We start from the raw sequence: 130,110 nt of genomic DNA, 5'->3' as shown, positions 1-130,110 counted from the left end.
GAAAAATCCAAAGTCAAAGGGACAGGGCTGGTTGCTGAGTAGCTGCCGGGCGTGGAGTGTCCTGCAGCAGTGGGGCCGGGAGGTGGGGCAAGGCTGGTTGGCAGCCTCTCCAGGGCATTTTCTGACCTGAGTGTCTTCACACCAGGTCAGAGGATGATCCTGCTTTCTTCGAATCGGGAGGAAGTGACCACTGACAGTGGACATAGAACACTGGCATCCAGCTGCTAAGATGCTGACTCTCGCTGTTCCTGCCACATATCACATGCAGGGTCTGTGAGACTTAGAGTCTCATCGACATTTGCGTGAGAAAAACTACAGATGGAGATCCCATAGACAGAGCTGTCCTTTCCTTGTTTGCTTCCACCTAAGTTCTCCTTCATCCAGAAGAGAAGCATGAGCAGTGGACAGTCGTCTGATAAATCGATTGGCTCCCTTAGATTTCGTAACCTAGATGGAAGCACCTTTGATTCTCGCCAGCCAACTCGAGGTGCTAAAGAAGTACCAGGAACAAAACACGCAACCCCTCAATGCTCCTATGAAAGCAGGTGAGCATCTGCCGTGTCCCCTGTCCCTTCACATGAGCCATCAGAAGCAGAGCAGCGTCAGCGGCCTGACTCAGTTCCAGAAAGGCCCAGGGATAGGCCATGCTGTGTCATCCCAACCCTGGAGGGTGCTGTCTACTGGCACAGCAAGGGCAAGTACGAATTTAAAGAAGAGGCCCCAACCTTCCATAAATTAAGGGAGCCACGGCCCTCCCTTTCCTGGAGCATGTGCTTTAGGGAGAGTGCAGTTGGAAGTCCTCTGTGCCCAGGAAATGATAGAAATCAGCTTAAAAGAAAAGAAGGCTCTCTCCAGCTTGGCAACCCAGGAGTGTCTTTCCCAAGGACCTGGAGCCATCTTTTGGGAGCGCAGAATCCAAGAGAGACCGTAGAATCCAAGAGAGACCGTTTCAGTTTCTAGTGTCTGTGGGAGGGAGAGTGCGGTGGGTGCCTGGCTCTAAAGCACAAAGCCCCCTCCCTGCTCCCCATCGCAAGGACAGGAGACGTTTCTTTTGTAAAGAACTGATTGGCTGGCCTGGGTGGTCACCCCAATGACCAGCCGTGTCTAGGATGGACCATTGTGGCAAATGGTGCTGTCCAGTGTCTTATGAGGATTAGTGACCGTCTGTCTTGAGAGCATGTGTGCAGCGGGCTTAGCCCCCGGGGTGGGGCTCCTTTCTGACCCTGCAGGCTCTCAGCCTGGGACGTGCATCCCCTTCTCCTATTTTGCTTCTTCAGTGATAGAGCGGTTTCCATTGCTCCCTGTGAGGAGGTTTTCTGGGCCGGGAAGTGCTTTTGTTTTCAGTTACGTTTCCCCAGCAGTGAGCAGGGCTGTGGTCAGTGTCAGGGGTCAAGGTGACCAAACCCTGCTGGTTCTCAGCTTCCTCGTCAGCCAAAGGGGGGGGACGACCTGCAACCTCAGGTTGTTGTGACATCAACTCTTGTGTGTAATGTCCAGAAGCTCAGTCTGTCCTCTGTGCTGCTGTCCCTCCACCCTTGTGCCTGGCCGAGTCCTGCAGGGGTCGAAGGAGGCGTCGCAACCTCAGCCTGCTGAGGGCCCTGAAGAACCAGTGTCCCCGGCCCCCACCCTGGGCTGGCCGACGACTGGACAGCACCCTCTGGCTGTTTTTCCGATGGCGTGAGGCTCTGTGTGTCCAGGTGCGCTGAAAAAGGGAATCTGAGGAGATATTTTGTGTTTTTTTTCTAAAGAAGCTAAAGGAATTGCTGACTTTACAAGGCTCTGAAGACATTCACGCTACTTCTGCACATTTAGAATTTCAAGCAAAGTCCAGATTTCTGGGGTTCACTGAATCACAAACATCCGGGCCTCATGCAATGTGTGCAAGGCTGGTGGGACCAGCTTCCAGAACCCCCGAGCTCAGGCTCCTGCCCCCCAAACTCTTCCTCTTGGGACTGGAGCACAGAAAACGCAAGGGCAGGGCAGTGCTGGCAAGGGGTGTGGTGCCACCCAGGAGGGGACTTGAGCCTGGCTCCTGGGTCCCCAACCCTGAAGCCATATAAATGACTGAGGAAAACACAAATGGGAAAACCTTTGCAGCCCCCAAACTAGAGAAGACTGCCACGTGCCACATGCTGCCCGGGCTGTGGGGCTGGGCCACCTTTGGCAGAGGACGCGACTGCCCCACTGCTGAGGAGATAACCTGCGGTCTATGAAAAGGAGATTTTCAAGTAAGGGGTGGCGGCGGGTACAGCTTATCAGACACACAAGTGCAGTGTCTCCATGAGAAGGAGTCAGCAGCACGCGTTCAGTGGGGGAGGAAACCAGTGGGGGAGGAAACCAGGGCAACGAGATGAAGCCAGGATAACAAGCTAAGGCTTGAGGTGACAACAGAGACAAAGTAAAAGGACCCTGAGGAAACACAGTAAATCGTTTGCGTTGGCTCCCTTCCAGGCGCTCACCGCCCCCCACACCCACACACACCTGTGACAGGTGGTCCTGGGAGCACCCACTTTTCCCGGGTGGGATGCCCAGGCTTCTCCTCGCTGGTGGGGAATCCCTGGAAACCACGGCGAGCTGGACCTCGAGTATCCACACAGCGGTTTCTGTGGAGCCTGTGAGCCGCCCCGTGTGAGCACGTCTGCCCGCTCATCACACTTCCACCGCCCCCTGGCCAGCTCCTCTGTGCTCAGGGAGAGGCCAGCCGCCCACCTCAGGTGGAAGGCCTGGGGCTCCCCCCTCAAGGGGAAACCACCGGCAGCGCAACCCCAGATTATATTTCTACTGTCCTTATGAGCAGTGGAGGAGACCCCAGGCTGCGATCATCTCTCTGTCTCTGTCCCTCTGCCACGGGAGGACAGAGGAGAGGCGACGTCTGTGGGCAGGAAAGAGTCCTCACCAGGAACCCACTGGCCGGCACCTCGTCCTTGGACGTCCTGCCTGCAGACTGTGAGAAACAATGACGCAGTGTGGACGGAGGGACCGGGCTGCACGGACAGTGTGGACGGAGGGACTGGGCTGTACTGTGGACAGAGGGTCTGGGCTGCAGCAGGCACCTTTCCTCTCACCACAGATTTAAGTTCTCAAAGGCATTTTGTTCTTGTGTGATTTTTGTCTGAAATGTGCCTACATCATACCTGCTGTAACCATAGTTACCTTGTTAATGTCAATTATGCTAATATTGTTTATGACCTTTGGAAATTATATATGCAGGTTATGATATGTAGGTTAAGCCAGGTAATAAAAGGGAATAAAAGTTCCTGCTTTTTGGTCTCCTTTCTCAGTGCTGATAACTTTCTCTCTTGTTTTTCCTCTTCTTTCTCTCTCCTAGTCTAGTGACTCCCGAAAGTGCTGCTATCCCCAAGTCCTCTCTCCACCGTTGGTGGGGGGGCTCGGGGAGACAGGGTCCGCAGGGGAGTTCTCAGCCTGGGGAGGGGCTGATGAGCCCAGGGTGGGGCTCCCAGCACAGCAGGGAGGGAGGGGCATCTGGGTGTGTGGGCCAGTGTGACTGGGCAGGAACTTGTGTTGGTGAGAGGGGGAGGGACATGGCAGGGTCAGCGGGGGAGGGGGGACGTTGTGCGAGGTAGCTGGAGGCGCTGGGGGTGGGGGGTCAGCGCTGGTGCCAGCCACACCCTCCACCCACGGGCCACTGTGTCAGCCCATAGCCTGTCTCCTGTGAGGTGATGGTGGCCCCGTACTGTGTCCACCTAGGAGTGTAGGGACCAGCTCCCTCACCCAGGTGGTGCACCTGCAGGTCGGAGCTCCCGTTTCCCCTGCTCATTCCTGCTCCCTGACTCGCAGGCATTCACGCGGAGAGCTCACCCTGCAAACTTCCTGCTCACAAGTCGCCGTGTCAGAGACCACGGCTGAGCTCCACCAGGCTGCAGCAGGGTCAGGCGAGATGGTTTGTATTCACCAGCTGTCACCTTCCATGCGGGGCTGCAGGAAAGGCTAAGGAGTGAGGGAGCCCCCTCATCAGCCGACAGGGGGCGCTGTAGGCCAGCACGACGCCCCAGGTTGCACGGAAAACAGCCAGCGGCTGCCTTGTTCACCGCGGGTTTATAGGACAGCCGAGGGTCCTGCGGCCACAGCTAGACCGCAGGAGGTCAGCGATCAGGAGGAGACGGAGAGGCAGTACCGCCTGCGCTGTGGGGAGAGGCCCGGCCGGCACCTGCTTCCTCCAGAAAGCACTGCGAGCACCACCACTGGATCTGGAGTGAAACGGCTTGTTGTCAACACGTTACAGCCGACGCAGAGGGAGGCTTCCTGGGGGGCAGCCCGCTGGCTTCCCAGAGAGTATGAGTTTGATGCAATTTAATTTTTGCAAAAATACACTGTCTTTTAAAAGGCTGAGAACTATAAAAACAGCCACTTACGGTTGTTAGAACGGCATTTTTCTTTTCAAAATAATTTAGTTTCTAAAGAGTGGAAAGGAAACCGTGGCTTCTGGGGGATGAGGAGACGGTGCGGCTGGCGAGTTCCATGCTGCTCTTCAGTTTGCCCTTCACACCGAAACCCCCAGATGAAATGATTTTCCTTCTCCTTTCAAAACAAATCAGGCATCACACAGAGCCAGTGAAGAAAATTGATTCTATCATTTCTAATGAGGAGAAAAGCCGCACTGAGGGCCATGGATTTTCAAGGCACATTTGCAAACACGTCTCTGGGAGGTTGCAGGAAATACGGGGTGACCTGCCCATTCCTATCCTCCAAGAATGGCCACCCTCAGAATGACTGATGTGGGTCTCTGGGACGAGGCCAGCTGCAAAGGCTGTGTCCTGTCAAGGACCTTGTGCCAGGCCCACGGCGAGGTGCCCCTGTGGCTCTCTGCCCTCGGCCCCAGAGCAGGGCCCTCGCGGCTCAACAAAGGGACAGTTGTGCACACGCGGCCTGGCCCACAGCTGCACTGAGGCTCGTTCTCACCCCTCACCGCCTCTTCCCTGTTTCCAGTGCAGGCGTGAGTGAGGACCCTGGAGCCGAACTGCTGCAGGGAGCCGTGCAGGACCTGCAGCGTGTGCCGCTGTGCCGTGTCCCCACATGTCCCCACCTCCAGCTCACGCAGGGCCTTGCCACCGGAGGGCTCTAAGTACCGGCCGCTGCCATTTGTACTCACCGTGGAAACGAGGGCTCCTGCACCTGAGCGTGGGCTCTTTAGGCACAAAGAAATGTTTATTGGTAACACTTTGTAATAAATACAGCAGGTCACCTGCGAAATGTTTAAAATGCACATTCTCAGCCCAGATGTACCAAACCAGAAACTGGAGGGCAGCCCTCCAGGGGTCCCGATGCTCAAATTTGCGAAGCCCTGATTTACAGCACATAATTTGGGGTAAGGCTTTGATCACATAATTCAGTGAAACACACGCACATGCACACACGAAAACCGTTTAAGGCTCTGTGCCGGCACAGAGCAAAGCAGTGGGCGGGTTCTGTCTGTGAGTGACAGACAGCTTGAACGTCTCTAGCTGACTTTTCCCCCAGATCTGGTAAAATAGGGTTTTATCATGTGTGTGCGCACCCCTAAATGATGCACAGTTCGAATTTGCTTGCTTTCAAGTTTTATGGAAATAGTACCACCGTTTCCCCAGTCGTGCACATTCGCACATGTACCTACGCTGCACTTATTTTTACCGTCCTATAATATTCCGCCAGACCGCCGTGTCATTAGTCACTTTCCTTCTCCGGTGGCTGGAGGGTTGTTTTCTGTGTCCTGTCACTAGCGACAATGCAGGCTGCACCTTCCAGCGCTTGTGTTTGGCGCACAGGCCATGCCCTCTCCAGGCTTTTGAAACCCAGGACGGCCTGCTCTGGGTCACCGGCCTTGCAAATGTTTACATTTACCAGATGACGTCAAGTTGTTCTGCAGGAGAGATGGGCCGGTTTTCCCTCCTGCTTCTGAGCTGCGTGTCCTCACACTCGGGTCCGTGCCCTCTGGGGGGTGATAGGGGCTCCATCGTGGTCCCCCGTCAGCTCTCATGCTTATTTGCCAATTTCATTTCCTCTCCCTGAAAACATTTGTCCCTTCTTCCCATTTTCAGGACACAGGTCATTCATCTTTTGTTGTTGATTTGCAATAATTTCTCATATAATTTGGGTGGTAACGGCTCTCCGCTTCAAGTGGGACATGACTTGCCAGTTTGTGGCTGACCCTTCGTTGTTCATGCTGTGCTTGGTGAACAGAAACTTTCAGTTGTAATGTCATCATATTTTTCCAGTGAGTGTCTTGCTTTGGCATCTTGTTGACGCAATCCTTTCCTGCCCCAGGGTCAGAACGGCCTCTCCTCTATTTTTCTGGAAGAGAGTTAAAACGTTGCCCTCATGTTTGTCTTTATTCCATGAAGACTGGAGTTCTGTGGGGGTGTAAAGTGAGGACCCAAATTCCGATTCCCAGCATGTTACTGAATGTCTCTCACTTTCCCCGTGGTCGGTAATGCAACCTTTGTCATGTATCAAACTTGCACTTACGTGTGGGTCCATTTCTAGGTTATTCTCTTCACTGGTTCCACTTGTCCCCCAGCTTATTCCGCAGCAGTGTCAGCTCTCCTTGGTCTCTGCCCTTACACAGAGTTTTAGAATCAGCTCCTCAATGTGTCTTAGAAAACTCTTGGGATTTGGGTGGCATAGCAATAGGTTTATAGGTCAACTTGGAGAGACTGGATATCGGATGTAGGGTTTTCTTACCCACGGACATAGTGTATCTGTCTGTTCATTTGGGTTCTCATCAGCAATTTCTGTCAAGTTTCGTATTTTTAATCCCTATATCACTCGCACTTCTTTTGTTAGAGTCATTCCTAGGTACCTATAATTTTTGCTATTTTTATAAATGGGGTCCTTTGGAAAATTCTGTCTCTGTTGCAGGGTATAAACATGTTGGTTAATTTTTGATGTTACTCTTATGGTTAAATGCATATCACTTCTAATAATTTAGGTATAGACTTTGATGAATTTTCTATGTCTAATATCATAATATTCAAATAATAACAGTCTGGCTCTTCATAATTTTACAATGTTTAAGCTTTTTGCGTTTTTAGATTTCTATACTATTATACTTGGCTCACGGGTGCTGGTGTGCTCAGGTGTGAGCAGGGGTGCTCAGGTGTGCTCGGGGACGTGGGCTGGTGTCGTGGGGCTGTGTACTTCCGCCCTTGGGGACTGGGGCCACAGCCTTTGCGCCCACAGCCCTGAGCCCTGTGTCCTCCACGCAGCACCCTGCCCATCCCCTTGGAGTTCTGATCTCTGCCACGATGACTCCTTAGAACTCTCTGTTTCTTCCTGGGACAGAAGAATTAATGAATGTACGAGACCTGAGCATTTGCTCCCTGCTTGCCCAAGCACCGGGAGGAAGGCTGCTGGGAGAAGCCTGTGTGGGGAGAAGAAGGCTTGTCTGCAGTGTCCCGGCTTTCTCTCTTTTAAACAACCTCTGACCAAAGGAAGTGCCATCTGCTATGGTTTCTGGGGGCTCTGGAGGCAGGTCTACTGCCCCGAGAGCAGGGACTTAACTGAATGGAATGAATGTACACATGGGCTCGCTTCTCTCTGTCTATAATCTGTTTTGACCTGCAGAAGAAATATCATAGCAATTGCCTGTGCTTTGCAATGGCCAGAGCCATTCCCCCCACATTCTGATTTATTCTTTGGTCTTCACAGGTCCTATAACCTGTTAGATTTCAATCAAACATCATTGTATTGAATTGCATTTTTCTGATGATAAAAATCTGTCATAAAATTTTGTAAACCACAGAAACATGTACAGGAGAGGAAGACGTCGTCGGCATTCTCTGCACTGGACAGGCGGGGCCCTGGCTTTGCGTGCTTCTGCCTGCTGGCAGCTTCACCTGCAGCGCACGTGGGCGGGGTGACACAGGTGTGCCAGGGACCATGGGTGACTGAGCAGCTGGCCCTGACTCCGGCCTTGCTGCTCTGGGACTCTGGGCCCTCAGTGCTGAGACCCAGTATTTGCTGAGGACCAGCCTGGGGCCCGGGGAGGGGACATGAAAATGAGTAAGAAGTGGCCATTGTGCCCCAGGAGTTCACAGGAAGGGGCGGAGGTGGCTTCGCAATTGTCGTTCAGATTGGCGTGGTTTCTGGGTGCTGCAAATGGTGTTTGTCTCATGACAGAAACCCCTCCTTTCCCCACCTGGAGTCAGCAGGGCCATGGGCTCCGAAACCTGTGGGAGCAGGCTGTCTCCCCTCTGGGTCCTCTCCTCTCACAGGGACACCCAAGTGCAGGACGGGGCACCTCAGGTCCTTCAGTGCTGCTGTGAAGACCTGATTTCCAAATCAAGTCACTTTCTGAGGCTGCAGCTGGACATGAATGTGTGTGTGTGTGTGTGTGGTGTCCCAGCTACAAAGGCCAACATGGGGAGCAGAAAGGCAGAGGGAGTGTGGACGGGTGAGCTGGGACTCCTTTTCTGAAGAGGGAGACAGCTGGCCCATCCTCGGGGGCTGTGGTGACTGTGCTCCTGTCCCCAGGATCCCAACCTTTCCCTATTGACAGGGCTCCAAGGGGGGCCAAGCTACGTGTCTCCCCGACATCCCTGTGCCTCCAGGTGGGCAGGGGACCTGGGGCTCCCGGCGCAGCAGCTGTCCCAGGTGAGGGCACAGGGCCCCAGCAGGCAGGCAGGCTGGGGCTGCTGGGCTGTCTTTGAGGCACGTGGCCAGAACTGACCAGGGAGTGACCCGAGGCACAGGGACACCTTGCCTGTGTTGTGTCCCTCCTGCTGGCATCTGGGAGATAAGGTGAGCACCTCCCCCACCCCTGCTCTGGGCTGCAGCTGGAAGGTTTCCAGCCAGTGCAGTGGGTCAGACTGCCCGGCAGAGGAGAGGATGGATAGGGTCCAGCCATGCAGGGGACGGCAGGGGACCTGAGTTGGGGCAATGGGCAGCCAGTGTGGAGTGGAGGGGTGCTGGTCAGCCAGCTCACAGTGCCACCAGGCCTTCTGCGGTCAGCTGGCTGAAAGGCTGAGTTAAGCCAAGGGGAAGGGTCTTGCGAGCCGTGTCCCTCGAAAGCACAAGCACTGGGCTGTCTTTAGGGTTTCCCTCAGGACGCGTGTGCTGTGAAAACATGCCTGGGGCATGCTGGCAGGCAAGGGAAGCTGTTTCTAGAGCAAGGAATGGGTAGGGCCCTCCCATTTAAGTGTGCTGGCGACTGAGTGATGGCAGGGTGGCCCCAGGGCTGCTGGCAGGAGGTGGGAAAGGCTGGATGGGGGTGGCTGCTGTGAGGGCGGAGGCTATTTTGGGGCGGATCTCCAGGACCTGGGGACAGATGGCACGTGGGCGAAGGAGGGAAGCAAAGACGGAGGCTGCCAGCTCCAGGCGGTGGGTGAGGCGCTGTCTGCAGCCCAGGCTGGTCTTGGTGGGGCCCTGCCAACATTTTGGGGGCGACCTGAGCCCTGTGAGCACACTGGGTGTGACACAGAGCTGCAGTCCTCAGCACAGGGAGGGGACGTTGGCTGAGCCACAGCACCGCCCTCAGCAGGAGCTCGCAGGTCTCAGGCGTTTCTCCAGCATCTAGTCCCTCCTTTCACAGGACACTCTCTTCTAAACGCTTCTGGACTATTGGTTTCCTTTTCATCCCACATGGACTTTCCAGCCGTAGCACCTATATTTAACCTATTTAATGAGATTTCTTTTCCAGTAATTCCTGAAACTGGTAATCTCTAATTGGGTCAAATTCTCTATCCACAAGCCGGCGATTCTATTTTTAGCACAAATCCTCGGGCTGAAACTCTGCCTCTCGGGCGCAGCTGTCAGAACTGGCTCCACGTGGGGACCTTATTTTCCGTTCTCCCGGTGCGTGTGTGAGGGTGAGCCTGGCGCCCAGCCTTGGCGCCGCCCCCACCTTCAGCCCTGACCCTCGGGATGGTTTGCACACATCCATTTAATGCCCAGTCACCTTAGGTCCCTGTGTTGCTATAAACAACCAAGTCCATGGGGCGAGCCCGGTGCTCACCCATCCTGCTCTCTGTCCTGGTTGTGGACGTCCCCAAGGGACAATGAGCACTAAGGGTGTTGTTTCATGAGTGTCGCTGTCACTGGGGGCTCACAGACAATCCCGCCCTTTGCCCCATTCAGCAGGGGACCCCGCCTGCCTTAAGGTGCCGCTGGGGACCGCCTGCAGGGTACACGGCCCTGGTCCACACGGACCGATGGTTCTCGTCCTCTCCAGTGGCAGAGCTGGGTCCTGGACGCTTCTTGTGTCCTCATCTTTTTCCCTGCTGGACTGTGAGCTCCTGGTGGGCAGGGTGAAGCCTCTGTTACTGCCCGTCTCCTAAGTGGCTCTACCTTGGGGGGCCTGACCGGGGCCCCTGACTGAAATGCACGTGTCTCTGCTGCACAGGACCAGGCAGCCATATCTGGGGAGAGCCTCCGATGGTGCTGGGTGTTGGTGTCGTGTCTGTCCATCTGCTGGGTGGGTCATGGGGGACCCATGGCCACATGCAGCCCAGCCCCATGTCCCTAAAAGTTGGCAGAGGGAGACAGGCTCACAGGAAGAGGGAGCAAAGCGCCCGGCTTCTTACCCGGCCCCCTGATTCCCAGCCTCCATCTTTCAGCTTCTGTGCCAGGCAGGCGTCTCCCTCTAGGCCTCTTCTGGAAGCTTCTGCCCCTCCCACGCCCACCCCCCCACGGCCTTAGGTCTGGATGGGGTCCGTCCTAACCTCAGGCAATCTCCCGTTGGTAGAACTTCGCCTGGTTCTGGCCGCCATCTCTGGTTCCTTTTCGGCCTACCTCCGCCGTCCAGCTGGTTCCAAAACAGAGCACACGGGGTTCTTCCTGAGAAAGTCACATTGACGTGGCTATAGACAGCCGAGAGGTGTCCAGCATTGAGGTGGCAGCTGTGTCCCAAAGGTGCCCTAGGGTGATGCTCAGCCGGGTGCTGGGCCTGGACACCCGCCCATCCCCTCCCACGCTTCACCCATGCACCTTCCCGCATCCCGGCTGCGGTGCTGACGACACATGGTGAGGAGTGTAGCACTTGTGAAGCTGCTGTCACTTTGGGATAAACAGGGATAAGTGACAACCTGTCCGGGGAAACTGCTTGGTGGCTGACCTTGCTGGGGGAGAGCTGTGCTCTGCACAGCGTGGCACAGATGGGAACCGGCAAGTCCCACGTGAGAGTGCTGTCCGCATGCCCAGGTGACGACAGCCTGCTCCTGGGCAGGGCACATGGCCTGCTTGGCAGCCGCTGGGCAGAAAGGTCCCCTCCCTCTCGGAAATACCCACCATACCTGCCCAGAATCTATTCATAACCTCTTTTTAATTTAGTAGAAAATTGCAATTGAGAGAAGAGAGGAAGGGAAGGCACTCGCGGTGGCTCACATGGCTGTGGTCACGTGGTCGACACGGCTCTTCCGTGAAGACCTGGTGTGCGTGGTGGGCTGCACCTGATAGCACCATGGCTTCCCTCCCAGGGTCATCTGAACCTTTCTGCCTGCTCGTGGCTGGGACCCACTCCTCGTGAGGCCACGTGTCCCACCAGATGACACAGCCACCTCAGGGGTCCCAGGCTCCGTGCAGGATTCCTGTCAGGGCACCACAGCTGCCCTGGGCCTCAAGGGCTCGGCACCCTCATGGGTCCTGGGCGTCAGCTGCGGAGCCCAGCGTGGCCTCACCACTGTCCCCACCCCAGGCTCGTCTGAGGCCATGCCTGAGGCTCCTTCCTTCGGAACCACCTGCCACAGTTGTGGTCACCTACTGTGCGGCTGCTGGCCTGGTGCCGGCCCGTCCCTCAGCCAGGAGTCCTAAGTGACAGGGCTATTGGTGGAAAGTGCCCGTCACACGAGCCTCCTTCTGCCAGCCATTCTCCCTGCAAAGCAGGTGTACAGTCAAATGACATATGATGCCTGTCAACTCGCGACTGGCCGATACCTGGTACAGGCGGACCCTGGTCACCCAGAGAGCAGAGGCAGAGCCCTCTGAAGCCCTGTCAACCTTTATCCCACCGCTCGGTGTGTCAGGGGTTGAATTAGACAGTCTTATCTGGCCGTCTCTGCCGAGGGGTTCAGGTGATTGGTCATCTGTGGGGCCTGAGCCAGCTGTCCAGGCTCCCAGCGTCTGTATTTAGGCAGGCAGGATCACTTCCGACTGGAGGAGTCCCAAATAGGTCCCTTGACAGTTTCTAATCGCCGTCCACAAATCGTGTTCATGGCCCCGCATTCCCCAAGCCACAAGTCCCCAGGAAACATCCCAGGCAGCTTGGGAAGTGGAGCACTGCGTCCAGCTGCATGGGGGATGCGGCCGGCTGAGCCCGCACCAATCGGCGCCAGGGTTTCTCCATCCTAATGGTTAATAGAGCCTGTTGTGTGGGTGGCTCGGTTACCCAGCACCAGCTTTGACCAAGTCGACTTTCCAAGAGTGGTCCCTTGGGGAGTGCCAGCTGCCCGTTTCCCCACTTGGCGGGGCAGTCCACCGGGCGGGATGCCTCCCCGCCCACACACAGGAAGCGTGTGCCAAAATGCAGAGTGGCTGCAGGGTAGAAACACGCGCTTCTCGAAGTCAAATCTGCAGCTGGAGTGCAAGGGGCTTGGCAAGGGGTGTACAGTGACTTCCCGGCAGCGACAGTCTGTGCCCAAACATCTGACAGTCACAGTGGCCTCACTCCTGTGAGCACAGAACCCGACTGCTTAGGGGCAAAGCTGGCTTTGCTCTGCGCTCACTGAGTGCATGTGTGTGTTTACTGGGCCTCTCTTCCCATGAGAACTCTGTGAGCCAATGCAAGGAGGAGACGAGGCACAGAGAGGTTGAGTAACCTGCCCAAAGTCACACAGCCGGGACACGTGACTCAGGGTCCCCTCTTAGCCATGACACCACACATGCCCCTGTGGTGGCCCACCCATGATCCAGAGCAATTTGTTTGGTTTCTCCAAAGGTGAGAGCCCTTGACAGTTGTGAGGCTCCAATACAAAGATACACATGAGGCTGTAGACGGTGAAAAGTCAGACGGATGCCGGGCGGTGTCACTGTAGCAAGAAGCACTATATTCGTGTCTCAAGGAGGCCCCACCCTCCTTAGTAACATGGGGAGGCCAATGGTCCCCGTGGACCGAGAGGGCCAAAGGTGGCATCCGTGCTTGTTCCGAGAAGAAGGCATATGTTTGGTTACGGGCAGGTGGCTGAATGCCCAGCCCCACAGGACCAAGGGGACCTATGCTGGTTCCCTCCTGCTGCTCGGCTCTGGGGGAGGTGGCCCGCAGAAGAGCAGAACTTCCTGTGTGACCCGGGGAAGCCCCTTGCTGATACTCACTTTCTGTGATGTGGACAGTCACGCAAGATGGACCATGTGCCAACTGCGTAGTTTGCTGGGGCCACCATAACAAAGACGCAGACCGGGGGCTCAAAGGACAGACATTTACGCTGTCATGGATGTGCAGGCCGGACATTTGAGACCCAGGTGTGGGTAGGGCCGCTCCCTCCAGAGGCTCCAGGCAGGACTGCTCGGCCTCCCTCATGACTTCTGCTGGTGCCTTGGCTTGTGGCAGCATCACTCCCAGCTTCACGGTGTCCTCCCTGTGTGCGTGTCTGTCTCCAAATGTTCCCTTTGTAAAAGGACAGTCACATTGGATTGGACCCACCTATTGCAGTATTACCTTTTCTTAACTACATCTGTAGGAGCTTCTTTCCAAGCAAGCCCACTCTCTGAGATCCTGGGGGTTAGGACCTCAGCATATGAATTTTGGGGGATACAATTCAACTGATGACGCCCGTGGGGCGCTCCGGGTGTACCCCGTCACTCTTCTCAGTGATGTCCCCATGTCCCTGATGGTCACTGTCCATGTCAGGCCTTCTTCCAGCTCAGCAAACGGGAAGGGAAGAGGACATGTCAGCAGTACAAGTCGTCCCTCCCCCCCCCCCCAGTGACAGCCCCTCTGGGTTTAACCATGTGGTTGGCATTGGGAGGCCGATATCCCACTGGGCTCTGGCTCGTCCTGCTCTGTGACTTGGCACGAATCTCTCCAGGTGTCTGCTTCTGTGGTCAAACTTCTGTCCAGGGAGCCACGAGGAGCCCGTGGCATGACCCACAGGGCGGTGCCGCAGACCCTGGGAGCCGTGTCAGGACAGTGTGGGCCCTGGGCACTGAGCCTGATGAAAGCGGGACAGGTTCCTTGGTCCGCAGTCAGGCACGGGCACCATCTCGAGCTCCTGTGGAATTGAGGGGCCTGGTGAAATTGGGGGAACGCATTTGTCAAGATTCCCCATGGGGAATAAAGCAGGATTTCGGCATTTTTAACGCCCCAAGAGACCGCCCAAAAGACGGCAAACGAGTGGGGAAACTGAGGCTCGAAGGGGCAAAGCGGGCACCCAAGGTCACCCGCCCGGTTGGGCAGCGGGGGGTACAGGGGGCGGTATGGGGGCGCGCGTGGGCCATGCGCGCCCAAGCGGGCGGCTCCAAGCTCGGCTGTCGCAACGCGGTTGCCCGAGGACCGCGGCGGGGGCGCGGGCAGCGCCAGTGCGCAGGCGCGGCGGGAGGGAGGGGACGCGCTTGGGGCGCGCGCGCGCGGGGCAGCCGGCGCCCCAACTTGGCCCGCCGGCCCCGGCGCCTCGCCGCCGCCGGCCTCCCCGGCGCCCGGGCCGGCGAGGGCGCGCCCGCTGCATGGCGCTGAGATGGCGGGGGCGCCGCGCGGCCGAGGCGGAGGCGGCGCGGGCGAGCCTGGGGGCGCCGAGCGGGCTGCCGAGCCAGGCGGCTGGCGCGGGCTGCGGGCGTGCAACGAGGACTTCGCGTGCCCCGAGCTGGAGGCGCTGTTCCGCGGCTACACGCTGCGGTTGGAGCAGGCGGCCACGCTGAAGGCGCTGGCTGTGCTCAGCCTGCTGGCGGGCACGCTGGCGCTGGCCGAGTTGCTGGGCGCGCCGGGGCCCGCGCCCAGCCTGGCTAAGGGCTCCCACCCGGTGCACTGCGTGCTCTTCCTGGCGCTGCTGGTCGTCACCAACGTCCGCTCGCTGCAGGTGCCGCAGCTGCAGCACCTCGGCCAGCTCGCGCTACTCTTCTGCCTCACCTTCGCGCTGCTTTGCTGCCCCTTCGCGCTCGGCGGCCCCGCCGGGTTCCACGCCGGGGTAGCTGCGGGGTCTGCGACGGCCGACCAGGGCGTTTGGCAGCTCCTCCTGGTCACCTTCGTGTCCTACGCCCTGCTGCCAGTGCGCAGCCTGCTGGCCATCGGCTTCGGGCTCGTGGTGGCCGCCTCGCACTTGCTGGTCACGGCCACCTTGGTCCCTGCCAAGCGCCCACGTCTCTGGAGGACGGTAAGTACCGCCGCGCGCCCCCTATCTGGTCTGGGGCACACCTGCCCAGGAGGGACTGCAGACACAGGGAGCTGGGGCGCATCTACCTATTAGGGCAGGTGGGGAAACTGAGGCCCCGAATTGGGGGGGGCAGGTGCGTTCAAGGTCACTCAGCGAGTTGGAGACGCAGTGGGGGCTGGCCACCTGGGGTGAGGCTGTTTCCTAGTTACAGTCTACAAACGCCCCTGGGTGTGGAGAGTGGGGACAGGAGGCGCGAGTGGAGAGGACAAGGGTTGCTCCAAGGTCAGGCAGCTGGTGAGCCGCCACGCGGGGCTGGAGCTTGGGTCTGTCGCTCTGGATGCACCCATCCCCGAGGGAGGGACGGAAGGTGGGCGCTGAGAGCGGGTCCAGGCGGGCAGGGTTCCTCACCGGCTGTGCGCACGGCTCAGGGCTCTTTTCCCATGCGCCTGAGACGCGCGCACGGGGATCGCAGACTCTCCTCCCAGCCCCGAGGCCCCCCAGGGACATGGGGTGAAAAGGACTTTGACCCCCTTCAGTCTCTGGAGTCCCTAGGTGGACCCGCTTCCGTCAGGAGGACTGGGTTTGCTGATGTCGCACAGGGTGTTCTGATCCCTGCCGCCCCCGCTCCGCTGTGGCTGGGCACTGGCTCGCAGCACCCAAACTTTGTCACTGTCATCCGGGTGGGGCGGACTAGATGGTGCTAAGGATGAGGTCGCGGTCCTTTCCCACCGGCGAGGACCCTCCTCCCAGGCGAGGACCCTGCGACTGGAGCAGACGTCTTTGCCGCGTGGGGCTTTCTCAGCTTCTCCAGCTCCTCCGCCACGCAGCCCCTCCCACCCAGGCTGGGAGCGGGTCCCTGAGGGAAGCTCTGCTTCTGTCTCGGATGTATTTTGGCAGGAGGGTGCTGGGAACCAGAGGCGGAAGAGGGAGGGAGAGAAGGCGGCAGATGGAAGCCATGGGGTGAGAGTGAGGAGGGAAACTGGACAGACAGGAAACTGGGGTTTGGGCGGACCAAGGCGCCACCACACCAGGCCCGAGGGAGCCAGGTGCCCCCAGACAGTGATGCCTGGGTTGGACGTGGTCAGAGGGGCCACAGGACACAATGCTGGGTCTGCATTTCAGAACCCAGAGAGGGGGTGGGGCTGGGAGGGCTGGAGGGTGGAGCACCTGGAGGGGATCTGGAGGGAGGAGCCAAGAAAGAGAAGTAGGGATGAGGGCCAGAAATAGAGGAGGCAGAGGCAGGGGGAAAAGGCCAGGGGGCTGCTAGTCCCTGGGAGGGGGTGGGGAGGGCTTCCAGCAGGCCGGCCTCTTGCTTGCCTCCTGGGGGTGGCACCTGGCCTGCTTGACCTTCTCAGGGGTCACTCCTGCAGCTCTCTCCCTGCCACCCTCCCCTCTATTGTGTGTCCCCCAGCCAGGACAACCTCCCCACAAGGACCAGAAGAGAGGCAGAGAGGCCAGGTCAGTGGGGTGGGGGTGGGGCCTGAGCTGACCTGACAGGCTGGCAGGCCATGGTGGGTGCAGGACGCTGAGGGTTCAGCTGGTTCTGTGAAAGGCTGTGCTGTCAGCCTCTCCTTTTTACATAGAGAATGTTCTACACAGCTGCAGTCATCCCTGTTAGAGAATTAAAAGATTAAAAGAGAGAGGAGAGAGTCGGTAAAGAAACCTGAGGCCCAGGCAGCTCTGGCCCCTCCCCAGGAAGACGGGAGCCCATCTTAGGGAGCAGACATCTGGGGTTCACTGCTCCTGGCTGCGCCCTCCTGAGCAATACAAGCCCTTCCCTCGCTGAGCCTCAGTTTCCCCACCTGTATAAGGGGCATGACGGCTCTCCTGCAGGGCTGTGGTGAAGGTGAGACGTTCATGCTAGAAAAGCTTGTTTTCGAACATTCCTACCATTTCTAAATCATTTGGCTCCTTTAGGATGTATTCCAATTCTCGAGTGGATGGCAGGGGTGGCGATAGTGACAAATTGATGGGGGTGGGTACAGAGGAGCACATGGTGAGGGGAATCGATGATGCCCAGACTCCCCCCACCCCTGTTAGGAAGTCTGGGAGTCTGTGACTCTGTCTGGAGACGAGTGAAGAAGACAGCACCCACCTTTACAAAGCACGCGCCCCGCCTCTCCCTGCTCCACGTCTTCCCGCCAGCCTGTGGGGCAGGCACCTGCTGACAGTGGCTTCCTTGGCACCGTGAATTTGGCGGGCAGAAGGCCTCTGAGCAGAGGGATGCCCCAAGGAGGCTGAAGAAGGACGATGCACGAAGCCGTCTTTGCTGCACAGAAGCAGCATGTCACACGCACGCTGGACATAGGGTGCTCGGGGACAGACAGGGTCGGGGAGCTTCGAGCACTGCTGGTCCGTGCAGGGTGGATCTTGGGGTTTCCTTCAGCCTCGTGCTGCCCTGCTGTGTGGCGTCTGGGGTGCTGGCCCTGTGCTTTGGGGCTCTGTAGAGCCCAGGCCAGCCTTCATGCTGGGGAGCTGAGAGCATGCGGAAAGTGGGATCCCCATGCAGGGTAGGACCCCCTGTGGCTGGGGGTCCCTCCTGTGGGCACCCTACAGGGGAGAGGGTCCCTGTCTCTGGCATAGTCCCCGTCTGGAAAGAGCTTGCTTTATTTTTGAGAATTTTTGTGGGAGTTTATTTGAGCCAAGCTGATGACATGCTGGGACGCAGGCTCTCAGACACTCCTGGGGGCTTTTTGCTTTGATTCTAAGTCTGCAGCATCTCCTTGGGCCTCAGAAGTGGCTCGGCTCAGTCTGAGAAGCCTCTGATGTCCTAACAGCATTCAGTCCCAGCTCCTCCCGGGGGCAGGATTTAGAGCGAACAGAAATGGCAGGGGCGTTGCTGGGAGGGAGTGAGGACAGCTGCCTCCCTCTGCTGGGGCCGGGGGGCCCTGGCCAAGGACAACGACAGGGGACTCAGTAGTAGTTGTCTTGACAAACTGATACACTGGCTGTTTATGGCCCCATCAACTGCTCGTGCGTGTTTGTAATCTAACCTCAAAGATGGAAGAAGGGAAGCTAAGATGATGAGAAAATCTCAAAAGGGACCTTACTGGTTTTCTTAATTATAGTGTTTATTTTGAGGGCTGGGGTCCACTTTTCACTTTTTCTAAAAGGTGGCGTTGGCCTCCGTGCGGGTGGCATCTCCCAGGGCCTCCTCATGTGGCTCTCGTGGCTCCAGCGGCCCTTGCAGACTGACGGTCCCGGCTCCCGCCTTCAGCCCTGACCCTTTCCAGACCTGCCTCCGCCAGTGGCCATGGCCGGGGGTCTCTGCCACCCGGACATTGCATTAGAGTTCATCTCTCTGGGCAGTCTGGTCACATTCTTCTTGGAGGCCATGTCACGGCCACTCCCTGCCTCCCCAGCACTTGTGACAGGTCCTCGTCCTGCGTCCCTGTGGTCCCTCCTCCCCCAGCCCCTCCAGGCACTCGGCCACCTCACACTTGGCCCCGCTGGGCATGTGACCTCCCCTGCTCTGGTCCTTCCTGCTCTCAGCCTCTACTCTTGCCCTGTGTGGGGGACAAGGGGAGGTGGAGCCATGGCCACCCCGTCCCCCCCACTGGGGCCACCAGTCCAGCAGACCTGAGCCCACCAGAACCTATGTAGGGTCCATGGGACCCCCAAAGCCCATCCTCCCAGCCCTGGAACCAGAGATGGCACCTGGGGTGGGGCAGGCACTGCAGTTATGTGCCTGCTCGTCTGGTGACCTCAGGGAGGCTGGACCTCTTTAAATCTGTGTCTTCCCCCCAAATATGGACAGTGGCAGCCTCGCCCCAGGGCGTGCCTGGCTCCTGTGTCCTCCGCCCTGGTGAGATGTGCACCCCTGTCTGGCATCTCTAAGTGGCCTGCAAACTGCCCTCACCACTGCCTACTGGGGACTGCATGGGGGGGGCCCTCTGCTGCTGCTGTTGCCTGGTCCTTGTTTGGTCCCCAGGCTCTGCCTCCAGGTGTGGCCCACGTCCTCCCACAGCGACAATGGTGGGGACAGTGAGGACAGGTCACTGCCCAGGAACATGGGCCCACTGTGGTCATGGGGCTGTGTGCTGTGGGCTCCGGAAGGGTTGTCAGGGACAGTGGCCCAGAAAGAGGCCAGGGTGCCGGCCAGCGCTCACTGAGAGCCCACCCGCAGAGCCCAGCCGGAGGAGGGCTGGGGAAGCCGCCCGCTTGCAGAGGGTGGGGGCTGGGGAGGGGCGTGGGCACTCCTGCAGGCAGCATCCCGGGGCAGGGCCTGCTGTTGCTCATCAGATTGGGGGTCAGGAGGCATCAAAGGTGGCAGCCCCAAAGTAACTGTGGGACAGTGAGGAGGGGCCAGGCCCCAAGACCGAGTAGCTGGCACTGTGGGGGGAGGGACTGGGTTCCCTCAGCTCAGGAGGGGAAAGGGCTGGTACAGGGGCTCGGAGAGCGCTGACCCCAGGCTGTACCGCCACAGGCTGGCCTTCTCAGCCGCACCGGAGCCCAGAGACCAGCCGTGGGGTGGCTACCCCTCACTGGCCAGCCCCGCCGTCCTCGCCGCTGTGCAGCCCTGCCACCTCCTGCAGTCCCAACACGTGCTCTTCCCCGAGCTTGGTCCCTCTCAGCCTGTTTTGCTGCCAGTGACCCAACCCCCCCTCTAGGCCATGCCGCTGGGTGCTCAGTGACGGTTTCCCTGGGGGGTTATCATGGCTGGAGTAGAGTGGGTGTGGAGGGGTGACCGCCCCTACTCCACTAGTGCTTTCCTCCTTGACCAAACTGTCCTGCCCCTCAGCCCTCGGCCCTCCCTGACCTCGGTGGGATCACCTGCCTTCCCCTGTCCCCTCCCCGGGCCAGCTGAGGCCTTGCTTCCTGGAAAAGCTGTGTTTGTCTGGCCCATGAGTATGACCTGCAGTGTCCTGAGGAGATGACAGCTGAGAGCTCTGCTGCAGGGGCCCTCAGAGGCGGGGGTGCCAAGCGTTTTTGGAGGGGCTGCTGCCGCCTGGCAGGGTGTCCTATGTGTCATATGTTCTGCATGTTCAAGACATTAAAATAAAGCCGGGAGCGACATGTGGGAGCCAGAAGGATCTTGTCTCCTGGAAGGAGAAGTGTGGCTTGTGCCGCGGTTGTGCCCATTGCTGTGTCTGTGGGCACTTTAATACACTCAGCATGATTTAAATATTGACTGTACAAAGATGCACTTTATTGTTTCATATTTGCTGGTCTTCCAACTCCCACCAGTCAAGTGCCTTTGTAAACAGACTGGCATGAGCATATGCCCAAACACAGCAGACGGTCTGTTAGAGGACAGGAAAGCCGCCTTGATCACCGGGACCGCACACGGCCCCTGCGCACGGCCAGAGCTGGCCACCCAACCTGGTGAGAAGCTGGTGCCGGCACCACAGCCACAAGCCTGGAGTGCTACATAGGGGAGAGCACCCAGGCTAAGAGAACAAGAGACGTCCAAGGTCACGTGCAGACGACCAGGGTCAGAGTGGGCACTGTTTGCAGAGGACCTTCAGCCAATCCCCTAGACCCCTCACGGTGGGTGGCTGTCCCGCCCTCTGGCTGGCAAAGGGTTTTCATGAGGAAAACCTTATGAAATATCCCTCCAGGAGGAATGTTTTTTCCCTCATGTCTGCCTGAGATGTTAAGGTGTGCGCAACCACTCTGTCAGGTGTTTGTGGCACTGAATTGGCTTTGTCCCCTTGCTGACGAGTGTTATCCTAAAAAATGAAGGGCCTTTCAGAGTGACAGGCGACAAGCATGTATTGAGAACAATAATAGCTATTTGGGCAGCACTGATTGAGGCAGAAGCCTGGATGGTGTTCGGATGAGGAGACAAAGGTGATGGGTGTTTATGAGAAAGGAAAGGGGACCATGACATCCACAGAAGGAAGACACTGCTGTTGGTGCAGATAATGTAACACAGTGTCGCTGATTCTAAACAATGTTTTCAATTTTCAGTCCGGTAATCATAAGTGCTTTCTGTTATGTCTGCAAACTGCTCTTTGGGATACAGTGTTGCTTTAGGCCTGGTCCGAGGGTTATTTTATACTGTTGTAATATCCAAGCGTTTGAGGCATGACAGGCAGGGCAGTCATGCCTCGGGGGTGGCAGCCCGGCCGCGTTGGGCTCCTTTCACATTGTTGAAACGAGTTCACGCTTTTGTTTTCTGGAGATGTTGGCTGAGTGCTGGGGTTTATGGATTCATGGGCCTCGTCTCTCTCTGTCACCTCCTGTGAACAGCTCTCATGTTTGTAGGTGGAAGTCATTGCTGACTATAGCCCTTTATGTCCACCCCCCCGAGGGACATGTGTTTGAGGCTGTCCTATAACCTGGAGTAGGACACATGCAGCCCCGACCCCTCTGTGTTTCCTCATCTCTCCTCCTTGTGGCCTCCGCCCTCTCGAGGCTGGAGACCCCTGTGGCTGGTGTCTCCCCGGCCCTGCCTCCAGTCCAGCCCATGCCCAGGTGCTGCCAGGGGCCCATCCATGCGACCTCTTGGTCTCCTGTTTCTTTGTCCTGCAGCTCATCCCGGTCAGGCCATCCCACCCTCAATGCCTGGAGCCCCGTGACCATGACCTGTGGCTGGCTGGCAATTGTATTTATTTTGTTCTGTGTGATGTAAGCAGCAGACAGTCCTGGGTGAGGTGGATTTCTGGCCAGTTCACAAGGAGCAGGGGCCCTGGGAGCCTGCCGGCCGTGCCTGGCTCCATCAGACACGGAGACCCTCCATGTTTGCGGCGATGGGCAGGTGTTTGGAACAGCTCATAAACCCCGTGGGGGCAGGTGCTGGGTGGTCCCTCTGGGGCTGTGAGCCGGAGGCTGTGAGGTCTGTGGAGCCTGCTAGTGCCTCGCTGTCCTCTCCCTTCCAGCTCAGCGCCAACGCCCTGCTCTTCGTGGGCGTGAACATGTATGGGGTCTTCGTGAGGGTCCTGGCTGAGCGCTCCCAGCGGAGGGCCTTCCTGCTGGCCCGGAACTGCATCGAGGACCGGCTGAAGCTGGAGGATGAGAATGAGAAGCAGGTCGGTGTGCGGTCCCCATTCGGGGACAGGGGCACGGAGGGTGGGGTGGGGATGGGCCCCAGCCTGGAGGGGGTGCTGGAGGGACACGCACTGGTTCTGGGAGGGGGTGCTGGGGACCCGTCCCATTCTGGGTGGGGATGCTGGGGCATGTGCCCTGGTTCCGGGCTACCCCGCTTTGGATGGTGTGCTGGGGGATGTACCCTGTCACGGGAGAGGCTGCTGGGGGCCCAGCTCTGCACTGACTACTGTGTGGGGCAGGGGTGCCCATCAGCTTCTGCAGGTGGCAGGACACACAGGGCTGGGGCTGGAGGGGCTGGGAATGGGTCCTGGAGCGGGTGGAGTCTGGGAGGAGAAGGAGCAGCTGCCTGGGGCACATTCTTGGTGCCTGGCGGGGGGCCTTTAATTTGCTGTGGCCTCAGTGGAGGAGACTAGAGGAGCTGAGCGTGGCCGGCCGTGCACACGTGGAGGGACGTGTGTGTGACAGTGCGGCCTGCCGTGAAGTGTGCAGCAGGAGACCCGTGAGATGCGGGTGTGGGCTCAGCGCAGAGGTGAGGGCCTGCAGGTGGGCGGGCAGATGTACTGGGAGAATCGTCGTGTTCTGTCCTGTGCAGGGTGAGCAGAGGTGCGGCTGCTGCTTCAGTCTGTAAAGCGGGACGGACTTGCACAGTGTGGCAGCCACTTTCGGGAGGGCAGAGCGGGGACTGGTTCTGAAATGCACGCTCCAGTGTTAGATTCTGTCTGTCTCAGCTGCCAGCTGTTTGTTTGGGGACAGGAACCAGCAGATGGAAGCCTGAGAAGCATGGCGCCTGCTCTGCTCTGGTCCTGGGCTCTCGGCCCCTCTCACTGATCACAAACTCGGCGCCAAGATTGTTCTGGCTCAGGCTGACCAGTTACTTTTTGACAGGTCATAGGGTGCCTCACCCCAGGCCTGGGGACAATCTCTGACTGTCCCAGGGAACGGTGAGCTGTGAGCGGCACTGCTCAGCCTGCGCGCCGGGATTGTCCCTGCATGGCCTGTGCCGGGAGTGACTGAGTTTGCGGCAACGCCGTGACGAAGGTTATATTTGCTGCAGCACGAGGGGTAGCCCTCCCCTTCTTTGCGGTTTAGAACTAAGAGCCCTGTAGTCAAGGGACACAATTTTAAAAGAAAGTGTGACTTCTTTGGTGCAAAATCTGAGTTTTGATTGGTTTCCTGCCCTGCTCCCTACAGACACAGACACACGTGGCCTCCCCGGACTGGTCTCAGAGAGCCAGACCCCTTCACTGTTTCTATAAGTGCACATATTGGAGCAGCTGTCCGTCCCGCTCAGGGCAGCCCAAAGAACAAGAGGGGCCAGGGGATGGGGGGCAGGGCCGTGTCTGCCTGCTGCTTCCAGACGGTTCTCTGCTGCGCTTTGACAACGCTGCCCTGCTGATCAGTCCCTGAGGTGACCCATTGAGAGGGACTCGGGGAGGCTGCGGCGACGCCACCCCCTCTGTGTCAGAAGAAGCCTGGCCGCAGGAGAGGGTCTGGCAGCATAGAGATGTGTCTTTCCTTCCCGTCTGGGTTCTTGGTTCTTTAAAGCTAATTTCAGGCCTCTGCTTCATAGTTAAGCTAAAGAAACTGTGTTCTGTTTTATAAATTTGAGTACAGGGGCTGGCTCAGACAATGTAATTGACTGGGAAGGAGAATGAAGCAAGTGACAATGTGGCCGATGGCAGAGGGTGACGGCTGGAGCCCAGAGTGTCCTGCCACCATGTGTCAGGTGTCCTCGTGGTGCACAGGCTCACACGGAGGTCCTGGCTTATGGACACCCGGGGACACGTCCCAAAGGCCGCGGAGATCTTTAACAGGCCTTCAGTTTCAGAACAAAATGTCAAAATTGATTCTTTGAAATAGAAAAGCCTTGGAGAACTGGATCGAGAAGAAAGAGCAGACAGAAAGGAGAGCATCAGGGACGGGAAAGCTCGGCCGCAGACAAAGGCAGGTTAAAAATAGATAATAGGGAAACACTCAGAATGATCTGATGCCAGAATATTTGAAAGCTTAGACAAAATCGTCAAATTCCCAGAACGGCATCAGTTACCAGAACTGGTTCTAGAAGAAAAAGAAAGCCCAAAGCACCCTATGACCAGTAAGACACTGACTCAGAAATGGAATGCTTGCCGGAAAGAAGGCCTGGCCTGCTGGCTGCACAGACGAGGCTTCCAGGGGAACTGCTCCATTTCTATGAAGGTGTCATCTCAGGGGCATCCTAGAGGTAGAATCACAAAGTGTGTGGGCTTGGCACTTGTCATAGTCCTCTGGAGATGGATTCAGTCACAGCAACAGTCCATTCCCTTCTGCTGCCAAGCCATGTCCGTGGTGGGGCTGGGGGCATCCTTTGCCCAGGAGGGCAGCCGAGTCCCCAGGGGCACTCCTCTGGAAAAGCTCAGGTGTTTATTCTATGCTCTGTGGGAAAGAAGGACTGATCCCTGGAGACCAGGAGAAAATGCCATGTGGCCTCCAGACCTGCTTGTTTCTGTCTGTCCCGGGGTACAGGGTCTCCCCTGGCCCATTGCTACGTCCGTCTCTTCATGCGGGGCAGTGGGGCAGGCAGGGGGCCTGGCTGCCTGGCTTCCTTCCTGTGACCTAGTGCCAGTGACACTGGGGCACATGGCCAGCAGCTCAGGGAACAGGTGGGGTACTGCGGGCAGCTGGCTGTTCTGGAGGTGATTCTGGCATCTGCCCAGCACTCCAGGAGCAAATTACCTGCGCAGGACCATCCAGGCCTGGGCTGGGCAGTGCCCGCAGGACCGGACCACGTGCTGGCCTCGCGTCCCAGGTAGGCACGTGGACAATGCACAGGGAGGGCCCTGCTGTCTCACGCTGCCCATTGCTCCCATCCAGGAGCGGCTGCTCATGAGCCTCCTGCCCCGGAACGTTGCCATGGAAATGAAGGAGGACTTCCTGAAGCCCCCTGAGAGGATTTTCCACAAGATTTACATCCAGCGGCACGACAATGTGAGGTAGGGCTACACTGACTGGGGCAGTGGGCCTGGGAGCTGAGCTGGAGGTGATGATGGAGGTGGGAGGTGGTGGGAGTGGAGGTGATGGAGGTGGGAGGTGATGGAGGTGGGAGGTGATGGAGGTGGGAGGTGATGGAGGTGGGAGGTGATGGAGGTGGGAGGTGATGGAGGTGGGAGGTGATGGAGGTGGGAGGTGGTAGGAGGTGGGAGGTGATGGAGGTGGGAGGTGATGGAGGTGGGAGGTGACGAAGGTGGGAGGTGATGGCTGAGGTGGGCAGAGGGCCCAGTTTGAGGGGAGGAGGGGGCAGGAGTGTGTCAGCAGATCCAGGTGAGCACCTGCCTGGCAGGGAAGCAGGTCCCACAGGGGGGGTGGAGTGGTGGCTTCTCAGGTGACACCTGTCACAGCTGCTGTTTTTGATTATTCAGCAACTCCTCTTTCCTGTGTTGGCCAGAGAGGTCGGAGCTCTGGCGCTAAGTGGTGTTGAGCAGTGAGTGGCATTTTGGGCTGGGAATTTCCTGCCTCAGGCTAACAGCTCAGCATTATTCTAGTTGGTGCTGGGTCTGAGGCGGGTGTCCTCCTCTTCCACAGTCTGTCCATCTCACGACAGCCCTGGGGTGGGGTTGTTGTTCCCACGTTACAGGTCAGGAAACAACCCGCTGGGAACAGCTTGCCCAGACTCTCTCAACTTCGCTTGTTTGTTTTTAAAGAGTCTGTATTTTGTCATGTTAAATCTTGCACTTCCGCCTAACGTTGCCAGTCTGGGTGGCACTGCACCTAAGTGTCACTCAGGCAGGAGATGGTTTGGACACCCCATCCTGCTCTCCCGTCCCCTGTTCTTTGCTGGTTCTTGGTGTTGGTGCTAGACCTCCCTGTCCACTGGGGCCGGTGACACAAATGGGTAAGAAAGCCTCATGGTCTCTGTCCAGTGCTGCAGACGGGGTCGCTTGAGCTGCTACTTGTTCATGCAGGGCCCGGGCTCTCCCCGTGTGCGAGCCCGCATGGCTGACTGCCGTCTGGCTGAGCTCCTTACCTGTGGGCACACTCACTCCCACAGTTGGGCCTCTTGGTAGGGACCAGTGTTGTCCTCCTGCAGAGGGGCACACTGAAGACCCCGCGTGGGGGCCAGTATTTGGACCCAGGAGGACGTACCTCTCCTCTAGACACTGGGTTCCGTGGAGTCATCACAGCCCCTTTGTGAGAGAACACTTATAGTTTGATTGGAAGTTCCCTGGGCGTCCTGCGAGCACGGGCTTGTCTTTTTGGGAGCTGATTCAAAGCTCAGTGTGAACAGCCTCTGTCCAGAGTGTTGGATGAAAACAATCAGTGGTAACTGCTTAGCACCGGAGCTGTCTTAGGCAGCACGACCAGTGAGGCAAGCGCTAGGGAATCAAGCACAACGGAGAAGCCGAGGAACGAGATGTCCATGGGCATTCTGAAGGGCTCTGGGAAGCGGAAGGCGAGCGTAGGCTGTGCACACGCTCAGGGAAGGCCTGAGAAGGCCCTGCTCTCATTAGTGCAGGGAATCTGCTTAAGAGCCTTACACTTGTTAATGCATTTAACCCTCACAGCCTCCGAGATGGACTCCAGTCTCGTCCTTATTTTCCAGAAGAAAGCACTGATGGGTGGGGTGCTAGACAGGTTGCCTGGGGTCCCGTTGCCGTGAATGGTGTAGGGTCCCAGCTTTCACCCTGCTCCCCTCCTGCCCTTCCTGGGTTGGCTCTGGCAGCCTTCATCCTGGAGACGTGCTGCACTGCTTACAGCTTGTACCCGGGTTCTGGCCCGTCTGCAGCTCTCGGCTTTTGACAAGTCATTGTATGGTTTCTCGCCCACCTTAGTTTTGCACATGCTGTTTGTACTTCTGAGTCCTCCCTCCCTCCCTCTCTCCCTCCTTCCCTCCATTCCTCCCTCCAAGGGAGGTGTGCCCTTGTCTTCTGCACAGCACAGTGATCCACTATCAGGCTCCAACAATGTCCAGGCCTCGTGTCACCTGTGTCAGCTGGCAGGAGATGAAAGAGGGTGCAGAGGGCCCCGTACTTCTTAAAAGCACGTCACTCCTGCTCTTGTGCCACTAGCGACAACTGTCATGGGGCCACCCTGGGAAGGGGGCAGTCCAGTGGACGTGGAGCAGCTCCCCCATGCCCTGGGAGGGGTCAGCAGGCGCTCTGGATGGCTGCAGCGTCTCCTCCCTCCATGACCACGAGGAGTGTGGCTTGTCCCAGCCTGTAGATGGGGAGGACAGAGCCTTGGTTTGCAGCCTGGGTTGAGGAATAATGGGGAGGTCTGTTCTAAGGTGGCTCCAGGGGCGGGCGTGTGTCGTGCACGGCGGAGGTCGCAGCGCCCCCTCTCTTGCAGCATCCTCTTTGCGGACATCGTGGGCTTCACGGGCTTGGCGTCCCAGTGCACTGCCCAGGAGCTGGTGAAGCTGCTGAATGAGCTCTTCGGCAAGTTTGATGAGCTGGCCACGGTAAGCGCAGTCCTGTGTTCCAACGTCGTTGGAGCTGGGTCTGGGGTCCCACCTGCCTGAGAAGTGGGCTTGCCCAACATGGTCACCGCTGTGTCAGCTCACTGCTCAGTGACGTGATTCCTGGGGCCGTGTGCTGGGTTTGCAGAGAGAAAGCCGTGCATCCGCCCAGCCAGCGCCTGCTGTAAAGGGCTCCAGGCCCATGCGGGCTGGCAGTGCGGTGAGGCTGTGGCCGCTCACAGGGACGTGGTGGCCGTCACAGCCCCTTGCCCGCCGGCCTTGGCAGAGGCCCTGCAGCTGCCTGAGCTGCCTCCTTGTGCCTGATGGTAACAGGGAAAGCTCAGTCTTTCATCTCTCAGTGTGATGCTAGCCCTACGGTTTTGTGGATGCTTTTTATGAAGTTGTGGAATTTCCTTTTATTCTCATTTTGTTTCTCTCAGAAGTGGATGCCGAGTTTTGTCCAATGTTGGACTGCGTCTACAGCAATGTGCTATGGTTTTCTAGTTTTACTCTGCAAATATGATGAATAACGTCGATTTATGGTAGAACGTCAGAACAGCCTTGCCTTCCTGGCACCAGCTCGACGTGGACAGACTGTCTTACCCTTTTCATGTGTTGTGGGCTTTGATTTGCTAACATTTTATTTAGAATTTTCCATTTATGTTCCTGAAGGATGTTATTTGGTGGCTTTCTTTTCTTACGTTGTCTTTATGTGGTGTGAAGGTGGTGCGTATCTCACAGAAGAGCTCAGGGGTATTTCCTCCTGTTCAGTTTTCTGGGAGAGTTTGTGTGGAATTGGTATAATTTCTTTCTTAAATGTGTAAATCCATCTGGGCCTGCACTTTTGTTCATGGAAGTTTTTAGCTACAGATTCCGTTTCTTTAAACAAGGGTAGTCAGGTTGGCCTTTTTCTTCTTCCTCGAATGAGCTTGATCTGGTTTTCGTCTTCCAAGGAATCTGTTCATTTAATCTAAGTTGTAAAAATTACTAGAATAAAGTTATTCACTGTATCTCTTGTTACCCATTTACTATCTAGACTCTGTAGTGCTGTCACCGCTCCTGTTCCTGATTTTGGTAATTTGTGTCTTCCCGTTTCCCCTGGTCATCCTGGCTTGGGGTTTGTCAGTGTTATTGATTTTCTTGAAGAAGTTGCTTTTGGTTTCATTGATTCCTCCAGTCTTCTATTGTATGAATTTTCTGTCTGATTTGTATTATTATTATTATTATTTTTTTTTTGTATTTTGGTTTTATGTTGCTCTTTGTTTTGTAGTTTCTTAAGGTAGAAGCTGAGGCCATTGATTTGAGATCTTTTTTCTCTTCTAATAGAAATGTTTAGCTATGAATATCCTGTGACGTACTGTGTTAGCAGCGTCCCCAAATTTCTATGTTGTATTTTTATTTTTATTCAGTTCAAAATTTTTTCTAATTTCTCTTTTGATCTTTCTTAGACCCAATGGATTTTTTTTTGGGGGGGATTTTCCAAAGATATTTCTAGTTTTTACTTCAAATTTAATTCCATTATTCCAGAAAACATACTTTTTAAATTTGAATCCTCTTCAATTTATTTCCCAGAAATAGTCTACTTTGGTGAATGACCCACATGTGCTGGAAAATACTGTGTCTCCTGCTTTTCTAGAAATCTTGTGTTCAGGAGTGTTTTGTGGACCGCAGTTAGGCCAGTTGGCTGGTGCGGTGCCCATGTGTGGGGATCTTTAGGGTTTCCTGGGACTTGCTCCTGGCGAGTGAGAGGGGAACCCGGAGTCTCCAATCTGGTTGGCGGGCACTTCTCCTCTCAGTCTGACCGGCTTTGGCTCATTGTTTTCCCAAGTTCTGCTATCAGATTTGTAAACATTTAGGATTGGTAGCTCCTCACGCTGAATTAAGTCTTTTCTCACGAAGAAATTACCCTCTTCCTCCCGATCCTCCTCTGCGCTCCGTGATCTGGTCTCCTGTTAATTAATACAGCATTCCGAGTACCCTGTGATTCTCGTCAGGAGGGAAGCTTCTCCCATCCTTTTGTCTTTAATCTCTTTCTATGTAAAATGTTGACTTTAAGTGTTGGGTTTTGCTTTTGTAAAATCTACTCTGGCACCTTGATCATTTTGTATTTGGACAAAAGCTCACCACCCTTTTCTAAATACCGTTTGTGCCCCCTCCCCGTCCCCTCGGGGACCCCAGGTGCCCCAGAGCTCAGGTGCTCTTATTCTACGTTTTGGATTCTTTTTCCTTCTGTTTCCTTCTGCACAGTCTCCACTGCTGCCGTTCGTCCGTGGAGCAGCAGCCATGCAGACACTCCCATCTCCACAGGTTCAGTGTGGACCTGTCCCCTTGTCGAGGTGACTGTGAGGGAGCCCCAAATTACATCAGCCCCATTCCGTCCATTTACTGCTTCCTTTTGGTTCCTTTGTGCATTGATGGAACTGTATATATTTAGAATATATTCTCTAGTCTTCTTGGGCCGTCTTGTCTGCGCACCTGGTGTGGGGGGCACGGGCCCATCAGGTGTGTGGGTGTGGAAGGTATACACAGCTGTGCTGCAAACACACCTTTCCTCAGGAGGTGCCTGCCGGCAGGTAGACAAACATGGAGCGTGTTTGCCTTGGGCTCCAGGGTGGCACATGGTTTGTTTGCCCCTTATCCACGGACAGGATGCAGAAGTCAACAGTGCTTTTGACCTTTCCCCCACTTACTGAATCCATTTTAGGTTTGCTTTTGCTCTGATGCCCTGTATACTTGGGAAGCTCGTCACGTCCGTCTGAGCTGATGGGGAGACACCTGTCTGGGGCTCAGTGTTGTGCCACACCTGTGGGGGGATGGGCCCTTCTCTGGATGTCAGGTCTCTTAGTGGGCAAGTGAGTGGCTATACGAAGCACATGTATGTTCAGCTGGTTCCAGGAGGCCACATGCCGGCTGCGGGACAAGTCTGTATCCTGGCGTGGCCTCGTGTCAGTGAGCCGTCTGCATGGGTCCTGGCCTCGCCCCTCAGCGTGACAGGTGATGGAAGCCCATCCTGGGCTCTGGTCATGAACCCGGAATACTTCAGGGGCTGTTTCTATACAGAGCCCATCACACTGCTAAAGCTTCTCAGCCTCCGTGGGGCTGTCCCTGCACACGGCAGGGGCGCGTGGGATTCAGGATGGTGCAGGTGGCCCACTGGTCACTCGTGTCACTGGGCAGTTGGGGCTGGACAAGTGCGGGAGGCACTTCCTCTCGGATCTGAGTGCCCACATCCCATGGGGCTTGTTGAGTTGCTGGTGGGCTCTCCTCAGGGACGCCTGCCTGTGGGCCGGCCAGTCCATGCTGTCCCGAAACACTGACACCTGGGAGCCCTGGTGACGCCCGAGGACCAGCCCCCAGGAACAGTGGGACAGGAGTGTGAGGAGCGGGTGGGAGGCCCTGCTCGGCTGTGGGGCCGCCTCTGTATGGACAGGCAGATGGACGGACGGACAAGAGCACAAAGCATACCTCAGGGCGTGGTCGGCGTGTCGTTCAACCTGTGACTCCGGAAAGGTGACTGCTGTGACCTGTGTTAGTGAGTGCAGTGTTTTCAGTTCTCTGTACTGCTCGGATGTCTGCAGAAGGGACCCGTAGAAGCAGGTCCCGGGCCAGAGACCTGCCCGCTGAGCTCCGAGCTCACATGTGTATTAATGTCCACGCCTCCTCATGCCCCTGGCTCCGGACACTTCCTTGGGCCTGATTCAGGGGCCAGGTCTCAGCGGGCAGCTGTGAGGACGTCCCACCTTATCCTCACGTCCCCGGCAAATGGCAGCTAGTCCTGTGAGCTTTCAGCGCTGGCCACGCTCGGGCCTAACCCTGCTTGGTGGTGAGCTGTGGTCAGCGGCGACTCATGCTGGACCCTGCTCTTTTGGCAAACTAGCTCGTATGTGCTGTGGGGTACGGCACACGCCCGGGAGAGAGGCGGGGCAAGCAGGCCTCAGCCTGGGCACGTACAGTTTGGGGACGGGGGACACTGGGGCTGATAATTTTGGGACGGCAGGATTGGGCTGAGCAAGATGATTGGTGGAGTATGGTGAGCACATAAACCAGATCTGGGGACAGTCTGGGGGACATGGCAGCAGCTGTGCAGTCCACCCCCAGCTGAAAATCTGACCCAGGACCACGAGTTCATGGATGGAGTCGAATGTCAGGCAGCAGAGAGGGACACCCTGATTTTCTGGGTGTGTGCGTGTTTCCGTGTGTACATGTGTGTGCACGCGTGCATGCCTGCGTGTGTACGTGTGTGTGTGTTTGCACAATGTGGGGTGCCGCTGACAAGAGGCTGGGAGGGAACACCCCCAATCGGCACGGTTGTTGCTGAGGCATCAGGCATGATTTCTAATTTCCTGAACTCCCCAATGAACCTGGGTCTCTTTAACCTTCGTTAGCAGGAAATAGAGATTGTGTGCTGAGAGATGAGTAGGTATTTGGAGGACCAAGGTGCCTCATTTGCATGGAGGCCACCAGTAGAGACATAGAGATGGGGGAGAGTGTTTCCTCAGCAGCGGGGCCTGAAGGGCATCCCTTCCAGCCCCACACCCCCTGCCCCCAGGTCCTGGAGCCGCTGCCATCCCAGAATCCCATCCATGCGTCAGCCCCTGGCCTTGCTGGACCCCACCGTTTCAGAGGTGGCCTCAGGGGCTGGATTACCTTCAGGTTCTAGAATCGCAGTTGTTCTCCCTTCCTCATGGGCCTGGGGTGGTGGCGGGCTGCAGGTCAGGGGCTGGAGCGGGAAGGTCTCTGCCTGCCTGCTCCCGGGCTGCCTGCTTAGGCCGGGCCAGGGGTCCAGAGTTGTCTGGAGGCTGCAGACCACACCGGGAGGCAGAGCATGAGACCCTCCCGCTGCTGCTCGAGGGGCTTCTGTCGTCATGTCTTGCCACTCGTAGCCCTTCCAAGCCAGCGCTCCAGCCACCTCCCCTGGTCTGTTTCCTTTGCTTTGGCTGGAAACAGCTGTTCAGGCATCACAAACGCTCCCTGGAGGGAGCTCCAGGTGCTGACTTCAATATTTACAGGAAGAGTTTAAACTCTAAAACACCGACCAGTGAAAAATGGCCTTTTTGGTCTCTCGGGCTTGCTAACAGAAACCAGGACACTTGAGATGAATAAACCAGACGATGTGTTAGCATTTGCTTCCCCATTGTGTTCTGGGCCATGTCGGCTGCCTTGCGGTAGAACCTGGCCAGGAGGGACACAGCTCTGCATCTTGGGGAACCCCTTACACTAACGGGCTGTACCCACACTCCAGTCGTGTTGACCGTCCCGCTGAGGACGGCCGCTCCTTCCGACACCCCACCAGGAACATGGTCTCTACCCATGTTGCCTGTCGCACCACCGATCGTGGGCTTGCCTGTTGCCTCTAGATGTCCCTACTCGGAGTTCGGCCTCCCTGGGGAGTCACGGCACACGTCTTCCGCTGGCCCCCCAGACTCTGCTTACACCTCCTTCTAGCAGCGGCTCCTTCCCGTGGGGCTTGCCATTGCAGAGCCCACTGTGCCAACCCCCCAGCGGCTTCCCTTCTCTGTGGGGCCCACCCTGCGTCTTCGAGGCACAGGTGAGGCTGTTTGTGGCAGCCCCTAATTCTCCTTTGAATCTGACAGCACTGCCCCCCAAATCTGCCTGTCGGGTCTGAGACCATTCACTCACTGACACAAACCTACCCTTTCAGCAGCCTCATGCTAAATACCTGTCGTCCCAGGGACAGGGTGTTGGGGACACGCACAGATGAAGGGAGGCCTCAGAGTCACGGGGCCTAGACACAGCTGGGAACTCCACAGAGCCAGCTGGGAGCACACGGACACCCATGGTCACCCACACACACTTCCACAGAGATGCCACCAGGCGGGGCAGGTCACCCGAGACCTCCAGAATTAGGTGACCCATCTGAAGTTGTAAGACTAGTGCCCGTGTGCCAGTATGCGCTGTTACTTCCATGCACCCTTGGGAGGGAGGGGTCTCGAACCCCAGACCGACGGCATTGAGGATGCTGCAGGAGTCAGCTCGTTTGTGTGGGCTTGGGGCTCAGAGTTAAGCGGAAGCTGTGGGTGTGTTCTCAGGGTGGGTCTGGAGCTTTGGGCTCTGCAGACCTCAGGCTTGGAGAGGCTGATCTCACGTGCACAGCATCGGACAGACGAGGCCGCTCCTCGGAGAGAGCCACTCACACGTCCTGTGTGCCTGGACTCGGGGCTAAAAGCCACAGGGACACGCAGATGTGTGTGACCTGCCCTCCTGGGTGGGTGGGGTAATCCGGCATGTTCCAAGGGCCTGTCACATGCGCTCAGGAGGAGCCTGTGCCAGCCCCTCTTGGGGGCGAGAGCCCTGCCTCGGGAGAGGAGCTGGCTCCCCAGGTGGCTCCTCAACCTGGCAGGGTCTGTGGGGTTCCTGAGCGGAAGGACCAGTGGGTGGACCCCTGCCTGGAGCAGGCCTGCGCGCAGGTGTGGGGGACCCTGATCCCAGTCATGGGGCCCATGGGGGAGTCCCCTGGGTCGGGCCATGGGCCCTGGCATGGGTGGTGCCCTGTGCTCTGTGGTGACCGCATCTGGTGGTGGGGAAGGTGCCCGGTCCGGGTTGTAACTGACGTGCTGTTTGCCTCTCGCCCGAAGGAGAACCACTGCCGCCGTATCAAGATCCTGGGGGATTGCTACTACTGTGTGTCTGGCCTCACCCAGCCCAAGACTGACCATGCCCACTGCTGCGTGGAGATGGGCCTGGACATGATCGACACCATGACGTGAGTGCCGCAGGGCCCGTCGTGTCCCTCGTGGACGCTCACCCCCTTCTGCCCCAGGAGTCCCCCACAGGCTGGTGCCGTCCTGGCCTGTCTGTCCAGGTGGGTCACCTGTGCCAGGGCAGCAGAGGACCACTCCGCAGGGTGACTGCCTGGGTGAGGAAGTGCCACCCAGTCTGTGGAGCCCCCGTGACCCCCTCTGCACTTTGTTGGGACCGCATTCTTAGTCCGTGGTAACCCAGGTGTTGCCGGGTATGCATTAGTTACCCAGAAAAGTGGCCGTCAGAGCTTCACGGGGCAAGATGGTCAAGGAGTTGCCCGGGTAAAGACGTGGCCCAAAGCCAGCTGAGTTCCACTAGGAAAGGAACCGCGTGTGCTCGTCTTCCTGGGGCAGGCGACCAGGTCTCAGGTGCTCTCTGTGGGGTGAGGGTTGGATGGAGCAGGTGAGTGTTCCTGGAGCATCATGGGCCTGGCCTGCCACTCCTTACCCAGCCTCGCCTTGTCACGTCCTTGTAATCGACAAGCGTGAAGAGGCAAGGGGCCTTCCGTCCAGCCTGGAGGATGCAGTCTGAGGCTGTTTGTGCTCACCGGCGCCCCTTCCCACATGGGCTCGGGACCTCCTGCTCTGCGTCGTCCTCTAGTCCCGTTTCTGCCTTTCGATCTGACTTTTATATCAGAAAATGCTTCTGCGCGGGGGAGGGGTGTGTGTGTGGAGGGGGCATGTCCCTGGTCCTGTCCAGGAACCTTGTGACTGAGTTTCGGGTTTGCGCCTGGCACTGAGCTGAGTGGGGCTGGGCCCACCTGCCTGCCTCTCTGCTCCATGGAGCATTTGTTCCAGCAAACAGTGTCCCCTGGCTGTGTCTCCTGGCCTTTCAGTCAACGGCCCCAGGTCCCTGGGGTCCTGCCAGGCTGAGACCCTTGACTCTGGGTCTTGCTAGCTGAGGCAGTTTGCCGCACGCCAGCTGGGTGTCCTGCTCAGCCTCTTGACGCTGCCCTCTGCTTCTGCTCCTGAGGACCTGGGATGCTGAGTCTCTATCTGGACAAATTGGAGTCCCTGCAACCAGTGCCTGGCTCTGGAAAGAAGGTGTCAGAGAGACAGCCCCGCAGATGGCCTCCTGCCCCAACGAGCCCTTCTTCCTCCTCTGCCTGTCACAGAGCCAGGTACCGCGAGCGGAAATCCTTGTGGCTGGCTGTCAGATGGGGACAGCCCTCTGGGGAAGGCCACGGTTGGCATGCTGGAGGCTCCTTGCTGGCCACACTGGCATGTGTCCACGTCCTACACACAGACACACATGCAGGACAAACAGATACATCCATCGAAGGGCGAGGTGGCCCATACCGGCGGATGTTCAGTGTGTGGCTTCCTTCTTGGAGCGGGGCTTTCGGCTCAGAAACTTAGAAGCACAGGCCATGTGGAGAAGGGCTGGAGCATGAGGACAGTGAGCAGAACTGGCGTCCAGGCCTTTAGCCAGCGGCGTTTGTGGCAATACGTTTGCTCCTCAAGGCACGGCGGCGAGGTCTGTGTTCTCAGCAGCATTTTCCTTCTGTCTGGAGCTCGTCTCTCTTCCAGGAGGCCCTTCCCACGCCCACGAGGCTGGATTCTGGTGGCCATTGACAGACCTCTTTGGGAAGGCCCTGAGGTGGCCCCGGGTGACAAACAAGGACAAGAGGCTGCTGTCCAGGGGTGTCCCTGGCAGGGCCACAGAGAGGTCTGCTGCAGGCTTGGGGCACTGAGGACAGACGCGATCCAAAGGCAGAGGGATGGGAGGGGCCGGTTGTGACGTTCTCACAGCGTCTCCTGCAGACTGTGGCCCCGGCTGCTGCTCCTGCCTGATCGGGAGAAACACCGCCTCAGCTCCCTCAGGCTGCTGCTTTGCTGGCAGCACGGCCACCAGGACCGCTTGCCTGTGCAGACACGATAGCCCATTGCCGCATGTGTGAGCACAGACGGGAGCTGAAGAGGGTCACCGTGGAAACCGAAGAGGAATGCCCACCAGGGCAGCAGCGTGTAGCCACACTGGGTGCTGACCTCCCCTGAGGCTGAGGCTGGGGCTCTGCTTGTCCAGCAGGTGAGGGCTGATCTTGCTTGCTTGTGGCAGGAAGCTCACGCCTGCGGGAAGGGAGCTGGAGGTATTTACAGGCTCCACGTGCAGACAAAGCACGAGTGCTGCCCTGGGGGAGGCGGGGGCTCTCCAGGGGGCCCAGCACCCTCGGTGTCCTGTCTGCCATGCCCCCATGCCCCCCGGTGGCCTCCACTTAAGTGCCTGCAACACTCATGGACATGGCTTCCAAATGGGCAGGGACAGCCCAGTCCTGTTGCCCCGCCGCTGTCCACACTCACTCTTCTCCCGCTGATGACATTAGGGGGGTGACTGACTCGTGGGTTGTCAATAACCACCAGGAACCACTGGGAAGGTGTCGTGGGACGGTCTCAGAATCTGCGGGATTTGCTTCAGGCTGCTGGGCCTGGCCCTTCCCGGGGGTCCTGGCTCTGTCATCTCTTCTGCTGGACTGGACATAGGGACAGTGTCTTTTTGCCTGTCGGCCAGAGCCTCAGGACCTGCCTTGTCTCCCGCTCTCCTTGCCAGCCCCCTGCGATGTCCTCGTGTCCTGGTCACATCCACGGTGTCTGATGAAAGATTCCCGGCCTCTTTGTGCCGCCCTCACTGGAAGCCTCTCGTCTTTCATCCTTTTCAGTGAGATTTTTCATTTGAGGGCCCAGTGTGTCCACCGACTGTGTCCCATAGTCTGGGAGGGACCTGGGGTGTCCACCAGGTCTCGAGTCAGTGTGGGTCATTCTGGCCACATGGCTGTGTGGACACAGTGGTGTCCCCTGACCTGAGCTGTCCTTCTGAAGCAGAGTGACAAGGGGCCGGGATGAGGGGGTGACTGCGGGGAGAAGTCTGAGGGGGCTTCTGGGAGGCGGCGTGTGGGCTGGGCCTCGAGGCTGCTTCCCGCACTGGCTCGCACACGACTCGGCCCCTGTCGGGAGCAGGGTGACATTTTGCTCAAACTCACATCTCAGGCTCAGAGCGCCTCCTGTGTTGGGGGAGCCTCGAGGTGGCTCAGCCACGGGGTGCCTGCTGGGCGGGGGCAGGTGGCTGGGGTGGCGGTGGTGTGGCCTGTGCACCCGCCTGCGGGCTCCTGCTCTTCCTTCCCTCACAGCCGCCATCCAGCCTTGGCTCCACCTCCCGGCCCTTCTAGACGGGCGCTGAGTCTCATCCCTCCCCTTCCACGGCCTCCCTCACTGTCCCTCGGTGGACATCAGACAGGCCTGTGGCTTCCTCAGCCACGTACTTTAGACTTTCTGAAAATAAAATCACTCTGCCCTTTGGGGAAAAGTGGAAAATGCAGAAAAAAGGCGTCAGTGGCCTCCCTGTGGCCACGGTGTGTTCCCCTTGCTCTGGCTGTGCGACCGCAGGTACAGGCCACGTAGAGTGAGCCGCAGGGTGGGGGCACCTGCACGTTCCCTCGTGTGCCGTGGGCATCTCTGCCTGCGTCCCCCACGGCCTCAGTCGCTCTCTCCGTCTAGAAGCTTTTAAACCACCTCTGATCACCTGGTACAACAAGCATGTCCTGTGCCGGACGCTGCCCTCACCTCCCAGGCTGTCTGGGCCAGGCCTCAGGGCCTCACGCTGTCCCATGTCCCTCAGCTGGGGGCTGCAGTCCGAGGTTGGCCGGTCTGTCAGCAGTGGGGAGGTGGCCGGTCTGTCAGCAGGTGGGGAGGTGGCCTGTCTGTCAGCAGGTGGGGAGGTGGCCGGTCTGTCAGCGGCTGGGAAAGTGGCTAGCGCAGGTGGGTCTGTGGTCTGGTCTCAGTGTTCACATGTTTTCTCTAGTTTTCCCCACCAGTGGACAGGCCATAATTTCGTCCCTGAAGTCTGCCCGCCCACCGTTCAGGGCAGGCGTGCAGAGCTTTGGGCCTCCCCATGGGACAGTCTGTAGCCTCCACCTCAGTTGTGGATCTCAGAGTCAAACCCTGACCGTTCCTAGGGCTTCTGGGCCTCAGAGACTGTCAGATGTGCCCCATGGTTGTCACACTGGCATCGGCCAGCAGGTGGGCCCCCTGACCAGGTCACTGGGACACATGGGAGGGTCATTTCCCTTCTGGGTGGGCTGGTATGATGCTGTGTGACATGGCCAGTGGCCGGGTAGCTGGGCACCTGCCTGGCGCAGCCCCTGCCTGACTGGGGCCACAGCTCAGGGTTGGGCTGATGAGGCAGGAGATGCTGGCACTTTTGTCCCCACGGCAGGGACAGTGCGGTCCGGCCCTGTGCTCATGCCTCGAGGGGCAGACGGTGGCCCCAGCCCACACCCTGTGCCTGTGTGTACAGGTCTGTGGCCGAGGCCACCGCGGTGGCCCTGAACATGCGTGTGGGGTTGCACACCGGCCGGGTCCTGTGTGGCGTCCTGGGCCTGCGCAAGTGGCAGTATGATGTGTGGTCCAACGACGTGACGCTGGCCAACGTCATGGAGGCCGCTGGCCTGCCTGGGTAAGTCGGGGCAGGCTATGGCCCCGCTCTGGGCCCTGAGGGTGAGTGACGGGATTTGAACCTGACCCCCCAGTAGGGACCAGGGAAACCATCCCCTGGGAGCCACCAGCACCCGCAGAAAGGACAGTGAGAGGTCCTGGGCGCTGTCCGAGGTGCTGTTGTCCTCGGTTTGCTCTTTCCTTCTGTGTGGGAAGTGCTGGGGTTAGAGCCCCACTGGGAACTGTGGACAGCATGGCCTGGGGGTGATGAATGGGGGCTGGGCCAGGCCTGGGGGTCCTGGGGCTGGGTGGGGACAGGTCCATTGCCACCTGTCAGCCTTCCCTGGCACTGAGGGGACAGGTCAGTGAGGGGCAGGGTGGGGGTCTCAGCCGGAGGTTGAATCTAGGAGTCGGGCTTACAGGGCCACTGAAATGCGGCCCCCAGGAGAAGGAGAGAAGATGACACAGGGCTGAGTCCTCTGAGAAGGGCAGCAGTAGGCAGAGAGGAGAACAGGGGCGGGGGTGCCAGGTGGGGAATGTGGGAGCCACGAGAAGAGGACAGGCATTGGGTCAGGGCGCGTGTGGCCATCGGTGGCCTCCGCAGACGGTTCAGGGCCCAGGGAGGCCCGGAGTGCTGCCTTGTCCCCCACCTTCCTGCTCAGGTGCTCCAACTGCGAGGCTCGCCCTCCCCTCCCAGAGGACACACGTGCCTGAGGGTGAACGCGCCCTCCCCACGGCACTGTCCCCACCCCCTTGCCTCATGTGTGGCAGCGGGACCAGCAGCAGCCCTGACCACCGCCTTTGCTGACCCATGAGGGATGCTGGGCTCGGTCCATCTACCATGGGGGTTTCAGGACACCTCTGCTTGTTTGTCACTTCACTGCCTCTCCCCCCCGGCCCCTCTCCCCTCTCCCCCCAGCCACCCCTGCTCTCACCCTCCCTGCCTGTCCTACCCTCCAGTCTTCCCTCCGTCTTCTTTCCCCCCAGTGCTCCCTGTGGAGCTTGCGATGCCCGATGGCCTGGGAAGCCCCTGCCACCACCCACAGGGCCTGCGGCCTTGCACACTGGCCAGACTAGCTGGGGGCCCAGGCCCGTGGCGCTCAGGGGAGGCTGTGCCCTGACTCTGAGCTGCAGGGTCACGCTCGGTCCCCATCTCTGCTTCCTTTTCTGCAGGAAGGTCCACATCACGAAGGCGACGCTGGCGTGCTTGAACGGTGACTATGAGGTGGAGCCGGGCCACGGGCAGGAGAGGAACAGTTTTCTGCGAACTCACAACATCGAGACCTTTTTCATTGTGCCCTCGCACCGGCGAAAGGTGGGCGCCAGCACCCCTGCCTCGGTGGTTGTGTGCCCTTCTCAGAACCAGCGGCTCCTGCGTCTTCTGGGATCACGCTTCTCCAGGCCTGGGGCTCTGGGGCGGAACTGCCACCCGCCCTGGCCTGGCCCTTTAGCTTTGTGTGGGGGAGTCAAGTCTGAGCTGGAGTTCTCAGGGGCAGGGCCTTCACTGCCTTTCCTGCAAAACGGGCTTGGAAACCCCTGCAGGGGTCAGGATGGGGGTGCTGTGCACACAGGAGGGCTGTGACCATCTTATGTGGGGCACTCGGGGTCCCCCTGCCCAGGGAAAGTCATCTGGATGGGATGGATGGAGGGTGACTGAGCTGCTGCCAGGGCTGAGGTGAGGGTCAGGGCTGAGGTGAGGGGTCAGGGCCGAGGTGAGGGTCAGGGCCAAGGTGAGGGTCAGGCCCGAGGTGAGGGGTCAGGGCCGAGGTGAGGGGTCAGGGCCGAGGTGAGGGGTCAGGGCCGAGGTGAGGGGTCAGGGCCGAGGTGAGGGGTCAGGGCCGAGGTGAGGGTCGGGGCCGAGGTGAGGGTCGGGGCCGAGGTGAGGGTCGGGGCCGAGGTGAGGGGTCAGGGCCGAGGTGAGGGTCAGGGCGAGGTGAGGGGTCAGGGCCGAGGTGAGGGGTCAGGGCCGAGGTGAGGGGTCAGGGCCGAGGTGAGGGGTCAGGGCCGAGGTTAGGGGTCAGGGCTGAGGTGAGGGGTCAGGGCTGAGGTGGCCCAGTACTGCTTCAGGTCACAGCAGGTTGGGCAGGATGGAGAGTTTCCTGGTTGCCTGTCCTGATGTGCCTGTGGGCCAGGGCTCTTCAGGCTCTGGGATGCAGTGGTCTCCATGTGACTTGGGGTACTGGAGTGGGAGTGGCACAGGCCGGGGAGGAGAAATGGGGCTCGGGGTGGGCTTGGCATGGTGAGTTGACTCCTGAAGAAGGGAAGTGTGTGAAGGAGCATAGGTGCTAGCGTGGCCTGGAGAAGGGCCAGGTGAGAGGTCAGGAGTGGACCCCGGGAGGGCTGGCGTCCCCCGAGAACCTGGGGGTGGAAGGCAGGGGCTGAGGAGGGAGGCCTGCGAGCCACAGGGACCCAGGAGGTTGTGAGTGGGGAGCGAGCCTCGGTGCCCCACGTGTGTGCCGTGTCCGCACAGGTGTTCCCCGGGCTGATCCTGTCAGACATAAAGCCCGCGAAGAGGCTGAGGTTCCGGACCGTGTGCTACCTGCTGGTGCAGCTCATGCACTGCCGGAAGATGTTCAAGGCGGAGATCCCCTTCTCCAACGTCATGACCTGCGAGGACGATGACAAGGTAGGAAGCTGCAGAGCTGGGCGGCCGTCGCTTCCCGCAGAACCTGTGTCTCATCCTGTGCGTTCTGCAGCGTGGCGCTCCACATGTCTGTGGATTCGCGCTGAGATCCCGCTCATCCACGCCTGCATGGCAGCCACGTGGTCCCAGGGTCACCAGCCCACCCCTCCCTCTGTGGGAAGTATCCCTGGCTGTCCCCTCCTTGGGCTCCTGTTTGGTGTCCCAAGGCCCGGTCTTGGCTGAACCTCTCTGCTCGACTGGACACTTGCAGGGTGGCCCCGCTGTACTGTTTTCAACTTGCTTCTTGGGTTGGTGACAGTCACCTTTGGGTCTTCTGGCCTCTGCTGGGCTGTGGGGGAGGGACTGTGGGGGTCCTGAACGTCCACTTAAACCACACGTGCCTCGTGTCTGTCACCCGGGCCAGAGACTCTGGTTCCCTCCAGGGAAGGCCATCCCCTGGGGCAGGAGGGCCATGTCCCAGGAGCCTGGGGTGGGGTCTGGCCACCACCACTTTGACGACAGCTTTGCGTGTCCTCCCCATGTCCCTGACCTCGCCCGGTGGGATATGCAGTGTCCACGACCCACATCCTGCTGCCCCCGCTGTGCACCCCCCCCCCACCGCCTGCCCATTTTCTCTGCTTCTGGGTTCTGTGCCTTTAAAAGGGAGGGCATCACCAGCTTTACAGGCTTTTTAGGAAAGTCTGCCACTGTCACTCGAGGTGGCTCATTGCCTCAGGGATTTTGTGGTTCTTTGAGCTCATGTTTGTGGGAACTTTATGTGGAAATCCCTTAGGAACTATGTGGGTGTGAATTCTGTCAGGAGGTGGGCCTCCCCTCTTCCAGGCACTGGGGGCTGTGCACTGAAAGCCTGGCTGTGGTTTCTAGACATCCCAGGCAGTACATGTGTGTGTGTGTGCGTGTGCATGTGTGTGTAGGCTTGTCCCAGGGGCCGTCTCGATGGCAGCTTCACTTCCTCAAGGTCTCCCCGGGCGGTGTTTGCTGGTGGAGCCTCTGGGCCTGGGGTTCAGCAGGCTTGGCTCTCATGGCTGCCTTGCCCGGGCCTGGGCTCTGTGGAAGCTGGCTCTCAGACACAGGCACGTGTGGCACATCAGCCACCTTCCCACCCAGGCTCCCACCTCTGGGCCCCCATCCTTCCCTGACTTCCTGGTCAGCTCAGGTGTGCAGTTTCAATCGTGTCTACGTGTGTTAACAGAACTATCTGGAGTTTGTAGCAGGAGAGTTTTCAGGCCATCTCATGGCCACACGGCCAGAACAGAAACACTGGCCTGATCATGGCCTTCTCTCTTCTCCCAGATGCCACTTGACCCCCAGCACTGGGACTCGTGAGGGGAGTGAGGTGCCCCCTCAGACACATAATTTAAGTGCATGTGCCAAACTCAATTATTATCAAGATAATTAACGATTAATGCAATACTTCTCATCAAATTTAATCTGAAAGACTCCACAGTGAGCAAACCCCTCAGAATTTTCGGTGAACACAGGACAATGCAGAGCTCCCAGCGAGAGGGATGGGAGGGGGTGTCATTCCCCTTTGATGACTGACAGGCCATCTTTGTAAGACCTGGCAGCCCAGACACGGCTTGGCCGCTGTGCTTATCTGGGACAGGGCCTGGGGCCCCTGGGTTCAAAGTGGCTTGGTGAGCCCTCTCAGCATGGGTGTCCCCATCCCTCCTGGGTGGAGCGGCCCCTACTCGGACCTCAGGGCACCAGCAGTGTGTCCCACCCCACCCAGTGTCTCCTGAGGTTCAGGAGAAATGAGACGCCTGGGCTCTCTGGCAACCTTCTCCAGCTGTCTGACCCTGGTGCCCTGGGAGCGTGCAGGCGCCCTGCCAGCTCTGTCCCTCCCTGTCCTGTGTCACCTCTGTGCAGGCCCTTCCCTCTGTCCTCTCACACCAGCAGTAAATGGAGCTGTCAGGATTCCTCTCATCTGTCTCCCATGTGCTCAGGGTCCCTGAGTCCCCGAATGCCACTCCCACACCCCTGACATCTCTGGGTGCTGAGTATGTTGTTGGGTAGATGCCCATCTTCTGTTTCCTTCTCCTTCCGTTGAATTGCTTTTGCACTTTGTTAAAAAAAAAAATCCATTGACTGTACTTGTGTGAGGCTCTTTTGGGCGCTCCAGTCTGTTCCACAGATGTGTATGTCTGTCCCTCTGCTGACAGTACATTGTCATGATTGATTCGTTATATGATAAGTCTTAAAACTGGGTAGAGTGACTTTTCTCACTTTGTTATTTTTAAGAAAAATGAGCTATTCTAGTCCCCTTTCTTCTCCATTTAATATTAAGAATAAGCTTGTCTGTCTACAAAAAAAAGAAATTCCTGCTGAGACTTGACAGGAATTATGTTAAACCTGTGTATATCAATACAGGAGAATTACGGTGTTGCATCTTCTAATCCATGAGCATGGTATGTCTCTCCACATACTGAGATCTTTGATTTCGTTCATCAGCTTTGTATAGTTTTCAGCATATAAATTCTGTACATGTTTCGTTTGATTTACAGCTAGTGTTTCATTTTCTCAGTGATTGTAAGTGGTCCTATATTTTAATTTTGGTCTTCACGTGCTCAGTGCTAATATCAAGAAATACCACTGTTGTTCTTTTTATGCTTATCCTGTATTCTGTGGCCTTGTGGAATTCATTTCTTCTAAGAGTTTTTTGTTTGTGTTTGCTTTGGTATGTTTTGTGGGATTTTCTATGTAGAACATCGTATCATCTGCAAATAGGGACAGTCGCATTTCTTTCTTTCTGATCTGTTTGTCTTTTCTTTTTCTCACCTTATTGCATTGGCTGGGGGTTCTTGCACCATGTGAATTTGAGACTGAGAGAAGACATCCCTGCCTTACTCCAGGTCACAGAGGGGAAGCATTGACTCTTGGACCACTGAGTATGACATTAGCTGTTGGTAGTCTATAGATGTTCTTTTCCCAGTTGGGGGAGTTCCCCTCTGCTCCTGGCTTTCTCATAATTTCTATCACGAATGGGTATTGAATACTGTTAAAAGCTTTTTCTGTATCAATTGACACAACCGTGGGAGTTTTCTTCTTTAACCTCTCAATATGGTGGACTGCAGTGATGTTGAAATATTTAAACAGCCTCGCACCTCTAGACATGGTCATGGTGTATAATTATACGTTACTGAATTCTATTTACCAATATTTTGTTACAGGTTTTTGTGTCTTCATTCATGAGTGATATAGCCTATAGCTGCCCATTTTTGTACTTTCTTTGGTTAATATTGATTTTGTAAAGTGAATTGGGAAGTATTGCCTCCTCTTCCATTTTCTGGAAGAGATTGTGTAGAATTGTTGTTAATTCTTAATTTGGTAAATTTCTCAGATGAAGCTATCTGGGCCTAGAGATTAGTTTTTTAAAATTGTGAATTCAATTTCTTTAGTAATTACAGGGCTATTCAAATTACCGTTCCTGTTGGGTGACTTGTGGTAGTTTGTGTGTTTGAGGAGTCACTCACGGATCTCAGTGGTCACAGTCACGCATGTGGTGCTGTTCGTACTGTCTCCTTATTATCCTCTTGATGTCTGGAGTAAAGTTACATTTCATTCCTGAATTTGTTAGTGTCTTTTTCTTTGTCACACTTGCTGGAGATCTGTTGATTTCATTGACGTTTTCAAAGAACCAGCTTTTTGTTTAATTGCTCTGTGCTGGGCACAGAGTGCACTGTCCCCACTGCACTCGTGGGGGGTCCTGTACCCCTCCACACGGGTCCGCTGTGTGGAGGTTGCAGACCAGGAGCTCCATCACTGATGATGAGCTAACCCACCTGGGTTCGCATGGCCAGCAGGTGGTGGAGCCCAGCCCCGCCCGGGCGGCAGTGCGTCCGGGTGCAAGCCGGGGGAGTAAGTGGTGATGTGACGACATTCCTTTTGTTCCTCGATGGCCGCAGCGCAGGGCGTTGAGAACAGCTTCGGAAAAACTCAGAAACCGCTCGTCTTTCTCCACAAATGTCGTCTATGCCACCCCAGGCACCCGCGTCAACAGGTACATCGGCCGCCTCCTAGAAGCCCGCCAGACTGACCTGGAGATGGCGGACTTGAACTTCTTCACCCTGAAGTACAAGCAGGCTGAGCGGGAGCGAAAGGTAGGTGCCTGTGGCCAGGAGTGGCCAGGAGTCCTCCATGCGGCGTCCTTCTCCTGGTCTGGCGGGCGCGGTGCCGTCCCTGTCGGTGCTGCAGGGGCTCTGGGCACTGGCGGTGCCCTCGGGAAGACAGGCGTGGCCCTGTGGACAGCAGCACCGCCTGCGCGTTTCTGTGTCTGCAGTACCACCAGCTCCAGGACGAGTACTTCACCAGTGCCGTCGTGCTCGCCCTCCTCCTCGCCGCCTTATTTGGCCTCATCTACCTGCTGATAATCCCGCAGTGAGTGTGGCTCCCCACCGGTCGGTCGGTCGCGGTCGGTCAGTCGGTCGGTCGGTTCGTGGTCGGTTGGGGGAGGGCCACCGAGTTCTGTCTGTGCACATCATGGCCCAGTGTTTGGGGACCGCATGAGCCCACAGCAGCTCTGCACTGACTCCATAAGTGGTTTTTCCAGCCTTGGTGGCAGTGTGTGTGGCTGCTCTCGCTGAGGTTTTGATTTCCAGTTTTGCAACTCTGAGACACTGTGTTTTCAGTGTGTCTGTCACACAATGCACCATTGCCTTCCTGACAGCTTCTGAGGCAGAAAATCAAAACAGGGCACCAAATGGCACATTGGTTTCTAGGTGTGTTGTTTTCAGAAGCATAAAAAGGAGGAAAAGTGGCCTCTGAAAAGGAAGAAAAATACAGTGATTTTATTAATGTTTAATCATCATGAGTCAAAGTGAGTTTCCAGAAGGTGCATGGATGCCAAGCCCCGCCCACAATGTGAACACACTGTGCCACCTGGATGTTTCCACCTGGGGCTCAAACTTTTCCTGGAAAACACAGCTCAGGTTCCCAGCTGGAGCCCAGCAGGACTCAGGTCCTAGAGGGAGACACTGGGGAGTCTGCGCAAGTCCCCAGACACTGCTGCTTCTTCCTGGGGCCCAGGGGACCAGGTGGGGCGGGCGGGGGCAGAGCCTCAGGCTCATCTCTCAGCCCGGCTCACGGTGACCACGTGTCTTCTGTTCTAGGACTGTGGCCGTCCTGCTCCTGCTGGTGTTCTGTATCTGCTTCCTGGTGGCCTGTGTCCTGTATCTGCAAATTGCCCGCGTCCAGGTACGTGCGTGCATGTGTCCTGTACCTGACATCACCTGGACAGGTCCATTTGTGGCCTCCGCCTGCCCTCTTGGCAGGACAGGTGGGGCTGTGGAGGCATTTCTCCCCTCGCCTGTCCCCGATAGGTAGGTAGCAGGAGCTCATTAAGCCCCATAGTGTGCCACGCATTGTTCAGAGGTTGTGGCATGATGGGGGGGTGACAGATAGTGACTGAGTGAACATGAGATGGGGACAGGGGAGCGCTGGTTTGTCATGTGTTCATATGGTAGACCAGGGGTTCATTTATTCAGCAGAGATGGCATCAGTATTTTTCAACCTTCAAATTGCCACTCCCTGGGGGCTGTGAAATCATTTTTTTGTGAGGTGTGGACAAAAGGAGTGGAGTAGAAATGAATGGAAACCATCATCCTGCTTCTGATGTAGTCAGGGCTTCCCAGAATCTTGCTTTAGCCGTGTGTGTCTGTGGCCGTGATGGAGACATGCTTCTTAATTGAGTGCCTGCCTGGTCAGAGACTCCAGAGGCCCTGACTTTGCTCCTTGGGCCGGAACGCATCACACAGTGGAGACGAGAGCCGGAGCTTGGGTTGCGTACTTGTCCCATTGCCCAAGTCGTTTAAACGCTGAAGTCAGGTCACCTGGCAGCTTCCGCCTCATTACGACTGACCATCCACAGTGTGATCTTTAATTTCACTTTTATTTCTAGTTTCAAGAGTGTGAGTCTAAAAAGATCTCTGAGTTTTATCCACGAAATTGTTGAATGTTGCAAAATGTATTTAGAGCAAATAAATTTAAAATAAAGTATCTAATAACAAAAATTATACAAAACCTGTTTGAAGAAAAGGATAAAACTTAAACCATGTAAGACACCAATAAATGGGAATTCTTACCATTTATAAGATAGAAGGATTCAATATTATGAAAATACCAAGTTAATATATTTAGTTAATTTTAGTGCCAAAGTCACAATGCAGGAGGTGGGAAGTGTTGCTCTTTTTAGTTTAAAGGTGTCAGTGTCTCCCTTTTTTGGCAAGTTTTCCACCTGGGAGATCCTCTGTAAGAAAATGGCCAAGAGCTTGCTGCGGGAATGTATAGTGAGTGAGACTGCGGCAGCACCGAGCCACGCGGCACATCCGTTGTGAACTGTTTACTTTGGACATTAATCCCTTTGTATTAAGAGGCTATTTAAACAATAATACTTTATTGTTCAGTGTTTCCCAGGGTGCCTGACAATCCAGATTCGCACGGTCTTGTGTATTTTCATAGCGGTCTTGATCTACTCTGTGGCCCAAGGATGTGTGGTGAGCATCTCTGACTCACAGCAGGGCTGGGTGTGGCGAGCAGAGAGGTGTGCGGATGAAGGCACGCCTGTGGGAGCCACGTGGGGGCCAGCCTGGGGGTGGGAGAGAGCACGGGGGGATCAGACAGGCCTGGGGGTGCCCAGAAGTTGGGGGACTTCATCCAGGGGAAGCAGTGCAGTTTTATACGGTAAAGGGAGACCTGCTCCTTCATAATGTAGAGGACAGAAGTACCAGGGGCGGGAGGACCAGGACGGAGGTGGGACGGGAGGACCGGGACGGAGGTGGGGCGGGAGGACCGGGACGGAGGTGGGGCGGGAGGACCGGGACGGAGCTGGGGCGGGAGGACCGGGACGGAGGTGGGACGGGAGGACCGGGACGGAGCTGGGACGGGAGGACCGGGACGGAGCTGGGACGGGAGGACCGGGACGGAGGTGGGACGGGAGGACCGGGACGGAGCTGGGACGGGAGGACCGGGACGGAGCTGGGGCGGGAGGACCGGGACGGAGGTGGGACGGGAGGACCGGGACGGAGCTGGGACGGGAGGACCGGGACGGAGCTGGGACGGGAGGACCGGGACGGAGGTGGGACGGGAGGACCGGGACGGAGCTGGGACGGGAGGACCGGGACGGAGCTGGGACGGGAGGACCGGGACGGAGGTGGGGCGGGAGGACCGGGACGGAGGTGGGACGGGAGGACGGGGACGGAGCTGGGACGGGAGGACCGGGACGGAGCTGGGGCGGGAGGACCGGGACGGAGCTGGGGCGGGAGGACCGGGACGGAGCTGGGGCGGGAGGACCGGGACGGAGCTGGGGCGGGAGGACCGGGACGGAGCTGGGGCGGGAGGACCGGGACGGAGCTGGGGCGGGAGGACCGGGACGGAGCTGGGGCGGGAGGACCGGGACGGAGCTGGGGCGGGAGGACCGGGACGGAGCTGGGGCGGGAGGACCAGGATGGAGCTGGGGGTTGGCAGCATTTTAGTGGTCTTTGCTCACTGGTCCAGGTGCTGGGATCCTGCTCCTCCCTTTGGTTGTGACAGGCCTTAAAGGACTGTGAACAGGCAGGATGGTTGAGTCCCAGTGGTGGCGCCTGGGGGAGGGGGTGGGCTGCAGAGGCTTGGGGCAGAGGGACAGCGTCTTGTCCTCCGTTCCTCTTCAGGTGGGCTGCCTGCCCTGGGCCTGGAGCTCCGGTCCCAATGGATCCCTGGTGGTCCTGTCTTCTGGAGCCCAGGACCCAGTGCTGCCGGCCCCCCCCTGCGAGTCTGCACCCCACGCCCTGCTCTGCTGCCTTGTGGGCACCCTCCCGCTCTCCATCTTCCTGCGGGTGTCCTCCTTGCCCAAAATGATTCTGCTGTCCATGCTCACGGCGTCCTACATCCTGGTCCTGGAACTCAGCGGGTACACCAAGGCTGTGGGGTAGGTGTGCCTCTCCCCCAGAATAGAGCAGAGCAGGTGTCGTCATATTTGTGCGAATTGCTACATGTTCTGGGAGCTGGTTGGGAAGCTCGTTGGTTGGTAGCCTTGGGTTCGGCCAGATGTAGCTCAGCCTGCGTCTGTCCCCAGTCTGGCTGCAGGTGTCGTGTCTCAGGGGCGCTCATCAGATGGGCTTGTGTTTGATGACAGAATCTTGGCACTGACTGGTTTCCTTCCTCGGCTTCCCCAAGGGGCGGCTCCGTCTCCGGGCGCAGCTTCGAGCCGATCGTGGCCATCCTGCTGTTCGCATGCACGCTGGCCCTGCACGCCCGGCAGGTGGACATCAGACTGCGGCTGGACTACCTCTGGGCTGCGCAGGCAAGATGAGCCCTTTCTGCTTCCTTGGGGGTGGCAAAGGAGCCCCTTGAGAGCAGGTGTCCAGTGGGGGTTCCAGCTGGACCCCAGCTGGGTGGGAGGGCAGGCATTGTCCAGGGCGAGGAGAGGGATGGGGGCCCGAGTGCAGGAAGGCTGGGGGGATGAACCGTGTCTCATGGCCAGAGTTTGTCCCCAGAGGCATTCCAGCAGAGGGGTGATGGTGCAGAGGGGCTCAGCCTCTCCCAGGCTGGATATGACGAGGGTGTCATCTGGATTGTGGGAAACTCCAGAAAATGCAATTTCACTCGGCCCATCCTGGGTTTAGTAGGTCTGCAGGTAGGGACTGGAATCTGTTTTAATGTGTCCCCTGGGAAGTTCTGACACAAGAGGCATGAAGGGGCTGAGAGGCAGTGGACGTGGGAGCTGCCCCTGGGCCCTCACCCCCGGGAGGCAGGTGATGGCCGCCGGGGGTTTGCCCTGCGCACCTGCTATAGCCCAGGTGCAGTTCTGGGTCCTGCCCCGGCTGCGTGGTGGCCTGGGAGCCCTGGCCTTAAGGGCTTGCAGCCCAATGTGTCTACCCACATCTGGATTCTGGATCCCAGGCCGGCCGGAGGCCTGAGCCCCTTGGCTCCTCCCCTTGGGGCGGGGACGCCCAGGCTGGGCTCTCTGGACAGCACAGGCCCTTCTTGCTGCAGACGGGGTGCCCTGGTGTGGGCTTGCACGTGGGACACAGCTGCTGCTGGCTCATCCCCTCCCCTTGAGGGACTCAGACCCATCACAGCCCCCTGAAGCCCCCCCAGGGTTCTGGGAAGAGCCCGTGCTTCCCAGACCCCCTGGATATATGAGGACCATGGGAGGATGAAGAGCTGCTGTTGAGGGGACAAGACAAATGGCAGCAGGAAGGGTCTTCGAAGAGACCCCAGGTGGGAAAGCTGCTGGGGACCACGGAAGGCTCAGAGCCAACACAGAGGCGTGGCCCCCAGGCCTCCCTCCTCCATGGGCAGGATGGCATGGTCTCATTGCCATGTCCAGAAGGCAGCCTGGCAGTGGCAGGTAGGGGACCATGGGGGGACCACCTGCAGGGCCACAGGGCCACCAAGAGGGCACCTTGGCAGTGGCTCTGTGGAGCCCAGGCAGGGCTGGCTATCGGGTGAGGGGCTGTGGTAGAGGGGGAGTGGCCTCAGAGATGAATCACTCAGTCTGGCAGAGGGCAGAGAGCAGACTCCAGGCAGGTGAGGTCGAGAGCTGATGGTGCTTGGACCATCTGAAAGATGGGGCAGGTGTGAGGCAACCCCAGAATGTTGGTGCCCTGGGCACCACAGTGGAGAGTCCCTACCCCAGGCCTCGAGGGCAGGGGCAGTGGATCCCAGAGCCTGGGACAGGGAGGGCCACCAGACAGGATTCACGACCAAGGGACACAGCCAGCCCGAAGGGACCCTGCCAGGAGGGACCCAGCATACTATGCTCCCTCATTGCCCGCTGGCCAAGCCCAACAGGAAGCAGGCGGCCAGGGACCTCCCAGTGGGCTGGGTCAGAGCAGATGCCAGCACACACAGCAGGCCAGCTGCTGGGCCACGCCAAGCAATGGAGAGCGGTGTCTGTGGCAGGCTGTGCCCTGAACTTGGTCTTGTCTGGCTCTGGCTGGCTCCCCAGGGTGACTGGGCTGGCTGGTCCCTGAGATGCGTCTACCCGCCATCAGCTGGCCCCTCTGGTTTCCAGTCTTTCATTTATGAATAGCTACTCAGAGCCTGAGAAGAATGGGTAAGCAGGGAAGACCTGGACCGGCCGGAGGGCTGGGGGTGTGTGAGGCTCGGGTTTCAATGTGTGGGCTGGACATCTGCTCTGCTCTGGTCCTCACACTTACAGAGCAGCACTGAGGCCCTGGCTGATGGCCCTTCCAGCTGGGGATGCCCCAGGGCAGGCATTTTCTCTCATCTGTGTTGGCAAGAGCTTTTCTGATGTTGGTGTTCCTTTAAATGTCATTAAACACAATAGGTGACCAGCGCTGCCCTGGGGTTCCCCTCCAGTGACACCACAGGCCCCACCGGTCCCACTGCGAGGCTGTCAGGGGTTCAGTGCAGGAGAACGACTCTGTGTGTCCCAGGGGCGGGTTCCTACACGACATATGTGACATAATTTTCCAAGGGTATGTCACAAGAAGTGCTCCCTCACTTCCCAGTAAATCCAACAAAACAAGGACGTTTCTAGGCTTTGCGTTTTTGCCCATGGATATTTAAGCATGTTGTGTAGCTATCAGAGTCCTCAAACCATTGCAAAATTGCCAGGCCAAAGACTTGTGGGTTAATTATTTATTGAGACCGGGCTGGTTGTCCAAGCCTACATAAACGGATAGGCTTTTCGCTCCAGATGACTTCCTCAGCCTCCTGGCCTTTAACCATCAGAACGCTTCTGTTCCAGTGCAGTTTTTCTCTCTGGACTCAGTAGGTAATCACGGCATCAGTTGTAATTTTGATGATAATAAAACCACTTATTTCTGTACCAGTGAATGCTCATTCCGAGGGTGGCTGTGCAGCCGCCGTTATCTGCATTCAGAGGGAGGGCTGGCACAGACATGGAGTTCTGGAGCTGCAGCCAAGCTAGCGGCCGGCGCCCCCTCCACTCACCTGTGACAGTAACACGGTCCCGGGGTGGGGGCGGTCACCACACAAGCCGCAGCGCCATTCTTCTACACACACACCTTGTCACTTACAGGAAGCACCTCAGGGCTTCTCGTTGGCGTCTCCGAAACTCCAGCATCACTGCTCTTGCACTTTGGGGCCATTATTCAGTAGAATAAGTTACTTGAACACAAGTACTGTGACACCGTGACAGTCGATCTGATCACTGAGACGGCTGCACATGACAAACAGTGAGGAGATGCTGGACAAAGTGATGATTCACGTTTCAGGCAGGACGGAGCAGGACAGGTCAAGGTGTCATCACACCATTCAGAACGACGCACAATTTAAAACTTGTGAGTTGTTTATTTCTAGAAGTTTCCATTTAATAGTTTTGGACTGTAGTTGACCATGGGTAGCTGAAACTGTGGAAAGCAAAACTGCGGACAAAGGTGACAATTATACAAGTTCCTCTGCTTGATTCATAAGAAGATGGACACTTACCAGTCAAATTTCAACAAAAACTTTTGCATCCGTGAATGGATTAAAAAATAGATGATGATTTAGGAAGACACCAATCTGATAGCCCACAAATCTGAGCAAATTGTAAATAAATTGAAATAAACTGAACTTGGAACCAAGGCTTCTCATCACAAAGCAACAGAGCAAGATCCTTTTTAAGAAGCTGAAGTATGCTCACCTACGCTGCTTTCATTAAAATATTAACGCTAACAGTGACTTTTTGTTAAGAGCAAAATATGCCATTAATAAAGTGTTCTTTTAAAAGCGTTACTTACCTCCTCTTCATCTCATCTTTCAAAACCCTTTCTTTTGTGTGTCATGCACACGTGTTCGTAGGTGATTGGTCATGCCTGGCTTGGGGGCGGGGTTCCCAGTTCCGCTCGGAGCCTTTTCTTTCCCCTCTGGTTGTTCCGGTGGGTCAGCTGGCCCCGCTCAGACTTGCCCACGCCGAGGGCTCCTGTCTGCAGAGCCCACGCTCCTACCAGCGGGATGCGTAGCTCCTGGTTCCTTCTCTTGTCCTCACCTGCCGCCTGTCTACCTGCTTTCAGGAGCAGGAGGAAGCAGGTCATGTGGTCAGTCTCCTTGGTAACTGTGTCACAGGGCTGTTTTCCTTGGAAATGCCCAGAACGAGGCCTGGGGCCTGCAGGCCACCTCACCTGCTGGTTGTAGCCTCTCCTCACCGTCCCCTGTGCCAAGGGCGTACGTGTGCCGGGCTCCTGCGCCCACGGTGACCTCTGCAAATCCCTCATCTTGCCTTTAACTGGCAGGATCGCCATGTGAAATCCAGCAGCACGTAACTGAGCAGCTCAGCTGTACGGCAGTGACATCACAGAGGCGACACTTCCTGGCCTGCCAGGCAGCGTGTGCACTTCTACCCCCTTCATAAACAGGAACGCTGTCTCTAAAAATGGGTACTTTACACCCATTTTATGAAGAGGAACTGGAGCACGTCACCTGGGCAGGTGACACCAACCAAGGAGTGGCCTTCAAGACTCAGCTGCTGATGGCCCAGTTGCAGCCCGTCACTGAGGCTCCATGTACGACTGACGTTCAGGAGTGTGGTGCCCTGTCATGCTGCCACCCACCTGGAGATGCCCCCAAGCTGAGCTCCTGTTGCAGGTTGGGCTCTGTGCCAGGTCGGGAGCCCAGCTGTGTCCATGGGACCCAGAGGCTTCTGTCGCTGAGGGCTGGCGCCTGACCACTGGCTGCTGTTGGCACTTTGCCAGTAGCGCCCCTGGCGCAGTCACAGTGGCCGATGGGCAGGGCCATGGAGTTCGGCTGCTTTCCTCTCTGCCGGCCCAGGGGCAAAGGTCCACAGCTGGGACTTGCTGTGCCCGCTGGCTGCTCTGCCGCGTCCCCCTGGTCGGACCTGGTCCTGGGAGCTGCTGCCTGGCTGAGCTCCTTGGGTGCTGGGTCTGCCCAGTCAGGTCCCCACAGCTTTCTGCTTGTGTCTGTGCCCAGGGAGGTGGGAGGTTCCAGAAGAAGTAGGAGCTTGGGCGGCTTTGGGCATTCCCGTGAGCGGGGCAGGTGGCAGCACCTCAGTGACATGGGGGGCGGTGTGACCTGACAGTGGGCTCGTGCCTGGGAAATGGCTGCTGCAGACATCTGGTCCCCAGAAGGTGGCTGGGGGTAGACTCTGGAAGTGGCAGACTCATTGTCTGTCCTTTGAAAGTTCCATCATATCGGGTGGTGAATTATCCAGGAAGCTGTGGATCTTCTGGGCCCCTGTGCCTGGTGGGGGTGGGGACGAGCTTGGTGTAGACCATCGGCGCCTTATGGGGATGAGAAAGCATATGGCCATAACTTCAGTAGAGGTGTCAAGTGGATGTTGGGTTCTTACTTGTTAAAGGTGGTGAGGCTGATGTTGTACAGGACAATTGGGGGCCAGTGCCCTGGGAGAGGGACGGGGCTCAGCCCCAAATATGCAGGATAAGTGGGGGTTTAGCCAAGGAGCAGGTGGGGGCCAGCAGATGGGGAGATGTCACGGGTATTGGGGGGTTTCTGGCCAAACCGACCTTGCGGGATTCTTGCTGAGGGCAGGCCTGGTGGTCCCACGTCACCTAGAGGGGGGTCAGATGTCAGGGGCGGAGGGCTGGATGCACTGGCTGAGCAGGGATGCCCCGAGTCAGGGTCTGGTTGGGAAGAGGGTTCAGAGTCCTGTGGGGGTATCAGTGAGTCTCACGGAGGCTGTACCCTCGCAGGCAGAGGAGGAGCGAGACGACATGGAGAAAGTGAAGCTGGACAACAGAAGGATTCTCTTCAACCTCCTGCCGGCTCACGTCGCCCAGCACTTCCTCATGTCCAACCCCCGGAACATGGTGAGCAGGCCGCGTGGCCGGGCGCTGGCAGGTGGGCTGCGGGGTGGGGTCCCAGGTCCCAGCTGCGGGTCCGAGGGGGGGCCCTCCTATCACTTCTCTGTTTAAAGTCACAAAGCATGGCCATCTCTGAGCCCTCAGTCACACTGAAGTTGAGGGGTCCCCTCTCCCACCCCCAGGGGCAGGGAGTGTCTGAGCCACGCTCCTGGGACACACGAGGCACCCCAGAGGGGTATCCTCCATTTGCTCCTGCGAGAAAGCATAGTGCCATTGCCCCCAGGAGGAAGGCCGGCTGCGTCAGTAACCTGGGCGAGCGGGTTTGGGCGGGTCAGAGGCTCCTGTGGTTGCAGCTGCCCTGTACAGCTCGGGACCACCTGGGCCCACAGCACAGGGCTGGCCAGCACTGACTCACAAAGGAAGGGGCTGGGCTGGGGGGTCAGCTTGCCTGGCTTGGCCTGAAATAGCTCCCAGGACTCATTTCCCTCTGGCTGGGCCTTGGGCCAGGCAGAGCCCTCCCTCTGTGCCCCCTGGTCTCCGACACGGGGGTGGGAGGGAGCTGGTCGCAGGTCCCTGCACCCACTGTGCCGGCTGACCTCTGGTGGCCCCTAAGCCCCCTGAGCCCTGCATGGTGCTGACCTGACCTTTGACCCCCAGGACCTCTACTACCAGTCGTACTCGCAGGTGGGCGTCATGTTCGCCTCCATCCCCAACTTCAACGACTTCTACATCGAGCTGGACGGCAACAACATGGGGGTGGAGTGCCTGCGCCTCCTCAACGAGATCATCGCCGACTTCGACGAGGTAAGGGCGCCTCGCCGTCCCCACCGTCCCCACCGTCCCCACCATCCCCGCCATGGGGCATGGGGTGGTGTCCTGCTGCTGGGCAGCACCACCTTCTCCCAACTGAGTCCTGAGCTGGGCCCAGCACCGGATCACGTGCCCTTGGGAGGGATGGGGAGAAAGCACATGCCCGCTGTCTGATTGGGGTGCAGACCAGTTGTGACATTTGAGGAGGGGTCTTAGCCATAAGACTGGGAGGAAGGCTGCCAGGGCGTGGCTGGGGGCACTGGGCTGCAGGCCAGGCGAGGACACCTATCCCCTGTCTTTTAAACACGGGCTCGGGCTGGGTGGCCTCACCTACAGGGTGGATGGTGGGTGGGTGGGTGGGTGGTGGGCTCCTCGTGCCCTCCAGCGCTGCGTCCCTCCCATGGAGGCCCGTGCTCCTCCCGGGTGGCCGGGAGCTGGAGGACAGGGCATGTTCTGCACCTCTCAGTTCTGCCCAGACCTGGCCTGGCACCCACAGCGAAGAAGACGTTGCTTTCTCATGCGCTCGTCCGCTCTGCGGAGGCTTGAGGCGGCCTATCGCTGTCGTGACTTGTCTAAAATGTTATGTAACATTGAACAGTTTTGTGTTTTAAACGAAGCTCATGGAGAAAGACTTTTACAAGGACCTGGAGAAGATCAAGACCATAGGCAGCACCTACATGGCCGCGGTGGGGCTGGCGCCCACGACCGGGGCCACGGTGAGTGCCGTCTGGGGCCCTGCGGGGCCTGGGTCCCAGCGCTGTCCCCCACTGCCCCGGGACCCTGGGCAGGCTCTGCTGAGGGCCTTGCTCTCCCCTCTGCATTGGATTAGCACAGCGGCCTGTGGGCCATCTTGTCAGTGCCCAGCTCTCTCCAGACACAACGTGCACACAGAGGCCAGTCACTGGGCCTTCCTCCATCCCTGCCAGCCCCGCCACCCTGGCACCACTGAGTGTTCTGCTGTCCCAATGCAGAAGTGAGAAGAAAGTACTCATATTGTCCCTAAGAAAAATAGGCAGAAAAAGAGAGGGAGATGGAAAGCAGAAATACAACAAATGGAAAATGGTTATGAATGTGGTAGAGACTAATCTAGCTATATCTGTAACCACATTTTTGTTTGTTTTTTCTTGCTTCTAGAATTAAATGAATCCTTGTCATCTTTTTTTTCACATTTTAAAAGTTTTATTTTTTCAATTATAGTTGATATTCAATATTTTATCAGTTTCAGGTGTACAGCATAGTGGTTAAACATTTGTATAATTTACGAAGTGATCTCCCCACGAGTCTAATGCCCGTGGCACCACACCATGATTACCATATTGTTGACCATGTTCCCTGTGCTGTACTTCACCTCCCAGGCTCTGTGTTGTGGCCGCCAGTTTGTACTTCCTAATCCCTTCACCTTTCTCACCCTGACCCCCACCCCTCCCGTCTGGCAACTATCAGTTTATTCTCAGTATTTGTGAATATTTCTGTTTTGTTCTTTTCATTTATATTGTTCTTTAGATTACACATATAAGTGAGGTCATATGGTATTTGTCTTTCTCTGTTTGAATTATTTCGCTGAGCCTAATACCCTCTAGGTCCATCCATGTTGTTGCAAATGGTAAATAATCGCTTTAAATGTGAATGGGAAATACACCACTTACAAGATGGAGACTGACACAATGGCTTAAAAAAAGATTCAAATAGGTTTCCCACAAAAAACACACTCTAAATATAAAGACACACAGAGATACCTTAAAAAATAAAAAGATGTAGGAAGAGATACCATGCTAGCACTAATAAAAGAAAATTCAAGTAGCTGTCTTAATTTCAGACAAGGCAAACATCAGATCAAGGAAAATTAGCAGACGGAGATAAAGGGTCATTGCCTAAAGATGAAGGAGTCACCTCTCCAAGACAACAGTCTTTAATGTGCATGCAGTTAATAGAACCTCAGACTATGTGGGCAAAAGCTGGTAGAAACACAAAGAAAAATTGATGACTCCAGTTAGAGTTGGAGACTCCAACACCCTCCGTCAGTGATGGACAGGTCCAGCTGAAAGTCAGTAAAGATAGTTGCACAGAACAGCATCATCAAGCACCAGATATCACCGACAACTATAGACGCCTTCATCCCACAACAGCAGAACGCACTTCTTCTGAAGCGCACATGGGATATTTACCAAGATAGACCAGCTCTGGGCCATAAAACACAACTTAGGTTTAAAAGAATTGAAATCATATAAAGTATATCCTCAGGCCCAAATGGAATTAAACCAGAAATCAATAACAGGAGATAAGTGGAAAATTACAAAATATTTGGAGATTAAGCAACATACTTCTAAGTGACATATGGATCAATGAAGAAGTCTCAAGAGAAATTTAAAAATATTTTGAACTAAATGAAAATAACAATACAATTTGTGTATTTTCAAAATCTGCGGGGTGCATCAAAAGCAGTGTTTAGAAGGAAATTTATATCATTGAATTCATATATTAGAAAAGAAGAGCAATCTAAAACAGATAATGTAAGCTTCCATCTTAGGAAACTAGAGAAAGCAGAGTAATATAAAACTAAAGCAAGCAGAAGAAAAGAAATAATAAAATTAGAGCACAAATCGATAAAATTGAAAACAGGTAAGCAGTAAAGACAACCAATGAAACCAAAAGCTGGTTCTTTGATAATCTCTAGCCATGGTAACAAAGAAAAAAAGAGAAAACACAAATTATTAATAAAAATGAAAGAGAGCGCATTTCTACTGAACCAATGGTCACTGAAAGGATAATAAAGTACATTATAAACTACGCCCACAAATTTGATAACTTAGAGGAAATGGACTAGTTCCTTGAAAGATACAATCTACCAAAACTCACACAAGGGGAAATAAATAATAGGTCCATATCTATTAAAGAAATTGAATCAATGATTAATAGTCTTCCAAAACAGAAAGCTCTGGGCCCAGATGGGTTCACTGGTGAATTCTACTGAACATTTAAAGAAGGAATTGTACCAATTCTCTAAAATCTCTTCCAGAATATGGAAGTAGAAGAAATAGTTCCTAACTCATTCTATGAGTCCAGCTTTACAATAATATAACAACTAGATAAATTATAAGAAAGGAAAATTACAGGCCAGTACTTCTCATGAATTTCGATACATAAGCCCTTAATAAATATGAGCCAATTGAATCCAGCAAGGTACGAAAAGAATTACACGTCACATACAAGTGAAATTACTCCAAATATGCAAAGTTGGCTCAATGTTTCAAAGTGAATTAATGAAATTCACCATGTCAACAGAATAAAGAGGAGAAATCATGATCATATCAATTTATGTAGAAAAATCATTTGGCAACATCCAATATATCTATTCCTGATTCACACACACACACACACACACACACACCTCTCTCAGAAATCCCTAGGAATAGAGGGAAGCTTCCTCAACTTGATAAAGAACATCTACAAAAAACCTGTGGTTTAGCGTCATAGTTAATGGTGAGAAACAAATGCCTCCCCTTACTGAGATCGGGAACCAGGCGAGGACGGCCCTTCTCACCAGCCATTTTCAGCATTCATGCTGCAGTCCTAATTAACACAATAAGACAAGGAAAAGAAATAAAAGGTATAGAGACTGGGAAGAAAGAAGGAAAACTATATAGACAATAAAAAGGAATCAACAATGATAGAAAACTTCTGGAACTAATAAGCAATTATAGCAAGTTTGTGGGATATAAGATTAATATGAGAAAGTCAATAGCTTTTCTATATACCAGGAATGAAGAAGTGGAATTTGAGATTAAAAACACAATACTATTTACATAAGCCCTCCTCCCCCAGTTAAACACCAGACATAAATCTAAAAATGTACACAAGATTTGTATGAGGAGAGCTATAAAATTTGGATGGAAAAGCTCTAGGTGAGGAGGGTCTATGTAGCTTCATAGGAAGACTCAATAGGGTCAAGACGTCAGTTTTTCCCAACTTATCTACAGATTCAATGTCATCTCAATCAAAATTCCAGGAGGTTACTGTGCGACTATTGACAAACTGATTCTAAACTTGATGTGGAGGCAAAAGACCCAGAAGAGCCAACAATATAGGAGAAGCACGAAGTCGGGGGACTGACACTGATGAAGAACGAAGTCGGGGGACTGACACTGCCCGACGTCAAGACTGACTATGAGGCTGTGGTAACCAAGACAGTGGTGCTGGTGACGAAACAGACAAACAGACAGTGGGACAGAACAGAGACCCAGGAACAGACCCCACAAGTACAATCAACTGACCTTTGACAAAGGAGCAGAGAGAGAGGCAAGTCAATGGAGCCAAGATGGTCTTTTCCACAAATGGTGCTGGAACTGGTTATCATCCATCTTTTGTCATCTCTTCTATCTGTTGCTGTCATCTGTCTGTCTGTCGATTAGGTTGGTGCAAAAGTGATTGTGATTTTTGCAATTTTTAACCTTTTAAAATGCAATTACTTTTGCACCAACCTAATATCTTTAAATATTTAATCTAAACAGAGTTTATTCTCTTCACAAAAATGAACTCAAAATGGATCGTTGACCTAAATGTAAAATGCAGGCCTATAAGCTCCTGCACCTGGAAGGTAACACCTGCGTCCTCTCAGGAGGACACCCGAGTGTCAGTGGGGAGGTACAGCACCAAATGCATGAGCCGTGGAAAAAAACATCCGTAAGTTGGACCTAATGAAAATTTCAAAATTCTATCCTGTGGAAGATACTACAATGAGCAGGCAATCCACAGACTGAGAGAAAAATCTTTGCAAGCAATGATACTGCAGTCGTGGCCACATGAAATTCTCTATTTGTCGAAACCCACAGAATTTATAACACATAGAGTGAACCCTAAAGGAAACTGTGACTCTAGTTAATAAGAATCAGTGTAGGTAACAAATGTGTCATACCCTAAGTCAGGATGTTAACAATTGGGGCAGCTGTGTGGGGACGGGGCGTGGGGTGGGTGGGTGCTCTCCATACTGTCTGCTCAATTTGTCTGCAAACTCAAAACTGTCAGTTAATTTTTGAAAAAAGCATTCGCTCCCCAACTTTGAGGCCTAGTAAAATACCCCTTAAAAAAGGAAAATGAGAAACCTTGATATCATTAAAAAAAAAAGAAAACGTATGGCTGTCGTTTCACAAAAGACACGGCCTTTCAGTGCCAGAGTGAGGACAGATGTGGTCTCAGCGTGGGAGGGAGGGCGAGCTTTGGCTGCTCCCTGACGGAACCCTCCACGGACCTCGTTTTACTTGCGTATGACGGCCCATGACAACGTGAGCGCGAGCTGGGACCTCCGGTCCCCACTCACAGGCTGCCCCCCTGCCTGCAGCAGGTCGGCCTCGGGGTGGGTCCAGGCCCTGGAGGCAGCGCTCGGCCTCTGTGTCAGTGTCCTCCTGTCCGAGGGGACGACCCACATGCCCAGGGCAGCTGTAGGTCCCTCAGGTCCCTGAAGAAAACCAACCCCCTCCACGCAGCTGGGCACGGTCCCCCAGGCTGCTGCCTTATGTGGGATGAAGTCCCCGACCCCACCAGGGGCACAGGCTGGTCCCCCTCCCCCCAGGCAGCACCCACTGAGTGTCCCTGCACCCCAAACACAATGACCTGTGTGTGCTCGTGCCCAGGCTAAGAAGAGCGTCTCCTCACACCTCAGCGCGCTGGCGGATTTTGCCATCGAGATGTTCGACGTCCTGGATGAGATCAACTACCAGTCGTACAATGACTTTGTGCTCCGTGTGGGTACGTGGTGCCAGCCTTCGCGGCGCTTGGGCTCACCCCCTAGGAGCAGGGCTCAGCAGGCCACCCCTGGTTTCCCAGAGGGAGGGTGACACCTCTTAGATTGACCGCTTGGGAACACAGGGACAGCTGTCTCTGAAAGCTGGGCAGCAGTGCCTTAGGACCTGGAAGGGCTATTGTCCAGCTCAGGAAACACATGACAAATCTCGGTTGTCGTGGAGACGTTTAGATGCACCTGAGTCCACACTCAGCTGGAGGCAAGTGCTCGCTCGCATCAGCTGACCCCAAATTCTAGCGCCTAGGCCACGGTGTAGACGCCCAGGGAGAGGCTCACGGGAGCCCTGCTGTGCAAAGCAGGCAGGTCCTTGACCTCGGGGCTCCCTTCCCTTGGTGACCAGGCACCTCATGGCTGTCCTGGCCAGCCGGACCCGGAGCCCCGTAAAGATAAGGGGCCTTCCTTCCCCTTCAGCGTGCCCTGAAATGCTGTGAGCAGTTCTTGGCTCCCTCAAATAGCCTCAGGGTCCCATCCAGGGACAGGAGGAGCCACTGTTCTTACTTGAAAAGGGAGCTGCCATCAGGGCACTGGTGAGCCTGCAGACGGAGGGCTCAACCTTCCTGCTGGCAGCTCAGCCCAGCGAGGTCCCCGGAGATGGGGCCCCTGGGGCTCAGGACAGTGCAGCCTGGTGGCCACGTCCACACACAGGCTGTGCCACCGCTCTGTGAGGCAGTGGGTCCTGCTTTGGGAAGGGGCTCGAGCTAGGTGACCCTGGGAATCCGCGATCCTGCAAGGGACAGCGCCCTCCCCTGCAAGCATCCCACTGACGCCACATGGTGGTCACCTTCCAGGCATCAACGTTGGGCCTGTGGTGGCTGGGGTGATCGGGGCTCGCCGGCCGCAGTACGACATCTGGGGAAACACGGTCAATGTGGCCAGTCGGATGGACAGCACCGGGGTCCCAGGCAGAATCCAGGTCAGTTCAGTCCAAGTCCCCCAGCACAGGCACCCTCCTGCAGGTGGAGACTCAGGTGACGGGGCCAGGGGCCAGCAGGCAGCCAGGACCCCCTGACGAACGGCCACAGCAGTTGGCAGACTTGGTGAACGGAGGGCAGTAGCAGCCTGTCTGCCTGTCTGTAGGTGCAGTGTCTGCTCGTCCCTCTGCCGTCCACACTGGCGGGTGGGCCCGGGGCCCAGGGGCACCCTGTGCATTCAGACCCAGCGGCAGATTCCTTGGCCCCAGGAGCCCAGCGGGTCCTGATGTTCTGGGGTTGTTTTTGTTTTCCATGCTGCCCTGGATGGCAGGTCGCACTCATCCTCACTACCCATCCGTTCCTTCGTCCATTTGTTCCTGCGTCTTTCACTGGGCTTACTGAAGACTTGGCACATGTTTTAGGAGCCACGATAGGACCTGGCGAGACAGACCAGGTCCCTTGGGGAAAGGCACTTGCTGGCCAGTGAGGGATGGGACAGTGGCCAAACTTGGCTGGCAGGAAGGACGTGCCCTGAGCACGTGGGGGCTTGGGCTCCGGGTGGGCTGACGATCCCAGAAATGGGCCACCACGTGGGGTCTGCGCCAATGAGAACAAGGAAGAACAAGGAGCCGTGTCTCTTCAGTTTATAGAACTTCGTTAGAAAGTACTTTCTCGTCTTTTATCATTTTTTCTAACTTGGTGACCCAGGAATTCTTCTAGCTAAAATATTGGCTGGGACCCTGAGTCTCAGGGGACTGAAGTCATGCCCTGCTTTCTCTGGGGGACGTGCCCACCACCCTCCGTGCTGGTGGCCCCAGACTTGGGCCCAGAGGCACCACGGGTCCCTGGATGTTAGATCTGAGGGCTCCGTGCCAGCTTCGGGCTGGCAGCCTGGTGTTCTGCTCTCTGCCGTCCACACCTCAGCATAGATGGCGCCTGCCAGCCCCTGACCCTGGGATGTCCTGGGTTCCTGTGGGTGCTGAGAGTCCTGGCTGAAGAGCCAGGTGTGCTCTGTTCCACAGAGCTCACACCCCAACCTGTGGTGAGGTCTATGTGGGGCCCATCGAGGCCCCCCTCCCACCCTGGGCCCTCCCTGTGGTGAGCGCTGCCCTCTCCTGCTGGTCTAGGGCCAACTGCAGGCAGGACTCCGAGGCTTGGCCCCGTTGGGGCCCGTCCCAGTCCCTGGGTTCTCGCAATAGGTTCACGTCCTTCTCAGCGAGTGACCAGAGTGACCACAGGAGGAGCAGAGGCCCCAGCTACTGACTGACGCCCTTTTCTCCCCCGCAGGTGACAGAGGAGGTCCACCGGCTGCTGAGGCAGGGTGCATACCACTTCCTGTGCCGAGGCAAGGTCAGCGTCAAGGGCAAGGGTGAGATGCTGACATACTTCTTGGAAGGCAGGACTGATGGAAACGGTTCTCAAAGCAGGTCCCTGAACTCGGAACGGAAAATGTGTCCTTATGGGAGAGCTGGCCTCCAGACCAGACTGGCTGCAGGCCGCCCCCCGCTGCCTCCCATGGCCAGCCTCCCAGTCGGAGCTGGGCTGGGGGCTCTGCAGGGCTCGGGGCTCACCCCCCGGCCCCCTGGCCCGCACCTGGCCCTCGGAGCAGCTGGGAAGGAAGCTTAGTGGAGCCCATGCTGGCCGCTGGGGGCACAGAGCAGAGTTCTCGGGGCTCGGTCACCGCAGCAGGACCAGCCCGGCCAGCACAGAAGGTCTGGGGAAAGGGTACTGTCCAGGCAGGACCTGAAGCAGCTGGGCAGTGACTCGGGGAGGGGGAGCCCTGTCTGCACGGACACGAGGCTTTTCACACCACCCTGCCCTCAGTGGCTGAGGGAGCTGGCTGCCCGGGTGGCCAGGTCAGCCTAGGAGGTCGGGACCTTCAGAACTCCCACCAGGGCTGGCTGGCTGGTGTCGTGCGAGCCCTGAGATGGAGCCCAGTCAGCTCACTGTGGCGGGTCCCACATGGGCAGCTCCAGCCCTGGGTGGCAGCCAGCTGGAGCCCGGAGTGGGAGTCAGGCCTCGCTCAGCAGGGCCATGAGGGCTGGGACCAGGCCCACAGCTGGCCGGGCCTTGGATGGTTTGGGGACAACTGAGCTGCCCCAGCCCCACCATGTGGATGGTGGAGGCTGCGGACTTTTCTCCAAAGCCACTTTTTGCTAAGAGCCAGAGGCAGGTCTTCTGGAATTTTTGGGGCCCTGCAGCCACATCTCTGCATTGTGACCAGCACCTCCGGTCGGCCCCGCCTGACGGTGTCGGCTCCCAGAGTTCCGGGCGCCCCTACTGTGCCGTCACTGGCCGGTCAGTCTTACTTCTGTGTGGCATCTTGGGCTCCTATACGTTGAAGGACAGTGCAAGGCTTGGTTGGTTTTAACAAGAGACCCTCACAGCCGTGAGAAACTTCCTTGATGAGAGGTGTGTCTGGCAGAAGCAGCCGGGGACGTGGTTGGAATTCGTTTCTGGCTGTAAATCTGTGTCCCCGCTCCAGTCCGCAGGGATGGTGACTGCAGGCAGTTCTGTGGAAGTCTGGGCCCCCCACCCCCTCCTGGGTGTCTCTACCGTCGCATGGAGGTGGAGAAAGAGGACCATTGTTTGTGCTGCTGGGGACGGGTCGGGAGGGACAGTGGGAAGGGATGTGTGTGGACACCTCAGCTCAGAGCAGGGAGCAGGGCGGTGGGATCTGGGGGCAAGTCAGCCGTGGACGGCCGTCCACTGACTCACGGCTCCAGGAGGGCTCTGGGCTGCAGCTGAGACCCACTCGGTTGAAGGAGCCTGGGAGCCCTCGTGCACGGCGGGAACAGGCTCCCTCTGCACTGAGCCCCGTGGGATGGCTGGTGCTGCCCCTGGAATCCCCAGCGAGGGCGTGAGACATGGCTTCCTACTTGGGGAGGGCTCACCCCCACCCAGCCGTGTCGCCGTGGGGGGCAGCAGGTACTGGCCTTGAGCTTCGTGGTGCCCCACCACTGAGGACCTGCTCTGGCCGTTGCTCCATGGAGAAGTACAAGGCGGCCGAATTCCAGCCCTCTCCCCCCCACCCGCAGACACAGTGTGACTCCTTCAGGGGAAGCAGAGAGAGTGTGGCCTTTCTGCCCGCTCCTCCCGGCCCAGCTCGCACCACCAGCAGGGCGGTGCAGGGGGGTGGGCAGTACATGGCCTGAGCTGCGCGTGTGCTGTCACACGACAAAGGGCGCTTTGCAGAGGGAGTCACGGGCACGGCTGCAAGCTGGGGAGAGGACCCTGCTATCCGGGGGCTCAGCATGACCTTAGAAATGGAGGAAGGAGGCAGGGCGGTCAGGATGATCCAAAGATGAGGGGCTGCTGCCGGTAGAAGGTGAGGGTTATCCCAGCCGTTACCCCACAACCACAGGCGCTGAACTCAGCATCAGCCCCAGTGAGTGGAGGCAGGTGGACCCGGGTGACAGCCCAGCCGACAACACCAGGCGTCACCTTGCAGGGTTGGACCTCAGGTCAGCAGAGCCGCTGTGCGAAGCCTGGAAACATGCCCCGCTGTGGCGGGCAGCCGCCAGGCGCCCTCCCCACGCCGATGCCACAGCGCCAGCCAGCCTCAGCAGGTCCAACCCTCCTGCTTCCTGGGGCGCAGGCCGTGAGCCAGCGGTCCTGGGGTTTGGTGCGAAGCACTTCCTTTTTGTTTGTGGTAAGACTTTGTTGTGTTGCCTTATTTATTTTTCATCTTGTACGATATTCACGTCCAGACATTGGAGCCTTTGAGCAGGATTCTCTAAGCGACTGACTAGAAAGCCCTGTAAATACCATGCCAGTCCTACGACAATGAAGGAAGTGGACCCTGTGCGACAGGGGCACTTCAGCCCGATGCACGCATTGCGCCCTGCGGGGCGACACCCGCCCTTGGCAGTGACCCATGTACCCTGCATGACCCTTGCGTGCCTGTGCCCAACCTCAATAGCGTAAAACGCAGCCCGAACTTCCACAGACCCCTGACCCTGGCCGGTTCTCTCCACGGTGCCGGAGTCCTGCAGGGAGACCCCCCCACACATCCAGCTCACGGAGCCTGCTGTGTTCCTCAGGCTCAAAAGCCACCAGGGCTTCCGGACACGTGGTGTCCCTAGAAGCAATAAGTAACTTTATCTAAACTGTAGAGACAAGTCTGGTCCAAGGCTGGCTCAGAGACGGGCCACGGGACGAGTCTGCCTGAATTGATGGCACTGTGGGCTGCCCCCATGGCCCCCAGCCCTTCCTGCAGACCCAGCTCGGGCAGCTCACTCTGGGAGCTCACTGTCAGCGCCCCGGGCTCGGGAAGCAGAGGGCCTGCCTTAGCGCTTGCCAGGTTGTCCTCAGGTGAGGAAGGAGGGAGGCGGGCATCCCAGCTCTGTGCACTTGTCCCCATGTCTCAGGTCGTCCAGAGGGCATGGCATGTGCATGGGCTCTGCCCCTGGCCAGGCGCCCGTCTCCTGTGGTACACAGGTTGCTGCTGGGCTCTGGGCACGGGTGGAATCCCACCAGTCTTTGGACACCACGTGTGGGCACCTGGTAGGCCATCGTCCCAGTGGCCCTGGAAGCAGCGCTGAGCCCTGCTTTTACTCCCGCGCCAGAAGGAAGGGCTGGGGTACCACTCAGCCCTATCTTTAGGTTTTCTGCCAGGCAGGGGACCCGTCGCCATTCCAGCGTGCACCCCTCTTCTGCACAGCATGTCCCAGGGTCCCGAGTTGGGTCCTGCAGTGTCTGCCATGTGGCAGTCCCTCCCAGGACACAGACACTCAGCCTGTACGGCCAGCGCTGACTGTGCATGCAGGTGCCCGTCACGGGTGCAGGTCACCGAGCAGCCCTGGGACGGGGCGGCTGAGCTGCTCTTGGCACTTTTGGTCCTGACACCGTGTGGACCTGCAGGCTCTCCAAGCAGTGACGCCCTGGCCCTGCCCCTCCCTTTAATGGCTTCAATTAAAAAGAAAAACAGAACTGAAAAACCAGAAAACATCAGCCTTCTGAGAGGCTGTTGGCTTTAAAATATTGCTTTGGTGCAGCAATGAGGAGCGAGTGGTGCGGGTAGGAGGTCGGGCCACGCACGTCCCTCGCCCACTGTGGATGTTCCTGCTGAGAGCCTGAGCCAGCTGGCCCTGGTTCCCGTTTAAAATCTGGGCCCCACAGCAAGCGACGACGACTGAAGGTTCCTGCTACAGTAGCTGGGGCCTCAGCTGGGCTGGGTTTAGATCAGAGTCAGGACCTGCTGGGGGCTGCGGGGCGAGGCCCACAGGTCAGCAGGCAGGGCCAGGGGCCCGTACTGCTGGCCCGTGTCTGTCAGGCGGCCATCGTGGTGACTCAGGCCTCCAACGTGAGTCGGGGACAGCAAGGAGGTAGATGTCCCCTGAGGACGCCAACACCACCGTTTCTGGGCTCACGCAACACAGGCTGAGGAGAGGCTGTGGCCCGGGGTGCACGGCGGGCAAAGAGGGAAGTGGGGGGCGTAGGTCAGTGCGACCTCCATGGGCCCGGCCCCCCACCTCACCCACCAAGTTGCACCTGAGTCGGGTGGGCTGGGGCCAGTGTCCTTGGCTGCAGGGGTCCCAGCCCAGGCCTGAGGCTGAGGGGCTTGAGGTCTGCCTGCCTGGAGCTGCACAGGACGGCACGCAGGTCCTCACCTGGACCTCACGCGGGGGGTCGTCCTGTTGGCTGAGCCTGTCTGTCTTTCAACAACCGATCCTGCAGGATGTAAAATGTTCGGCCTGGAAAGTCCCTACCGAGTCCGGTCACACTTTCTGTCGTGACCCATATCCCGCAGCAGAACCTGTCACTGTCTAAGAAAACAGGCGAGAGAGCGGTTGCCCCATCTTTCTGTGAAGCCCCTCTGACATCAGACACGGGAGAATGGGGCCCCCCAAACCGTACATGTTTCTCCACTTACTTGGACCCAACCCAGCTCCCGGCTCCTGGTCAAGAGCCACCCACCGTCACTGTCATTGTCACCCTGCTGGCCTGGTGTAGGCTGTCAGTGTTCTTCCCTGGGGATTGGAGGGTGGCCGAGAGCGGGTTCACTGGGGATACAATGGGTGGTGGGAAATTGGGTGCCCCGGCCCTCCCCGGGCCCTGAGTCCCCAGAACCGGCAGCTCAGACTTCAGGTGAGCTGGTTTCCAAAACAGTCACTTACTGAGAATTGATGTTTAAGTGGAGGGCATCCCAGAGTCACCCCCGGGAGATCTGCCCAACCTCTTGGGCTTATGAGCCACGTCTGGGCAGTCGGCAGGACAGCCACCCGTAGCTGAGTCCAGGCTTTCGCTCCCGTGTGTGCAGTGGGCACTTGGCACACGGAACTTGTTATTTGCCTCCCACCAGCAACCCCCATGCAGCCTTGGGCCTCGGGCCCCGGGCATGAAGCACACGTCTCGGGACCGTCCCCTTGTCCTGGGAACCCCGAGGAACCCCGCCACCTCTGCACACACGGGGAGACCCACACTCCCAGCAGGCGTCCTGCAGAGCTGAGCGGTTTGGCCCCCATCCCTGTAAAAACTGCGACACATAAGCCATTCAATCTCAGAGTCGCATGCCATGAAGACCCTAATTGTGTGAAATTTAGTTTGAAGACATGTAGCATGCACAGCGGAAGGACAGGCGGCCTCGGGCCATCTGCTGGCTGGCCGCAGAGCGTCCCCGGCATGGTGGGTCCTGCAGCCTGAGCCCGAGCAACTCCTGCACACACCTGCCAGCCCTGTCTGTCACTGACACTGATTGTGCACCACCTTGCACAAGCAAACACAGCGGAATGTAGCCTCTTAGCAGCAGATCCCATTCTCATTTAGGTAAACCCATGTCTACTCGTGGACTGTCCGTCCTCGATAAGAAAGGTGTGTAGCGGCCTCAGCCCTCTGTGTTGGCTGGTAGGGCTGTCCCTCCACGGGGTACAGTGGGTGGCACATGGGACACGTCTCCCATTGGGAGAGTCCCCTGAGCATGCTTTAGATGCGAACGCACGATGACGATCGGAATGACAACTCAATTTCACCGGTAACTTCTCATGATAGATTTGTATGATCAATACGGGTCTATTTTTATGTCAACTGGACACTGTAGAGTACCTTCCAGTCTTTTCCAAAATTGTTAAATTGAGACAAGTAATTGAATAATTTGTCCTATTTTTATTTTAAAAAAGTGAATGGACTGAAATGTTAAATGTGAATGTACATTTCTTAATTGCAACTTTTCTACTGAGTGTTTGCACTATACTTTCTGGAACCTTATTTAACAAAAGTAAAAGGAAAAAAATTGCTTGACTAAACTCTGTCATTTTAATTGAAAAGTGAATGGTTGTGTGGCCGTTTTTAAGGCCACTCCTGCCTGACTCACTGTCCTTCAGGGCAGACTTTCTGTGATTCCCTAAAATATGCCCCCATCCTTCCTTGGGCCCTGGCTGGGCTCTGCCATCCTGTGAGAAAGCCCATTGTGTCACAGGTGGATCTGTGGTGACACACTGTGGCCCTTGAGTTTGGCTCCTAAACCAGAGATTCTAAGGGAAGGTGATGTGTACAATATGCAATACCCCACAATTAGTCTCCCCTTGACAATGAGTTATCTTGCTAGTTTAATCTTTTATAAAAGAATAGGGAAAAATCTTGTTGCCCCATAATCAAAGCTGGGGTTCACTCCCTATTGATGTGCCATGTGCCCCCACAGACCTAGTGGGTGGAGGGGTCCTGGGGCTGGTCTGTCTGTGGGGATGGGAATTAACCATGCTGCCAGCTCCAGGGCACCACTGGAAATTACTCATGGGACATGTGTCAAGAACGTCAGGGAAAAGTCCACTCAAGGCTGGTGCAACATGGGGGAGTTTGGAGCCCACTCCCAACACAGCAAAGACAGCTGGGGTTGTCAGCCCCCGGGCAGAGTGAGGGGCCCATGGACACACAGTCACAGAGAAGGGCTTGGTCAGATGCCCAGGCCAGGGCCTTGGACTTCACAGTGGGGGAGAGATTGGGGTGGGGGGCTCCACCAGCAGGCTTAGTGGGATTGTTGGCTAAAACTGGGTTTGGCAGGCCAAGGGCAGGCCTAGCAGAGAAGTGCCCCAAGGAGCCTGAACAGAGGGATCAGGGAGGGTTTGCCACTGGCCACACCTAATGCCACCCTCGGGGGAAGCCTGTCCTACACCTGTCCCACCCCCTGGAGAGGGTGTGGCACTTCCAGGGAGAAGTCTGGCCGGGGCTGCCCCTACTCCTGGAGCCTGGCAAGCCCTAGCCCTCTACCGTGTCCCGTGTCCACACACTCTGAGTGTCTCTGGGTGCTGCTTGGAGGTGCCCTGCTTCAGGCTGGACGAGGGGCCAGGGGGTGGCACAGGAGGGGACTGGAAACAAGCATTCTTTGGTTTTTCAGAAGGAACGAAAAGCAGATAAAGTAGGGATGAAACTTTTACGAGGTAAAGCCTGGCTCTGAGTGTGTCGGCCTTAGGAAGACGGTCTGGGTGCCGCCTGGGCGCTGGGTGCCGGGTTCTGTGCAACTAACGTGTGCTGGGTGCCCGTTTCTTCTTCCTCAGTGTGAAGCTCATAGGACTTGAGTCCCTCTGGTGGGACCCTCAGCTCAGTGCTGGAGGGGGACGGGGCAGGAAGTTAAATTCCTCTGCCCCCAACTAAAGAAACAAAATCAGTGCCCACAGATCCCAGAGGCCCCCCAGGAGAGAGCGCTGGTTCCAGCCTTTCCTGGGGTGGTGATCTGAGCCCATGAGTGGGACGCCCCAGCCTTGGCCAGGCCGGTGGGTGGTTGAGCTCCTGGTCTTTCTCTGCCAAACATCATCGCAGCATCTAAGGCTCGTCGGGAGGCTGGAAGCAGGGACATGCGGAGCTGCAGCCGGTCTGGGTGCCGGCACCTCACCTGACGCCTCTCAGCGCCACACTCGCTCTGACCACAAAGCTCCGTTCCCAGTTACCCACCCCGCCCGGGCTGACAGGTACAACACAGGGAGGGGGTGCCAGTGAGGGGGACCTGGGGCAAGCCCTGAGGAGGGCATAGGGTTTACAGACAGGTGGACGGATGGACGGCCAAGCCAGTCAGGCTGGGGGGGGGGGGGGTCCCGAGCGCACCTGCGTGTCTCAGTCGTCCTCCACAGTGAGTTCATGCTGGGTGGCCTCCTCAATGCTCTGAAGTTGGCGGGCCTCCCACTTCCGCACTCGTTCCATCTGGGGGAGGAACAGGCTCTCTGAGAACACTCTGCGGGGTCACTGGCCTTGCTGGGGACCAGCCACGTAGGCTCAGCGATGCCCATCCCAGGCTGCGGACACCGTCTGCGCCATGACCCAGACTGCCCTAGCCGGCCTGCACTGCCCCCCTGCATGAGCTGGGCACCGTGACCCCATGACAGAGCCAGCAAACACCCAGAGGGCCGAGGCTTGCTGTGGGGACAGGGGGGTCAGGTTCCGAGGAGCTGGTTCTGACCAGGGCACAGAGAGGTCACTGGGGAGGTTGTCAGGAGGCTGAGGGCCCAGGGACCCTCCTGCTGACTGACCATGACCATTGGGACCCTCGGGCACCGGCTAGAGCAGAGGGGAGGCCGCAGGGGTTGCAGGGGACATGAGGCTGAGCGGCTTTCTGGGACTCCCACCCATCCTGCCTCGTCTCTGGAACATGGGACAGTCTACACAGTGCGCCCAGGATTTTAGGGAGTAATGGGAACAGGTGCACAGGTTTTAACTGCACAGAGATACTCCACTTGGGAGCACTGGGACCCCAGAGAGGGGCCGGCCACCAGCCTTGTCCAGCCTGTGACCTCACCATGCCCTCAGTGATGGAAAGGCAGAGACTTTGCTCCCAGCTGTCACAGGCCACCTCCTGGGGTTGGGGCAGCATTGGGTGGGGGCCTACCACAGCAGCCAACTTCTTGGGGTTCCGAGACCTCTTCCTGGCCGTGTTCTGGATCCCAGGCAACCCCACCTTTCCTGGCCAGCTCTCTGGGGACTCTTCCTGCCACTGCTGCTGTCGTCGGGTGACCGAGGCTGGCACAGGTGGCTCTTCCTCAGGAGTCTGGGGGTCCGAGTCGGGCCCTAGCTCCCCACTGGACTCCTCAGAGGCCCAGATAGTAGAAAGCCGCCTTTTTCTGAAGGAGGACGACAGGACTCGGGAAGAGCGTGAAGGCAGCGGTGACCCATCAGCAGGGTCCCCTCCCCAGTGGTAGGGGACATGGCCCGGTGGCCTCCTGCGCCAGGGAAGGGAGCCTTCCTCCGGGGTGCTGTGCTTGGGGACCGGCCCTGACGACGGCCATCTTGGCACTGAAGGGGGGCCCTCGTCCTCGGAGGAGCTCCAGCTGGAAACCTGTCAGGACAGCACAGAGGTGGCTTCCAGCGGAGGCCAGGGATGGTCCCTGAGCCCAGCGGGCACTCTATCCTCCAAGTGCGATCCCCATGGCCCCAGGAAGGGCAGGCAGCACCCAGACCAGGCCCAGCGCCAGACTGGACACGGACGCTATGCCTGCCTTTTCATTAGTTTTGTCTTTTTTGGGGGGTCAAAATTTTAAGCGCCAGTCAAAAATGTGTTGTTAAGGATGGGATCAGGAAATGGTGGCTTTCAGGTAAAAATATTATTTTTCAGGAAAAAAAGTGCCAAGTGTTGTTAATGAAATCATCTTAACATTTAAACTCAACATAATAAAGCAAACCCGTTGAAAACACTGCAGGTTTTTGGACATAAGTGATGTTGGGCCGGTTGAGTGTCGAGAAGACATTCACCCTGCCCTCTCCAGTGTGGTGCGGAGTCCGGCATGTCCGGGACCATCCTCAGAAGTCACACACACACACGAGGGAACACAAGCGTATTTTCTTCCTAACAGGACCTGCTTTTTACTCACCTGCGAATGAAGTGAACTAAGAACCAATAATGACATATGGTGATTTGATATATTCTTTGATGAAATAATATTGTAACAGAATGAAAGCTTACAGATGAAACAATTCAGTGTTGTTTTGCAACACAGAATAGATGATCCAAACATGCGGTGGGGTACCATAGGGGAAAGGGGGGATTGCAGACCGGTAGGGAACAGTGTCTTCTCTCTCATTTCACGTTGTTCTAACTGGTTGGTCATTTGGAAAAACCCCAGAACAATAGGAAAGCCACAGCCCCACCTCATGCCTTACCCTAAAATGAGTTACAAGGGGTTGAATAGTAGGCTCTTTAAAAATTCATAGATTATTCGGAAAAAAGAGAATTAAAAAATCTTATATCACGTCATTCAACAAGATAAATTCCAAATGGATATAAGGTTTAAATGTAAAAAACAAAAGCATAACAGTTCTGGGAGGAAATATTGGTTATTCTTCTGAAGACTTGTCAGAAGTAGGCTTTCTAAGGATAACGCACAACACAGAGGCCACAGAACAAAAGAAAAAGCTAAACTAAATGTAATTTAAAAAAGAAAGCTTCTACAAAGCAAAAAACAAACGAAAAAAACAAAAACAAAAACAAAAGATGATATACTAAGTGAGAAAAGACAAACCACAATGAAAGATAAAAGGGGCCACTCTTCCTAATACCTGAGAAAAAACCATCCCCCTAATGGAGAAACGTGCAAGGACCTTTCACCGTTTTTTTTCTGCAAACTTTAAAAAATACACTGATAAGGAGCTCCATGTTTTGGGTAGAAGGCAAATAAGAATCTAAAGAAGTTCTAGAAAGGGCGGCCCGATGGCTCAGTTGGTTAGAGAGCAAGCTCTCAACAAGGTTGCCAGTTGGAGTCCCTCCCATGGGATGGGCTGCGCCCCCTGCAACTATGACTGAAGGACAATGACTTGGAGCTGATGGGCCCTGGAAAACACACTGTTCCCCAATAAAAATATTTTTTAAAAAACGAGTTATTGGTTGTGAAAAAAAATGTTACAGAAGAAGCTAAAAACAATGTTTTCTTATGGTGGGGGCTGGGCAGGTGGTGACAAGGGTATTCCTGCTTATTTCCTATTTACAAAAGAAAAAACCCCTGCTTGTCTGATGAGACGCAGGAAGTCGCCTGCCCCTTAGGGAGTGCCAAGGGGTCCCCACCCAGCTGTGCCTCTGGGGCCCAGTGCGGGGGATGAGGTCGGGTTTTGAGCATCACCTGCAGACCGTTACCTAATTCTGCGCCCGGCTCTCATTTCGAACCTGGAGCCCTGCTCCCTGCGGCGTCCCAGCTTTCCTAGGACAAGGGGGGAGGAGGAGGGGCCGCGGTGCCTGGGCCCCTGGCCCGTATCCGCACCCTGAGGTCGCTGGGATGGCCCCCTGGGGTCTGGGGCAAGCGCCGGCTGGGGCGAAGCGGAGCTGGGGCGGCCCAGGAGGAGGGGGTGCGGCCTCCCGACAGGGGAGTCCGGTACCGACTAGGGGCGGGGCCGGAGGCCTCAGTGCCCCCCCCCCCCCAGAGTGCGCAGACCGAACCTCCTGGGCCTCCTCCTCTCCGCCCACCTGTCCCCCGGGCGCCCCCCTTCCTCCATGGCACCCCTCCCCTCCTAGCTGTCCTCCCCACCTGGCGCCCCTCCCGCCTACATGCGCCCCGCACCCCCTCCTGCTCGGCCCACCTGCGCCCCGGGCTCCATCCCGCTTCCCGTGGGGACAGCACCTCGGACAGCTGCTGAGCCCTGCGAGCCCAGCGCCCTGAAGTACGTGGTGTCCTCACCGCAGGTGGGATCAGGCGCTCAGGCGCGCAGGAGCCCACCTGTGTCCGGCCTCCACCTGTTGACCCCGTGGCCGCGCAGGCGCAGAAGGCGCGGGCGGCAGGAGCCCTGAGGGTCTGCAGCTGATGGTTCCCAGCTTTACCTGAGTGTGTGTCCTGCCTGCAGGACGCCAGGGGCCTGTGGACTCCCGAACAGGAAGTAGCCATGGCTGTTCCCTCACTATGTGCCACACGGTCTAGGCATCAGCGGGACAGCCCAAAGGGGTGGTGGTCAGTATCCCAATTTGGTCCCCATGGCGACGAGACCAGATACGCATGTCATGTCCTGAGGGCAGCGTCAGAGGCAGGGAAGCTGAGCATGACCACAACTGTCACAGTCCAGAGTCCTGCTGCTGTGAGGGTCCTTTCCAGCCTTCAATCAGAGGTTCTCAAACTGGAGCTGATGGGAACCCTGCCGTGGCCCAGTTTCTGCGTGGGGACCCCTGACTGGCTGTGGGGGCAGAGCCCCAGAAAGTAGTTTCCAGGCTCTCAGCCTCACATAGACAGGTGCTGGCTCAGGTGGTAAATGGCCATCAACTGTGATTGGATGGCCATCAGCTGTGGCTAGTTGGCCGTCAGCTGTAACCAGTGAGCCATTGGCCACTAATATAACTGCTGTGGCTACGCAAGCAGAAGGAGAGGAGAGAAGAGAGAATGGGGGCTAGCAAGAAGATGGCGGCTGGGCTGGCAAGCGCGGATGGCGGTTTGCGGACAGTGTGGATTCAGCCTCCATTGAGAGTATAGTGCCGCCAGAGAGAATATAGTGGTATGACTCCCCTACCTATGGCTCCGTGGGTGTTCCTTTTTGGCCTCACCATATCCTGCGTTATATGGGGAGCGGGAGCAGAGACCCCGCAGGCTTCCCCGCACGACACTGGCATTTCTAACAACGCCCAGGTGCCCTGCACTAACGAGTGGCCAGTTCACTGAATTTGTACTGATCCCCTCCCACTCCTGAAGCACTTAGGGGAGGGGACTAAGTGGAGAAAGCCGTGGAGAGGCCCAACCATGTCTGTTCTTATCCGTGTGCCTGCCCCATCAGCCCCATTCACGGAGGGGAAGACTGAACCCAGAGAGGCAGGACAGCTTAAGGGCACTGACTGGGTGGTGGTGGCCGCCCAACACGGGAACCTGGCCTGCCAGGCTGCAGCTGCAGGGCTCCTGACGACTCCTCTAGTGTAGAAAAGGTACTGTGCACTACACTGGCAGCCAGCCACCGTGTGGTTTGGGGTGGAGGGGTTGTGGCACTGTAGGGATAGGGCCAGGAGAGCAGTTTCCAGGCTCTCGGCCTCACGTGGAAAGGTGCTGGCTCGGGTAGTAGATGGCTGTCAGCTGTGGCCAGTTGGCTGTTAGCCACTGTTTTGTATAGAACTGCCGTAGCCACGTCAGCAAGCGCAGGTGTTGTTGATGGTACGGATTGTGTGGATCCTACTTCCTGGTTGGGGTACTGGCGGGTGTTTGCTTCTTGGGCCTCGACCAGCTGCCAGCGAGAGTATAGTGGTATGAACCCCCTGCCCGTGTTCCTTTTTGGTCTCCACGTCTCCTGCGTTCACCTGCCAGGAGCTGAGACCCTGCATTACAGTCACCTGTTCTGTCTTTTCTCTGTAAATTGAGGCGCTGAGGCAATCTCCCAATCCTTTTGAGGTCCCTGAATCCTGGGGCCTGACCAAGGGTCAGAGGGTGTGGAAGGTGCCGTCAGAGGCATGGCGCCTCCAGGGGCTGTCCTGTCCTCTTCCTGTTACCACAGACCATCACAGCCTGAGACTGTCCCCCACCAGGTCCAGTGTGTGGGCACTGGGCAGTGCGCAGCAGCCGCCTCACCCTGGGGGACACAGCCCTTCTGACTGCAGGACTCTAGGGGCCAGATACTTGAGGCCACATGTGGCCTTTCAAGGAGCAGTTCCACTTACAGGAAAACCAGGAGATGATCAGCTCAGCCCTCACTCATTTCCTGACTCTGACATCCATGGAGCGTTATCTTTAAGAGCCCAATGGAAACAATACCCATAGCCAGGAAAAGCACACTGATTAAATAAATTAGGGCTTATCCAAGGACAGGGATACTCTGCAGCCAGTACTGTGTGCATGCCTGTGTGTCTGTGTGCATGTATGTACACCCATGCCTGTGTGCATGTATGTACATCCGTGCCTGTGTGTGCATGTATGTACATCCGTGCCTGTGTGTCTGTGATGTATGTATATCCATGTATGCACGTGCACGCAACACACCCTACAGACAAGGTGTCCACAACACATTACATGAGGAAAGGCTGTAGAACTGACAGTATCATGTGATGCCATTTCAAAAATAATACACACCACACACGCACACACACACACATGCATGCACAAATGTACACACAACATTGGACTAGGGACTAAGAAGGAAGAGGTCGTCCCTGTTTTGGGCCAGGGTCCTTGCTGTTTGCCCAGATCAGAGATTAGCAGACAGGTGGGCGTGAGCCGCCTCCTGGGGGTGAGGGAGGCTCTGCTGCCCCACGCGTGGGTCCAGTGGGCTCTGTAAGGGGACCCTGATGGGCCTGTAGACACATGAAGGGTCGGGGCTGTGCCACCCTGGCAAGATTGTGGTGACTGTTCCACAGTGGTTAGCAGGCGGGCTGGGCATGTCTTTAGTGTGGGGCGGCACCCTTCATCGCTCGCGGACCGGGCAGCAGGCCAGCCTTTGCACAAGTTGACATCATTCCCGTCGATCAGAGAGTTCAGCAAAACATATTTTTGTTTTTTTCCCCAGGTTGAAAACAACTTCCCTTCAGGGGTCCCTGGATTGCGGCATTCTCTCCCTTTGAAGCTTGGCTTTGCCCTTGACCCAGCATTGTTTTTCAGAGCATGGATTGCCCAATTTTCCACTGCCCGTGAGCAAGCAGCGGGCTGTGTGAAGGCAGAGCTAGAAACAGCTTCTCACCCAGAGAGCCCCCCCCCCCCTCTGCTAAGGATGGTGGTGACAGCTCAGGTGCACTCAGGGCTAATGTGCCAGAGCAGCACTGTCCCCCTTTCACAGGCGAGGAAACTGGGGCCCAGGGAGGTTATATAATGTGCCAGGATATAGGCATGCAAAGTGCCAGCACAGATGGTTTTGCTGGGGGCCACGGTTTCACTGAAGGGACTCAGTTTCCACAGCCTGTCCCCCCCACCCCCCAGGGCCAATACAACATAAGATCTCAGGTCCTCAGGTGCAGCCTCTGACATCTAGACCCACAGGTCCTGCCACCAAAGGCACAGGAGGAAAGAATGTAACACAGAAGCTCAAGACATGCACTGGGGAGGGATGGCTGGAAGGAAGAGCCCTTCATTCTGAGGGGTAAGTGCAGGAAGGGGGGGATCAGGATAGAGCCATAGAAGAATGAGCTTACAAGATGGACAGAAAAATGATGGAGTAGAGAGATGTGGATGACAGGGAGACATGGATGATAGAGAGACGTGGGTAATGGAGAGACGTGGGTGACGGAGAGACGTGGGTGACGGAGAGACGTGGGTGACGGAGAGACGTGGGTGACGGAGAGACGTGGGTGACGGAGAGACGTGGGTGATGGAGAGACGTGGGTGATGGAGACAGGTGGATGGCAGGGTGATGTAAAGAATTAGGTGATAGAAATTTGAGCATGAGAAACAGTAAGAAGAAATGTACGGAGATGTGACAGTTTGTTTTCTGGGCTGGCAGGGGGACAGTAAGGCTGGACCACGAGTAGGAATCCACAGGACTGGGATGGGGAGGGGAGGCTCCCAGGCTCAACATGGAGGATGAGCTCCCTGCACCTGTGCCCCACAGGGAGCACCTGTCCACCTAGTCGGGCCGGCCTTGGGAGTCAGATCGGGGGGCACAGGAGGCCAGGCCAGGCTGTGGACACCCAGCAGTGGGCCACAGGGGCTGGGTTCAGGCACCCAGAGATGACCCCACGCATGGCCACCTCACTGTGACTCGGCTTGCTTGGGGGGGCACTTATCTCACAGGACAGACAGACAGGCGGCCCACACAGGCCTCCAGGAAGGGTCCCACTCCTTTTGCGGGGTCAGATGGGGGTGTATTCTAGGGGTTTGGTGGCCGTTTGTTTTGCTGCGGCTGTTGTGAGGCAAGCAATGGAAACACTGGGAAATCGATCCTTGTGGGGAGGGATTTCCACTACGTGTACACTTTGGAGAGGGAGGGGCCGGCCAGGTGCATAGCGGGGAGTGCCCAGGGCTGAGCGTCTGCCAGCACACGCAGGCGGTCCCCGGATGTTTACGGTGATCCTCTCATGTGTCATTAAGAAAACGTTTCTGGGGCACACTGATTCCGTGCTGAGGAAGTTGGGGAACATTCAGAGCACAAATTCTTCTGGAAATTGAACCATTCCGGAACTCACAGCAAAAGTTGTGTTAACCAAGTCCAAAGCAGCGGCCTGGTCCGCTCCTTAACTGGACACCAAACTTTGCTCTGGAAAAATACTGACAAACATGGCCGTAACCTTCCAAGCGCCATCATTCTCAGGACCTTATTTTGATTGTTGTGCGTGTGTGGGGGTGATGCTGCAGCTGTGACCTGTCTCTGGTCACGGGCAGAACAGAAGGAATCTCAGGGGTGGTGGCCAGAAGCGGAGTTACCATAGTAATTCTAATTTGGTTATTAAAACTAGGCGATGAGCTAGGTAGTGCAAGTACCTGATTTTACCAAATGCAATGTTTCCTACATCACGTAACCCCAGAAGGACCAGCCAGGGCACAGGGAAAGCCAGTCCACTCAGTCTCTGATTGCCACCCCGATGGGCACTGGTGTCGTTTCTTCTGCATCTTCTCAGGACTTGGGCACATTTTAAATCGCCGGGACAGAGGAGTTCACATTACGTGATGTGCACACAGCGTATTCTGTGCTGCTCCTGCTCACCTCACCTGTGTGGCCTCACAGTTTGGGGATTTCTCTTTGAACACAGAGCTGCCTGCTCTCCAGGGATTGGGTGTCAGCGAGCGTGTCTACAGCTTCTGGGAACAGTGCAGCCATTTCTCACTGTCTCTGAAGGTGCAGTGACATTTCTCTTGTGAACCAAGAGAATATTCAAGAAATAGGAAAGCCTTGGTATTCGACTCCTGATAAAAGTTTGGTCTGAGCTAGAAAGTCAGAAGCAGCCTGGGGCCTGGGCCCTAAGGCCGCCTCCTCTCTGGAAGGGCAGTTAGTAAGGCCGGTTCTGGGCTGTGGTGTCGGGCAGCTTGGCCTCAGCCCTGGGGGAACCTTCTGCTCCATTCCTTTCTCCCTCCTGGAGAGGTGGTGGTGACTGAAGCTTAGTGGCTGGGGACCTTCCAGCAGAAGCAGCAGTCTGGGCTTGGCCACTAAACCAGCCAGGGCTGATAGAGACCTTGGTTCTAAGCTAGTTTTTCCTCTTCTCTCCCTGGGCCTCAGTGTCCCCATTTGCGAACGGGCGCTGATCTCTGGGCTTTGCCGGGGTCAGCCATGGTGACCTGGAACCAGAGGAGCCAGCGTCATCCTCCAGCTGGCTGTGTGCCCGGTGGGAACCCCATGACAACAGGACAAACAGTCTGAAACCTGGACGTTAATCCTCTTTCCACCCACAGTTTGCGCAGGGCCTTGAGAGCACTAGAAAACAAACTTATTTGGAACACTGGCCGCCAGCACGCGGCTCTGCCAATCATTAACCTCGAGGTTCAGGTGACCCGGCCCCGGGCCCTTCAAAAGGCGCGCGCTGCGCCCAGCGAGCATCCACCGCCCGGCGAGTGCCCACCTGCACCACCGCGCAGCAAGCAGCGAGCAGGACCTGTCCGCCACCCGCCCCGCTATGTCCGCGGTTCCCGCTGCCTGCGCCTGGCCGCTCTTGCTCCTGCTGGCCGCCCAGCTGGGCGCGGTCGTCGGCACTCCCCAGCCGTGGCGCTGCGCGCCCTGCTCCGCCGAGAGGCTCGCGCTCTGCCCGCCGGTACCCGCCTCGTGCCCGGAGCCCACCCGGCCCGCCGGCTGCGGCTGCTGCCCGACGTGCGCCCTGCCGCTGGGCGCCGCCTGTGGCGTGGCCACTGCGCGCTGCGGCCGTGGGCTCAGCTGCCGGGCGCTGCCCGGGGAGCCGAGGCCCCTGTACGTCCTCACCCGCGGCCAGGGCGTCTGCATGCTCATCCAGGACGACACCACGCCCAGCGCTGAGGCCACAGGTACCGCCATTACCCCCACCTGGTCCCCTCCCCTGGGACAGAGGAGCCACCGTGGGGTGGGCAGGGGCAGGGCACGTCCAAAACCCACAGTCAGTGGGGCGCAAACCCGCCGGGCCCAGAGCTTGGGGCGGAAGCCTGTAAGGAGCCGCGTCATTGACTGCACGTCCTGGGGGAGGGGCCCAGGAGCGCCGGCAACGTGATGGGCGAGCTGGGGAGAGCCCAGAGCTGGTGGGCAGCCCACTGAGAGTGCAGGGGGCCGGTGGGGAGCCCTGGCAATGGGGTGCCACCAGGGCCCCTGGCCCTCCTCTCGGGGGCCTCCAGAAGGCATGGGATAGGAACCCCTCCGGCTGCCCCCCACCAATGTTTGGAATGTCCTTTGTATATACACCCTGTGGAGACAGCATGTGCTTCCCAGATGTTTACAGAACATAACGTGAGAGTTTAGGCTGAAAACCTCACTGCATTCAAGCCATAGAAAACAGTGTCTGATGTACCTGCCGCCTCCCCACAACTTGACAATCAGGCTCTTTCCTGAATTTAGCGGTGATTTGTCTGCAGTGGGAAGCGGAGGAAGTACTTCCTCTCCCCCCACTGCCCACCTCCCGACCTCCAGGTTCCCTGCTGGGCGCCTGGCCCTCCATGCAGGGGACACAGCCTTCCTGCTGGTTCTCTGCCTTCAGGGGCAAGGAAATGGAGTGGTCTCCATGGTCCTCCAGCCACAGGGCTCCCCGTGGCCCCTCAGGAGGCCAGTTCTGGGAGGTTCTGTCCAGCACCTGATACAAACCCTATGACAATCTGCAAGGTGTGTGCTGACACCCCTCTCCGGGAGTTGTGGAGAAGTCCCTCAGTCTCAGGGAGTCTGCGAGGAGGCCGAGTGAGCACCGGGACTCACTCCTATACGGCCCCACGCTGCTTACCTGGAGTTACTGAAATGTCCATTTTATGGGCGGGAAGCCAAGGGCAGGCTCAGGAGTTACGCCGTAACCTGTGGCTGCTTCAGGGCTCCTCCCCGGGACTGGGACGAAGGTGCACATGGCTCCCTCTCTGCTGTGGTGGGAGCAGAACACAGGGCACCCTGGCCAGACCTGAAGCTTAGCGTTTTCCCAGAACAGCTGGTGTCACTCTCCCAGAACCCTCAGAAGTGCCTGTGGAGAGGGATGCTGCACTGCTCTGGGTCAGCGTCCCAGCCTTGCATCCCAGCCTCCTCTTTTGGGAAGGGATGCGACTTCAGGGGGCCAGGTGCAGACGCCTCAGGAGGTCTCATGGTCTGCGGTGTTCCATTTTCAGATGCAAAGGGCTCCATGGCCCCAGAGAACGTGTCCCCTGAGAGCGTTGAGATGACCCAGGAGCAGTTGCTGGGCAGTTCCCACCTGATGGGCCCATCCGGGGATGACCTGCCCACCCTCTGGCACGCCATCAGTAATTCCCAGAGTACAAGTGCTCTCGAGGTCGCCGATGTCAAAAACGGGAAGGTGAGGCTGGGGCAGGGTTGCTGCTCGCTTGACCCTGCTGTGCTGGGTGGGCAGATGAGCCTCTCGTGGGTCCTGAGGCCCTGGACACAAACATGCTCCTCCCCCAAACTCAGCAGACATTTCTCAGCTGAGCTTTGAGCACAGGACTCTGAGCAGCGGGGCCTGTGCAGTCTCTGCTGTGCGACGTTAGACTTGTTACTTCATGTCTCTGAGCTCGTCTCTGAATAAGGGCCTCAGATGAGACACCAGCCAAAGAGCATCACCACACACTTCTAAAGCTTACAGCCGGCTTAACACCCCCGCCCCCACCATGGCATCTCCCCCCACCTTCTGAAAAAACCGGAGTAAATCACACATAACATACAATTTAGCACATAGCCACTTGGAAGTCTAAAGTGCTGTAGCATGAGGACAGCCATCACCACTGTCCCCCTCCAAACTGGGTCTTCCCAAGTGGAAACCGCCCATCCCTGGCCGCCCCGCGGCGTCCTCACTGGCGTCAGTTTTTAATTCTGCCACTTGAGGGCGACAAAGAACCGAAGTTGGAGTGACCCCGGTGGATTTGTGCAAAAAAGTCACTTCCACAATCTGCATGACCCAGGAAAGTGAAGGGTTGAACCATTCTCCTGATACTTCAGAATTTCATCTGGAAGTGATGACAAATGAAGAAAAGTTCATTCTGACCCAAATTACCCAGAAGAATGCCTTCATCCTTACCCGATTTGGCTCCTGTAAACCAATGTAGATGGCAAGTCGATGACGCCTAGAAATCTCTGTGGCTAAGTTCTCCATTTGGAGAGGGTGCCATCTCCTTTCAACCAGGCGCCTGCTGCCAAAGTGACCCACGGGTCAGGAGCCGTGGGAGAGAGCCATGAGGTTAGGGGTGTTTAGGGCACCGGGTCCCGTCCTTAACAAGCCAAGACGGACACTGAGCACCACTGCAGGACACAGGGAGGTGCAGAGGCCGCTCCAGGGCTGCCCTCCAAGGCCACTCAGCCTTCTCCTGCCCCGGTGTCGCCTAGACTGAGAATTCACTTGTCATTTATCCCGATGTCACGTTACTCTTTCAGGGGCCCTGCCAACGGGAACTGTACAGGGTGCTGGAGAGATTAGCCGAGGAGCAGCAGAAAGCAAGAGACGGTCTCTACACCTTTTATCTGCCCAACTGCAGCAAGAATGGCTTCTATTACAGCAAACAGGTGTGTGTCCCACACAGCCCACTTTCCTCCGACACGGTGCCCATTCCCCAACGCTCCAAGAAGCTCCAGAGCTGATCTGTTAAGTAAGAACCAGCCCTCTGGTCCAAGGAGCAGACAGCCTGGGAGCCTGAAGTCCAGCTCAGTGCTGCCGGCTGCTGAGGACACCGTACTCACGGCCTGGGCAGGCGGGGCCTTCTCACCGGCCACCCCAGGGGAGGGAGCCACTCTGCTTAGGAGAGCTAGCCTTGGACACCTCTTGTTTTTTTCTCCCTACAAGGGGAAAAACTATAAACACAATAGTATTTTCTCAGCTGGCCAGGCAATCAATGAGATCAAACAAAGACTCGATTTGAAGCGCCCTTTAGGACTCAGCGAAGTGCAGGTTCTGTGGATATTAGGTGGGAGACTGAAGACTGGGCAGAGCTTCATAACAGACTAGGAGTTTGTGGAGAAGTCCGGGGGCCTGGGCTCTGCCACGGGGGCATGACGCCGACGGCTGTGCACTTACCACACCGTTCTGCACACACGCAGAATGGACACTTGAGCTTTGTCTCCAGTTTACACGGAGAACCAGGGCCCCTCCTGGTTCCTGGGTCTGCCTGCGATCATGGTCACTACTCGCAGGTGGTGCCCGTGGCCCGGGCCCCCAGCCGCCATACTCTCTGCATGGTTCTGGGTGGCATGGACCTCTGTCTTCCCCTCCCTCCAGCTTCCCACTGACTGCTCTTGACCTTGGATCTTGTGTTTGCAGTGTGAGACGTCCCTGGATGGAGAGGCGGGGCTCTGCTGGTGTGTCTACCCCTGGAGTGGGAAGAAGATCCCAGGGTCTGTGGAGGTCAGAGGGGACCCCAGCTGCCATCAGTATTTTCACTGAGAAGAGAAGCAATACGCCCTATTCTTTCACATGAAATATTTAAGTACATAGTATATTTATACTCTATAACACATATTTTTATGTATATGTGTATGTATATATAGGAACTACTTTTTACACTGCACAGACTACTTGATGTATAAAGGTGTAGTTTATTTATTCACTGTAAGTTATTTTTCTACACTGTAAATTGTGCTGTATAATTTATATATCACCAAACACTTCTTACCAGTTCTATGTAAATACATTGTAGCTCTTCAAAGGTTTGTGCTTTTCTTTGTAAAGAGCATGGGAAAATACTGCCTAGAAAACACCAAATCAAAGGTGTAGCTGTGGTTTTTCAAACGGACCAGTGGAGGACAGTGAAGCCTGGCTGAAGAGTACATGCTCCAGTCTCTTCCACGATCTGTGGTGCGTGTGAATTTGCAGAAGTTCAATGTTGATTAATCACACCTGGAGGTGGCAATGTGGCTACATGTGAACACAGGCACTGAATACATTGTCAGACACACTTGCACAATGTGAACAGCTCGGAATAAATGTTCTCGGGACATTGCTACTGCTGTGGATTCTTGCGGAACCCCCTTCCTCTCGCAGCTCCTGGCCCCACCCCTGGAGTACTGCCCTGCTGAGGTCCCCCGAGACCAACGCTTCTACTGCCACCTCCTGAGGCCCTAACCTCTCTGTTCGCCCCTTCCTTCCCACTTGTAAACAGGCCTGGGTTCCTCCCACCTGACATGAAGACAGAGCCACTCCTTGATTTGCTCGCTCACCCTCTCCTATCGCCTCCCCTCAGCCTGTCCTCTGCCTCCGCCGGGGCACCCTGCCTGCACCTTCTGTTTGCACAGCTCAGCCTTGGGCACAGTCCTCTCTGCTCCTTGGATTCCTTCTTCCTCAAAGTGTTACCCGCTTGCTTGTCCTGACTGCACCCCTCATCCCGGCCCTGCCGAGGGCTCCTTCCACAGAGCTCCTTGGATGGGCCTCTCATCCGTCCCAGCAGACCCCACCAGGGCCTCCTGGCTGCCCTGCCAGCCCCGTCTCCCCATCCTCCCCTCAGCCCTAGCCTCTGCTCACCCCAGGTCGCCTCATTCCTCTCACAGGTCCCCCCTCCCCCCGTCTGGGCTCCCTATATCCCCCTTCACCTTTCGACCCCACGGTTGCCCTCCTCCATCTGCCCAGTCACGAAGAGCGATCTGTGAACTCAGCATTTCATATCATAATATCTGAAGAAAATGGATGTAAAATCCTCAACAAAAGACTAACAAACTGACTCAGGCAACATATTAATCATTCACCACGACCAAGTAGGATTTATCTCAGGAATGCAAGGTTGTTTTGACATCCCCAAATCAATGAATGTAGTAAATTATATCAATAGAATATGAAAACAAAAACCATATGACCATCTCAATAGACTCAGAAAAAGCATGTGATATCCAACACCCTTTCATAATTAAGAAAACTCAATAGACTAAGAGTAGAAGGAAGCTGACACAAGGCTTCTAGAAAACCCCCCAGCAAACATCAGTTAGTGGTGAAGCTCTATCTACGTCTCCCTACGACCAGGACAAGACAAGCCTGTCTGCTTCACCCCTTGTAGTCAGCATCATACTGGACGCTCCCACCAGGGAAAGCAGGCAGGACAGAGAAAGAAAAGGCACCCAGCTAAAGGAAGCAGTGAACTATGCTTATCTGAAGATGACATGACCTTACGTGTAGAAAGCCTAGATAATCCATGAAAACACACTCAGAACTAATAAATGAGCAAACAACACTCAGGAGACAAGATCAACACGTAAAATCCATTGTATTTCTATGTGCTTGTAGTGAACAAGCCAAAAGTGAAATTAAGAAAACAATCTCGCTCATAATAGCATCAAAGAGATTAAAATACTTTGTAATATATTTAACAAAAGAAGCACAAAACTTAGACCCTGAAAGCTACAAAACATTGTTGAAAGAAATTAAAGATCTAAATAGATGGAAAGCATAGCATATTCATGCATCAGAAGACTTGACAGCATAACATGGCAATACACCCTAAACTTACCTACAGGTTAAACACAATCCTTTTCAGAATCTCAGCTGACTACTTTGAAGAACCTGAGAAGCTGATTTTAAAATCCACAGGGAATTGCAAGGAGCCCAGAACAGCCAAAACAATCCTGGAAAATAAAAAATAAAAGAACGAAGTAGGAGAAGTCATGCTTCCTGGTTTCAAAACTTACCACAAAGCAATGGTAATGGTGACTGTGTGTTACTGGAACAAGGAGACATTTAGGTCAAGGGGAGAAAAAGAATTGGGAGACCATTAATACACCCATACGCTGATGGTCAACTGATTGTCAGTGAGGGTGGGAAGCCATTTATGAAGATAAAAGGTGGTGTTTTTTTTTCCAATAAATGGGGACAACTGGATAGTCACACACAAGAGAATGAAGTTGGACCCCTACCTCACACTATATACAAAAGTTAAGACTTAAGTGTAAAATCTAAAAATTTAAAATTTTAAGATGATAATGTAGGTCTTTATGACCTTGGATTAGGCAAAGAATTCTTATAATAGATATCACACCAAAAACAGAGGCAATAAAACTAAAAACTATAAATCAGACTCCATTAAAACTAAAAACTTATGTGCTTCAAAGGCCACCATCAAGAAAGTGAAAAGACGACTCACAAAACGGGAGAAAATATTTGCAAATCACATATCTGATAAGGAGCTGGTATCAAAAATATACAAGGAACTCCTACAACTCAATATAAAGACAACGCAATAAATAAATGGGCAACATCTATGAATAGACATTTCTCCAAGAAGACACACACTGGTCAGTAAAGCATATTAAAGACACCCAGCATCACCAGCCACCAGGAAAATGCAAACCAAAACCACACTGAGATGTCACTTCACACGAGGGTGGCTACGATCAACAGACAGGTAACAAGTGCTGGGAGGATGTGGAGACAGCAGACCCTGGCACACAGCTGGTGGCAATGTGAACTGGTGCAGCCACTTTGGAAAACAATCTGGTAGTTAGTTCCTCAAATGATTCAACATGAATTTACCGCGTGACCCAGCCTTTGTGCACACACCTTGCTCACAGTTGCCTGGGGCTTCTCACTGTTTCTGGTGACCTTGAAGTTCTCCTTCAGGACTCGTCCTGAGCTGCCTCAGCTGTAACTTGTACCTGATCCGATGCCCTCATCCCCAGACTGCCTCTTCTGGTTTTCTCTCCTGTGGAAACTTTGCTGCACGTCGCTCAGATTCGCTGTCGTTTGTGACAGCTTACCTTCATCTTTTCATGCCCACACGCAATCCATCCAGGTTTTGGGGTGCTGTCTTCCAAACATGCCCCAGCCTGGCCACACAGCCCCCCTGCACCAGCCCTGGCTCCTGTCATTGCTCCCCCATGTCACTCCCCTGTCCCCTCCGCTCCCAGCTCCCCACTTACTCTGGCCCTGACCTGACCTGTCTCTGGCCTCAGCTCCTGTCTCCCACCGCCCGGCTGGCACACAGACCCACGCCCATCCCCTGGCTCCCTCCAGGCCTCCTGTGTGCCTTCCAGCTGTGCTTTGGAGAGGAATAGTGGGGCCAAGGAGTGTGACCGAGAGAGGAAACATCTCCTTGGACAGGTTGTGTCATGCAGGGTCTCAGCTCCCGCTTCCCACACAAGAACACAGGACACGGCGAGGCCAAAAAGGAACACCCACAGAGCCATGGATAGGGGAGTCATACCACTATATTCTCGCCCCTGGCAGCTGGTCGAGACACAAAAGCAAACACCCGCCAGCACCCCAACAGGGGGTCTTCCTGCACCCCAGTCTCGCTGGCGGCCGGGCGAGACACAGGAAGTAGGACCCACACGATCGCAATCGACGTCTGGTCCTCTGCCTGCCAACCTGCCAACCAACCTGCCAACCAACCTGCCAACCAACCAACCTGCCAACCAACCAACCAACACAGCCACAGCAGTTATATCAGTGGCTAATGGCTAACTGGTTACAGCCGATGGCCACCCAATTACAGCTGATGGCCATCTACTACCAGAGCCAGCACCCCTCCAGGTGAGGCCGAGAGCCTGGAAACTGCTCTCTGGGACTCTGTCCCTACAGGTTGCCACCAGAGGAGCCAGGTTTCAGGACACATCTTGACATGGTCAGTGACCGTTACTCTTCAAGTGTGTCCACTTGCTAGTAGAACCCTGGAAAGCCACACCCAAGTCTGCATGGTCTTGACCCAGGGGGTGGAGTGGCTACACACACACTCCATGGTGACGGTGGCTGGGGACCTCTGGTGTTGGGTGGGTGAAGGGGGAAGCCAGGGGCGCTCCGGGGTCCAGCTGGCCGGCTGAGGGAGGGAAGATCGGGAGAGAGTCAGGTCCAACGTCACGTGTTCACCTGACAGGATGGCAGAGCACTTAGAAGGAAGAGGGATGGAGGACATGTACGGATGGCCGGTGGGGTGAAGGAGGCACGTGATGTGGTACTTCCGGGGAGGCACGTCAGGGGCTCCCAGAGCTCCCAGCTCCAGGCGCCATCCGGTGGCGCAGGCCCAGGTAACCACGCCCCCACCCCCACCCCATGGCCCAGGGGCGCTGCTCCCGTGGTGCTTGCCTGCTGGGGGGCTCGCTCTCTCCCTCCAGCCTCATGACTTTGCAGGCGCCTCACCTCCAGAAGCAACGCTCTCCTTCCTGGATCCCCTGTCATCTCCGAGGACCGCCCCCACCCCTGGGTCTCCAACACTTAGCACTCACTGCTCAGCACACGTGCCCGGTGAGAAGGACGAAGCTTAGATGCGTTCCTAGTGAGACAGGAATGGCTCTAAACAAAAGGTTCCTTGACACAGTACATCCTTCGATGTCCTGAAGTCACCGGCTCGGCACTGTGCCTGAAGCAGCTTTGTGACAAGGGGCAGCTGTCCCAAGACTAGGGAGGGGGTACTGAGACCCCAGAACCCCAGCAGTGTCTCCTCCTGCCTTGTCCACTCCCTTCTCCAAGCAGAGGGCGAAAGTGTGTGTCCCCTTGTCCCTGCCCCAGAGGACACCAGGGACAAAAGCTAAATTCAGCGAGGGCCACAGAGATGCTCCTGCTGATCTGCTCCCGGGACGGATTGAGGCTGGTGACCAGACCTGCTGGCTGGAGGGCACTACCGGTGACCTGGCGCCTCGTGGGGCCAGGTGGGGGCACGTGCTTATCATGCCGTTCTGACCAGTGGACCCGTGGGGACAGCCTGCCCTCCCTGATCCTTCTGTTATTACAGTCACACCAAATCGGGGGCCAGTCACTGCCGTGGGGAGAGGGGTTCTTTATGGTGAGAACTTTATTTATCAATTATAAATACATTGCAAGACAAAATTTTCAAAAATATTTTTCCCCCAAAAAAACTTAATTAAAAAAATAAAGATGAGCTAATAGGCAGGCAGATGTCTGGAGACCCCGCTGTGACTGCGGCGGGCGGCAGGGCCCCGTGGCTGTGGCCTGTAGCGTGGCTGAGTCTCGGCCGGGGTTATCTACACAGAGGTAGCAGCTCATGAAGAGGCTTCTTCTCTGTGTCTGTGTGTGAATCAGAAAGAAAGGCGGGGGGCCATTCTGTGCTCCTGCTGGCCTTGCCAGCCCCCCACACCCCATCTGTCTTCCTGATTAGATACAATCATTAGTGTTCACATCGTGCCAAGGAGGACAAAAGGTGAGAGACGAACAAACTTCCTTTACCTTGAAGGAACTTATCCTCAACAGTAACCTTGGTCTTGAATTTTTGAGCAGGAAGGCACCATTTTCTGCCATCATCTGAAGCATCGTGCTACTATTTGCAATGCCTCTGAAACCAAGGGCTGGCACTCACCTCTCTGCCCCTGGCCCCCCACCCCATGGGGCCACCAGCAAAAGCCCTGTCAGACAACAGAGGGTTAGAGATACCCGCCATTATGGGTTCCCAGAGTTCCCCAGAACGTTCTTAGTCTCTTTTGTTTGTTTATTTTAATAAGCAAGACTCTGCTGATTCCCTCTCCTGGTTCCCACACAGGGCAGGCGACCTGAAGACTGGAGCTGTCTCTGGGGCGGGGGGACGCAGATTCTTGCTCCAATGGGCGTGTCGGATGTCCAGACATCACAGTGCCGGGGCTTCCTGTCCTGGAGAGGCCGGGCTCATGTCACAGAGGGGACGAAGCGTGCAGCTGCTAAGGCGCGAAGTGGGGGTCGCCACGTCAGTGAGCAGGGCGTCAGGCCTGGCCGTGCTGTGCTTGAGTTTACAAGTAGTTTTAAAGGAAGCGACAGGAAAAATCACACTGTTTCATCGACTACTGCAAAGTGGAAAAACATTCAAGTTCACCACATAGAAGAAAGAGCCCTAGGCATTTCACGCATCTCTTTCTAAACTTTGGTTTTAAGAAAAAAAAAAAATCAATTCTCTACAGAAAGAAATACAAATCGAGACTGTAGCCAGCTGCTGATCACGTCGTTGGCAGTCTTTTGTGCAAAATAGGCGTATTTGAGCTCCACATTAACTAAAACAAACAGAAAAAGAAATATATTGAAATAACCCCCCAACATCAATCAGGGACCCACGCCTGCCCTGGGACAATGAGACGTGACACCCAGGCCCACACTGCTAACAAAGCCCCATAAGACGCTCACAGAAAGTCACCCTAAAATCAGAATTATCTTCTCTAATTTGCAAGGAAACAAAACATAAAAATGAAATTTTCTTCTGTTTATGTAAATTTGTCTTGAAGAGATGAAAATATATTTATTCTTTTTTTCCCAAAGCTCTCTCATTTATTAAAAGAAAAAATATTGAATATGGTAGTATTCTTTAAAATGATGGTTTAAAATTTCATTTCCGTATCAGATTAAATAAACTTTATTACAATTCTATTAACCACAGACTATCAGAAGATCCACAATGCATTTTACAGGAAAAAATATAGCCACATCTTTAACTTAGAAACATGTTCCTTTAACAGGTTCCTTTGGATGAAAAGAGTTTATCTGTGATAATAAAGGAACTGTCAGGCTTAAGGGAAAAAGCTTAACTCGGAAAATCTTATGTTGTGTATAAATGTTCATGTGATCTTCGTTCTTTAAAATGAAGTAAAGTGTCTGAGACAGCTGGGCCCAGACCCTCCTGTTTAGTTGGGCTGGGCCCCTGCACCTGCCTCAGGGGTCTGTCCCGGGCCAGGTGTAGCAGCCTGCAGGCCTGTGTCTCAGACGCTCCCTCCTGCCCCATGGCTGAGCGGGAGCCAGGTGCCCTGGCGCCCCCAGCCCCAGGCTTACGTGCTGTGTCTACTTGCTCTCCACACTGTAGCAGTGCATGTCCCCTTTACCCTTCGCGTCGTGGCCTGGGAGGGGCTGCCCGTACTTATCCACACACCAGCAGAAGCCCCGCTTCCTGCCTTTGGAAGGGCGGCACTGTGGATGGAGCACAGGAGACCGAGCATGAATGCAGAGGCTCCCAGAGCAGGGTCCTGATGGCAGGGGCAGGTGCCAGGACCCAGGCTGGCTTCCCAGCATGGCCAGAGAAAAGGCCGTGGACAGGCTGGGCAAGGCCATACGTGCACAGCTTTCCACACAGGCAGGGGGCAGGGCAGATTGTGTCCCTCGGGGTCCTGGGTAGATGTGGACACTCGGCCACAGGCCCATGTGCTGAAGGAGGGACGAGAACAGCCCATGCCCTGTGTCCGTCACGTGTGTCTGACAGCACAGGCTGGTTTCTCAGGGAGTTTGCTGGACAGTGGTGGATGAGAGGCCATGAGGCCATGGCCACTGGAGAAGGCGGGCCTGTGGCAGAGCTGTTCGGTGCTAATTCTGAAGGTACCAGAAGGAGTTGTCCAAGTAGAAAGCCAACTGACATGCTGCCACCATGTCACCGGGATCTATGGAAGTGACTGTGGCTTAAAACATTCCCATGTGCAATGTGTTGGACCCTTTACAGGCTGTTACTCTCAGGAGGCCAGGTGTGAGGGGACAGTGAGTGGATGGTGGGAGGGACAGGGCCTCGGAGGCCGCACTCACCTGCTTCTTCTTGTAGAAGCCCTTCTTGTCGCAGTTGGGGATGTGGACACCCCTGGGGCTCAGCATGTTCAGGAACTTCAGGTGGTTCAGTATATCCTCCATTTCCCGGCGGCAGGGCCCCTGGGGTGGTGGTGGTGGTTATTCGGGAGCTCAGCTGCCTCACAAAACCCCACATGCCCAAGCCTGCCTGGCAGGACCTGTGCTGCACCCATGCATGTAGTCGTCACCCCTCCTGCGAGGACAACCACGGCCCCGTCTCTTGTGTGTCCCCAGACAAGGCCCAGAACCGAGGAAAGAGGGACCCCAGGCCAAGCAAACAGAGTGCAGTGTGTGTGACAGCATCTCCCTGAACTCAAACCTGCACCTCACACTTCCAGCAGCGCTGTTTCACCTTGGCCCTCACCAGAGCTCCGAGGGGGTCACTGTCCTTTGTGGAAGGAGGGGCTCCAGGCTGCCCGCTCACAGCTGGCTGGACTTACCCACAGGGCTCCTGAGCCAACAGGGACCTCGTGACCTTGGAGCGCCCAGGCGGGCCCCACCCTCCCGGTCAGCAGGGGGACAAGCGTCCCACTCACGTATTCTGTGTCCCGCTTGGACTCGGAGGAGAAGTTCTGGGTGTCTGTGCTCTGGGCCTCGTAGTCGACCTTGTAGCGCTGGCTGTCCTTGGCGTGCCCTCTCTTGATGACGTCCATCTTGGTGTGGCCGGGGTGGAACTTGGAGTCGGGCGCCCGGTGTGTCCCCGGCGGCCCGAGGCTGCCAGTGTCCGCGACACTGGGGTCTTCCTCCGACTCGCTGCTGTTTCCTGGAAGCCACAGGCAGAGCAGACGGTAATGCAGTCCTTTCAGAACCTGCTGTGGCACCCAGCCCCATCTAAGTCGGAGTGGTACTCAATATTCCAAGTGCAGTCAAGAAAACACTTGGGTAATGTGACTGTCATACTAGCGGTGGCGGTAGCGGCTTTACCTCAAGCAGCTGTTTTAAAACCAAACGTGAGCCGAGGTTTTACAATGTGGGTGTTGCTCAGCTTCCAGACTTCCTGCCTCCACCAGGAGGGGGCAGAGCTGAGCCCCAGGGAGCCCTGGGCGAAGGATTCACAAATCCCGCAGGCCCTGCCTACCACTCCCGCCCCCGAATCAGCAGTGCTGGGGGTGCCGGCAGCACCAGGAACCACTGCAGCGCCCCACTGGGAGGCAGGCTGGCGGTGTGAAAGGTCCCCTGTCACACCTCTAACTCACTGTCCACCCAGAGGCGCTGCTCAGACCTGCATCCCGGGTGACCTTCCTGGGTGAGACCTTCCTCTAGTGGGCACGTGAGTGACGAGGCTCAAATAGCACCAGCGCCATCACGGCTCCCACTACTGTGGCCACAGCTTCCACTCCCGGAAAAGGAGGCCGCCTCCCGCAGGTGCCTCTCCGAAATCGACGTGGTGAAATAATACCTGCGGTGACACCGGTGTCGGATGTCACTGTCATGGGGTTTAACTACACTGAGGAAGCTGCCCTGACGTGCAGCCAGACGTCCAGGATGAACTTGGGGCAGCTGCGGGGAAGGGTCGCGGGGAAGGGTCGCGAGGGAGGGTCGCGAGGGAGGGTCCCTCCCCTTCCTGTCCCTGCAGGGACCTGTCCCTGCAGTCAGGTAGCTGCCGCGCGGCCACTCCTCTCAGTCCAGAGCGCCCTGATGCCCCCCTCGCCATCTGGTCCCCAGTCGGCTCCGCCTGGGGTGTTCAGCGCCCTGCTCCAGCGGACTGCTCTCTGCCCTCCAGGAACATGCCGGTATGGTGGCAGCGGGCCACCGCCGGGAAGCCCGCCAAGTCCGCCGGCGCTCCGGGAACGCTCCCGGGGCTGCGTGGGGCTGGCAGTCGCGTGCTCCAGCTGCAGACGCCCTGTTCTCTTCTGGAGGCGCCAAGCGCAGGGTGCACTCACGGGTGTGGGGGCTCCAAGTCCCCCCAGGAAATGATCCTAGGAGGCGGAGGAGGCCCACGGTTCCCAAGGGGTGTGGTGCTGGGAGGCTCGTTTGTCTGGCCCAGCGCCCACGCTCTTAACTGGTAGCGTTTGGTTTCAATTTCCTTTAATGTTCGTTTCTTCCTTTTTCTTTTTCAGGGAGGTACTGGGGCAAAGGATATGCTAAGAATGTGTAAATAAACATATTTGCATTTCTTTTCCAAGAACTCTGAGTAATTTCTTAAGCACCCCTTTCTAATGCCTGATGATTTAGGCTTGAAGAGGAAACCTTTCCTTTTAAGCAACAGAGCATTTTAACTTTTGACTGTCATTTATGTCTCCGCCCCATGGATTTTAGAAGTCACTTATGTCTCTTTATAATAATTTTGTAACAAACACATCAATTCACACTGTGGTAGTAATTAATATGTCCAGTAAAGCAACTAAAGAAGACAATATTTATAAGAACCTCTCAGATCACTTTTTGAACGCCCCAAAACGCGCTGCAGCAACGAGGTGGCACACTGCGATGGCATCACTTTGCCCTTAGAGACAAACGCTTCTGGTGATTTGAACAGTCTTTCTGGTACGAAACAGTACTATGTCAAGCAATTGAAAAATTGTCTTTCCACCGGTCCTGGGAGAAACGGAGCCAGCGCTGCCTGGCAAGCACATAGCCTCACACCCCTGGGGTGCGGTAAAGCGAGCCCCTCCTCCCCACGCCGGCTGGTGGGGGTGGGGGTCGAGGTCCCCGAGCCTTTAGCTGTGTCGGGACTCTGCTCACTGCATTAGCTGCGGCTGGCTAAGCCTGCGTGAAAATTGGAGGAACCTCTTTTCAGAACACGATGTGCGGTCCTTCCCCAGCCGCGAACCTGATGCGTCCTCCGGCTCCGGAATTGGACGCATTCCTCCCACTTCAGGTTAAGGCAGCAAGCAGCCCTGGGGCTTCAGCCATGTCCCTTCCCGTTACCGAGTCCTTGGGTCCACACAGCCCGCAGCCTCAGCCCTTGGCCTGTGTCTGAGGGCCGCTCAGGCAGGGGGTGGGGCGGGTGTGCCGGGGGCTGTGCGCAGGGTCCTGCCTCTGAGGGACCTTGGAGAGCCACTTATTTCTAAACGTCAGATGTCCAACCGCAAAGACACTAATAACCCGATTCCCACTTGGCTCCTTTAGGGACACTCCGGGACGTGACACTGCTCTGCAAACCGTAAGTCTGCGCAAATGTTACTATTTTTAAAGGCAGGTACCGTTTCCTACTACGCGGTCCCAATCCACCTCCCTGCGCCCCGGCTCCCAGCCCTCGGCGTGGATACGCTCGCTCCCAGTTCGTGGGAACCGAAGTCGCGTTCCAGAGCCTGCGGCACAGTCCACGCCCACGTCCTCGCGCTGCGCAGGCTCGCGCGGCCGGGAGTCTCCTCTGTCCAGGATCTTCCCATTGACCACCAACCTCCGTATCTGCTCCCCCCTCGCCACGATATCTTTCACCCACTGTCGCCGAAATCGCTTTGCAATTTACAAGCACTCGGCACTCAGAGAACCGAGCGGCTGCGGAGGGTCCCTAGGGTAGAGCCCTCGCCTCGCGGGGCCTCAGTCTCGCCACGTACCACCCTTGGGGCGCGGAAAGCTGTGGAGTCTCCCCAGCAGCACCGCCCATTCCCGGCCCTGGGCTGAGGGCGCCAGCCCCGGGGCGCACCTGGTGCGGGCGGCTCACCTGGAGCGAGCGGCGCGGGCAGCAGGTAGGCGCGCAGGCGGCTGGCGGCGCTGGCGTTGGCGCAGAGCCCGCGGCCGTCCAGCAGCGCCTGCAGCGGGCGCAGCTCGCCGGGCTTCGGCTGACAGCGAAGGCCGGCGCCGCAGCGCTCGGTATAGACGCCGCACGGCTGGCCCTCGCGCAGCGCGCACGTCAGGCAGCAGCCGCAGCCCGGCTCGCGCACCAACTCGGCGCACGCGGGCGAGGCGGGCGGGGGCGCGCACTGGGCCAGCGCGCGCGCGTCGCAAGGCTCGCAGCGCACCACAGGGCCCGCGCCCGCCGCGCCCGCGCCGGCCCGCGCCCCCGGCGGCCCTCGGAGCAGCGCCAGCGCGGTCAGCGTCGCGGCCCAGAGCGCGGGGCACGTCAGCTGCATGGTGATCGCCGCGAGTACCCGCAGCTCGGCCGGCCGGGGCGCGCGGGGACCGTGTGACACGAGACTGCGAGGCTGCGGAAGTGGGACAGGCAGCGGCTAGTTCTCAGCGTCGCACTGCCGCGCTCGCATCTGGACTGCCCCGGCGCGCCGGCCGCTATATAGAAGCCGTTGTGGCCGAGGACACGCCCCGGAACAGCGTGCAGGGGGTGGGGGGAGACGGGGGCGGGCAGGCGCAGACGAGGCTCTGGGGTCGCGCATCTGGTCCAGTGCAGCTGGGCCGAGCGCGGAGGTGCGCGGCGCGCGGCCACCCGGGCACCTGCTCCCCACACGCATACCTGACGGGTCCCAAGAAGCCGGCTCTCCCATCACCCAGCAGCCCTGGTGCCTCCGGCCATCCCGGCGTCTCCAGCGCTCCAGTCACCCCAGCACCCCCGCCTGCCCCCGGCCTACCTGGAGTCTCCGCCGCCCTTCTCCCTCTGTGCCCCCCGGGTGGGGTTTCCCGCGGCGAGCCCGTGTCGGGGAAACTGGTGTGCGCTCTCCGCACCCGTGTGTACTTTGCAAAGCTTTCCAAAATTCAAGTCCTCGGGCTGGGGAATTCGTGGGACATTTCTGATGAGACCCGATTCGCCTCAGGTCTCGGGGAGGCGAATATTCGGGGTTTTATCTGCACCCGCTGGTTCGTCCCCTTCCCCGGCCCCACAAATGAGCATCTGCAGGTGTGCACGTGGGCTTTGCCCTTTACAGGGTCATTTCTCAAAGCGGTGAAGGCTAACACTTGCTGTCGCCCCGCAAGTCCCCAGTGGGCAAAGTGGGCCGGCGTGGAACGAGTCCTGAGCAGGGCTTGTCCAAGGTTTGACCTGTTTTAGGTGTTCTTCCTGATAACGCTTTCAAATAGAACTTCCATCCACAACAAAAGAATAATATAATAAAAACAGTAAAGCGGGCACTGTTGAAGTGCAATTAATAATCAAACAGTCCTTAAAACTGGTGATTTTTCACTATAATTTTCCCCCGGCCACTTAGTACCCCTGCACTAAGTTCTCTCTGGTGCGCGGAGGTGGAGACTTTGGGGTTCTTTCATTCCGCGCAATTAAAACACTGCGCAGTTGAGAACCTGAGGTCGGGGTGAATTGCATCCGCCAGCTCTGCGGTCTTTTCAGCGTTGTGTGCGCTCCCCTTCTCCAGGTGACCGACAGAGGACGCGCGTGGTCCAGGATCCAACTGGAAATTACACTCGGAGAGAGCTTGTGAGTCAGCCTTGGGAACCGGTGAGGCCACAGCGGAACCGACTTTCCTGGACGCTGTTGAAATTGGACACTTGCCCTAGGAGTGAGTGGACAGGTTTCGTGGAAGAGCCTTTTGCAGTTTGTTCCAGAAACAGCAAATTAGTGCCCCCTTACGTCCAACCCTGGCGAGCCCACTAGTAGCGGCAGGTGAAGTTGACATTCATCCATGCCACTCACTGTCTCTCCTCTGTGTGTATGTGTGTAAATATATATCCCCTTTTAGAATCGGAGGACCAATGTTCTCATAGCGAATAAACACTACATAAAACAATAGTAATATCGAGGCTTGACAGAGGAGAAGAGAGAAAAGACAGAGCCTCCCCCCCCCCCTTCGCCCTCAGAGCGCAGCCCCTGACTCGGGTCCGCGCCCCCCACAGATGGGGCCGTCTGTCCTGGCTGCCCGTCCGCTCCTTGTAGCTGTGTGTTCCCTGCTTTGACAGCCAAGAACAGGGTCTCTGATTTCATTGGAAACTTAAAAAGGAAAGGAAACAAATCCCTTAGGGTCACATCTATTCCTGAAATAACCACAGACTTGATTCTGAAATTAGAGCCGGGATGTGTCTCGAAAGATTGTTGAGGTCGCAGGCCCGCTTCTGTTCAGTTCAGTGTCGTACACGGGCCGGGCTGGTCACTGTCAGTAGCTTTTTCCCCAGGGTGGTCATCTGAGTAGTGGACAGGCGAGGCAGGGAGAATGCCTAAGCCCTTCCCCTCGGTCCTGCTCCCCAAACCCCAACCTGTCCGCGAGGTCGCGGCGAGTCCCTAGGGGGCGCTGACGCGCCAGGGTGCCCGCGAACAAGCTGGAGACCAGGAAACATTGACCGTTCCATTGTAACGCTCAAGAATATTCCATAGCAATGTGTTACAGAGACTGTCATCGCCTTTTCCCTGGAATCTTGCAACAGAGAATTGTTTCAATAGTTAGTCATTTTAATGACAAAACTGCTGGGAAAACCCCCCAGAATGTAATTATTGCAGGGAGGACTTGATGGGATAAAACTTAATTTTGTGACATGCTGGCTAACTTTGTCAGATTGTCGGTTACTCTGGCGTTCGTGGTTATTAGCACAACCTAGAGCGGTTAGTGGGAAAGGTGTTTTTTCCCTTGTTGGAGGTACTTGGATTACAACTGCTTAATAATTAGAAAGTATATACACACATCAGAATAACAGACCCCTGTCACCACCAAAGTTTGGGTGGCTGGGGTCTGACTCGTGCCCGAGGGAGCCTTTCCCGACTCTCACTTCCAAAGTGTGACCCGACTCTGCAACAGTAAGTACCCAACAAGTTGACCCTGCCCTCCTGCCCCCAACCCCAGCTTTTTCTAAAATGTAAACAGCTTTCCAACCCTTTCCCCTGCAAGAAGCGCTCTCTTCTTCAGAATACTTGCTGAAACCCTGGTGTCTCATAAAACAAAAATACATTAAATGCTCAGAAACTTTGGAAGTCCAATGTGGTGAGAAAAATCATAATCCGGTAAGAAAATCTTAAAAAGTATTTTTCTTAGCTTCTTGAGTAATGGAGTTTTGTCGGGGCATTAAACAGCCAAAATTAAAATCTGTTATTTAATATTATTTAACAAAAAACTGCCTTCCTTATTACATGATAATTTGAATATTCATTCTCTTCAAAGAGCTTTGGAAAAGTAACAGTCAAACCTAATGCAGGGCCAGCTTGATTGGGTGATTATTTTGCTTCAAATCCACAGGGCTCCCGATTTTCTCTGCAGGAAACCCCAGACCTGTGGGCCCCCTCCACAAGTGCCTCCTTCCCTGGGAGGGGGCGGCTCCTTCATGGGACCCTGGGATCTGTCAGGTGCCCACGTGGGCCGTGGGCAGCGCTGGAGCTGAGGCGGACTGCAAGCCTTTGCAGAATGCCCGGTGGTCCTCCCAGACGGTGAGGAGCTGCCTGTCTCAGTCACTTCCCTGGGTTGAGAGTGTCTCCCTGTCCCTGATTCTGAGGAGGTGTGAGGCCTCTGCCCACCTCCTTCCAGGGACACACCTGCCCCCTGCAGCGTGGGAGGTTTCCCACTGCTGCCACACCAGGGCCTGGGGAGCTGGCAGCTTTGGCTGCTCTTCCTCTGCTGACTTGGCCTCTACTAAACTCTTCGAACCCAAGGGGATCTGGCTGTTTCCCCTGCCGACTCAGCTGTGTCAGGCTTGCCTTGTGCTCAACACCGCCCCCAGATTCAAGTTCCCACTTGGGGCTTTCTAGTGGGAAAAGGCAGCGTCTGAGCACATCGAGGCAACAAGTTGCTGGGTGTGCAGGTGCGACTGGAGCACCATCGGTGTGGCCTCCACAGTTCCCTGCCCCACCTGGAGGGGCCGCTGTAGCCCGTGTGAGGAAGGGGAAGGGGGTGGGGGGTGTGAGCTGGGTGTCCTAGGTGCACAGCTGTCAATGGCAGGGCTGTGAGAGGTGACTATGGCCCCGGGCCCGCAGGACAGAGGGATGGGGCAGGGCGAGAGGGCAGGCTGTTGGGGTGGCCCAGGCAGGAGGCAAAGCTGTGGAGGCGACACAGCCCAAATGCGACAGACATAGCGTGCTAACATGAGATGCTGAAAACAGGAAGTCCGGTACTCGGTACGTGAGCTCTTTTTACTATATTCACAAATTTTCCTCTACATTTGCTGCCATTTAAAACTGTTCTGAAATTAAAAGTTCATTAAAAATGGAAAAGACCACTCTGCTTGAAAGTTTCCCTTTCTCGCAGTCACCCAGCTGGTGAGTTAAGGAGTTTGGTCGGCCACCTGACAGCAAAGTAGGCACGAGGAAAGTGAGGCTGTGCTGGGCACCGTGGAGCGGACGCCTGTGCAAGCAGCTCGTGGCGCCAGGCTGGCAGCACCCGAGGGCAGTCGTGGGAGCTCGTCAGCATCTCGAGCAGTGCCATCTCCGGACTGTCATCTGACAGCCTCACTTGGGCTGCTGTGTTGACAAGAGACGTTGGAGGGCAAGGCTGAGCGGAGGGAGAGCAGGGAGGAGGCTGCCACAGCATCCAGTGTGGGTGAGCAGGGTGAGGTGCTCAACGACAGACAGGGTTTGCTGTGGCTTGGACGGGGCCGTGGAGAAAGACCCAAGTCCAGAACCACTCACGTGTCACTGGCCCGAGCCCCTCAGTGGTGGCATCGTGTTCAGCTGAGGCGGGTATGCTGCTCACGCAGTCTGGAGGAGAGACTGGGTATTAGGTCTGGGCACGCTGAGTCTGAGGTGTGCGTCCGTCACACGTGTGGAGGGGGCAGGCGACCACATGCCTCCGAGCTCTGTATGGAGCCGTCCCTCTCTGCCCTCCGCCTCTCCCCTGCAGAGAACTGAAGGTTACGTCTTCGGTGACCCCCAGGCTCCGTGCAGACCCCAAGTGCAGTACTTGTATTGAGCTGTCATTCATATACCAGTGTGCCATATAGTTCACCCACTTAAACCGGGCAATTCAAGGGCTTTTAGTATATTCACAGAGTTGTGCAAACGTCACCATAATCTAATTTGACAACATATTCATAACCCCCCAAAAAATCTCCCAAACCCTGTGCCCCCTAGCAAACAGTCTCCTTTTCCTACTGTGGTCTTTTAAATACTGACAACCCCTCTCTGTTGTTGTAGCCTTTTAATGATAAGGAGCCCATGTCACTGGTTATTGTGTTACCAGCGTGTAACAATTATGTAGCCTTTGTAGAAATGAGCCACACTTTTAAATACAAAGGATTTAGAAAAGATGACCAGAAGATCGGGTATCTCCAAGCGGAGGAACCTGCTTGCGTTTCTGTGCCAGGGGTTTGCCTGCTGCCGTATTTTCAGATCTGCTTGAGATGCTGATGGAGAGCTGTGGGGGAAGTGGTCGTGGCTCTATTTCTTGGCTGTTTCTTTAGCATCTGTTTAAACAAAGCAGAAAAGCGCCTTCTAACCCTGGGACAAGTATCTCAGCTGCAAGGAGGCCAACGATGGCAATGTGACATCAAAGTTCAGGTGATGACAAATTGTGGCACAGGTCGCATCGGTCATGCCATGTAATTCTGAGGCACAGAAGCAAAGCAAAGAGAGGTTGGAAAGCCTCTCAGGAGAAATAACGTACTTGATAAACTCTTGCTTTTCACTGTTTTATGTCGTGAGGATGCTCTGTCTCCTTTTGGCCAAGTGTTTATGGACTCAGGTGACACACTTTTGAAACTGGAGGACACCACACCGGAAACGTCCTCTGGCACCCTCATTCCAGAGGTCAGAACTAGATGGTGGCACCCCGGACCTCCAGGGAGTTAGTGGCAGGTCTCACCCAAGCAGGGCTGCGATGCAGTCGTGCAGACCGGTGGGGGTGAGCACAGAACTGGGCTGTGGGGCAGACCAGGCATTTGCAACACTATTTTGAGGGTCAGGAATTTTGTCAAACGAAGTCTTAGGTGCACAAACAATAAGAAAGGATTCTGGCGATGGGGACGTAATGTACAGCTTGGGGAGTGCAGTTAATAACATCCTGACAGCGTGGGACGGCATCAGATGGTTTCTAGACTTATGGTGATCGCTTCTTTAGGTGTATAAATGTTGAATAACTGTGGTGTACCCCTGAAACATACAATATGGCACGTTAGCTATATTTTTAATAAAAACTAAATAAAATAAAGGATTAGGGCAGACTCGTTGTGATGGGGCTGGGGGCTGTCCAGCTGTCCTGGTGCGTCCTGGGAACGCCCTGCAACATGCCACCCCTATGTTCATCTTGAGCACGGGGCTCATCCTTTGAATACCATCACTGGCTTGCTTGTCCCTCTTCTCAACTGTGGAATCTCTGAACAGAATGGTTGTGTCTCCCAGGAAACTGCACCTCGCTCCAGACCTCAGGAAAGGTGAACTTGCTCTCTGATTGCCAGGTGCAGGGGACAGACCAGACGAGGATAACTGCCGCCTCAGGTCATGGAGCGAAGGTCCTGTGGGACAACAGTGTTCAGAGGGATGGTAATCAAATAAAGAAACAGCCAAACGACACACACTGTGGCGGGAATGCAAGAGCAGGAGGGGGCAGGAAGTGGCAGGGTGGCTGCAGCAGCTCAATTTGCTGTTTGCATAAGGCATTCAGAGTATCTCTAACAAGGTGACATTTACATGGATCCATAAAGAAGCGAGGTGGGAGCCATACATAACGTAGCAGGGAACACGAGGGCAAAGGTCCTGAGACAGAAGCCGGTAGGATGAGTTAAGGAACAGCAATGAGGTCAGCTTGGAACAGAGCTGGAACAGGGTGAGTGGGTCAGAAAATGTGCACAGAACGGTCTCAGGGAGCCAGTGTGCTCTCCTACCAAAGGGAGGCCGAAAAACGCAGACTCGTCCAGCTCCCTGCGCTTTCCTGGGCACTGGCAGGCCTTCACATTTCAGAAGAAAGAGAAACCTGCTTGAACTAACCCCTTCTGATCTCAAGGCGAGCTGCCGGCCTTGTAAGGATTTGGGATGGGGACACTGGCGTAGTGTGAGGTGACTTGGCTTCTGAGTCTCCCTCCCTCTGGCTGTCCTGTTGAGAACAGATGATAGAAGTCTGAGCGTGGAAGCAGAGGCCAGTGGGAGGCTCCTGCAGAATCCAGCACATGGCAAATCCATCCAGTTCACCGGGCCTCTCAGCTGCACAGTGTTCGTGAGCTATGTTCCAATCCATCTGCAAAGCCTTTTGTCTCTACCTCCGAGCTATGCCCAGGATCTGACTGCCCTGCGTCACCTGCACTGCTCCTGGCCCAAGGCACCTCACGTCTGGGCTCCTTATTGCAGCGCCCTGGCCTCGTCCCCCCACAGGCTGCTCTGGGGGCAGCAGCCAGAGGATATTCTGAGATGTAAGTCAGGGGACCGATGCCACGGAAAATGGCAGAGTGGCGAACTCCAGAACTCTGTCTCTCCACTAAAGCAACAAGTAAGCTGGCAAAAATATCAGAACCACGTTTTCCAAATTCAGGAATCTAATAAAACGTTTACTACAACTGGAGGAATAGTTCATGGAAAAAGAAGCTCCTCCATTTTGATGTAAGAGCATTGTGGTGTTTTAACTCACCCGCCTAAACTCTCCACTTCCCAGCTCAGTTTCAGTTTTGGGGGTATTAGCCAGTGTCCCTAGTGTCACTTGCTGTGCCAGAGGGGACAATGCTCTTAAATAATTATGGTTGTGTGTCTGTTTGGTGGCTCCCTCAGGGATTGGTGTGGGGCTTTGTTTCACTTGCCTGGAAATTTCTCAGGGCTGGAGCATCTCCTGGGTGGCATTTGTCAAACACATTTAAAGGCAAATGTATTAGCAGCAGCTGCCTGAGGCAAGGGGCAAGAGACAGGACAGGCAGCAGACAGACCAGAGGCTTAGCCGGGGATGGGAATACAAACGAGGAGTAAGGTCTTGGAAAGCTTCCGAGCATACTGGGAATCTAGGAGGATACACACATGCCCACGATGGATGTATGCTCAGGAGAGACTGGCGAGACCCTAAGCTTCCATCTCTGGCTGACCTTTAGGCCCTGCTCATGCTGCAAGTGAGGGATAAGGCAGAGTTATAAATGGCCTAGCCGTGCACTGAAGGTGTGCCCAACACAGGGCCCACCTGCAAAGACTGGGAGAGTATTTTATTGTTGGCTTCAGGCATTTAAAGAAATCTCCATCAAATCACTAGCTGACCACTAAGCTAACAGAACTGAGACTTCAGTGACCACATGACAAAGAATAGTCTTTACAGAAAAGAGTTTAGAAGAGCCACAAAACAAACAACTACAACCCACAAAAAGCAGAAACTACAAACCCTGGGGAGAGGGAGATTATGATTTCCAGAGTTGCCATATTATAATATTAGTGTCTGTTTTCAACAAAAAATTACAACACATGCAAAGAAACAAGAAAGTATAGCCCATTGAGCAGAAATTGTTCCCGAGGAAGCTCAGACATTGGCTTTACTATTAAAAGATTTAAAACAAACCGTCTTATACATGCTCAAAGAGCTAAAGGGAAACCGTAGACAAAGCACTAAAGGAAACCAGGAAAAGGATATCTAAACAAATAGAGAATATATAAAGAAACCAAAGATAGAAAATATATAGAGAAACCAAATAGTGATTCTGGAGCTGAAAAGCACAATATCTGAGATGATAGAGGAATTCAACAACAGAGTTTAGCAGGAATATGAAAGAATCTACAAACTTGAAGATAGCTCAGCTTAGATGATCCAGTCTGAAGAACAGAAAGGAAAAAGAATAAAGAAAAATGAACAGATCCTAAGAGACCTGTAGGATACCATCAGTGTACCCACATATGCATAATGGGAGCCCCAGAAGAAGAGGAAGGAGAAAAAGGGCCAGAAAAAATATTTAAAGAAATAATGGCCCCAAACTTGCCAAATTTGATGAAATACATGAATCTACACATCCAAGAATCTCAGTGAACTCCAAGTACAGTAAATACAAAGAGATCTACACCATGGCACATTATAGTCAGGCTTTTAAAAGACAAAAACAAAGAACGAATCTTGAAAGCAGCAGGAGAGAAGCAACTTACTTTGTTTGTTTAGAAGGGTTCTCAGTAAGAATAACAGACAATTTCTCACCAGCAAGCATGGAGGTCCGAAGGAGGAGGGATGGCATATTTAAAGTACGGCTAGAGGAAACTGTTAATCAAGAATTCTAGGTCTGGAGAAAGTCTCCTTCAAGAATGAAGGAGAAATTCAGACATTCCTAGAGAAACAAAAGCTGAGGGAGTTCATTGCAAGTAGTCTGGACCTACAAGAAATGCTAAAAAGCTTCCTTCAGGCTGAAGTAAGGGACACTAGACAGTCACCAAAACCATCTGGAGAAATAAGGAACACCAGTTAAGGTAACTTCAGAAGTAAACATAAAAGCTAGTATTACTGTATTCTGGTTTGTAACTTGTCTTTCTTTTTTTTTCCTACACAGACTAAAATTCAAATACATAAACCAATAATATAAATTTATGTTAATGGGAACTCAATGTATAAAGAAGTATTTGTGACAATAACTACAATAAAGGGATGAATGGGGTGGCATAATAGCAGAGCTTTTTTAGGCAATTGAAGATAAGTTGGTATTATTCAAGCTGCACTGTTAAAAATGTAAGATGTTAATGATAATCTCCAGAACACGAAGTAGGAAATAACTAAAGAAGATTTAGTTAAGACTGTAACTAAAAATTATACTATAGAAAGGAAAATGAGAATTGAATCAAAATGGTACACTAGAAAAAAAATCAATTAAACCAAAACCAAGATAGTAATGAAAGGATTGAGAAACAAAAAAGATATAAAACATACAGAATATAAATAGAAAAATGGCAGAAGCAAGCCTTTCCTTAACAGTATTAAATGTAAATGGGTGAAACTCTTCTCAGCACGTATCAAACAGGAAAACGGGAGCCAACTATTTGCTTCTACAAGAGACTCACTTCAGGTACAAAGACATAAAAGTGCGGAAACGAAAAGGATGGCTAAGATATTCCACGCAAATACCAACCAAAAGATACATTGAAGGAGAGAAGGAAGGACACGTGATGATGGAAGCAGAGAGTGAAGGGAGTGGCCAGTGCCAAGAGCTGCTGCAGCCTCTGGAAGTGGGGGGCGTGGGCCCGGGGGCCTCCTGAAGGGACGAGCCACACTGACACCTGGATTTTAACCCCTGAAAACAAGTTTTGGACTCTTGCCTTCCAGATCTGTAAGAGAATGAATTTGTTTGGAGGTAAGCCACTAACTTTATGATAATTTGTTACAGCAGCAACAGGAAACCATAATCTCAGTGACAGCAAGGTTTTGTCTCTTTCCCCTTCTTCACGACCGAGGTGCCAGCACTTGGAATGGTCGTCATCCAGTATTTGCTGAGTGAAGTAAATGAAACCAGATCTGACGGTCCGGCTTCGGGAGGTTGGCTGGATGTCGTGAGGTGAACAAGTCCCTGTTCCCTCGGCTTTGCTTCCGCTTGATTTGGGAAGCGCTGTCATCAGTCCAGAACACGCGTGGAGGGGATGCGGTGGATTTTCAGGGAAGAGAGAAAGCGTGAGTCTCCCAAGCAGAGGGGAGCGGAAGTGGGCTGGGTGTCGGTCACTGAGACAGCATATGCTGACACCGTCAACGTGGTCGTGTTTTCTCCAACAAGGGGTGTGGGGAAGCACGGCGTTGCTAGTGTCACACGTCTGGTCAGACCTGGGATTTGACCAGGATAATGGGATAGAGGCAGAGTGGGCAAGGGGTCATTGTGGTGACACTCCCTGCAATCTACAGGGGTCAGGAGGAAGTGGGGATGCGGAGCGAAGTGCTGCTCAGACCCATGAATTAGAGTTCAGGGCGGAGGCGGCTTCTCGCTGGAGGGCCCTTACCTAGAGGGAGGGGCCTCGATGATAGATGGGCGTGGAGGGGCACGTGTGTGAGACTGAGTGGCGGTCTGGGTGGCATGGGTGTGGCTGAAGCTGGGCCTCTGGAAAGAGGAAAAGGACACAGGGAGGGAGAGACGAGGCAGAGAGAGGACGTCTCCTGAGTGTATTAAGGAGAAGCTGGCAACATCAAGGTGAACCAGGTTCTAAAGCTGCCAAGGAGCGCAGGGAGGACCAGTGTGGCGGTTACTGCAAAGGTAGGGGTTGGGGCGACAAGCATGCATTCAATAAAATAAAGCGACTGAATGTGCCCTCTTCCAGGCACTCGGCCTGGTGGAAAGTTGTAGGGAGGAAGGTTGGGGAAGGATCTGGAAACATCAGTGGGCAAGGAGGGTTCCTAACCCCTCTGTGCCCAGTGGACTGGGAGCTACGAAGGTGTTTCCTTCACAGCAAACGCCCGAGGAGGCTGCAGGGGCAGCAGAGCAAGCTGATGAAGAAGGACGTTGAGACGAGAGGTCAAGCGTTTTCTGATGAAAGTCTGTTAGTTTTCACCCAAATGTCCAGGCTGCACATGCTAGCCTCGTGCCCTTTAATGGACAGAATGTTTGTGTCCCCTCTGCTCCCCTAATTCCTGTGTTGAAACCCTAACCCCCAGCTTGACGGTGTGTGGAGCGGAGGCTGCTGGGAGGTGATCAGGTTTAGATGAGGTCAGGAGGGTAGGGTCCCTAGGCGGGATTAGTGTCCTTCTAACTAGAGATCTGGCTGTCGCACTGTCTCCCTTGTCAGAAGACGGCCACCTGCAAGCCGGAGGGGAGCCCCCACCAGGAACCGAACCAGCAGCCTGACCTTGGGCTCCCAGCGTCCAGGACAGTGAGAAGACACATTCCGTGCTGGTCTCCCCAGCAGACGGATGCCGCTGCCCTTCTTTCCGGAATGGCCTTTCCCTGACCCCCCCGGAAACTTCCATTCTATTCCAGGATTTCACCCGGGCATTCTGAAGTCTTCCCCACACCACCCACTAGGCTGTCCCTCGGGGTGTCCCAGCTCCCCGGTGGCCTTGCTTGCGGGGCTCATCCTGCTGTGCTTCTATCTCTTCCTCGACCACAGGGTTGTCTGGTGCCCAGCTGTGATGTTTCAGTTCCATGTCATCAGTGCCCAGTGGATGAGACATCAGTGCCTGGGGGATGGGACAAGCTCAGTAAGTGTGTGTGTAATGGGCATTAATGCAGCAGTGACCAAGGTGGGCACAGATAACGAACTATCCCAGGCGCAGCAGAGTCTGTCGGTCACTTGCGGCCGCGTGGCTGCTGGCCTTTGGGTTGGAATCAGCCAGCAGTTGCCTTGATGGTCTAGTTCACCTCCTATTCTTGACATGCCTGTCACTTTGGGCAGATATAAACACGTCCACCTTCAGGGAAGATTTATTTGAACTGAGACGAGGCTAGAGCCTTTCTCTTGTTTTTGATGCCATTGAAATGTCACGTTGCCTTTTTTCAGAAAGCAAGGATGACATCACAGCCTCCTGAAACAGTGTTGTTTATGATTTCCAAGGGGTTCATGGAATTTTTTTTTTTTTTTTTTAACCAAGAGGGAGAACAGCTTTTTCATTATGCAACTTTTTAGGGAGAAAGCATTCCCTGGCCTGTGTTTAAATTAAAATTAAAAGGCCAAAACACAGATTTACAAAAGTTAAATGCCACCGTTGGAAGGGGGTCCATGGAGCTCTTCTCCCGGCCTCTTGGGAGCAGATTCGGGGAAAGCATTGGCCCCTCCTGGTCAGGGGGCTCTCACGGGACAGGCGTGGCCGGCTGTGCTGTAGCCCCCTCGCCAGGCCCCAGCCCCGTGACTTTGTAAAACAGCTCAGCTTGTACATCCTGGGCTCCACGTGGAGTTTGTATATGGAAGGAATTGGAAGAGAAACATCCAGAGAACCACGTTTCTCCAATCTACACGGCTTATTACTCCTGCTGCTTGGGGCCTGGGTGGAGCTTTTGACAAGAATTAATCACCACAGTAATCAGGTTCCATTTCCTCGTCCTGTCGTCCTGGTGTTTATTGTCTGCTTCCCAGGACGCTGACAAGGAAGTGAAATGCACGCTGTCTCACGGTCAGGTTCACAGCGAGAAGGTGGCGTTCTGGTGGCCACTTTGGTTTCTTGGCTGCATTTTCGTGTGACTTTCTCTCCACCTGGGCTGTGCTTTATGCCGGGGGTGTGTGGGGTTGGCTGTGTGCAAAACAGAGGCCGGGTGTGGCCAGTGATGTGCTGTCATTATAGAGAACAGTCCCCAGTGACACCTCACCGTGTTGTCATGGAGCAGTGCTGTAGGACCTCGAACTATGTGTGACAGCCACAGGGACTGCCCAAACGGAAACACCACGGCCCAGCCAGATGTGCAGGAACGAGAAGAGTCTGGGGGCTTCCTACCTCTCCAGGCCTCAGTGTCTCCCTCTGCAGCAGAGGGGGAAGAGTACGTGCTGGGGCCTGTGGCTGGCACTCAGCCAAGGGCACCAGATGCCAGCTCTGGGGCCCGAGACAGTTGGTCTGTGGCAGAGGTGACAACCCCCATGCTGCCGGGCTTCCTGTCTCCTAGTCTGAGACCCTCGTTCTGCCCAGTGCGAGGGGCTCCAGAGTCACACAGCCCTGGGTCTTTCTGTTCATGACTGTCTTTGGGGAAATTATCTCAGGAAGCCTCAGATCACTCTTCTGTAAGGAGAACAAACATACGCATCTTGCTGGGCTGTTCTGAGGGTACAAAGGGCCACCAAGCATCTGACGTATTCCCAGCACATCGCGTATGCTCAATTCATGGTGACGTATCTTTAAAATAAAATACCTCACAGCTGCAGGACTGCCTGAAACAAGTAGATATTTTTCTTTTTGATTCTAGTACCACCAAATGCTCTTGGGGTGTAGAGTTCTAATTTTCTGGGAATTAGTGGGTTGAATGGTTGGCAAGAAAAAATACTTTGTGCTGTTTTTTTTTTCTTTCTTTTACTCTCTTCTTACAAAGTAAGAAATCGATCACTGACAGCCCTGACTTGCAATAGTGCCCCACATAAAGCCTATGCAACAGCTTGTTTCTTCTGGAGCTTTAAAGCTGTGCACAGTGAAAAGTTCCAGACCAGGGTCAGCAACTGTTTCCCGAAGAGGACCAGAAGGTAACTGGCTTAGACTTTGCCGGCCATCCTGTCTCTGCTGAAAGCACTCAACTCCGTCACTTTGTGCAAAAGAAGTTGTGAATAGTACCACAGTGGTGATTGCAGCTACACTCTAGGGAAAACCGCTTACAAAACAAGGTCCCGCGTGGGCCCGTGGGCTGCCAGCTCCCACCCTCGATTACATGGCTCAGCTTCTTCCTAGCTGTGTGACCCTGGCTTGTCACGTTCTCCCTGTACCTGATTCCTCACTTCCAAAGCAAGGCCAGTGCTGAGAAGCTAAAGCAACAAAAGCACACGTACCCAGCACAGTGCCAGGCACGCAGTAATGGAACTCACAGGGTCCTTTACGCCTCTGGCCACGGCTGTGCTTGTCTTCCTGATTCAGCGAGGAGCAGAGAGGGCATCTGTGTCTGCTCTGTCTGTGGCGGAGTGTCCTGAGACCAGCTGCGCCTGAGCGGCAGGTGCACTGGCGGCTCATTCTGGCAGTAAGTACTTGTTTCTCTTCCCTGTGCTTGCTGCCTATAGTTTTATTCCTTCTACCCAAAGCATCTATAGCTTCAGTGCCATTCCTGCCAAAATCCCAGCGGTATTTTTCACAGAAATGGAACAACCCTAACCACAAAAGACTCCCAAAGCCAAAGCAATCAAGAAAGAAGAACACTGCACTCCCTGATTTCAAACCACATTGCAAAGCTATAATGATAAAAACAGCATGGTTTTGGCATAAAAGTAGACGCACAGAGCAATGCGACAGAATCAAGAGCCCAGAAATAACCCTCCCTCCCATATATCGTCAACTGACATTTGATGGGAGCCAAGGATACACAATGAGGACAGGACAGTGTCTTCAATAAATGGTGCCGAGAAAACTAGGTAACCACACGCAGAAGAAAGACTCTGGACCCCTATCTTACACCACCCACGAAAATGACCTTGAACTGGATTAAAGACTTAAATGTAAGACTGGAAACCATAAAACTCCTAGAAGAAAACCTGGGAAAACCTCCCTGACTTTGGTCTTAGGGAGGATTTTTTTGGATTTGGCTCCTAAAGCACAAGCAACAACAGCACAGATAAACAAGTGGGGCTCCATCAAACTAAAACAACCTACAGCACGTGATGTTGTCAGCACAGTGATGAGGCAGCCTATGAAATGGGAGAAAATGTTGGCAAATCACATCTGATAGGGGCTAATACCTAAAATATGTAAGAGGGCAGCCGGGTGGCTCAGTTGGTTAGAGTGGGAGCTCTGAACAACAGGGTTGTTGGTTCAATTCCCACATGGGATGGTGAGCTGCACCCCCTGCAACTAAAGATCGAAAACGGCAACTGGGCTTGGAGCTGAGCTACACCCTCCACAACTAGATTGAAGGACAACAACTTGGAGCTGATGGGCCCTGGAGAAACACACTGTTCCCCAATTAAAAAAAAATGTAAGAAACTCATAATACTCAATAGCAAAAAATCATGATTTCAAAACGGGCAGTGACGTCAGTGCCGTTTACAAAATCTATACTGAAAAACAACCAAACGTCCAACAGCAGGAAATGCGTTAATTACGTTATTATACATCAATATGTGAAGATAAAGTATTGCCGGCTACAAAAAAAGATAATGTACGTTTGCTCTGACTGACAAGAAAGCTGTGCCTGCTGCATTGTTACGCCGAGAAAAGGCTCCTTGGCATGGCTGCAGGGCCGCTTACAGTCTCGCCCCTGCCTACCTTTGTCACGCCTTCCCGTGCATTTTTCGTAACCTTTCCATGAGCGAGGCGTCTTTCTTACTGGGAAGCACCGTCCGCAGGCTGGTCCCCACACTGGTCGCTCTGTCCTCTCTCTTCTTTTCTTGGTCAGACCACACGGCAACATGCAAACTTAATTTGCTTAGCGAATTATGTGTACAGTTTTTCTCCATATGCTTTGTATGACTTCTCAGGATCTCTGAAACAACTCGGGAAAATTAGAACAAGATTTTGAATGCATGGTTTTCCTTTTGTAAGATACAATGAGCCACAATCAGATAAAAAATGTCATTTTACATTTTAGTCCCTGCTGGTACCACTAATTATTATATATTTTTTTCCTGTGGATTTGTCTTCAGCTATAGAAAAAAGAAGCCAGGAAGTGGTTTGACTCCAGGAGAAACGTAATGCATACAGGAGAGAACACAAGGCCGTTGCATCCAGCTGCTAACGCTTGAGTGTGGGGACAAAGGATTCGCAGCCACTGACGCCTCAGATTTCAACCCATTACAGCAGAATGAGGGTTAACTTCAGGCAACTGTGGTCACATTCAATGTCTGTCACGTTGGCACAGCCACGCCAGAGCACGGCTGCCACTTCTTAGATAATTCTTTCTCAGAAGGTCTTTAATTGAGACAGTCTTTCTGAAGAGTCAGTGCTTTTAGGGTTAAAAAAGAAAAATGGTAGGTGAAACGTGCAGGATGAATAGGAAAGTTAAAAGTAGAAAAACAAGCCCAAGTTAAATACTGCCATGTGATCAAAGCCTAAAAATGTTCATGACCTTCTCGGAGGCCCTTCTGGCCTGTGAACACCAGGCCAAGTCCAAGCAAGCAGCTACTTCAGGCAACGCTCCTCCTGTGCCTTTTCTGCATTTGCAAAGTGCACTGTTTTACCCAAAATAAAGTGCTTAATGCACAGGGACACCAGGGTGCCCCTCAAGTTTGGTCCATTAATCGGAGGGCCTCCTGCCACCCAGGTATCTGTGACCGGTACCCTGGAGCGCTGGGTCCGGGCTGCCGACGAGGGAGAATGGGGGGACAGGGGAAGGGGGGATGGGGAGGAAGCAGGGGGTTTCAGGATCCTGTTTGATGACTGGGGAGTGGCCAGATGAGGCCACGTAACCCTAAGTGGTGTCTGTGAGGTGGTACAGAAGTGCCTGGAGCAGGGACACGGGAGCGCCAGCCTTGCTGATGGCCTGGCTTCCAGATGAGTCCCCTGCGTCACGTGTGTGGCGTGACGACCCCAGACCCCTCGCTGCATTGGGATGTCAGTGCCGTCACGAGCGTGAAGCCCTCCCGTGCTGTGGAAGGGGTGTCGGTGCCACATCAAGCCTATAGCAACTGTGAGTATTAATTTTTCAGATTTCCTTAAACACACTGAAACCCACTTTGAGCAAATGCAGGAAAAACTGAAGTCATCATGTTATTATATTTTACCATCTCTTAAGCCAAACGCTCTTGCTGAAATGACAAAGACGGCTCTTTACTGCCAGGTGGGCCCTCCCCAGCCTGACGACGTTGCCGACACTGGCTACTCCTGCACACACTGGACTTGGTCTGGGTGGGGAAGGAGCCCGGCCTGGGACAGGCCGGACATCACATTACCTGATAAATAATCTCATCTTAAAATAAGATGAAGCGACTTTTGTCCTGCATGGCACTTTACAGTCACCAGCCAGAAACTCACCGTCGGGCGCATTCTAGTTGGAACCAGCCGAGGGGTGATGCAAACTGGCTCTTGGGTGATTTCTGGCTGTGCCACACCGAGTGACAGCTGCTGTGCTTTTCTGGGGGAGGCCTCGCATTTCCCTTTCCTCTCTTGGCCAGAAACCAGATTTTATTTAAATTTTTAAAGTAATTAATGTTTCTGTAAAATTTCAAAAAAAAAAAAAAGATGCAATAAACTTTGCTTCTCAACATGGGCAAATGTGTGAAAATTCTTTGTGGTTTAATCAGTCATTTTATCTCTAACAAAGAAAAACAAAAAGAAATGAATGTGAGAATGTACAGACTCCCTTCCTGGGAAATAGGTTTGTGAATGCCTGGAGGATTTTCTCCTGCAGCTGATGTATTTCTCAGCTGTTACCCCAAACACTGAGGTGTTTCAGGAGGCGGGAGCGGGGAGAGGGAAGGTCAACAGCACATTTATGCACAGAAGACGCCGGAGCGGCCGCGGGGTGTGGGCGCCTGAGCGCTCGCAGACCTGTCCCTCCTCCTGGGCAGCAGGGTGACCGGGAGGCTGCCACGGCTGCCACATCAGCGCTGCCCAGGCCAGCAGAGTCAGCACTGGACGTGTGTCCTCCACACACCCAGGAGACCAACATACAGGCGTCCCTGGGACCTCACGCTCACGGCCCTCGGCTGCACTGCTTCGTCCCACACACGCACAGGCCTCTGCTGGGGCACCTCGGACGCTCTGAGGAATGAAAGAGACGCCCACTTTCAGAGTTTAGATTCCAACAGAGAAAGGAAAGCAAGAGCACAAAGTGATGCGTGAGTGACCGCAGCGGAGAGCAGGTGAGGAGGGTGAGTGGGGGAGGCTGGGGCCGGACGGCAGACAGCTGGCAGCAGATGGGACGGGACCCAGCCACACAGACGAGAAGGAGCCGCAGATGCAGAGGAGGGGACACAGCGTGGGGCCAGGCGGGCGAGAGCAGAGCCAGCGGGGGCTGAGGCCACAGCACAGACGAGTGGCACCTGGCTCCCGGTGACACAGCGTTTGGCCGCTGGGGGGAGAGCAGACCTGGGGAAGCCCGCTGTGCATGTGCTCCAAGGGGACGGTGAAAGGCCTTGGGAGGTGGGAGGGCTGGGAAGAGGTGACAAACATGGCACGCAGACCACAGGGGGACAGGGTGGGGGCTGAGTTAGGGCCTTTTGCAGAAATGGATGTGGTGCAGACATGAGCCCTAGCAGGTCCCAGATGGGAGAGGCTGGGACAGGCAGGTGCCTTCTGGGGCCCCTCATTCTCCTGACGAGGGGAGAAGGCCTCTCTGGGCGTGTGGAGCTCCTGGTCTGGCCCCCAACCCTGGGTGACGATGAAGCAGTCAGGGACCTGCCGTGGGTCCCCTTCTATCTGACCTTGGGGCAGGAAGTCTGGGAACCAGCGTTCTGGTGCCAGGGTTGTGGCTTCCTTGTTGAGCCCTGCTGTGGGGTCAGGTGACCCACATATCAGGGACATGACCCCTCCATGTAGGAACCTGGAAAGATCTGGAATGCACCTTTATGTAAACATCCACCAAATGTGTATTTGTAGGGTCTCCAGCCAAAGCAGTACATTTTTTTCATGAGAGAATTTCTGTAAAAACTCGCTGCTGTTACTGAAAGCTCCTGCAGGAGCTTCTACTCAGAAAAGCCTTAGGAGCCAGGTGCTCTCACAAGAAACACATCGCACAAGCAAAGGACAACTTTTGGCCTTGTGACACCTTGCACCTGGCTGCACTCTGAGAAGCCCTGGGACCGAGGTCTTTGATAATCTGTGTGCCGGGAAATGGAGCCTTTGCATTTCAGTTACTGCAGCACACTCGGCCCTGAAGTTTTGCGCCATCTCTCATGGAGCAAGACAGGCTTGGTTCTGGAAAGTGTCCGGGCATCTCTTGCTGAGTGACAAGCTCGCCAAGGCCCCCACGGGGGACAGTGTTGGATTTGGGCACAGCGTCTCAGTGCAGCGGCTCGGGGATCCCGGGTGTTTAGTACCCTGCATTACACAGAATTCAGAGTAAAGCAGAATGAACCGGGGAGGTGGAGGTATTTTCCAGTTGCTTCCATTGTCAGAACTTGTGCATTCTACTCTGGCCTCAGGGACACACAGCAATTACTCAGCGCTCTGAGCTGTACATGTGTTACCCACACGCTCACCCAGAGAGCCAGCCTGACTCAGGCCTCAGCAGGTGCTCGGGTCTCTCTCGCTGCTCCTTTCCATGCACCTCTGCAGGGCCAGATGCCAGAAAGACAGGTGATGTGAGGACGCTGGGGAAGCTGTCACTCCTCAGAGCTCAGTGCTGCGGGGGATGGAAGGTCCTCCTGCCGGGGGTGGGGGTGGGGTTGGGGGGAGCTCCTTCTGCCTCATCAAGGTCCTCCTCCTGCGGTGAACTTGTGGGTCACGGTGACCGGCTAGGTTTCATGTGGTGATGGATGATGCAAGCTTGTGTCCTGGAGACAGAAGAGATGCTGAGGATGGTGCTTACGCCCAGCCACACACGCTCGCAGGAGTGTGCTCCAAGCCTGCGCTGTGCTAGCTGACATCTCTGCTTGACATTCTGTTATAAACGCTGAGAAGTCTGTCGTGAATATGTTTGTACCTCCGTGACTGAGGTCACCCAAGGACATGCCCGCGGTCAAGTTAGCGATTCTTGGAAAGAAGTATTTTTGTGTTTCATCCGATCATGACGGACTGAACAGTTCCTTACTAGTGTCTTGGATGCCTCCAGTGGCAGAGAAAAGGCTGAGTGCAGGACAAAGGTGGCTCACGGCCCATGGGAGACACTCCACTTCCTGGCAGTGTGCCCATGTTGGCCCTGGCCCTTCCCTGGTCGGGTTCCCCCAAAGCAGGCTTCACGTGCAAGAGGGTTAGTAAGATTTAGGTCCAAGAAGAAGTTGGAGAAGGGGTCGGGGAGGGATGGGGCCAGGGAGGGGCCCAAGCAGAACTGAGGCAAAACCCAGCTCAGGTGACACATGGGGACGGGAGGAGCGCCAGCCAAGCTCTGGGGACAGGACCCTGCTTCCGTCATACATCCTGCAGTCCCCTCTGTAATGCCCCGGAGAGCAGGCTGGGCTGCTGCTCATTGGCCAGCCAGGTCTGTGGCTGGGACCCGGCTGCACACACTGCGGCCGCTCCTACCTGCCCTGTGCTTGACTCTTTCCATTATCAGCCACATCTTTTTATTTGGAAGCTAACATGATCAATCAGGGAGTTAGAAGACTCAGATTTCTGTCCTCCGGCCACTTGCATGTGTGGAGCTGCACCTGTGTGCTTCCCTCAGCAGCCGGGCCGTGGCAGCGCGTGTCCCGACAACCACAGCCCATGCCCTCAGTGGGGCGGCCCTGTTCCACCCACCCTTGAGCTCTGGGAGTCTTGCTGTGTCATCGAATTCACCACTTATCCAAAAAGATGCCAAATGAAATCACGGGTTGCTAAACATAGCACAGGCTGACAAGCCTTATTTTCTTAGCAGACGCCTGAGGAGGTGGACTTGTCAGTCTGTGCCTGTCCTTGGAGGAGGAAGGTAACACCCTTACGTAGCCCCAAGAATGGGCACACATGAAACCGCCTGGGGGACACGTTCCAACCTGAGTCATTTCTATTCACAAGAGAGAGAGGGAGGGTGAGAAGGAGAGACGGAGAGTGAGAGAGACGCACCAGCCTGGCCCGCCTAGCACGTGGCTGTGGGGAGCCCCTTGGCAGAGACTTGCTGTCCTGGGCGTGTGGGAATGGCTTCCAGGGGCTCCACAGGGCAGGTGCCTCTCGGACAAGCCGCACGACAAGAGCCATGGGGCTCCCCTCGGAAAAGGCAAACTGCTTCCCAGGCACAGAAAGGACGTGTGGGAGCAGAACAAGGACCCCAGGGCATTGAAGCATCTTCTGTGACAAAGCAAAGGCCCAGCAGCACCACTCACCCTCCTGTGAACGTCCAGGCCACCTGGCAACGGCGGTGACGTCAGAGCGTCGCACTCAGGGGCTTTTGTGTGGCAGGTAATGGGGCCTTTCCCACCTTCCGTCCTGGGGGACAGGTGGGCCAGGCCCACGGTGGGACGGAGACCCCCTCACAGCCGCCTCCATCGTGCTCTTTGTGACCAGGACCCTGACGCTCACAACCTCAGCTTCCCCATTGCTCCCTGCCCCACCTGCAGGGGCCCCAGGCGGACAGGAGGAAACCGAGGTCAGTCTTTACTCAGAAACATGTCTTACAGACAGTTCCCACCACTGGACGGCTGGATTGGTCAGTCGGGCGTGGGCTCTGGAACCTCCTACCCCATCACAAGGCAGCAGGGCTGGAGCCAGGCGAGCGGAGTCCGGTTCTAGCCTCTCACTCCTGCCCTTCCCATGTGCCCGATGTTTGGGGGCCTCGAGTCCATTCAGGAGAAACCCTGGTGCATCCTTAGGGCTCCAGGCCAGCGCTGGTCCCCGGTCACCTCCCCCAACTCTGGCCTCCTTCACTTCAGCCCAGATCTGCCTCTGTTTGGCTCAGATGCCCCGAGGAGCAAGGTCAGGGTCTGTGATGGGCCAGGGGCGCCGTCTTCCTGTCCTCCAGTGACGGGTCCAGCCGCCATCGGATGCCAGTGCTCAATGGTTCCGCATTCCAGTTGACCGAGAATTAGGCAGTTTGTTCCCCAGCTACCTGGGAGCCCCCGGTCACACTCATCCCCCCGCCTCATCTTGGCACGTCCTCCTGTGGTGCCCCCACTTTACACGCCAACTCTGATTCTTGGGGAGATGAGACTCACAGCCCCCTCTGAACCTCGGGGGCCTGTTTGATTGACCACGACCAACATCACCCACCCCTGCAGCAAAGGGTGTCCCTCATCCCTCTGTGTGTGTGTCACCAACAATCCCACGAGGTGCCTGTCACCACTCCCATCCTGCACACGTGGGTCTGAGGCACTCGTGGGCTCACTTGTCAAGGCATGAAGGGCGCCTGCCTGGGACGCTGTGTCCTCAGCCTCACTGGGCACTCGGGCTGAGGACGGAAAGTCTCCCCTCTGCAACGCAGTGCTCAGCCTGTCAGAAGCCCGGCGTCCTCCAGGCAGGTCGGTCCCCAGCATCTGATGTAATCACGTCCCCACGGACAGGCTGTGCCCTTGGGTTTTCAAAGCCGACTCTGCTGTCTGTCCATGGGTCCACAGCATGTGCTGGTGGTACTTTCACTTTTATGGTCGGCTCGTGTCTGAAGCATGGTTTCTTCCTATCAGTCCAGCCCCTTATCTTTGTCGTATGCGTTTCATGGAACATGAATATTTTCCTTATAGATTTTGGTAAGACGCTGCGTAAGTTTCGTTGCCGAAAGTTTCATCCTTTTTGATACTGTCATGATCTTCTTCTCGGACCTTAATTAACTTCCCAGGACTCCCGTGTCTGTGGGAATGGTGCTTGGTCTGAGCCTGAGATCCTTGCTGCTCAGAGGAACCATGCCATCAACTTTTCCATTTCCTCACACGTAATGAACATGTTTCATTCATCTGTTGCAATTACTGCTGTTCTTCCCCTAAAAATGCCCGGTTTTAATGCAGAACAGTTTTCCCACAATTACTCAGGACTTTCCGATACGCTGCTCTTGAAATGTTCTCCGACACCTTCAGCACCGTCTAGATGATCGAGTCTCAGAACGTGGATTTTGTTGTTACTACTGAGGTGGCTGGAAACTGAGGGTGGGCGGGTCCTGTGTCCAGCCCCTCCCCCAAAACCTGGGCCCGGGAGGCCTTCAGCTTCCAAGGTGGGTCCAGGGGAGGGAATATGCTGGGACGGGTGCTGTGGCCCCACCATCCTTTCTGAAATGTCCCTTCCCAGTGCAGTCCGCTCTCTTCCTCTCACGTGTCAGCCTGGGAAGTCACTCCCTCTCTTCTGTTACTGTGATGGGTCCCCCAGGGGTCAGAGGAGCAGGGCTGCAGCTTGTGTTGATGACTAGATGTGGAGGAGCCTCCGTGTTTGTGAGTGGGACCTGCCCCCACGAGGTGCAGGTGCGGGAAGGACACCCAGGGGCAGACGGCAGGGCAGGTGCGGGAGGGTGGCTTCCTATGCACACAGGGAGGGGGTCTCCCCACAAGAGGCAAGGTTTCTCTGAAGAGTTATTTGCAGAGCAAGGGGCTTTGGGGTGCATGGAGCTGTCCTGGAGTTGGAACTTGGGGGAGAGAGGAAACCAACTCCACCAAGTGCCAGCTGGGGCCCAAGGTGCAAACTCTGGGGAAGACGAGCAGTGTCTGTACTCGATTCAGATTAATCCATGGTTGGTCAGAAACGGGCGCATAATTTCCCAACTCACAGAGCTTCTGGCTCCATGGAAATGAACCAAAGCTTCCCGTTCACACGCATCACTGGCCCTGTGACAAAGGGACCCTGAGCAGGTCACAGCTGTGCTGGTAAGATGAGAATGGTCCTCGAAGCAGGACGGACCCAGGAGGGCCTCTGCGGCCCTGTGCCCGGGTCTCCCGCAGACACCGGGCGCTATGCTGGGCTCCCGACAGCCCACGGCGTGTTGCTTCCTGAGCTGCCTTGTGTCCACACCGTCCACAGCTTGCCCAGCCCTGCCGCACACACCCCGCCATCACCTCCTCCAGTGTTTGCTCCCTGGAAACCACCCGTGCCCTTTCTAGACGGGCTGTACTATATTTTAACCTCATTTCCTGTCTGTCTGTCTGTCCTACCAGGAGGACAGGTATTCTTGTCTCTTGTTTTCTGTGGCTTCCTCAGCTCCTCTGCCCTTGCCTGGCATGTAGTTAAAGCTCAATAAACAGTTTTGGGATGAAGAGATGGGTGAGGTCGTGATGAATTAATCACCGACTTGACCTTGAAGAACCAAGGCCCCAGGTGGACACAGGCTGCCCCCTGCAGTGTCTGTGTGACGTCTTGGTCCCTCAGATGTGGCTGTGACACTGCGTGTGCGCTGACTCCCTCCCCCGTGTCCAGCTCTCGTCCTCGGGGCCTCAGGTGGAGAAGAGCAGAGATGCCACAGCCTGGCCCTCACCTTCCGATCAGGAGTCGCTGACTGAGACGCATGAGGACGTGAGTGTCCAGTTAGGTACTGATGAGGCCGCCTGGGCCCCCCCCCACGATCGGGTGGGGGGGTCCGCACCAGGAAAGTACACAGATGCCAGGTGGTGGGCGCTGAGCCCAGCACCCCGCTGCCCAGTCAGTACCTGAGCTGGCCAGCAGCCCTGGGCCTCTGAGGGGCAGGGCCACACAAGGGTGGCCTGTTAGCACATAGGTGAGAAGATGACCAGCTCGAGAAATGAAAAAGGGGCCCCTCTGGAGATCCCATAGATGTTAAAAAAGGGAAATCAGGGAACATCAGGAGTAAGTTTGTGCCAACGAATTTGACGTGGAGATGTCAGAAGGAGGCGTTCTTTAAAAGGCACAAATGACCCAAAGTGGATTTTACTGGAGTGATGTTAACAGGCCGTCGACAGCTGTTGTGCTGAGTAACCCAGGGCACAGATGGCAGTTCCACCAGGGAGCTAGTGACACAGGTGGTGAGATGTGACAGGGCCCAAGGGAACAACAGCTGTTACCCAGATACGGGCTGTCAGAGGCCGCGGAGCATGACGCCAGCTGAGGGGCCACCTGTGGCTGCACGAACGTGGACCTTTCGGCACATCGGCTGCTGGTAAAGGAGTGGGTTTCCTCCAGGATGAACGGCCCCTGAGACGGAGCATGGGAACTGGGCAGAGGAGAAGCAGGAGGGCTGAGGTCGGGAAGGCACTGGACGAAGTGTTTTCTTAGGAGGCACAGTGTCCACTCTGTCAAATGTTGTCAAGAGGCTGGTGCAGCGGGGACTGAAGGTTCCCCATGAGTTTTGAAAAAGCTGAATTTCTTTGTGACCCCGACGAGAGCATTCCCAGTAGAGGAAGGACAGGCAGGCTGACGGCATGGGGAAAGACAGACTCAGACGCACAGGGTGGAAACGGCTCTCCCTAGGCTTTCACTTGGAGGAGGGAAGACGGTGTGAAGGTGGGAACCACGTTCATACTCGGATGGGGAAGAAACCTTTTCAAAGTGAGCGGGGACGTGGAGGACGCTGCCGGTAACTGACTGCCGACCATCGACGGGGTTGGATTGGAAACGCCGGACCCTGACACAGTCCGGGAGAACCAATCATGCATAAATGAATTATGCTCTGCATGATGGGCCCTCCTTACCTGCATCACGGAGGGCATTCTTCCACAGGACAAGCAGTGTTTCTGCGAAGACCTCGACCCTGACTGCTCTCCCGCAGGAGCCCACTTTCCCGGACCTGGCAGGGCGCCGGCCCGAGTCGCTCCTGGCTGGTACCTCCATGGTGGCTCACAGCTGCCCAGCCACTGTCTGCAAAAGGATCTGAGACAGAGGTCAGGCAGGAACCGGAAGTCACTCTTAGCATCAAAGAATGTGTCTGGATGAGCATCAGGCATTTTCCAAAAGCTGTTTTGCAGTGATTAAGACATTTCTTGAGAGAAGGACGAGAATTTAGAAATCTTTTGGCATTTCTGGTGTGACAGAGGTTTTTCCATTTAGAAGTTCTTCCACTGCCTCATTATTCTTAAAATAAATGTTTACGGAAAGACATTGTTAAAGGAAAACAGAGTTCAGCAATTATTTCTGTTCTGACGCTTTCTCCTTCACTCTGTAAGAGTTGAGGTTGGACCCAGCCTCACATTTGCTGTATTGATCAAGGGCTCACAGCTCTGCAGGAAGTGGATTTTATGAACTTTCTGGGTTAGCCTCTGGGGGTCTTTGCTTTCACAGTGTTTGTTGGAAAATAACAGAAATAACGCCTGTTTTCACCCATCTTCCTTACTTGGTGATGTATTACAGACAAGCCAGTTCCAGGAGCTGTGCTGTGATGGGGTTCCCAGCGGTCCTGGTACAGGGCTGCCCTTTAGGATTTCACTGGCCAGTGTGGGGACAGTTCCAGAAGGAAACACTACTGGTGAAGATGAATTACTATGTAGTGGGTGCAGGCTGCCTGCTGAGCACGGCCCAGGGATTCCCATTCCCCCAGCCAAATGCACGTATGACTTCATCAAAATTAAAAATGTTTGCTTGGCAATGACCTTATTAAGACGTTGAAAGGACAAACTGCCTATTTGCAAAACTGAATATTTGCAAGCCACATGTATGAGAAAGGACTAGTATCTAACATACGTAAAGAGTTGTCAAAAGTAAATCAGTAAAAGAAGGAAAAAAAAAAGAAAAACGAGCCCAGTTAGAAAATGGGCAAAACACACGAAGGGCCATTTCACCAGAGAGGATTACAGATAAGCCATGAAAGAGGCCAAATCACAAACCTTCAGGGAGATGCTAATTAGAACCACAGTGAGGCATCGCCACACACCTGTCAGGACGGTTACAACAAAAAATATGAAAACATCCAATGCCAGAGATGATGCAGAGAAACTGATGGCCTATATGGATGGTGCAGCCACTCTGGAAGGGAGCGAGTGTGACAGTTTCTTATGAAACTAAACATGCAATGACCACATGACCCAGCATTTTCACTTTGGGGCAATTACCTCAGAATAAGGAAAACTCATGTTCACACAAAAAACTTGTACATAAAAGTTTATATATAGTGACTTTATTAGTAAGAGCTCCAAACAGAAAAGAGCACAGCTGCCCCTTCCCTGGTGAACTGCTAAACCAACTACATGTAACGTGTCCATTCTGCTCGTTACTGTAAGGGCAGGAAGAACTGATTCACACGACTGCTCAGCTCAGCCGTCAGAGGACAGATATGCTGTGTGAAAAGCCAACCCCTAAGGATTACATTCTGTACGGTTTTATTTACATAACATTCTAGAGCTGACAAAATGTAAAAGTGGAGAACGGGGCTGGTGGTTGTCAGGCACTAAGGAGGGAGGGAGTGGGTGTGACGAGCAAACGGCAAATGAGCAATGGGGGGGGATGGTCTGTGTCTGGAGTGTGTCAGGATGGGGTCTGAATGCATGTCGGTCCTGCTTATGTTCCTCGCAGGCCTTTCACATCTTATTGTGAACTATTTCCAACGGACAAAGTATTTCATTTTAGTTTCCTGGAGTACTTTTATTCAGGTGCAGTTTACATACAGGAAAACGCAGAAATTTTAAGTGTACAGCTAAATGAATGTTGACATATGTATACGTTCCCTGTAGTCACCCCCAATATTCCCTCCCCCAGAAAATTGCATCTTGCCCCTTTCCAGCAACCAGTTCTTGAGTGTTCTCAGCACAGATTGATTTGTGTGTTTTAGAGACAAAACCAAAGAGGATCAGAAAGCATGCATTCGAGTGTGTCAGCCTAATTTGCCCAACTGCTCATCTTGCTGGCGTGTGTATCCATAACTCTTGGGGTTTTATTGCTGAGCGCCATGCCATCATATGGCTAGAAGGCAGTTCGGTTACCTGATTGTCTTTCTTCCTCAGTTTGAGCTACTGTGAACATTTCTGCACAAGTTGTTTTGTGGACACACATTTTTATTTGGGGCGATGGCTGTTAGAGTGGGGTCCTGGGTCACGGGGTTGGTGCCTTCGAGCAGTGGCAGTGGCAGAGCAGTTTTCACGTCCTTGCCAGCACTTGGTCCTGTCAGTCCTTTGTAACTGTGGTCATTTTGGTGAATGTAAAATGGTACCACATCGTGGTTTTAGTCCGCATTTCTCTGATGACTAATGATGCTGAGCGTATTACCAGCGTTTGCTGACCATGTGTTTCGCTTCCTCTGTGATAATCTGCTCAAGTCTTTGCAAATATTTCGTTTCTTGTCTTTTTGTGTATATGACATATATTCTGTTGACAAGTCTTTTGTCAGATATATATCTTGCAGTCTTGGTAAGCTCACTTATTTCTAATAATTTTAATGGATTCCACAGACTTTCTAGGGCTGAATGAAGAATTCATAGACTTGACACCAAAAGCATCATCAGGAATACCATCGATCAGTTGAACCGCATCAAAATTAAAAAACGTTTGTTCTGTGAAACACCCTGTTATGGGGCTAAAGAGAGTAGCTACAGACTGAAGAAAATATTTGCAAACTGCCTCTCTGACAAAGGACTAGTATCTAGAATACATAAAGACATTTCAAAATGAAACATTAATAAAAAGTCCAATTAGAAAATGGGCAAAAGACACGAAGAGACATTTCACCAGAGGATGTACGGATGGCAAACAGCCACAGGAGGTAATGTCCAAGGTCATTAGCCTACAGAGAAACGCCAATTAAAGCCACAATGAAATGTTACCACACATCCATGAGAATGACTAAAATAAACAGTAAAAAACACGCAGTGCAGGCAAGGATGGAGAAAGTGGCTCAGTCCTTCATCGCTGGACCATGACATCTTCCAGTCACTGAAAGCAGGCTGGTAACTCCCTGTAAACCTACCCCTGCAAGTCGGCAAAGGGCACATGTGGTCTCTTAGTGTTTTTCTTACATCTGCATTGGAACCTATGGTCACGTCAAGGAAAACTAATTAAAAGTATTAGCCGCGTGCTCTCCCCTCCTTTACGGGAACAGTGAGGCAGGGACAACCCAGGCAGACGCAAGGTCGTGGCGACCACACAGTTCACTGATGCAGCAGTACTTGCAGCCTGGGTCCCACTGCAATTCTTTACCAGTCGACAGTGCAGTTGCACCCACCTGGCCGTGGGAGCTGCTCTTGCAGGGTGAAGGCAGGTCCCCTTCTCCTGCCACCTCTCGTCTCTAGCCTGCTGTCCCCACTGCCTGCTGCCCGGCAGTCCTGCTGCAGTGCCACCCATGGTCCTGCCTCTGTTTGCCATGGTCTTCCCGCAGTCCTGTCCCAATCCCCACCACGTTTCAGGATGGAAAGGGCTTTATTTCCTGGGCACTGTGTGTTACTTTTCAGATCGGGGGACATTTCCTTAGTTCATAGGGGAAGGTGCATGGTTCTCAGAGTGGGTCTCAGTCTGGGAGAGCTCAGCTCTGGAGCCGTTTACGTCAAGACCGAAATGAGAGCACGTGTACTGGGGTCCTTCCCTGGGGTGTCCTAGCCCCCCTCCACCCTCCCCATCTCCCGCTTCAGCCAAGCCCTTCAGACCCTTACCGTGTGACCTTAAAAAAATTTAGTATATTATGGCTTACAAAAACAAAAACAACTAAAACTAAATTTTAACTTCTTTCTGGTACGTTTAATGAGCCACTATTAACACATTGTTATGAACTAAAGCCCACAATTTATTTCAAGTTCCTTAGTTTTTCCCTAATGTGCTTTTCCTGTTCCAGGATCCCACCCAGGACGCCACGTGACATTCAGTCGTCATATTGCCTGAGGCTCCTCCGGGCTGTGACAGGTCCCCAGATCACCTGTGTCCCTGACGACCTGGACAGCTGGAGGAGGAGAGGTCAGGTGTCCCACGGGACGTCCCTCAGTTGGGACGAGCCTGATCCTTCTCTCCTGATTAGACAGGGTGACGGGCTATTGGGAGCGAGACCACAGAAGCGAAGTGTCATTCTCAGCACATGTCAAGGGCACTGTCACCTGGTGTCACTGTCGATACTGACCTTGATCTCCTGGCTGACATCATGTTTATCGGGTTTCTCTCTTTTCCTTTTTATTTTATTATTGTTATTTTTTAATAATCTAATTTTTAAAAAACTTTTATTTATTTAAGGGTTTTTCCAGGACCCATCAGCTCCAAGTCAAGGAGTTGTTTCAATCTAGTTGTGGAGGGCGCAGCTCACAGTGGCCCTTGTGGGGATCGAACTGGCAACCTTGTTGTTAAGAGCACCGTTCTGTAATCAATGGAGCTAATCGGCCGCCCCCAATTTTATTTTGAATATTGAGGCGTTTCTTAGTGAGTTTATAGATTTAAAATGATGTCTTAATAAATATAAGAACCCTTTGGAAGACGTTACATTGCTGTGATGATAACTTGGGGGTCTGTTAACTTTGAAATTGCCAAGGTGCTGCCTTTGTTTCACTTCCTTTGTTAATCTTTCTATTTGGGGGCCAGTTCAGTCACAATGGTAGCTCCCCAAACCCTTGTGTGTAGATGAACTGTAAATGTTCGGCTTTGACAGGATGGTCATTTGGAGTTTCAGGACTGCAGTTTTCGAATGCCGTGGATTTCTCATTAGCACCTCACATTTATCATACGCAAATTACACTTTTCATTACTATGCACACCCGCACACACACGCATGCACGCGGACACACGCGCACACACGCGCACACACGCACATACACATGTGGACACACACACGAGTATTCTTGCTCCCAGGTCCATTACTTAATTTTACAGTCTCATTACCGACTTCATTGTCATGGTCTCTAGATACTTGAAATTTATTTAAAACAGACTTTCTAAAACTTAAATTTAAATGCTTGTATTAACCTCTTTAATTCTTGTAAAGAAAAGAAATTTTTTGATTTAATACAGCAAAAATTGTTCTCTCTTTGTAATTATATTCAGCCAATTTACTCTAAAATATAGGAAAATCTTAACTCAATTTTATATAATGTTGTTTTATAAAGAATCAAAAAAGTTAATGTAAAAATGAAATACATTCTGAAAATGTCCTTTTTCCCCCATTGCCTTTGAATCCATGCGACTTTTGCTCTTTTTAACGTTAAATATTATGGCAAAGCTTGAGAAAACGAGTGTTCTTTTAAATATTTTTTTCCCAAAGTAAAGCACCCTTTTAAAAAATAAATTGAAGAACACATTTCTCTCATTGTTAGAAAATTAAGAGTTTTTTTCTCTGAATTAAACTTGTATAAACATGTAAAGAAATCAAAGCCACTGCAAACTGCCTTTCTCCGGGGAGTGCATATTCTCTGGAACATGTTCTCCCCTAAATATGTTCCCAGTGGCATCACCTGCCCCACCTGGCACTCCCCTGCATGTGACCTGACACAAAGGGCGTGAGGATGCTTGCTCTGTCCTGTGAAGTCAGGTGGGTTTCAGGGAACACACCTGCGTGAGGTGGCCCTCTTCTCGTTGCTAGGATACATGGTGTCAACACCCAGTCATTTGGCTCAATCCTTTGCTGAGACTGGCCTCCACTTTACGCCTACTCATTCTCTGGGTTTCGGCTAGCTGAGGTCAGGCCCCTCTGTGGAATGTTTTCAGGCCGGATTTCACCTTTCCTTTGTGGAGCTCCCCTGTTGTGGTTTCAGTGCTAACTTTCCGGCAAACTGATTTGTGCCTGTCTTGTGCAGGTTGTAGGTGACACAAGGGCAGAGACCATCTCTGCTTTGCCCTTGGTTACAGCCTCTATTAAAATGCACAGGCACACACATCCCACAAGTGTCTGTGGGTCCCCAGTGGTGCCAGGTGCCCTGCCAGGTGCTGGGGATGCAAGAGCGACTGGGGAAGACCTTCCAGGTGCAGGATCCTGCTGGGCAGAAGCACCCAGGTTGGGGATGAAGGCTCTTTTTGGGGGGCTTGAGAAATGTGTCGGTATTCAGGGGGCTGGAAGGAGGGGCTTTGCTGAGCTTGGGCTCCAAGGGCGAAATCGCCCGGCCCAAGAAAGGATTGTTCACGTGGTCTAATTTTTCATGAGTGAACCAGTGACTGAATGAGTGAAAACATGAGTGAAGGGCGACATAAGCCCAGGCAGTCTTTTTAAATGTTGTATTGATTGTATTTCATCATTTTTTTACCATCCTTCTTCCCACATGCACGATGGCATTCCTTAAAGCTTGGCTTTGGCTCTGCTGACACTCCATCAGTGCCGAGGTCTGTGTGGGGGCTTGTAAGAGGCAGGGAGCAGGAAGCCAGAGCAGACCCCGGGCCCCAACACCTGCCCTGGGTCACTCCACATGGGGTCCTTTACAGAGGAGCTGGCAGCCCAGAGCGCATGTTCCTGTGGCAGCAGTGAGTCTGTCATTTGCAAAGTTGTACGGCTCAAAGTACCGATCATTTCTCTTCGATGTCCTTTGTTATAAATTGGAGTAATTATATTTATACAGACACCTCTCCTCGCTCACTTCAAACAAAATAGTTCTGTTCAGCTGCTTGCATTGCAACTGGCCACAAGACAATGCTAAGTTTCTTTCAGGCCTGAGGGTGCTGATTTCTCCCCACCGAACAGGAGCCACTGGAGAGAAATCCCCCACAGTGATGGCAGTGACCCCTGGATCTGAGGACCCAAGGGCAGTGCGTGCACACCTGTTCCCTCTTCCACAGCCAGGCTGCCTGTTCTACCTGAGCGTCGGCTCCAAGACATGTGGTGCCGCATTGACACGGAGGGCTGGCAGCTGCAAGGAGGACCCTGCAGCCTCGCTCTGCCCCTCCCTGGCTTTGACGTGGCTTTTGGCATGAAGAGGTTTAGCGGGAATGACATGGAAATAGTGAGGCCAAAAGTGAGTGGAAGAACTTGTTTTCTGTGTTGATGGCAGCTACATGAGCTTCTCATTTAGAAAAAATGCTGTAGGTGTTTTTATTTATCCTTCCTAAAATACTTGAAACAATTGCGACACAGTTTCAATTGCCAGCGAATTTCCATGTTGAAGACCAGGTCGAGGAGGCATGTCTGTGCTGGTATTTTGTCCAAACCAGGTGGGGCCTGTGCAGTCAGGTGGTGCTTAGTTACGGCAATACTGACGACGACAGTGGTGGCTGATGACCAAGTGTCCTGAGCCCTGTGCCAGCCCCTGTCATGTGGTCAGTCGCCGCAGCCTCACAGCCTCTGAGGCCGGTGCCGTCCCTGGCGTCACACAAGAGGGACAGGCGCTCAGAGGTCCCATGACGCGCTCGCCTCCCACAGCACATGGCACGAGGCCCAGCGACAGTCAAACCAAGTGCCATAATTGTCCAAGGTCCTCTCGCATTTAAAATAGAAGACCTGGGTGGCATTCTGTTCTTGGACCTGTTT

At 55.1% G+C, this 130,110-nt stretch overlaps 3 protein-coding genes across 6 annotated transcripts; 2 read left to right on the top strand and 1 right to left on the bottom strand.

Moving 5' to 3' along the window:
• Positions 1–14,480: 14,480 nt before the first annotated feature.
• ADCY1 (adenylate cyclase 1) lies at positions 14,481–69,976 on the top strand. Of its 3 annotated transcripts, XM_074341081.1 has the most exons (21): positions 14,482–15,230; positions 22,055–22,204; positions 25,074–25,192; positions 27,546–27,657; positions 34,251–34,378; positions 36,964–37,071; positions 38,707–38,865; positions 40,017–40,158; positions 41,314–41,469; positions 45,393–45,587; positions 45,767–45,864; positions 46,596–46,680; positions 47,889–47,978; positions 49,134–49,390; positions 49,639–49,757; positions 55,096–55,220; positions 55,872–56,018; positions 56,642–56,740; positions 61,652–61,766; positions 62,610–62,734; positions 64,020–69,976. In XM_074341081.1, exons 1-21 carry the CDS (start codon positions 14,598–14,600, stop codon positions 64,356–64,358), a joined length of 3,501 nt encoding a protein of 1,166 aa, XP_074197182.1. In that variant the 5' UTR covers positions 14,482–14,597; the 3' UTR covers positions 64,359–69,976. The 3 variants fall into 3 exon arrangements, 2 of the variants coding, with proteins under 2 accessions (XP_074197182.1, XP_074197183.1); XR_012498943.1 differs by lacking the exon at positions 64,020–69,976 and having other exon boundaries at positions 14,481–15,230; positions 56,623–56,740; positions 62,610–62,634; XM_074341082.1 differs by lacking the exon at positions 36,964–37,071 and having other exon boundaries at positions 14,483–15,230.
• An 11,074-nt stretch (positions 69,977–81,050) lies between these two features.
• IGFBP1 (insulin like growth factor binding protein 1) lies at positions 81,051–85,600 on the top strand. Its single transcript, XM_019731554.2, has 4 exons — positions 81,051–81,499; positions 82,787–82,971; positions 84,042–84,170; positions 84,922–85,600. Exons 1-4 carry the CDS (start codon positions 81,139–81,141, stop codon positions 85,042–85,044), a joined length of 798 nt encoding a protein of 265 aa, XP_019587113.2. The 5' UTR covers positions 81,051–81,138; the 3' UTR covers positions 85,045–85,600.
• A 4,749-nt stretch (positions 85,601–90,349) lies between these two features.
• On the bottom strand, positions 90,350–97,245 carry IGFBP3 (insulin like growth factor binding protein 3). Of its 2 annotated transcripts, none has more exons than XM_074341080.1 (5): positions 96,689–97,245; positions 93,633–93,859; positions 93,058–93,177; positions 92,320–92,454; positions 90,350–91,550 (listed from the first exon to the last, which is right to left on the bottom strand). In XM_074341080.1, exons 1-4 carry the CDS (start codon positions 97,113–97,115, stop codon positions 92,329–92,331), a joined length of 900 nt encoding a protein of 299 aa, XP_074197181.1. In that variant the 5' UTR covers positions 97,116–97,245; the 3' UTR covers positions 90,350–91,550; positions 92,320–92,328. The 2 variants fall into 2 exon arrangements, with proteins under 2 accessions (XP_074197181.1, XP_019587119.2); XM_019731560.2 differs by having other exon boundaries at positions 96,707–97,243.
• Between the last annotated feature and the right edge of the window lie 32,865 nt (positions 97,246–130,110).

This window comes from Rhinolophus sinicus, linkage group LG09, assembly GCF_036562045.2.
Source record: "Rhinolophus sinicus isolate RSC01 linkage group LG09, ASM3656204v1, whole genome shotgun sequence".
Classification (NCBI taxonomy): domain Eukaryota; kingdom Metazoa; phylum Chordata; class Mammalia; order Chiroptera; family Rhinolophidae; genus Rhinolophus; species Rhinolophus sinicus.
Note: the sequence above shows the minus strand (reverse complement) of the source record. Positions and strands in the feature narration are given on the sequence as shown.

What these genes read in the sequence shown, in the direction of transcription:
- ADCY1 (XM_074341081.1), top strand. Translation starts at nt 14,598, where the DNA reads ATGGCGGGGGCGCCGCGCGGCCGAGGCGGAGGCGGCGCGGGCGAGCCT. An exon ending in AGGCTGAGCGGGAGCGAAAG is followed by an intron (nt 45,588 to 45,766) that starts GTAGGTGCCTGT and finishes CTGTGTCTGCAG; the next exon opens with TACCACCAGCTCCAGGACGA. An exon ending in TGTCCAACCCCCGGAACATG is followed by an intron (nt 55,221 to 55,871) that starts GTGAGCAGGCCG and finishes TTTGACCCCCAG; the next exon opens with GACCTCTACTACCAGTCGTA.
- IGFBP1 (XM_019731554.2), top strand. Translation starts at nt 81,139, where the DNA reads ATGTCCGCGGTTCCCGCTGCCTGCGCCTGGCCGCTCTTGCTCCTGCTG. An exon ending in GCCCAGCGCTGAGGCCACAG is followed by an intron (nt 81,500 to 82,786) that starts GTACCGCCATTA and finishes TTCCATTTTCAG; the next exon opens with ATGCAAAGGGCTCCATGGCC. An exon ending in GCTTCTATTACAGCAAACAG is followed by an intron (nt 84,171 to 84,921) that starts GTGTGTGTCCCA and finishes TTGTGTTTGCAG; the next exon opens with TGTGAGACGTCCCTGGATGG.
- IGFBP3 (XM_074341080.1), bottom strand. Translation starts at nt 97,115, where the DNA reads ATGCAGCTGACGTGCCCCGCGCTCTGGGCCGCGACGCTGACCGCGCTG. An exon ending in AGGTGAGCCGCCCGCACCAG is followed by an intron (nt 93,860 to 96,688) that starts GTGCGCCCCGGG and finishes TGTGGCTTCCAG; the next exon opens with GAAACAGCAGCGAGTCGGAG. An exon ending in GCTTCTACAAGAAGAAGCAG is followed by an intron (nt 92,455 to 93,057) that starts GTGAGTGCGGCC and finishes CTCCATCCACAG; the next exon opens with TGCCGCCCTTCCAAAGGCAG.